Here is a 140,357-nt window from a genome sequence, read left to right as displayed (position 1 = left end):
GAGACTGGGGTCTAAAAACCCTAAATGGTCAAAACAGGCACTATTATTACAACAGCAAATAATTCATTGTTGCATTTTTGTATAAGACACCAGATTGTATAGATCATGTCAAGCTAAACCAAATGTGCATAAGAATCAGAATAGATAAGAACTGCTGAATCTTTGATTCATATGTATAAACTGTCTTTCAGTAGGTGTGAAATCTATCAATGAATTACACATGAACAGAGGTCATTTATAACCACAGATAACAAGACGGACACACCGACATCTTTTAAATATTCGTTTCTTCACTGTATAGAATTTTAATAACGTTTTCTAGAGTTTCAGATATATTGAAAATATCAGATATTGATTTGATGATAGAGTAAGTGAGAACATTGCATATTCATTGATTATTGTACTCAGTTTTATCGTCACATACTGATGTATAAAAAGTGTGCTAAGTCTTAAATATATGAACAGTGTTCAGAGAAAGGTGTTCATGTAAAAGAGAAAACCATCAGGTTATGGCTACATTAAAACAATGAGATGAATTAAAATGATATTCAAGCAAGCGCTCCAGACTGACAACCACTACCACAAAGGTACAGAAAAATCCTGTAGAGGCGGTAGTGATCCTTAGGAATCAGTAGGTGTTTCGTGTAGTTAGATGTTCTCTAAACTACAGAAAATCGTGTGAGTGGCGCTTCGAAATGCTCTGCACTCAAAAGAAGAGATCGTGTGTGACACTCACCAACATCGCATACATGTGGGTCGTTTGTCGCTAACTTCTATCGGCAGCTCGGACAGATCAGCAAACCCTCCATAGTCCTCTACTTTGGTTTGGTCGTCCAGATCGGAGACCGAATCTCCGTCTTGAGAAAGGTCAGGGTTTAAATTCAAGTCCGTGAGCGCAGGGCATACTGTGTCCATCACCGCGGACCGCAAATTGATTTAGTATTTAACTACATTTTACATCATTTACGCACAGACTTTCGTTCTTTACTTGTGCCATACAACGTGTTTTCTTCGTCCTTAGTCTTGGTGGTGTGTGGGAGCTTCGAAACAGTTGTAACACAGCCATCTACTGGCCAGGAGTTCAACACACAACCACAGCGTTTGTTCACTGCATGATTATGCGCATGTCTGTTCCCATTCACACATGAGATGCCGGTTCAGTCAGATGTGCTCATGTTGCTCACTATATGAGGCCCGCTGGTACAGTCATGCTGGAGCACTGGTCTGTACCTGACTCAGAGTGCAGGATGTCTTTGAAATTCACCATATTTCTTTTTAACAGTTTCACAGTGAAGACAGCCTGCACTGAAACATACAATTACTTAACTGAATTGAAGGAAATTCACTTTTAGAACAGTGAATGAGATCCCAAAGGCATCAAATGATTCTTTGTATTGGTCCTAGACAGTTAAATGATACTAAAATAATTAGGGAACTTTTCAAAAGTATGCAATACAATTTGTTTTCCAATGTTCATTGATTCTTGGAGATACATAGAGAAATAAATTTGCAGAAAACATCTCAAATTTTCTGAATAAAATCAGGGACATAAATATTCCTATAACTGCTATCCCCACCATCAAGAACACTACCTGATGCTAGAATATGCATGTGTAAAAAAATTAATGATGCGTAAAGTTTGAAAAAGGTGTTTGCCTATGTGTATCTGTTCCTATGTGAAGAAGGCATATATTATGTTGGAACACAGCAGGTTGTCAGCTCAGAGTATGTGACATCACTGCACATCTGGGTCATAATCCACGTGCATACTTACTCAGGACTCTCCTCCCCCACTCTGCCTTTCCTCTGTACTGATCAGCAGAGCAGAGCAATCACGTGTTCGTGTGCGTGTGTGTGTGTGTGTGTGTGTGTGAGGGGAGGTGAGAGGAGGAGGAGGGAGAGGGGGGGGGGTGGTGAGTGGAAGGATGGACTGAGGTCAAAGGGTGCTGGAGGGATTCTAGACACAAATTGACACAGCCCCTGTGTTCACCAGGACATGCTAAATGGTTTGCAATCTCTGAACTCAAGGTCATGCTCACCGCACGCTGTCTCTTATTTGCGGGGGAAGAGAGACATACATCTCCAACGAGATCATTTTGCTCAAACAAAAGACTATACATACCACAGGGATGTTGCTAGTTAGCCTGTAATCTGCAAATCCCAATTCTACAAATTAAAAGCAAACAGAAAATAGTGAAACTTGTCAATTCAACTATACTTATTTGTATCAAATCAGAATTCAAAGTAGATAAAAAAAAAAAAAGTTGATTTTTGGTTTAAGGCTAGGGAGAAAGAGTCAAATCAAATTTTGAAGAGCTTTACCGTTTTAACAGACCTTATAGCGTTCTAGCTGTGCACTCAAACATAATTTCACACGCTGTTACGGTTTGTAAGAGTCACTGTCGACGGCTCAGAGAAGATATCGAGTCTGACTCATGTTGTTCAACGTGGTTAAAAAAGCAGGGTAAAAATAGCCTGCGTTTCTCTTTCAGAAACCCGCCGTCACGCACCCTCACGCTCCCTCTAACAGACCTCTCTGAAGGAGTTCACTGACAGGTCAGTCCATGTAGCTGATAACTACATAAGCTCATAACTGACAAAAGCAAGCCTAGAAACCCAGCCTCACAGCTTCACCTCAGCAGTTTTATATCTATGCATTCTCCTTATCCATTTAAAGTATGGCAAATGTTCCTACAGATCTCCTACTACATTAGAGATCTTTAATATATTAATGAAAGACAGTGAAACACAAATGATTTTAGATTTACACAAAATTTTGGGTGTGATTATATATGAACATTGCGTAACTCACAAAGAAAATCCAGAGTCATAAAATTTAGTATAAATACTATATTTTTTTATTTAAATATTTTACAACTTTGAAAACATATTTACAGAAACTATTCTTGCATTGTTACACTGTACACACAAAAAGTGTAGTTCTCATTCGAACAAAGTCTGCTTAGAGACTGAGAGACTCGTTTTGACTGCAAAAGCACCATCGAAAACAATCACACAAGAGAGAGAAAGAGAGAGAGAGAGAGACAGAGAAAGATAGAGAGAGCTAGGGATACAAGATGCTGAGAGAAGAAAGAAACATTTTAAAGGGACAACATTGAGCAACATCCAAGTCCTGACAAGACAAGCTAGCTTTGCCACACAAGGCCTCTTGATAGAATGGTAGTAGTTGCCTCTTCACTGAATGGTAGAAGTAGTTGATTCTTTTAAGGCGGACACGGTGCGCATCATTTGAGCTCTGTGATGCTGTTGCATGCCCCTCTGATCCTTGTGCACTCCAAATGTCACAGAAATAGAAATTTCCCCTTCACAATTATTACTGAATATTCTTATTCGTAGCATCAGATATCTTGACGGGAACTACATCTGGATTTATATTACATAATAATACTGGACAATCCTGTACCACCGACAGCACAGAAAAGTACAGATTAATCACACCACCAAGAACAACCAACTGGAGTTGCAGACTGTTAATCAGAGGGACCCAGTGCTTTGTGACGGTCACACACACATACATACATACATTAAAAAGAAAAAAGAAACTAAACCCAATCCCCATCCAAAAACAAACAAACAAACAAAAAAAGACAAAGATACACCTAGCCCAGACAGAAACAGCTTGCCATGCAGCGAGACACTCAGTTTGCTTCATTTACACAAAGAAAATAAATAATTTGCAGCTAAAATGAAGATCTTTGCATCTAGATCACACATATTTTTATTGTCATGTACAGAGAGTTTATTGTCGTGATAGCCTTTACTGAACTTTACTGGCTGCTTGGTTGATTTTTGTTTGAATATATATATGTTCAAAAAAAAAAAAAAACCCAAAATGTAGGACACTACAATGACTCTGAAATTGTCAATATGTAACGATTGCAGTCTTCAAGAGAACTATCATGGCGCGCGATAAGGGTGCAAGGGATACCTTGGTCGTGCTGGTATTATGGCTTTCCTACTTTGGTTTGTCTTCAAGGATTCGTACACAACGACTTTGAAAGAAAACATGGTTACAAACTCAAGAGGACAGGACACAGTAAATATGACCACACAGTAAATATGACCACAGTTCTGGTCAAGTTGCATTCGAGGCACGATTTATGCAGCATTCCCTCTCCCCCCCTCTCTGTCTCTTTTCCATTCTGACCACCTGACAGACCTTTACCCAACGTGGACTTAAAATGTTTTCAGGTCTGCGTGTTTCATATCAAACGTTGTACACAGGCAGCATTTTCATTTTTAAGAGTTACTGTGTCTGGTTCTCCAATTCACACTCTTCCCAAACAAAGTTTGTTCCTTTTTTTTTTTTTTTTTTTTTTAAACCAAGGATTTCAAACATGTGATGGACAGAAAATTGGAAATATACATGAAAATAAATTCAGAAAATTATCCAGAACCTTTTCATTTTAGCGTATTGCTTTAAGCTTTCTCAGTCAAATCTAGAGGAAAACAACAAGACCAAACAACGAGAACAGTTGGGACTCTTGTCTTTGGTACATCCTATCTGAGCTCAACATTCTGCAGACCTAAGCCGCAAAAGATGGGTTTCTCCACAAATCTCTACTAGCGGCAGAAATATCCAGAAGCTTCCAATGACGGTACGGTCTGACGCAGCTCTTGAGTTTGTAAGAGAAAGACACCCACTCGCATATTTGTATTGTACAGGTTAAGAACCTTCATATAAATAAATGTACCCACACACACATACCTTAATTTACAAAATAAAAGCAGCACATTAATACAAGTAATTCTACAGAAGAAATCTAGACCAAAAATTAGGGGGGGGGGGGGGGTGAGAAAACTTCAACACAAATACTACACCCAAGTCTATCTGTTCACAAAATCCCTTGATTAACACAGTTAATCCAAAAGGTCAAAAGAATACATTTTACTTTCACCTTCTTTTCAACCTTACTCACTTAAAGGAAATGTTATAAAAATAAAACCTTTATTATATTTCAAATCTGACCTATAGATTTCATTAAAAGCGATCCCCGATGCTAGTTTTAACCTTGTGTTGTTTAACACTTGGCTCAATGGTAAAGAGCACAGGACGCATCCAAACATTAGACAGTTTAGACCCAACATACATACAATCTCTCTCGTGCACAAACACCCACACAGACAGACAGACAGACAGACACACACACACACACAGACACGTTTGATAGTTTCTGTGTATATCTGAAAATAATTATATTTTCCTTTGACAGTCTGTGCAGTGGTGATGCTAGGACATGATCAGCATAGCCAACTCCTTTTCAACAAATGCCTCTAATGCAAAACAGTCACATCTCAGTGATCTGACACGGTACTATTATGTGTACACATTATCAGACCTTTTCCGAACCTTACAGCACGTGGGGCTTCCTCTGGGCCTCAACACATTCATTAGTGAAAGTTACGAGAGATAAGCCACTTCCCCTCCGGAGCAGGCCGCAAAACTCAACTGAACCGGTCAGCTATTCCGTTAAAGCACTTCCCAAACCCAGTGACCAAGAAACCTCCCTCCCTCCCTTCCTCACTCTGTTCATTACCAAACTTAAGCTGAAAAAAAATCAGACAAACTGGCACGGCTAACAAGAAAACACAGACAGTCAACACGCAAGGATGTGAAAGACATTCAGATGACTTGGGGTGCACACTCATATCAGACATGTATGCTGTAACCAAAAGAAAATTACTTTCTTTTTTTTTTCCTTCTCTATTCCAAATGGGAAAATAATACAGTTCCTCACCTCTGTCCCCAGTCTACGGGGAAGAAAGACCTCAGAAGCACCTCTAGATAATGGCCCTCATTGCTAAGATACCAAGACCCTCCTCAAAACCCAAACACCCACCAGGGACAAAAGCAACATAACTGAATATTCAACTGATATAAATGAGGAGTTTGGGGGACTCTCATCCCTTTAATGCTCTAGGGTGTTGGTGAGCTCATAAATATAGGACCAGCAAAAAACATCCTTTTTAATTTTGGAATTGCCACAAAACCAGCAGTTCCATGCCGTCCTTATTCACTACCTCTCGTTAAACGGAGAACAACTTGACAATGGAAGAAATGACATGGGGATGAAGAAAATGCGAGATGGTCTTCAGAGCAAGGGTTCCAGGAACATCAGGAAGCAGTGCAATAGGAAGAGGGCCAACGGGGGCGGAAGACGCTGGCGCACGGGCAGGAGAACACCTCCGGAGAACACCTTTCAGTCTGTGTATTCTGCCACGATGGAGAGCAGCACAGTGATGTCATCAGGCTTTCCCCCTAAGGAGCACCAAAGCAAGGAGACAGCCGTTTAAAACAAACAAAAAAAAAAACCTGGGCCAAATACGTCGGTCTCCGCAGCTAGAAAACTTTTTACACAAAGCTTTGCATAGAAAAGGTCGCTCTCTCCTGACTTGTCCCTCCTGATGATAAAGGAAGATAAGGGTTTACATCTGACTTTGACTCACCTCTTACATTCAGGCCATTATCACAGGCAAACTGGGCGAAAGGGGACATGTAGTTGGGGTCGTAGGCCAACTCGTGGGCCTGCTCGGCGATGCTGCGGGCCGTCTGCTGGATGCTGTCGTAGTTGGTGTTCTGCAAATGCAAGTCAGTGAAAGGCGTGTACATCTACCGCATTAGGGCACACACACGTATAAATATACGCACTGAAATGCACGTAAGCATGCGGGTGTGCCCTCACCTTCAGCTTCTTGAGTTCCTGCAGGATCATGTAATCAGGCATGTTGTCAAAGAGGCCGTCAGTGGCAGTCAGGATGATGTCGCCCAGTTGGACGTCGAAAGAAGAGCTGTCTGCTGCTTCGGGGCTGCGGGAGAGGAGAGACAGGAGAGCGCAGTGTCAGCTGGGGACGCACGTAGAGCGCTACACGCTCGAAGCGACCAGTCCCTTTCATGTTAATGGAACAACTGCTCAAAAGACAGTACAGTCCAGAGAGGACAGCTCCGCTAAGTGTTTATCACAGAAGTACACAGTGTGCAATACCATCATACAATATACTATACTGCTGTCAATCCTCATAAACCTGAAGCGTGAAAATACTTCTTAAATGTAACTCAGGGTGTCTTAGTCTAAACGACTCATGGGAAGAATGATTGTCGTGAAGATCGTCTAACATTCTTACAGAAATGAGAATGTGCTACGACAGAGAATGACATCAGTCTGGGAAACCGTCTGCCGTTACTTGATCGGGTTTGTAACTCGAGTACGGAAACGAGGGTTAGGAGACACGGAGTTCTCACAGACACCACTGGGAGGCAGCTGAGGGTAACCAAACTCCCCAGACATTTTGTGCCCTCTGGAGTGACTCCAAGGAGTTACGTTAATTTCCTGGAAACAAGGCCTTTTGCTCTCGGCTGTCTCCTTCGAGACTCTGTCTTATTCCGATCTCTCTCAGTAAAGACCCTGTCTTATTCCGATCTCTCTCAGTAAAGACCCTGTCTTATTCCGATCTCTCTCAGTAAAGACCCTGTCTTATTCCGATCTCTCTCAGTAAAGACCCTGTCTTATTCCGATCTCTCTCAGTAAAGACCCTGTCTTATTCCGATCTCTCTCAGTAAAGACCCTGTCTTATTCCGATCTCTCTCAGTAAAGACCCTGTCTTATTCCGATCTCTCTCAGTAAAGACCCTGTCTTATTCCGATCTCTCTCAGTAAAGACCCTGTCTTATTCCGATCTCTCTCAGTAAAGACCCTGTCTTATTCCGATCTCTCTCAGTAAAGACTCTGTCTTATTCCGATCTCTCTCAGTAAAGACCCTGTCTTATTCCGATCTCTCTCAGTAAAGACCCTGTCTTATTCCGATCTCTCTCAGTAAAGACCCTGTCTTATTCCGATCTCTCTCAGTAAAGACCCTGTCTTATTCCGATCTCTCTCAGTAAAGACCCTGTCTTATTCCGATCTCTCTCAGTAAAGACTCTGTCTTATTCCGATCTCTCTCAGTAAAGACCCTGTCTTATTCCGATCTCTCTCAGTAAAGACCCTGTCTTATTCCGATCTCTCTCAGTAAAGACCCTGTCTTATTCCGATCTCTCTCAGTAAAGACCCTGTCTTATTCCGATCTCTCTCAGTAAAGACCCTGTCTTATTCCGATCTCTCTCAGTAAAGACCCTGTCTTATTCCGATCTCTCTCAGTAAAGACCCTGTCTTATTCCGATCTCTCTCAGTAAAGACCCTGTCTTATTCCGATCTCTCTCAGTAAAGACTCTGTCTTATTCCGATCTCTCTCAGTAAAGACGGTGCTGAGATCAAGAGCACGCGCTATGTCCTCTCCTCCTCTCTCCCTTCCTTCTCTCCCTTCCTTCTCTCTCTCTCTCTCACACACACACTGAAGCACATGTAAAGTTTTTTGAGACAAGGTGAGAGGTGAATGAGAGGCAAGAGTGAAAAATTTGATGATACCTTCAATGATAAATGTTATGATAATGATAACGTAGAGGAAAGAACAGGAGCTCTTGCAGCGCTTGGTGAAAAGATCTCAGAGGACATTGTCTGTGACCTTGAGGTGACATGTTTGTTTCCCTCTCAAACCAAACAGAGCACGGCGATAACGAAGCAGCTCGTCATTGAGAATTTGTGCTTTGCAGAAGTGCGCTCTGAGCTGTGAGGTAAAGAAGCCAACAGAAAGAAAACCAGAGCAGTGGCCTGAACAGAATCTGTTCATACCATCCTCTGTACAGAACACAACAACATAAAACATGAAAGGTCTCGTATAAATTTAGCCGTGCACGAGGGGCTCAAAATAATATGGCCTCTGCCCTGCCCAGCCCCTACAGCAACCACAAAGAAAACAAACCCTCAGGACACGACTGAGACAGGACTGGCTGAACGTAACAGGTCCTCCAGGATACCCTCGCGCTGTGATTGGTGCTGCAGGCGTGTGTGTGTGTGTCTGTGTGTGTGTGTGTGTGGGTAGCTGGCGGCTTGCCCCTGGCAGCTGTATGGGAATGAGTGGCTGGCATCACATGGCCCTTTCTACTCCTAACGCAAAAAGGAACTTGGCACCACACACACACAGCAAATGCCAGACCGCTAACATGCCACTCAGCCTGTGGCTGGAGGTCAAAGGAACACAGCTAGACGTGTCCAAAGCAGATCCCAAAGCAATGTAGAGGACATGTCAGGGCAAGGATCAAACGGACGAATCTATACGAGTGTGGTCGTTCTCAGCAACAGAAATGCCCCATGCACTGTAAACACTCAGCAGTTTCTACAGCCTGGGATACGTTACTCAAGCCTCTGTAACAAATCTGGTCCATCAGTGCGTAAAGCACCTCTCAGCGTTCCTTTTTCATGCATCCACACTCTAAAACTCACCTGTCGCTCAGCACCACGCCCTCTGCCCCGGGCGGGGCGATCGACAGCTGAAAGGGCGTGTTGAAATAGTGCTGCTGCTCGTCGGAGCGGTGGACCACCTCACCCCCGCGGACCACCAGGAAGCCCGAATCGCCAAGGTTACAGGTGTGTAACCGATGACTCCGCCTGTCGAGAACAACAATGCAAGCCGTGCTGCTCCCTACGTGGAAGAAGGAGAAGAGAGAGATGATGTGTGTTAGTTGCCATGTCAATAAGGAACGGGGAAGGGTAGGTAAAAAAAAAACAGAAAGGGGGGTAAAAAACAGAAAGAAAGGGCAAAAAGACATTCTTCTGAAAGACTGCACAAGTGAGTGAGAAATCAAATCAATGGACAGCCTACTAAAAGGCTAAACGAGGGGCTGATATCAGGCAAGTACAGGGGGTCAATTAGGGCGTTACAGATATCTCTCCATTTCTGTTGTAAAAGACCCCTGCAGTAACTTGTGAGAGGCACATTCTAAGTCGCGAAGAGGTTGGTCTTCTGGTTGGAAAGAGCAGCAGAAATGTTTACCATTCAAACTTTATCGCTCTGCTTCCGTCTAAACACAGGCCTAACTGACTAAATGACCTTGGCCGAGAGAGACTGGTCACCTAGAGACCATTAGTGCTACTCATCTTCCCAAAATAAAAGCAGGTCACTTTAGAGTGACAAACAACACAACCTAGTGACCCCCAGGAGGGGACTGCTTTCCATTCCCCTATGATATCGGATTTCTGAAAAATACAACCTGTGTTTTAAATGCCAGAGCTTTTTTAAACTCTGTACTAGCATGTAAGGAGTGGGAGTTCTTGTTCTTTTTCTGGTTCTTCAAGGAGTTTTACAACAAGCTTAAAAGTCCAAAGAGTTCACGCAGGGCATTCTGGGTTAAAATGATAAATCTGATTTTATGACAAATGGAGCTCGCACTGGACTTCCAAGACCAAGGGCTGCACATACTGTCCAGAGCACGACACTAAAATTAGACAACAGAACTGACGCAATATGAAAATACACATAAATTTTAAACCAACGTTCACTGAGCTGGTTAACTCGGATGAAAATCAAGACATAGAGGGGAGTCCAGCAACACGCGAGAGCCTGTTACTCAACTTACATGTTTCATATTTATTTATTCCACCAAGCACTGCGTGTGTGTGTGTGTGTGTGTGTGTGTGTGTGTGTGTGTGTGTGTGTGTGTGTGTGTGTGTGTGTGTGTGTGCGTGTGCGTGACTCACTCGACGATGCAGATTTGTACTCTATGTATGCTATAGCAAGAAACACTTGTGTGCGTGCATACACGAAAGCCTGTTTTTGCATTCTATCCTACTTGAGACGTTGACGCAAAATTTCATGTATGGAACTCTTCAATGCAGCATTTCTAAGAACTTTCACGTGAGTGTGAGTGTGTGCATACTCTTACCCAGAAGTGGCACTTTGTTCTGCAGAAGCTCATAATAGGCAGATGTGAGGATGCCCACAGGGCTACTGGGAGTGAAGCGTCCTTCCTTCACTAACCGCTCACATGTTCTCATCAGAGTAGCGGAGAACTGCGAGGGGTCCACTCCATAATCCCGCCAGCCCCCCACCCCGTCTGCCACTCCTGTGACAGTGAGAGAAACAGAGTGAGAGAAAAGGAGAGAATTAGTCAAGGAGTTCAAACACTATTGCTGTTACAAAGACTGACTGGACCGAGTAGCTGCAGCAGGTTGAGGGTGTGTGGGCGTATACCGCCATGATGAATTATTTAAATTATGAATGCACGTATAAATAACATTGCTTTGTGTTTGTAGTACACAACTGTGCTACTCTTCATTAAATGTTTCTTTACAGTGTCAACGTCCTGACTTCCTAACTAACCACTTGATTGTCTTTTAAGCGTTGGGCACAAGACTACAATAACAACTTAATAAAAACGCAGAATTCAAAGAGATTCTTAAAAACAGCACAAAAGATGAGTGAACTATTTAAAACCCATTTGACAACACAGGCAAGACCACAAACAAGTGCTGCCACAGCAAAAAGAATGGTATACTCAGCAACACTTTTCAGTCTACATAACATCTCTCCTTCTCTTACATACTCTCTCTCTCTCACACACACACACACACACACACACACACACAGTGTCATCGCAGGATAGGTGAATGACTGTACAGCAAACATGAAACACACAAAAGGAGCCTAGCTATGACCTTCCTACAGCAACTACATTTTACTGTGGTGACATCACCAACTTAAATGGCTGACTGAAGCAAAATAATGTTAAATGTGCAGTATTTGTTTGGATTAAATAATGGAGGTTCACGTTTACTCAAAACAGAAATGGCATTTACCCTTACCTCTTCCCTGTCAGAGGTCTGTGCATAAAACTAGTCCATATTTTAGAGAAGGACAGCTCCCAATGATCCTTTTAAAGGACCTGAGAGCCGACCCAGTAAATCACTTGGTCAGTAGTGATTTCGTCAAACGTCAGTCTATGGGACCCTCATCACAAGAGGCAACTTATGGACAGCAAGTGTAGGACTCTGGCATTAATCACACAGCTGTGTCACAGGCTTCAGCAAAGACTCATGCTATTTAAGGTCAGTAGGGAACTGAGCGTTTTGGGTGAAAGAGTGCAATATGTGCAGGCCCCCAAATAACAGTTTTGAGAGCCTTCCCAAAGGTATTACATGCAAAAGTGCCTCTTCATCCATACCCGCAGAGAGAGAGAGAGAGAGCTCATGAGAACTCAGCTCCTGTTTTACAGAGGGACCAAGTGCCAAAAACTTTGAGGAGTCATCCTGATTCTATATACACATTTGGTGAACATGCACAGAGGGAACCATACAAGGAGAAGCAGTCCTCGGTAGCCCTAGAAACAATGGTTCCTTCGTCAAACACACACAAACAGTCACATGCTGCAACATGCCTAGTAACAATGCCTGGCGATACATCTCCCCAAGCCACGGAGAATACAAAACGACAGGGCATTTCATATATGACACTGTAGTGGAAGGGGTCACTATCCTTGGTCTGACTGTTTCTGTTCCCTCAGTGTCAGATTACTGGAGCTTTTCTCATTTCCTCAGCTGATAGGACTGTGCATGCTGTTCTACCCAAGTATTAACACACCTCATTAAACTGATCAAAGACAGGGTTGTAAAAGTCAGATCAGAGTGGAGGATTTGAGTCAGGTGTGGTTGTGCATAGCTGCATCAATCTCTGCTTTCCCTGTGGGTCCTCTGAACTGGATTTGGGAAACACTGGCTCCAAAAACCTCACGTACAGCAGAATCTATTCATCTTGTCAGCTTCCTTGCACTGAACAAAGACTGCGTTAACACATGTCTGTAGTTACTGATAGATTTGTGCCGAATAATCTTTACCTGCAACGCAATGAACACATCTCATTAAAATTAGATATAACTGTTACTCTAAAATACGTTATCCTTAAGTATGCCAAGCACTTCAACGCTACTTCGGGCAAATTAGCGCTTTAAGTCCGTCAAACGACTTGTGAAAAGCATCAGAAATACTGAGATGACTGTCGCGTTAAAGTTAAATTTGGGATTGCGCCGGTGGACATTTGAGCTCTGCTCTTAATGGCGCTACAGTTAGTTAAAAGGGCTACAAAACGCTGCACGTGGTAATCTGTAACAGGATATTTGAGACGATTCCAACTGGACAGTCTGGACTTCTGGCTCGAGTTATTCGGCTGAGAAATTTTACCTCCAATACTCCTTGGTCAATGATAAATTACTGAAAGCTCACACAAGAGAGAACATGGACTTTTAAATCATATGAATTCCTAAGGAAAGAGAAGCTGTGGAGAGTTTCACCGAATGACATGTTGTAGTCAGCACAATCTTATATACATTCAGCAATAATTTTGGGGGCGAGAACAAAGATATAAAATTAAAGACACAGTTTAAAAAAAAAGGATGTAAGGATGATAGTACAGAGTCGTCTATATGCCTGGACACAGTCTAAGAGTGCTTTTTCTATTAATTAAAAATCACATTTCTATCAGTGTGTGATTTCATTCAAAACTTTTCTTTCATAATTAAAATAAAAATAGTTACATAAGTGCACAGTTGCATTCATTTATTATATTTGAATTCTATGACGTGAACAGCATCTTGATCCATGCAGTTTAATGCTATAGTCTGTGAGGACTTTGTGAGGTAAAGATAGCATAACACAACAGACAGTCGGATCTTATCCGAAGCTGCTGGTTTTTAAACCACGTGGCACGAGACCTCCCCTCATAACAAAAGGCTTTCTAGGCGGAAGGCATTTGATTCGACAGAACTGTGTCTTTGTTTGAAAGGGCCAGAGATCGTACGAAAATCGTTTCAGTTTGCATATAGTGATTAAATGCTTTTATCATAATTACCATCTTCCCAGCTGATCGTTTTCTTTTATTTTTGGTAAAAGAACTTGGTAATCAAAGCAGAATCTATGACTACCAAACGTGCGTTCAAATGGTTGGTTCAATGGTCTTCGTGGTTCTTTAGCCATCACATCAAAAGCAATGTTTCACGGGGCCTTTTTCATAATTTCGCACGTGTAAAACGAGACCGCCCGATCACGTTGTAGCCCAGAGGTGTTCTGAGGACAAAGCAATCCTCCTCTATGCGTCGGGTTAACGTGGATTTGTCCTAGCAACATGGCTGCCTCCATGCACATCCATTCTGACCTTTAAAAACTCGGCCAAGATTCATCAACCGATGCAAAAGATTGGAGCATAATACTTGGAAAATTAAACATGTCTTCATGTATCTCAAAGTTTCTAAACAATAGCAATATATTTAAGTGAAATGTCCTGAATAAGATGACGCAAGTTAATTCGACACAAATGATTAGAGTAGATACGCAATTTTTTGTTGTCCGAGAGTATAACTGACTCGTTATTTAACATATACGTGTAGGTTTTAATTTCATGGCATAAAGAATGTTTAAATCGAAATCGTGCGCGTTTTCAACGGTGGTTGTGCTGAAGGGGGGTCGTCCTCGAGTCCTTCTAGGTAAAAGGTCAATCTCAAAATTTACGCAAAATTACATCACACCACTCAATATGCTCCTGAATGGCATATGCTATATAGCATATTTAAGCTGTTTTACATAGATAACGTGTCGGTATTCGCAGAGCTGAATGACACTGGAGTTAAAAATCACAGGTTATCTCAGGTGAGGGCTACTTTTCTTTGACACCCTTTATCACATCGCAAGTGTGCGACGGCGCCGCATGCTGACTTTAACCCGTGAAGGTCACGCTAGTGTTGAAACTCTGGGTGCAAATTAAGGTCAATGCAAGCAGAGAAATACCACTTACCTAAAACATCGGCAGATCTGTGAGGGGCGATGAAGCAGGCGTCATCACCATAACACATCCCTTTCTTCAGGATACCCTTCCGAAAATCTTTTCCGAATCCACAACTCGCCGTGACCAGACTGTAATCCCGACCATCAGTTTGAGAGAGTCCGCCCAGGACAGCCCTGGCAACAATTCTGCCATAGGAAAGTACGGATAACATCCCCCTATGTGCTTGGGCTACTTCTACCTGCCTACCCCTTCACTCTTCTATACGAGCCTGTGTTGACAACCTACTGGTCTCACTACCAACATTCGGCTTTTCTCGCCACACTTGTACTACGCAGCTAGACAAGCCAATACACGCATCTACTTTCGTAACAAGTCAGTTAAAAAGCCCTTAACCTGCTATAAAACTCCGATTTGGCAGAATGTCAACGCTTCTTTAAGTTTTGGCGGATTTAATGAACTCGATTCCTCCACGTTGCCCCATCCTATCAGACATCTTTCCGTGCTCTCACTCTCTTGCACACAAACACCCGGGTTCCGGAAACCAGATACGGGTTCTCGAGTCTCGTGACTCGTTGCACTGACGTCAGAAGTTAGTGGAAACACAATTAGGGCTTTCCCTATAAGGACATCGATCGTAGCTCCGGGATTAATTCAGAATATTTAACTTGCCTGTATTTTATTTGACATTTTCATTTATCCAACCATACTTTACCGACATGCCGAATGTAGCAATAAAAACCATAACAGAGATGTTATGAAAAGTTAATGTGAGGGAAGAAGCTATGAAAATATTGTTTTCTGAAGTTGCATTTCGCATTTGAATTACGAAATAATATCCTCCCGACATACAGATGCCAAAGACGTAATGTAAATGTCACAACATGTTGTCATGTATTGAACATTTATTTTAAAATATCTCTTTTAAAATGATGTAATCCAGCGTAAATTTGTTCTGACATTATCTTGCTTCAGTACAGCAAATTAAACGTGCCGTTCGATCCTGCACAAAACTTTCTCAAATTCAAGTAGCAGATAAAAACATCATAGTCAGATCCATTGCCCCACCCTTTTTCCCAGAATCCCAAGGCTTTTCATCACTTCCTGGATACAACTAGTAATGTGCCGTAACTAAGCATGGCGCCGTTATCATGGGTGTTGATTTTGACTAGGCTCGTATATTCGCTGAATGTTGATGACGCCAACATTGAAAATTTTAATGACACGTTTAGAAATATAAACGAATCCCTGGACGCTGCAGAATGGGACAAATCACTTAATTTTACAGAGTTTGAGGAAAATTCCACTTTGTCTGTGTCCACGGCAATCACTGCGGCCACTGAAGCGGTCACTACGTTCACCAACCACACTGGCGTATTAGAGACAACCACTCAAAGCTACGGGACTGCAAATGGAAATCTGGTTACTGATAGCTACGAGAAGTCGACCACAATGTCCACACGATCGAGTACGTCATCGCAACCTTTACCTCTCTCCGGTGTCCTCCCTCCGGTTATCGATGGTGAGAGCTTACTTTGACTGATGCACTAGGCTGTATCTGTTTCTTTTTACGACTAATTAGCTGGATCGCGAGCATCAACGTATTAACTCCCCCGTAACATATATCGTAAAAAATCACTACTTTGATTATTTATGTGCTTATGCCAACTCATTTTAACCGCTTTAATCTCACTCCAGTCTTAGGTCTTTGTCCGTGTAACGTAAGGAGTAAACAGTGTGATGTAAACTGCTGCTGTGACCCGGACTGCACAGAGGAACTCGCCATGTTCACAACTTGTTTAACTGAGAAAGTCATGTAAGTACTCAGGTTTAGGATTAGTACTTTGCAGTAATACTTTGTATTACGTTTGTAACACAGAACCATACTCTCTCTATCAGAATTATGATTTTAGACTCTGAATGAACTCTCACCATCATTTAGTACTTCGTGTGACAATCAGGTCAAGAGATTTATTCATTCTTTGTTCAGATTTTGTTGCATTTGCTTGTTCTGTTGCATTAATGCTATAACACTGTTGTGGTGATAGTGGCGATCCTCGGCTCTGCAGTCAGGTAGCGGTCTCATACACCCTCAGGATGGCACCAGACGGATTTAGTCAAGTACAGTCTTCTTTCAGCAAAGAGGTCAATCCTAATGTATTCTGCATACAGTCAGCAAATTGTAAGTGCACTTTGTTGCAGCATACTCTGAAAATATTGACATCTTGAAGGCTAGTGGTGTTGGCTCAGTAAATCAGATTATCTCAGAGTGGGTATCTCATAGTTTCAGATAAAATAACACATATTTTCACATTTCTCAATGACCAGAGTGCATTGGTTAAGGCTGTTTTTTTAAACATCTGTGTATTGCCATTGTATTCTTATAGGACACTCAGGAAGATTTGGTCTTTCAATCTAACCCAGAATTTTGTTTCTGAATATTTTGGAGACACCTCTGAATTCCTTGTCATTAAGACTTTTTTGTAGGTGGTTATCAGGTGTTATGGGCCATCGTAACATTTAAAGTTAATTTATTAATTTCTCAGACTTATGGTGTTACATAAAGAGGAGTCAGTAAAGTATAAATAATCACATAAGACAGACTCTTTGATCATAAGATATGAATTACAGTCAAGTTCTGTTATTGTTACTTGGTGTCTACTGACTGTGTCCAGGCACTGGTGCTATTTCTGATACAAGTCACATGAAATGAATAGGGGTTTGGATACACTTATTTTTGTTCTTCATTTTCTCCTCAAGATGAAGCTGGCCTAGTTTATGCCACTCCTAGAGTTCCTACAGAAGGGAATTTCAATGCTATATTTGACCAATTTGTTGGATTCTCCTTTGGTAACTCCATGGAAAACAGTGTGCAGCTCAGCACTGAACCAGGAAACTCCCCAGGATACCAGGTAAAGGATTTTTTGTTCTGTTTGCAACCTCTCAGAGTTGTCAGCGTGGATTGAAAAAGTACGACACCGAACCTTTTAACGTGTTCTAATAAAAGGAACAGTCAATATTTAACTGCATTTATCCATACAAAAGACCCTGACTTCCGCTGTTGCTATGGAGACGATTCTCCCTTGGTCATATTTTTGCGTTTAGTCCTATTTAGTCTCAAGTCAGAGAACAGCCATAACCCATCTGAATATTCTAAACTGAATTTTGATTGATCTCTATACATAAACACACAGAAGGTTAAAATTTCCAGGTTACACCGTCTCTATGCAGATCAGATAGATGCAAAGCTATACAAATCCCGTGATCCCTCCTTTCAAACAACTCGCCCAAAGTTTCTGTTATTTTTGCTGTCTTAGGCAGTACTTAGTGCACTTATCCGTGTCAAGTCCCAATGAACAAAATTGTAACTTGTCAGAATATTTGTGTGGAGTACCTTTCAGATGTATGCCTCTACGTTGTCCGATTTTCAGTATGGAGATGCCATTCAGACAGAAGATGAGGCTGGGGCTCGTGAATTCTTTAGGCTTCCTGTCTCTGCTGGAACTGCTTATTGCTTAGATGCAAACCCTGCAGGTGAGACCGATCGTGCATGATGTGAACCCATTGTAACGCTGATCGTGGAGTGTTCATTCAGTGCACACACTCTTGTGCTTTCAAATGGTTACTCAGCAGCAGTCTGTTGATTTTACAGATATACAATTCAGTCCATTCACCAAAGGCACTGTTTGACTCTTTTGGGGAATAAATCTGTAGCATCTGTCAGTCATGCTTTCTATTTTGCACTCCATAGGATACCCTGTGTTCAATGTAGGTCCTCTTTCTTCTTGCCTGTACTTTGTTATTATATTTTCTCCCCTAGCATTCTTACAGGATCAGACAAGCAGGTGCATGAGAAACTTTGCCTTGGCAAGTGACTGTACCTTACTGAGTGCACTGAACCTGCAGACCTATTCCAGCATCCTGCTGCTGTCAGTGAGTGACTTATTTATGAATAAACGTTCACGGCAATCTAAATTCCACCTAGAGGCTCTCACTTACTCCTGTAGTGTCAAATAGCACCTAAAGATCTCAAAACATGTCTTTTCAAATCTTTGTTTTGTAGGGCAAGGACAAGGATGCTGATGTAAGTTTCCTGTTTTCTGATTAAATTTGATATTAATTCATCTTTCGTGTTCTGCAGATAATATTCAAATGTTTCAACATCCTCATTTAAGTCCCTCTTCCATTTGACAAATTTTTTCATTGTTCTGGGAATCACTGCATCCCTGTGTTCTTTCTCTCTGGTTTACTAAACCACAGCACAAGCTAGATTTGTGAGTATGATTAGTGCGTATGGTGCTGACTTAAATTCCTGGTGGTTTTGTTGGTCGTAAGGTGGTGGCTGTGGAGGTAGCAGCTATTTCCCTGCAGTCTCTGGAGGGGACACAAGCCCTGGTTGACCTTGTCGACACTTCTCTATACACACCAGTTCTTCTGGTACCTGTAGGAACTGATTCTGTGGTGTGCAACAACGTGGTCTTGCAGGTGAGGTCTTATTCCTCTCAAGTGAAATAAAATGCCAAGACTGTAGGTGTTGATTATCAATAAACCTTTCCAGTGCTAACTGTTCTGTTTGTCTTTGTGCTCTTTTCCAGGTCAAGTACGTGGTCACATACAGTGAAGCTGGAGAGATTGTGAATGTGACTGCATCATTTGTACTTGGAGCAGTCAACCTCAGCATGGTGCCTGTCCAGCAAGAGTTTCAGATTACCTTTGTGCAGGTGCTGAATATAGATTTAAAATATGCCTATTGTGATTTTTCTTTAAAAATCTGAGTGGTGAAATTGTTAGTAGGTCTCACAAATTGTGTGTAATCTGTGTTCTGGCAGGATGCCGCAAATGCACCATTGATTCGCTTCAGCGGTAATCCCGGATACATAGTTAGACTGCCCCTTCTGGCAGGGTCAAGAACAGCAGAATATCCTTTTTTGCAGACTGGACAGAAATAACTGAGATCATCTAAAGTATAATGATTACATCCTTCTGTCGCATTCCCTTTAGTTTAATATGAGAGATGTTCTATATTTGTGGTGAGGGTACTTCAAGTTAGCATAATAGCTAGTATTAGTTATATATGTCTAAATCAGAGGAACTTTTGTGTTAGTGCTCATTACCAGAATGTCCTTAACAGTTCTGTTCACTGGGATTATTCAGAGTACTGATCCAAAAGGAAGTCTTACTGTCTTGCAGAGCTCTAGGGAACAGGACTGTCTCTCAGGCTCTTTACAGCGCTCTCCTGTCCTGTTTGGGGTAGACATGGTGTCTGGCTGCACTCTGAGGTGAGAGGAATCTACTAGAATACTATAGAGAGTGGTCAGGCTCCACAGAGGGAGCTGGGAAAACTGAATGTCAATGATTTACACAATATTGTATAGGACACTTAGCGCTCTTCTCTCCTATCTTTTCTTCTACCCAGGTTGGAGGACACTGCTAACTGTTCGGTAGTGTCTGAGCTTATTTTGAGGATGCTTAAGGGTCAGAGTTTCCCAGAGTATGTGGCATCATTTGGGAACTCCTCACCCGAGAACCCTCTGGACTGGGTCCCAATCACAAACAAAACTACACCAACGGTAAGCCAGTAGTCGCACCTGTTCCCGTCATCACAGACTTGTAAACATCCAAAAAGTTGGCAAATATACCCTGTCATGATTGTGTAGCCGCTTTCAGTGGAAGTGGTTTCAGGAAGGAGGAAGTGGTTTGTTTTCTTGCTTCTTGAGAGCCGGAAAGATGCAACATTGAGGTTCTTCAGGGTACTGTTGCCAGGGAAGGAAAGGTATGTTCTTCTGTTGTCTGGAAATTGCAGGGCACACAGGGTTGCAGTATACCACTGTCTTATCACCTCGATGTGAGATGGACTAAGTATGGGACTCTGGATAACCCCCAAGCTCAGATTGTCAGCGTCATGGAACTGATCCAAACTAATGCAACCAGTTTGGTTAGTATTGATGCTATTGTTTTTAATGTTTACGGCTCAACATTTTAAACACATTTTAGATGTTTTTATATGCTGCAGCATGAAGTACAAATTCACTTCCATGATTACTTCTTCAAACATCTCCTCTGGCATAAATATTTATACCACTCTCTCTGACTCCACTCTTTCACAGGACTCTCTCTCCAGTGGCAGCAGTCTCCTCACAGTCTCCAGCTCAGTATCTTTCACTGATGTGTCTGCTCCTGCCAGCCCAGGATTCAAAGTCTCTCCTACAATTGATGCCAAATTGCCTTTTGATTTCTTCTTTCCATTTGTATAGAGATGCTGATACAAGCAGCAAGATTATTTTGAAAGATGCACTGTATTTTTTTTCCCCCAAAAGTTATAGTTGTTGCACTATTTTCATCACAATTTTGTTTTCAAATTACCATATTATTGGATTGGAAAATATTAGTATGTATGTATTTAATTTATTTTGTGAATTCTGTATAAATAGCATAGATCTTTGGAGAATATTTTTGTATTTGACCCTTTTTAATAAAACATAATTTTCTGTAAAAAAAGATTTAGAAAATGATCAAACATTTTCAAGAGACCAAGACAGAGAGAAAAAGACACATTTGTACATGGCTCTAATGAATGGTTATTGTAATATAAGCACAGTACTCTGTAAATAAAATTTGTTGTCATGACTTCGTGATCATGAACTTCCCTTTCTGCCAACATTAATTTCTGCCAGCCTAATCTGCATCAGGTTAATATTTTGTAATTGTGTATTAATCTAAAGAGGAGTGGACATATTTGACTTGGCAAGTGCATAGTGCATGTAGAGCTCACTCTGAACAAATATGCCAGATGTGCTCAGATCCTGTCTCTGGAATATCAGAACTCAATGGCATGTTGTCGTAAGAGTGCTCGCAGTCTATTGTTCTCTTGCTCCTGTAAACAGAAACTTGAATCAATGTAAGATGTGAAATATAAACAGCACATTTCTTAGAGAGTTAAAAGTCTTATGAGAGAAATGCATGCTGCTGCTACATTTTCAGTGAGTTCACAAAGTTTTAATAACTTCATCACTGCAATGTTAACAAAGACTGAACACATCCTAAGGGTTAGACGGTAGATGGCAATAAACCACATTCTGATTCTGATCGATTACTCACCGTCCGAGTGTTCTGTTCCTGAAGCTCGTTGACCCGCTGGGTCAGGTGATCATTACTCTCTTTCAGCTTATCAATTTTGTGTTGAGCACGGTTCTTCACTGACACCAGGATACCTGTGTTTGAGAAAGAAAATGTTCTCATGTTTGATCATATATACATAATAAGCATGTCTTGTGTAATTTGACTAAGAGAACATGACTCTGTTACCCACCATTAATGATCCTAGCCACTCTCCACAATCTGAGCAGGATCAAGAATCCCATACCATCAAAAGCACCTTCCTTGGAGATGTACACAATGTCCAGTATGAACGACACCACCACCACAATTGCATCAAACACCTCAAACTTGTGTTTGAAGAACTCCATGCGGTAGGCATAGAGCTTCCCCACTATCTCCATCATAAAGAAGGTGAGCAAGGCCAGACTCAGGTAATGGAACACCTTAAAGATAAATGTTGAAGAGCCTTAAACTGGATATTTATATCAAGGGCTTCCACTTAAAGAGGCGTAGAGGATGTAACATGCAGCTTGGGCCTTGTCAAACAACAAACTTGCGAGGGATCTTTCATGTTATCTGTAGACATTTACATTTTCTAGTTTATAGTTTAACATAATATGCAGGTATGCTACTCAGCTTAAGACTCAGGTCCACCATTGAAAGCGATGGAAGATCTCCACAAAGGTTTGAGTTACATGATAATATGATGTTCAAAGAGTTGGGCTTGAAGTATTAGAATAATAGAATAACAGGGAATAGTAAAAATAAGTATCCATAACTCTGTGTACACCAGGATGTGACATAAATCCCTCACCGGTTTTCTCTAGCAGACATCTACATAATCAAGACTCACGTGTGGGGCAGTTTTCTCTAGCAAACATCTACACCATTAGGACTCACCTGTGGGGCAATGCTCTCATTGTGTACTTTAATAATGGCCAGGTCAATGAGAAGCTCACACAGGACAAAGATGGCGTCTAAAATGACCAGTCCCACAACCACAATCTACAACACAAAATGAAAAAGTGAAACACTGTTTAATCTCACCTAAACAGGTGATGTTCACAAGCTGCCCTGTCTCATAAAAAAAAAAAAACCCCAAACAAACCATAAACAGTACTTCAACTTGTGAAGCCTTCAACAAAAGGCTTCACAAGTTGTTAGTTAGGACTATGAGTGGTGATCTGAGCGTCTTGCTCAATCCCATAGGTCTGTATGTGTGGAGACTCTGGTACCTGGAATCTCTCTGAGCTGTAGAGACGACGCAGAGAATCTCTGAAGGTGACTTGACCTTGGACCTGTCCTGTGGCTGGTGCCAGCTCCTCACTGGTCTCATGCAGGACCTCTTCCTTCCATTGGGATTCACCGTGTTGGTCATCGCCCACAGCCGTAAACAGCCTCAGGTACTGGGACATGGTGCCCAAAGAGGTGGGAGCTCCCACCAAACACACACAAGTCTTAACCTGCGTTAAGAGTTTTTATGTATAGATGATAAACAATCCTGGCAAGGTTTTTGAAATCTGGATCATCTTATCAAAGAGCTTTAAAATTAAACAAGTCAAAACACTGATTAATAATTCAGTTTCAAACTGTATCAATCAAATTGGAGACGCAAACGTACGCGTTACCTTTTTGATGTTAAGTAATGTGATGATTAACAGAGCCCAGAAAATTAACCGACGAGACAGCTTTCAAGAAAACAGTTCATACTTGTCTGCTCTCTAACACACATAACTTCCCTGTGAGTATTACATATAGTCATACAGTGCTTCTCTATTTTGTGTCTTTCAACATCAGACAAAATGGTCAAAAATGGTCAACCAAAGCAACTGACTTAAAAAGAAAGGTCCATAATGATCACATGCATGGCATCACAATGACCAAGTTCCCACAGCATGTACACACAGCAGAGCACACACACTCTCTCTCTCTCTCTCTCTCTCCCCCACACACACACGCACAAATACACACGACAGCCTATGGATCCAAAATGAGTTGCTTTTTATACTTTGAATTGTACTCATTATTATTTCCACCGAGCGTGGTTCAAGTACAAGTAAAAGTGTTACTAAAAAATTAACTCTAAGTAGAGTTAAACTGACAACCGTTTTTGTCAATTGTAAATGAGTGAGTATTTTACTGTTACTCGAGTATTTGTCTGGAGGGATACTTTAACTCTACTTGGAGTACATTATTTTTAATAGAAGTGCTTCTACTTGTACTTTATCCACCCCTGATTTTTACGTTATGCACATCTCGACAAATACTCCAGCCTGGGCTGCGATTGGAGCCAGCCTATCACCGTCGAGCCTTGTGGTCAACTCGTGATTTCCTCACGAAAAAGGAAAACGCTTTAAAAATACGCCTTAAAAGTAAGGAGCCCTGATTTTAAGTATGAGCATTAAAGGTAGAATTGACAACAATACCGTTTAGTCTCTCTAAAGCTGAGAGTGACTCTGAAATGAATTAAAGTGAATAAACCGTTAGGCTTATTCAAAGTGCACCACAAAAATCTATATAAGACCATTAGTTATAGAAAGTGCGATGAAATGAGAGGGTTTAAGTTTACCTTTTCGCTGAGGGAAGGTTATTGATGTAGATAAAACGTTTCAGTATGCATGTATAGGTTTTAGCCTAATAGTTTATGTTGACAGCGATTAACCCTCTTTTCCTCTGAAAAACTTTGACCCCCAAAACTCCGCCTCTGCTTTGGATTTGGTCTGCCTTTTATCTCCGCCTTAAAATAAATGTGGAATCTGGTTTCCTACTATTCTTTCCCGATCTGACTGCTGTAAAAGCAGAACAGTCCGAAAGCCCGTGAAAATTTACTTCCACAACAATTATTAACTTTTTTGTAGGTCAGAAATACTGTAGAAATACTACAAAAATTATTTCTGTCAAACTTTTAACTCTCTGACGAGGTCTGTCTTTAGATAGTTCCAACAATGCAAATTGTGCCATACAAAACACGCCGCCTATAAATGTTCATTTAAGCACACATGTCCTATTAGCTGTTTGAGACGCTTTTCGTTCCATATTGAACAGTTTATTGACAGATAAACCCGGGTAATTCGTTAAACCGATATACCGATATTGTATCACAAAATTGAATTTTTGACAGAGGTCCAGGAAGGCACTCTTGCGGCTAGGAAGACATTTCCTCTCTCTCTCTCTCTCTCTCTCTCTCTCTCTCTCTCTCTCTCTCTCTCTCTCTCTCTCTCTGCAAAACATTTGTTAATGACGCTGTAGTCCAAATCAAACCCAGAAAGAAACATGACCATCCTCTTTTGTCACACTTAGGATAAACTGGCGAATTGTAGTTCATTTGCACAGAACCTTGTTCCCAAGTTACACTGAGCTATGTAGAAAATGTTCTTGGCAATTTAGTGAACCTATAAAGAACATTCCAGTACACCTTGCAGAGAACAACAATTAGATTGCTCTAGTTGACCTTTAATGAACTTATGGTCTGTCACGATTTTATTTGACTGAACTCAAAACGTTAGCATCGTCTTAACCACAAAATAGTAAGTCGTATTTTTAATTCTAAGGTCGGAAACGTAGGGTCCGAAATAGGACATGAAAGGTCAAAAAAGAAAAAAAAAAAAGTTGATTCACCTCATGATATCACATTTCCATTCTGATGTGGTGAATTATAGACTGTTGAAACAGTATGTGTTAAGAATAAGACCGTATTTTAAGTACACATTGACACTCTTACTTTGAAATGGTAAAAAACAGGAAAATAATTAATCAATGTTTCGACAGTTGCGTCCTGCCACATGCATGCCCTTGCATTCGGAACAATAAACTTGCTCAAACTCAATTAAAATATCAGGTTTATGTTATCTTCCAATACACTCTGAAACCCTATTTTACAGCATGTAATAACATTTAGAAGAGAATAATCCAAAGAGTTTATGAGCTATAAATGGAACTTTGACGTAACAAGTTAACAGATATGCTCTTTGGGCGGAATCTTACTGACAATGTATCACTTATAAAATACTTTCTCTGTTCAAAAGGAATTCTAGATCATAAGAAAAACTGAACTACATTATTGAAGACAGGCTATTCCGGAGCAAAAAATCTTTCGTAAATGAAAAAACAGAACTCACAGACCACAATTTCAGTGATCCATTTCTCTTGTTTCCGTCGATTAATAGTAACTACATATCTCGTCCAGTGGGTGGCATCATATCCCGAGTGATATTGCACATAGTAAAAGACGAGCAGCATTCAGAATAACAGCATTGATGTCTTCATTATTTGACTGCCTTAAATGACTGTCGCGGTAAAAACAATTGTTCCCACGTCAAAATCATCTTTACACCTTTAAGCGACCTGCATTTCATCCCCACATTCTCTGACTGATTTGGATTCATTATGTCCTTTTCAACAAAGCCGAACAGGAATGCGATAAAGTCCTAACTGTAGGAGAAAGATCATATGCCATTTTAAACTGACGCGTCACATTAATTAAGGGCTGGTAGGGAACACCAAAAAACTTGTTGAACCTCGAAAACTGTCCATAGCCTAGGATGAATGGACATAAGTATTCACAGACGAGTGTAAATGAGACGGTTAGCGACCGCCCAACATTTGGGACCCTAACCCTGAACACCCAAAATGCAGCCCAACGGGTACACTGATGAGAACTAAGTGAACAAACTACTCTGTAGGCGTGATGTGACCCCTCTTCTTTGCTGTATTCTCATATTCTCATTCCTTTTACCGGCGCCACAGGAATGTGTAATTAATAAACAGGAATTAAAAAGTATCAAAGCAACCGCCGTCCTGGAGTGTTCTCTTTAGCTTCTCTTATTCGTGTGTCTGAATACTAAATTGCCTAGGAAACAGGACAGGAATGTGTCTTGACACACGTTTTTTTTTTCTTTTTGGAGCGTAAGTCGCAAGGAAACGAAGCAACGTTAAAAGAGTTATTGCTTTTCATTGAAAGATTAAGGGAACATATGAGTATGGTCGGTGCGTAATTTCTTTACTCAGTTTCTTAAAACGAGTAAGACAAAAGCAGAAAGTAAACGAATTCATAAACACTGAGCCTTAATGTCTACGTTAAGATGGAAATACCATAACTTCCAATCGGAAATTCATTGAAATACTCTACTGAAGTTGTTCAGTGTATTTTGAGATAAAAAGATTGATTTGCAGGAAACAACGCATCCTTTATGTGCGCTTGGAGGCGGAGGGAGCGCTGGGGCGGGGTATACTCGAGGATCCTGTTTCGCCAAGCCCAAAACACGCACTCATTCACTGGTTTATTTCCCTTCTCTTCCTTACCGACCGCATGTTCCACAGCGGGCTGTGGACCGATGTGCGTGACAGGAGAACGCTTTGGAGATTGTTTTAATTGAGAGAGCTGCTAAGAGAACACACTGCAGATGTAACAGTGGGATGCCTTGAGTTTCTTCTTTTTAGTATGGAACATCTCTCTGGGTGATGGTAAGTAGCCTACATTGTGCACACTGTAAAGACTACAGTAGCACGCATATTTTAGCGAAGCAGCATGGACTTGTGCCTCACGAGAGTAAATGTATATTTACAAGTAGTTCATGACAAGACGTGACTTTTAGTCTGTGAAAAACTATGAGCAGAGAGAGAGAGAGAGAGAGAGAGAGAGAGAGAGAGAGAGGCATGGTTTGATTATTGTTAGATTTTTAGATTATCAGTTGTTTCATTTGTTTACACTTGTAAAGGGGACTTGGAAGGGGATTATGTGAGAGTCTATATGTGCATGATCGGGGTAAAACGTTACTCATAATTGTTGATTTTACAATTTACAATTGTTAATTGGACTAGGATGGTGACAACTTTGTACAAAACAGAGCAACACTAGACCTATAGACATTAGGCATGGCATTGCAACTTGGTGAAGATCATATCATCATACATCTCTCTCTCTCTCTCTCTCTCTCTCTCTCTCTGTCTCATGGTTCATAGATTCAAGCCACAAGATTTGCTGTCAGAGCACAGCTTTGAACAAACCAGTGCTAATATCCTCATGATTGCATCGTTGTGTGAACTGAATGACTTTTTTTCAGTGGTAATTAAACCATTCTTAGTGAAGTAGTTCTGCATGAGTCATTACAAAGGCTTTTGGTTCCTCTACAGTAATGATAAGAGTAAGTGGGACATGTAGGCAGCTCATTTATCATTGTGACTATCATGTCACTGTTTGCATGCAATCAGAAAGATGCAGTGCAGCACAGTAACACTGTAGTACAAATAGAGACAAAATATACAACATGAAAACTGTGGTTTTCAGAAGGACACACTATCACAGTCTAATGTATCTGAATAGTATATATGATGAAGTGTGAGCCATGACTATGCTTCTTTCTTTCTTTCTTTCTTTCTTTCTTTCTTTCTTTCTTTCTTTCTTTCTTTCTTTCTTTCTTTCTTTCTTTCTTTCTTTCTTTCTTTCTTTCTTTATGTCTGTACTTTGTCCATTTCAAAGTTGATTGCAAGCCTGACATCTGCTGTCATTTGAGCTTTTTTTCTGTTGCATATTTAAGCAGTCTCAGAGAGAAGCAGAGTGGCTTTGTGTAGAGTTACCTCAGAACACCCTATATCGTCTACAATGATTCAGATGTTTTACTTCCTCAGAATCCAAAACTTCTAGAACACCACTAACACAGCTCACTCACAGGGCCTAGTTAGGACCTGTTTTGGTGGAATCAGTTATGTTAAACTCCGTATGAAGACTTGTCAGACCCTGGTTTAAATTGTGATGCTCTCAGACTTAAGTTACTCAACACAAAGCGCCCCCTGCTGTTCTACCAGACACAGTGTATATGTGTCCATTCAAGGACTTTTATACACACCATGTGACAGAATCATAGTTGGTCGTGCAAGCACATGAAGTTAAAGAACATAGTTCCACGCTGTGGCTGTATTGCCCCTCAGTAAAGATAGTGACCCTGCTGACATGGGTGAATCTGGTGTCCTTCTCTCCTCAAAGTGGAGCCACTTTCACAGTGTAACACTGATGATGAGATCACCATGGTGATAAAGTGTCCTGGCCATGCCATTTCTATGGTGATGAGAGATTCTCCTCTCTTGTGATGACAGAAAATACTTGCCCATATATTACTAAAGCTATATAATGTCATTGGTTCAGGCTCCATATACAAGCTTTGATACACGGATTGATGGATACACCATGACTTGCACCTCTCCCATTTACAATATGCTAAGCCTGTCCCTGAGGCCCAAGGCCATATCCCTGCTACAGTGGATAATATGACACAGACATAATTTGTTTATGACTAGCTCAGGTCCAAGACAAATCAGCCCTCACTATGGAGACCATCACAGCCACATGTATATTATCCCTTACCTCGTAAATCAGGTTATGAATGCAGATGGTCAGTTTACTGGCTGTTTTTCTGTATAGAGGTCCAGGCTGTGTGCGTCTAGCCAGGACTCAGCAGCTCGGATAGCTGCTGGATGATCTGGCTTTCCGAAAAGTCAGTGTTTCAGTGAGACCAAAGTCTCGCACCATTTGTTGGAAAGTGTATTACATTTCTCAGCAATGCTTTCCCAGCGGTGCAATTTCAAAAAGTACACATGCACAGTTACTGGAAAAGAGATAATGAGAGCGTTTTACAAATCTGGTTCGATTTTTAACGTTATAAAGAATAAAAAGAATATTTGGAATCAAAGAAATCAGTGTTTTGTGTCAGTGAATAACTCACAGTGGTGAAGTTTGGCTGTGTGGCTGTATGAAACCATGGCTCCATAAATCTTACTCTCTCTCAGACTCATCATTCAAACACAGGGATAATTATGTACATATAAATGTGTTTTGTGTGTGTGTGGTTTTTTTTAAGTGTTAACATGAATAGATCTGTAATAGGTGGATGCATCCCACTGAGACCGTCAGGAATGAAATCCATTGTCCTGTAATTCATGTGCTCAGCATGTCCTAAGGGATTCTTATGGATGTGTTGTCTGTCATTTTTATAGAGAGTACTGAGGGTGATATTTGAGGCTCTGGTTTTGGTATTTGAAACCACTTACTCATAAAACAGTGGTTATGCCTGTATTATGGTATCTGTATTATGATGTTTCTTGGTGTAACGTTATATATGTTTAGTAATGTATGTAGTATATATTTATAGTATATGTTTAATGACAAATGATAGAAATTGTATGGTCAAAAGGTTTGCTTCTTAGTGACAGGTTGTGTAATGGATTTTGTTGAGGGGTAAGTTGCATTTCAGAGGTGGTTTTTGCATCGGAGTATTTGAGAGTGTTAAAGTGTGCGTTAAAAACAGATAGGGTGACAAAGTTTCTTTAAAGGTTGGTTGTGTTTAAAGCCAGGCCAGATGGTTGGTAGGATCTGGAGGTTGGCATGAGGAGCTCCAGTCTAATTAAGGGGAGTGAGAATCACCCGAGGGGCGGAAGGACATCAAAGAGCCCTTTCTCTCTCTCTCTCTCTCTCTCTCTCTCTCTCTCTCTCTCTCTCTCTCTCTTTCTCTCTCTCTTTTCCCCTCTTTCTCTCTCTCTCTCTCTCTCTCTCTCTCTTCCCCCCCTCTCTCTAAGCCTATGTAACACCTGGATTGTTTTTTTCCTGTGTCCTCCCTCTTATACAGTAGTAAAGTTGTGAGCCTGATGTGGCCTGTGTCTCTGTGGCCTCTCTCTCTTGCTGTGTCAGGCCGGATATCCTTGGCTTTAAAATTACCCTGTGCAGACAGCTCCTCTTCAAAGCAGCCATCCTCTCCCCCCCGAGGGAGAAGCAGAGACTCCTGTCTCTGGAGAAACCAGAGGAAAAGCAACAGATCATGAAAGATTGTGTCACTGCTTATGTGTCTTTATGGCTGCATGTGATTCAAACAGACTTGGAACAGCAGTGAATTGTGGAGTTGTGATGTCTGTGTAATACACGTGTGCTGTGAAGGAAACTGAAGAATATGAATGTGCATTTATGTGCACACATGACTTATGAGCTATTTGAGGCATTCCTCATTCCGAAGTGAACACCATATGGATGAGTGAATGCAAACCAGTCTAACCACTAAGCTGATACCACATCACTTTATGGGACTTTTGACAGAGATCCAGATAGGACCTCCTTTAGTTAAAAAGTCAGTCTCCTCTCTCTTTCTCACACACACACACACACACACACACACACACATATAGACATAGCATGTGAGAAAGAGAGATGGAGAGAGAGATAGAGAGATGGAGAGAGAGAGAGAGAGAGAGGACACGAGAGAGATGAAATTTTATCATGAGTCTATGTACCTTTGTTCAGCTGTTGTTTTCTCATTAACTGACCTTAAATCCCTGTGCACAAACCTTTTTTTTCTGCTTGCGACAGTGATAGGCTTGCAAAGAGACATTTTCTCAGGGGGAGAGAGCTGCAGTGCTCCATCACTGCGACATGTTCTGAGAATATCTCCCAGGACAGGGAATGCCGCAGATCAAGATCTGAGAATGTTGACTGATAATGACTTATATTTTTCTGTGTTCTTTATCCGAACCTATGCCCGACAGCGCAACGTGTAGAATGACTGAACCTATTGACAATGTTCCTCAGAAAGACTAGGACAGGGCCTCTCTGTCAGCATGCCCAGCAGACAGGAAGCCTTTTTTGCAGGGGGGAGAGTGGATGCTCTATTCAAACCGTACGCAAAAACTCAGAGATGAGAGAGGAGGGCTCTGTTCCATCAGAGACTTCCAGTTCCTGTCTTTTACAACAGTCCATGATAATCAGGAACAGCATGTGTGTGTGTGTGTGTGTGTGTGTGTGTGTGTGTGTGTGTGTGTGTGTGTGTGTGTGTGTGTGCGTGTGTGTGTGTGTGTGTTTATGTATGATTTGATGTTGTTTTGGGCTGAGGTGGAGGGTTGTGTGTTTGAAACAGGTGCCCTATCAGTGTTTTTCTTTCCCCCCAGAAACATCAGCAAGATTAGGCCCATGGATATCAAGGAGTACATTCTTTTGTTTGAAAAATCAGGGCTAACCTTGACTATATCTCCTCAAACCCATTCTCAAGAACTCTTTTCTCAAGGCTTCTGGTGCTTCTTCTGATGCCTCTCTACTGTTTTACTGCTGTGGATTTAACCATGACTTTCATACAACAGATGGATCATTCCCTGTGTTGAAGTGCTGGCGAAAAACTCACTGAAAAACAACAAAAACAACAACAACAACAACAACATGAATTCATCTCACCCAGCACTTTTCCAAAAAGCAAATGCACAGTACAAACATAAAGCTCAAATTAAACCCACAAAACAATCCCATCAGAAAACCTAACAGGGCAAGTAGTCAGCAACCGTTGCTTAAGAATGTAAGTTGCCAAAGATCATTTCCTAACTGCTCTGCTGTGGCTGATTGTAGCAGAGCAACTGTAAGTGCTGACCTGAGCTTTTTATGTGAATCTCAGGAAAGAAAAAAGCAGCACAAATAAATCTTTGCACATTAGACACATTACTGATGCGTGCTGAGGTTTTTAGTCTAATTAGAGCATAGTGGGGCAGGCATTTTCTGTAGTAAATTGGAAATTAGTTAATTACTGAGATAATTTAATGCTAGATGAGAGATGAATATAGAGATAATCCAGTGTGTCTGGCACAGAAAACCCTAATTGTTCTCTCTTGTCAGTCTGTTCATTGTAACCTATCAACTCTGAAATGCCACATTGTTTAGTATGCTACCAGGTGTACCAAATGTGTAAACATTAATTTGAGTGATAGTATGACAGAGATGTACTGTGAAGTTGCGAAGGATATCATGACAAATGTGCCTTAAGGCAGATAGTTCTGTGGCAGAGAGAGCAGTGAGTTAGCATCTACTACAAATTCTCCTCTGTGAATGACTTTTGTAAGTCCATGGTTTGGTTGCGAGTCAAGTATCTGAGCTCTCATTTCCTCCCTCCTAAGCTTGGCATTGTGAGCCATGGTGTGCAGTATGAATGGGTGGCAGGTCTCCACTGTGGTTGTATGGGCAGGACAGAGGAGATGTGAGCGCATTGGTACACTGTGTCATGATATGAGGTATCTTTTTCCCTCAACATGGTGTGATCTCATAGATTAGGCAGAGACAGTGAGAGAGTGAGAGAGAGAAGGAGAGAGAGAAAGAGAGAGAAAAAGGGGGGGGGGGAGAGGGAGAGAGAGACAGTGAGTGAGTAAGACAGAGAGAGAGAGAGAGGAATAGAGAGGGAGAGAGAGAAAGAGGAAGAGAGAGACAGTGAGTGAGTAAGACAGATAGAGAGAGAGAGAGGAAGAGAGAGAGAGAGAAAGAGAGAGAGCGCCTTGAGGCAAAAGCTGAAAATGAACCTTCATCATGCTCAGTGTGAGAACAGGAAATATTGCTTTTATGCAGACTATTTCTAGATCTTCCAAAGAATTGTTCATCAAACATTTCTCCCCTCCAGATGTGCTCCTGGGAGTGTGAGAATACTGATATGAGTTGCTGGTTGAGCCTGCTTGGTTGGGGTGAGTAAGTGCCAACGCCAGACAAACAGACATCCCTACCTCAGAGCTGGGCTCTGGCCAGGCCTCCGTGATACAGTCCAGTATTCACTGCTGACATAACTAATCCTTTCATTAAAACCAGCCTCCCTCAAGCCTATAAAAGAGCTAATTGTGTGGTGAGTCAACAGACACACACACACACACACACACGCATACACACACAAATTTTTGGAACTCTCCTGCCTCCCTCTCTTGCTCTTTGTGTATGTCTATGGAGTTTGTGTGTGCTTGAGTGTGTGTGTGTGTGTGTGTGTGTGTGAGTGAATGGTTTGCCTCTTGCCTATGTGTTTGCTTAGACTACAGTGAGGTTGTTCTTCCGCAGTGAGACGAGTGAGACATGTTCACATAAGGCTGCTTTTAGCACTGAACTCTTATTTTCACACATCAGCGGCAACAGTGTTCTTGAGGAAGCCTCTTCGGAATGCTTTTCTTGGCCACTCTGGGTTTAAATCAAGACTTTTGGGTCACAGCAAAACAAGCATAGTGTGTTTTCTGATTAGGTAAACATATTTGAACTCGATGGCCTCATATGCTTTACGTTAACTATAGCCTCTTCATTTTTTTTTTTTTTTGCCATTGTTAAACTGTTGTTACAACGTAAAGCTGTCAATCATGCCGACTGAAATTTGAAACAGTGGACTATAACTGTACCATCTGAGACCTTTCTCTGTGAATTCTGCCAATCTTTGGAAGCCACTGGTTTTTACAGCTACATCTCATAATGAGCATGGTAATATCCATCCATCTTTGACTATGTCTGTCTGTCTCTCTTTCTGTAGATACACTGATGAAGATTAGATTCCATTGGTTATGAGGCATGCAGAGGAGTTTGAAAAGGAAGAGAGGTGTCTGTGAAGTGTTGCGATAAAATCCACCAGATGGAATTGACAAGAACAAGCTTCCTTCAACTCAGTCAATATCAGATGCTGTTTTCAGTCGCAAGCAAAATGAAGAAAAAATGTGATGTAGTCTATGATTTTAATTTGAACCAACAAGTGGACACATTCAATCCGGAGGGCGTCTCCAAAGACTTGTATTATTTATTTCACTGTCTGTTTTTTCAGTGCTAATATGTCATCATCAAACATGAGTCTAACGGAGAGGATGAAGATTCTTTCCAGACATTCTGTAAGGGCCTTGTAATGCAGCAGCTGAGAAGAATGAACATTTGTAGCTGAGCAGAGCTTTGCCATTACTCACTCCTTAAAAGGCCAGTGGTACCAGTGACTGGACAAGAGGTTAACTGGTCCCAGGGTGACAAGACTTAGTTGCTAGTGCAGCGTGAAAAACTTGAGAGTGAGGAACTCTGTCTTAGTGCTTGGAGAAGGGTAATATGAGGACATACACTCAAAAACGGATTTGCTCTTAAATTTAAACAAAGACTGCATTGTGTACATAACTCTTGTAAATGCATTAGTAGAACACAAATAGTGTACAAATAATAGCATCCTTTATTCCATCTTCATGTTGAAAACAGCCTCGATAAATGTGGTGGTTAAAATCCTTGTCCTGTATACAAACCTTTGCTCCTGTTGATGCCCGTCCTTCTGTTAATGGCTACGGTTCTTTAAACATCTCTGGACGTCTCGGTGCCGTTCAGTGAGCAGCTCAGTGAGATGATGCCGCGTAGGGGTCTTCTGGCACGGCTGTCCCGTGTTGGAGCCATGCTGGTGGTTCTGTGTTGCTCTCTCTCTCTCCTCTACGTCATAACCTGCGGCCCTCACAATGAAGACTCTCTTGTGGGCAATCCGCTGCCCCGGGCTAGTGGAGGGGGTGGAGGTGGAGGTGGCGGAGGGGTGGGAGGAGGAGGTGTGGTGGGATCGAGTGGCCCGGGTGGGGCGGGAGGGGCTCCCAGCGGGCCAGCGGGGCGAGAAGGCTACCATGCTCTCCTGCAGGAGCGGGAGGAGCAGCACCGTCAGCACATTGCCAGCCTAAAGAGGCAGATAGCCCAACTGAAGGAGGCGCTACAGGAGCGCAGCGAGCAGCTCAAGGGCGTTCAGGACTCTTTGGAACGGGCTGAAGCGGCCGACAAAACGGGGGCTTTACCCGGAGGTGAGGAAGGAGCCGAACGCAACCACGCAGACCTGCAGGAATTCCTCCGTAGCCAGCTGGGGAGGGCAGAGGTGCAGGCGGGCGTGCGTCTCCCCAGCGAGTACGCGGTTGTGCCCTTTGAGAGCTTCACTCTGCAGCGTGTCTATCAGTTGGAGATGGGGCTAACACGGCATCCGGAGGAGAAGCCGGTGCGTAAGGACAGACGTGATGAACTGGGTGAGGTGGTGGAGAGTGCCCTGCAGGCCCTGAACGCACCCCGTGACAGAGGAGACAAATCCACAGCCAGCAAGGTCTACGCCCCGTCTGACTTCATCGAGGGTGAGTGTGCCGATGTCAGTCACTTTCATTGGTTTTGCTGATTTTTTTTTTCTTACTCGATTCTCATGGCCCTAGTGGCAAAATATGTTCCTGTCCCTACTTGGATTGTCAACATGTTCGTGTCTGTCATACAAAGATAAGAAAGAGTGACCTGAGCTCTCTGTTGACGGTTGAGTTTTTGAAACAAAAACACAAAAAGTTGCGTGGGCACCTGTAACTCGACCTTGTTTATAGAACAGACAGCACCAGTAAAAAGCAGAAGAGGAGTCTCTCTTTCACACCTGATTAAACTACCGTGGAACTTTTCGGGTGTGGCTGTTTTGGATTTGAGCAAGATGTCTACATCCTGCTGCCTCTCTACAGAAGGATTTCCAGTTGGGATTTGGATATTAATATCTCATTAGTTTCATGATATAAATGCGTTGAGAAGAAAATCCATTGATGGCAGAGACACGTTTTCTGTGTTTGTTTTGAAGCATATTTGGAGCCAAGCTGTTGTTTCTTAGTGAAACAATGATATTACATCCTGTGAGTGGTGCTCTGACTAGGAAATCCTGTGATGAGGTGACTGTGCGTATGTAAGGTAGGAAAATAGCACAGCTGCTTTTTATTTAGCCCCTGTGTCATCTCTCCCACTCGCCAGAAGGACAGCTCTCAAAGGTCAACAGTTTTGTAGGAAACCAGTGATTCATCCCCCTGTCAACCTGAAAAGTGCACAAACCACTTCACAATGCGTCACATTCCAAGTCTTCCCGCTTAAAAGCGAAATAGCGGAAATGAACATAGCTGTAACAAATGGTCAAGACATGCAACAAATGGTGAAGACATCTTTACCAGGCTCCCCTTGTTACACATCACAATATGGTTTTGAGGTTTGAACGTGTAAGACAGAAAATGCCCCAGATTCTTAACATGAAGTGTTCATAAAGGCAGTTTGTTATAGCGGAACTTAAAGGGTATAGGACAGAAGTCATGAAAGTTAGGAGAGAGACTGGCTTGAATACAGCTACTTCATATTAGACCCCAGATGAATCACCATGCCTCTGTAATTAGGAGTGAAACTCTCCTCAGTTTTGTGAACTGATTGTATAATTTAATAAGTGCTTGATTCGTTCACATGAACAAAGCAGATTTTGTGAGTAGTTCTCAGTCTGTTGGTAGTGGTTTAATCTGTGTGCTGTCTACCATCTTGAAAGACATTGTTTTTCAAATAAGTGCACAGCCAGCATTAACTGATCCAGCTGTTCCACTAATAGAGAGAATGGCAAAACAAGGAGAGCCTTTAAAACATTGTTCTAAACTGTTTTTGAAGCAATGCTCTAAAAACCCAGGCAGTTAAATCGTAGATTGGCCTACTTAAATCGACAGAGCCAAAATGGCTGGTAAGCAAACAAGCAGATTTGAAGTGAATATCTGCTACAACTACTTATGCTGAAGATTCTCTTCACACCCAGTCTCTGGGGTAAGAGAACTTCATATCACAGGAAGTGAGACTGGGTATTATCTGAGCCCACTGTTCATGTCTTAGTTCTTTTGCTGCATGCATTGGTTATTGCACACACACATACTTTCACAAACCCAGACACACACACACACATACGCACGCACGCACACATGCATGCAAGCACAAACCCACATGCACACAAACCCATTCATACACGAAAACACACTATGTTCTGTTTTTACACAAAACATAAAAACATACATTAGCAAAGTTTGCATTACATACAAACCACAGACAAAGAAGAAAATTCATTAAGCCCTACTCTCCAGTCATTACTTTCTTATTTCATCTTTTATCTTTTTTTCAAATGGTTGCTGATCCGAGTTCTCCGGTCAAGCTTTGATTTTAGCCATTAGAGTTCAATCAGTTCACCCAGTAAAGTTGTGTTCTGATAGATGATGTACATATAATTTAGAGGAGAGATGAAATTTGTTAGGGGCTCATGAATAAGATGCCTCTTTTCTCTGATGTCTCATTAGCTGTTGCTCCACTGTTGAGACAATAATGAGCGTATGAAGATCCTCACTGTGATTTTCTCTGTTTTGGCTTTGTATTCAAGGTCTTTTTGCCAGTGACTGTAGGCATTAAATTACTTTCTCTGACTCAAGCTTTTGTTAATGGTACAAGAGTGTATTATCATCGCTGGAGAAAGAGTGTGCTCTCGTCTCTGGAGAAAATGGTCAAATAACTACCAAACTGAGACAAGTTCTAAACTTACACAGATTTTTGTTTGGTCTTCTCTTCTTTGAAATTATTACACTGGAGAAGAGCGTGAACATATAGAGTATTCCCCTGGTAAGACAGAGCTTATGTAAGCGCTAAATTTTTGTTCTTTGCTCCAGAAGCATTGTATCTGTAATAAGCCTATGATTATCCCTGGTAGAGTGTTGATTCTGCTGAGCCCAGACAATGGACATTTCAACAGATACTGGCCTGGTGACAGGTTACTCCACTGCACGGCTTTGAGGAGTTACCTCATGTAGAAATATTGTGAAGCATGGTCCTCAACTGTGACCAATTTCCAGCTGCCTCCATGGGCACAGGCCCAGGAGTCAATGAGATGAAGCCTATGATACTGCCCCTACCCTGGCCTTAAATGTTCTAGCACCCCCTGCCTACATCTGGAGCTCCTGAATTTACCATTGAGAGAGTTGGGAAAAAACATCACCCAATGTACAGGCAAAGATTCAACAATAATCAGGGTAAAGAGGAGTATTGGAGACAATAGAAGAACAAGGTAACATAAGCAGAGGACATAACACAAGGAGTCAGATGGGAACAGATATGATACGACCCAGAAACTCCATGGAAATGGGAGGCCTCACAAGGGTAAGGATGGCAAACAGGATGCACAGAGACACTAAATGCACTGAGACAATGAGGCTTGATTACATGGAGCAGTGGTTAGTAATCATTCATTGACCAGTCCAACGATCCAGTAATCTGCAGGGCGGGAGAAGATGAATGCTGATAGGTGGATCCAGATGAGATTGGCAGCAAGGACATGACAGTGTTTTATTGTACGCGTGTGTGTTTTTTTTACATGTAGTTTCCGTGTCAAAGTCATTGTGTTACTGTCTGCATTTGCATGAAACATTCAAGCATTTCTCTTTTTTTGTGGATATGTGTTTACCATATATAAATGTGTGCGTGTGTGTCTGTGTGGTGTGTCTGTGTGTGTTTTTGTGCGTGTGTGTGCGTGTGTGTGTGTGTGTGTGTGTGTGTGTGTGTGTGTGCGCGTTTGTGCGCGTGTACACTCTCCTGGCAGGCATTGCTCGGACAGAGAAGGACAAAGGCACGCTGTATGAGCTGACGTTCAGAGGGGAACAGAAACAGGAGTTCAGGAGGTTGGTGCTGTTCCGTCCGTTTGGACCGCTCATGAAGGTGAAGAACGAGAGAGTGGACACAGCTGCCACGCCCATCAACATTGTGGTTCCCCTGTCTCAGAGAGCTGACAAATTCAGACAGTTCATGAACAACTTCAGGTAACAAACAAACGTCCTCGCTCACAATCAGGAGAGGAGAGGCATTTCAGATGATGCATCTCTGCCAAACAGCATGACTCTGTATCTGACTCTGTATCTGACATGTATCTGACTTTCATAATTCTGACTGTTCATGAATGTTTGTGTTTTCTCTGCTTGCTGCACAGAGGCCTTGTTTAAGTGTATATAAATAAGCAAGAGGTCATTAAAGGGGTCTGTTATGGAGTATTGGTGTGTGTGTGTGTGTGTGTGTGTGAGTGTGTGCGTGAGTGCGTGTGTGTGCGTGTGTGTGTGTGTGTGTGTGTGTGTGTGTGTGTGTGTGTCATGCAGAGGTTTCCTGTGAAGCTGAGCAAACAACTTTAGGTTCATACATATTTAAGGTGTTGTGGAGGAGAGATGTGTTCACCATGTGCATTATGATCCTGAGGAGAATGAACTGGATGGGGATTTCAAAAAAAAAAAAAAAAACCTCCTCAAATAGATGAATTATGCAATAAAAATCTGTTTGCCTGGTCTGTAGATGAAGTGAACACACATGCATTCATACACACAGTCTCAAACATAAAGACTGCAGAACTCCCGAGTAATACCGTCCACCCTGTTATAACAGCAACTGGATGCTGAATATGAAAGGATATAATGTGTGAAAATGAGAACAGGAAATGTCTCGCCTGATTATATAATTATTTGCCTTTTTGCATGGATTTCCTACTTGAAAGCTCTGTCTGGAGTTTTGTTGAAAACTGTCTGAAGGACACATATGTTATGACTCAAAGGCTCTGGCAGACACCCGAAACAGGTTGCATCAAAGCTGTGGAGTCTGGATGAGTATCAGAAAACTATGCCGCAGCACAGAGATGATTCAGATTCTTCACTTAGTTTGTCCTTGCTATTTGATCCTGTGGAGAACGAGCTGGTTTTAGTTAGATTTAGTTAGATTTTATTAAAGAAAAAAGAAAACATTATCAGCAGCAGCCTGATACATTTGGCATGTTTCCATCAGAATGTGTTTGCATCAAGGAGCTGGAATTTCACACTGGGCTGTAGTCTCTCTCTGTATGTAGATCCACTTCAGTTTTGTCTAGAGCCAAAGTTTATTCACAGCAAGGCGGCTGCACGGCTGACAGTCTACACACAACCGTTCTGCATAAGAGTCTCTGTGATGTTGACAATAAGGCACGGATCTCTTCAGTCATAAAGATGAAGAATGATCAGTGCGCACATCAAGGTTTAGCATCTTTCTGTCATGATTCTTTCTGCCATTTTGTAACGTTTTGACAGCCCTGTTTGTTACCCTAATGTTTTCTTCTGTGGTGGTTGAGAAAAAGAGACTGATATGTGTGTGTGTGCGCGTGTGTGTTTATTTCAGTGTGTGTTGCTTTACTCTTGCAGGGAGGTGTGTGTGAAGCAGGATGGGCGGGTACACCTCACCGTGGTGTACTTTGGCCGAGATCAGATGGATGAAGTCAGAGGAATCTTGGAGAACACATCCAGGTCAGTAAGTGTGTGTGGGCTGGAAGGAGATGTCTGATACACATTGCTGAGCTGAAAAACAGATAAGATTCAGATTTGCCAAACCGCTGAAGAACAGAAAATAGGTTCTATACTCCTCCTAATCCAATTCAGTGCACCAGAGCAGTTTCCGGAATGTTAAGAGTGCAAGACATATTCATAAAGAGACAGCATGGGTTTTTCACAGGGCTCTACCACTCTGCCGGTCGTCACTAGATGGAAAAGCTGCACATTTTGAAAGTTTTATCATTCTCCGCATGAATAATTTGCTTTTATGTATACATCAAGTAGAATACCGAAACTTAAAGGAAACTTCAGCTAGTGTTCATGTGTACATTCCAGTGCTGAAAGTTGGCTTCATGAATAAAGGATTAGATGTAGAGCAAAGGCAAATATCTACAAACAAAAATAGTCAATATTCTAGTGAGTTTTTTTTTAAAGTTTATCCTTTCAGACCATTCATAACAGTGAGACACACACACATAGACTCAAACACAGTGTGTGAATAATATGCCAGTGCGCCAGTCTTCACACACACACACACACGCGCGCGCGCACACGCTGGCCTTTGCTGATGTCGATAATTGCATGCCTCAGGTCAATGCTGACCGCATGAGGAGTTACACTGAGCTGTTGTCCTTGAGAAAAAAAAAGTCAGAACACTTCTAGTCATGTTGAGAGTTGAGATGGGCATGACTTGGTAAAAGAGGTAATGATTGTCTGGCACATTGCCATGGCCTCGTGGGATGTTCCGTGCCCCTTTGTGAGTATCTTATTTCTCTTCATCCTCTAACAGGAAAGAGATTGATGAGTTTCCACTCAAAATAGGTCCAACACAATACAGCCAGAGACTTCTGTCTACAAATCAGTCTGTCTGGCCAGTTGTCTCTCAGTAGCGAGGCCACAGTGCTGTTTTGCTTTTGTTTTTCTGTCGGATTTTTTGGAAAGTTTATTTGAGAAGGGGAGGGGGGCGGCAATCATGTTCTTTCATCTCTAAAAACGAGCTAGATCCTTGATTAACAGCAGACAGGGCTCATTCCTGTTGAAAGACACTGCGTAATCCACAATGAATTTCATAACATGACACTGAAACAGAAATAAGTTTGGAAAATTCAGACATAAGCTTACATAAATGTATATGTACATCTACTTCGACATAAGCATAACACATAGCCTTTTTTTTCTTTCTTTTTTTTTTTAAATTTTTTTACTGCCTGTATTTCAAGGGGCATAAAATGAAGTGCTGTTGAGAGGTTTCTTGATGTTCAATGCCAAAATGATCATTTTTAAGTGCGTTGTGTAGGGCAGTATGTTTATCAGAGTGAATGACATTTCAGTGTCATTGGCATCGCACGGCATCAAATGCACTGATCAGCAAACGGACAGAATCTGAGCCCTGCCTGCCCTGATACACATCAGCTGAAGTACTGTGTAATTGTCCTGCTTGTGTAACGTTTTATCTGAGTCCCAATCGGTCATTTTCGTCAGGCTCTGATCTTAGAATGGGCACAAAACGTTCCCATGTGTTGTGTTCCTATTTCTGTGCCTGAATTTTCCTCTGTCCTCTGACCGGGCACTTCAGGAAAAAGTTTAGCTGAATGCGGCAATGGCTTTTTATATGAAAATTATACCTTGTAATCAATATCGGGTTCTAACATCACACACATCAGCCACTGCTGTCCAAAGTCAATTAAAGGTCTCCAGGCTATGCAGAGGTCATTCAGCCAGTCTGGTCTACTCTGTATTGTCACCCCTCTCACACACACACACACACACCCACACACACACACACACATGCACGCACATATACATACAAGTATAAGCTGTTATTATAACTAAAACATAGCTGACATTATGTGAGCTCAAATTCTACACAAGGTAAAATTTTGTTGATGTGAAAAGAGCATTGGATGAGCAGACATGTTTCTGTTCGCTCGGGTAGAGGAATCAATACACATGAATAATTTGTGTCCATCTGAGAGTGAGTGCAGGGGAGATGGTGTGCGTGGCTATTATTATGCACACAGGCCAAGTCAGCACCTTGTCCAGTTTGATCACAGAACACTGATCCACTGCAAACATGTTCATACACATAGGCCTTGCGGAAATATCATGACGAAAACAAAATGTCCCTTCTGAGACATCAAATCAAAATGTAACGTTGTTGATAGACTAGCCTCAAAATGTTATAGCCAGTAAGTCGCCACTGACTGAACAGGATATGAGGGAGGATATTACACACTGACAGCAGGATATTATACACTTTGGTTTGGTTGTGTAAGGCAGAATCAAAGTCATTTTTATGGTAGATGAATAAAGTATACTAAGTCGATGAATTTTTGCCATTGAAAATAGGTGGGTTTAAGAGTTAAGTATGGAAATCTACAAAGCAGACAGCAAGTCCTCAGACGGCAAGGCTCCAGTACCTGCCTATTCCCATGGAGTGCTGAGAGCTGGATCGCTCAGGTCTGGTTTCGGGCCACTCATTACCTCCCGGATGGTGTGTGGGTATATGTATGTGAATGAGTAGGCATGCGTAAGTTGCAAACTGTAAGCTGCCTGTTGCTGTATCTCATTGTGTTGTAGCAAAACAGCCCACGTCTACTGCAGGGAAAGAAAAGGAATGAATAAACTAAACTAAAGAAAAAGAGCATGTCCCAGACAGCTTCCAGCCCTGGAGAACAAACCGGTATCGCGAAAAAAAGGAAATTCTTGGAGGAGTGTGTTTTGGCAAATTAAATCGTGCACATTCTGAAAACACTCCAACCTAAATCCTAAACTCTTTCAAATGATGTGATTTAAATAAAATCCCGTTACGCTTCTAACTGTTGTAAATCCGCCCTGATTGCTGTACCATGCGCATTTCACGCAGCTTATTGTGAAGAATTAGCAGTCCGAAAGGGATTTATCCGCTGTGAAACAACTTCCCTGAGCCAAACAAACAATATTTTCATGCACTAAGAATCTGTGTCTGTGAAAACAGATTGAGCCCAAAGAAAATATTATTTAGACTAGCGGGATATCTATGTCAGTACAGGAATCTTTTTTTTTTTTAGAAAGGTCTTTGTTTTTAGTTTTTAGAGGTGGAAAATTGCAAAAACTACATTTTTTTATTGTCTAGAATAGAATGGTGTGTAAGAGTGATAGTTGGTTCAAAGGGCAACATGTCTCTTTTGAATCTAGACCAATGAGAATTTTTTTTTTTTTTTTTAATTTGAAATCAAAGCAACAGGGTCTGTATATATTTTCATACAAGGCTTCCCTTGGGGGAGGAAACTCCTCCCCTCAGTAAAGATATCTAATGATAGGGATATGGGTTGGTTGCTGTAGACTGGGGTTGCTGTCCTGTTTTTACAGCTCCACTCATAAGCACCCTCTTCAGGATGGAGAAAGTTTGCACAAGTTAGAGTTGCAACTTGATTAGGAATTTAGAACAGTCATTTAGAGAGCAGACCTAGAAAATGTGTTTCAATTTACTTCAGCTGTGCTTGATAGCAAGCTTTTCAGCTTTTCATCCATTTTGCATGACATCAAAAAAAAAACAAACCCAAATCTGACATTTGGTTTTTGAAATTTGACATCAGAGTCTTTGTAATGCATAGTAATGGAGAGTAAGCATTTTTTTGGTGAAAAATATAAAAAGATTTAAAAAGGACTGGATGTATAAACAGTGTATGGTAGCTACTAAAAGCTGAGGTAAAGGTTGTAATGAGCCCATATGTCAAAAGGGGTGAATTTGCCCTTCAGGTGTTTCTCAGTCTGTTAGTCTGAAAATACTTTCCTTACAAAGGACACTAACGTGTGATCTGTTCCCTGGCAATACCCAGTGGTTACAATGTACTGCATAATTAATGTTTATTGGGTATGACTATTGGATATTATTGTATGTGCTGGGTATGCTCTTGTTCCATTGCATGAAAACTTAATAACTTTCCCCTTGTTGTTTTTTATATGTGTAGATGATGTGCAGCGTGCAGCGTTTCTTTGTATCAGTCAGTGAGTGGGACTTTTGCATGCATTTCTGCATTCCGCATAGTAACACTAACTGTATCTGTGTGTGTTATGTGTATGTGGGTTAGTGTACATCTGACAGAGCTGATATGTTCTGCAGAGAGCTGAGTGCATATTGCTTTTGGCAGGTGTTACAGTCTTTGTCGGCTCTCATGAAGTGCTCATACTGTCTCTCCCCCTCAGTGTTGTGGAGCTACTTTCTCCTGAACTGGCGTAGAAGTCCTCCGTACTCGCTATAACTCACACAGCAGTTACACAAATAACAGTCACTCCCTCATTGGGCAGATGTGGGCTGTGGTATAGAGAGATGTAGAGACGTGTGTTGAACTTCACACAGAGACATGCCAGTGACGTGTTCCTTTTTTTTTTTTTTGAGCTCGTTCTCCAAAAAAATAGAGTGGACGTTTCATTTGCAGAAGAGATAAACATGCATTAGCTAAAAAGCAAAACACTCTCTCTCTCTCTCTCTCTCTCTCTCTCTCTCTCTACGTCTGTTGCCCTTTTACTCAAAGTGACAGGCCCCAGCTGCTGTCTCTCGACATTTGAAACTGTGAGATAGTTCCTATTAATTGCCTAGCTAATTACCCCCCTAACTGACGGGCCAGCTTCCGATTATGGATGTTTACCCTTTAAGATGTCACCCGTTTTCTGTTACTAATGCTGTCCAATATTGCTGTGAGGTGCTGCCAGTTGTTATGTAACTGCGATCTAAATATACTGCGAAAATAATTTCTGACTGACTGAACAATTTTGTCAGACACAAACCCTCCCCTCTCTTTTATTCCTGTTGGACAGGGAGATGAATTTCCGCAATTTTACACTGATTCAGCTGAACGAGGAGTTCTCCCGTGGCCGTGGGCTGGATGTGGGTGCCCGTGCCTGGAAGGGTGGGAACGTCCTGCTGTTCTTCTGTGACGTGGACATATTCTTCACTGCCGACTTCCTCAACACCTGTCGGCTGAACGCTCAGCCAGGTGAGGGACTGCTGAACCAGGCCAAATACTAGGAACCAATTATAGACGCGTTACAGACACAGTATCTGTGAGTGAGTGCTGAGTATGTGATGGTTGCGTTTTGTGATGTGAACAATTGCGTGTAAGCGGGTAAATGAGAGAGAGTGATCTGAAAATGTTCTCTTTCAAATTTTGTAGCTCCTAACATTCATGATTTATGCTTTTAAGGTTTTAAAACATTTTCTTTTTTCAGTATACAGCAGACACAACACACCCTCTGAAACGCATTAAAAGCAAAGTTGCACCAGTGGTTTAAATTATTCTCAAAAGGTCAGAACAGGAGTTCTGCTGAAGTGATTAGCACAGTGAGTGATTGAGGTAATAACGGAGCGGTTGAGCTTTGATTTGCCTTGCGGAGGAGTTAATCATGTTCGTGTGGTTTTTTTTTTTTCTCTGTCAGGCAAGAAGGTGTTTTATCCCGTTCTCTTCAGCCAATACAACCCGGCGGTAATCTATGGCGCTCACGACCATATCCCCCCTATAGAGCAGCAACTGGTAATGCTTCTCATTTTCATAACCAGATTACAACCGTTTATCAAGCCTAATGTGATTACCTTCTGCATTATATTTGATTAAGTTAGTGTAATGATTAAAAAAAATGCAGTGCACAGCATTCCTTTTCTGAAGGAGTGATAGAGATAAAGAACAGTGCTATTGATCAGGATCTAGTTTAAGTGGATCTCCACACAGTTCAATGATTCAAAATTGCGGTTTCAGATGAGCTTATTTATCTTTGTGTGTGTGTGTGTGTGTGTGTGTGTGTGTGTGTGTGTGTGTGTGTGTGTTTCAAAAGGTCATTAAAAAAGACACTGGGTTCTGGAGAGATTTTGGTTTTGGAATGACATGTCAATACAGATCAGATTTCATCAATATAGGTAAGTCTTTACTCGCAGTCATAATCTATAACTTGCAGAGGCCATTCCAATTGCTCTGTGAAACAATTCTTCTTCGGCCGCGGACTGTTGACTTTGGTAACCGCTGTGCCGGTAAAGCTCAATAGTAGTGAGAGATGTTTTTCCACTGGTGTGGAGGTTGTGAGGTGATCTCAGAGGCTATAAAATGGGCCGGAGAAGAGAGCAAAATGTGAGTGCACTCTGATCGGAGTTATCACCTACTCCCTGAACTGTGTTATCACCGACTCTCTGCTGCAGTACAAACATCACATGCTACAGAGACCAAGTTCCTATCATTTCATCAAGCACAACACTGAACCAACTAGCCTGTTTGGTCTATGGCATAGTCATGACACAACATCTGTTTTACCTGTTCTTGCATGTATGATGAAGACATTACGGCTGACTGAGATCGTATCTGTTGAGAAGTGAGTTTGTTCTCTCTGCAGGGTCTGCAGTGCTTTCTGTTCACTAGGCCAGTCATGATCATAGCTTAATTGCGTTTCCTAGCAAACCTCCATTATCAGACATTAAAACTCTCCATTAGGAAAAGTCAATATGATCTTCAAGTATTTGTTTAATATCTATGAACAGAAAAATGTTTGTATTTTCCATCTGATATTTGTGAGGTTTTCTAACATCTTTCCAACAACACATGAACAAACAAACCAAAAGAGGAAGAAATATTGCAGCATCTGGTGTTTTACTGTTTGTTCCTTTTCTGAAGTCTGAAGAGCATATTGTAATCGTCATTATGAAGGGAGAGTACACAGAGTGTCATACCACACAAATAAACAAATCCCTTTCATCCTACGGCACACCAGTTTGCCCAGAATGACTCAGAAAGACTGAGGTAAACAAAAAACTCTCTCCAGCTCAGATGTGTTCAGACTCGTTTTTATCTTGATATACTGTCTCTCCCATAAAGTGGCAATGCAAGAGAAATTAGGTATGCACTATGGGTTACATGACAACTGGTCAGACACAAAAACAGAGAGATCGGATGGTGTCAAATACTTTTCATCTCCCATTAGGAACATAGTGTCTCTAAAGTGGCTGATGCAGCATACAAACACTGTAATGTCATCCTCTCAGGGGAAGTGTACTTGAAGGGACATAAGTAATACCCTTATTCTTTGCGTGACCAGGTGGCTTTGATGTGGACATTAAAGGCTGGGGCGGAGAAGATGTTCACCTCTACAGAAAGTACCTTCACAGTAACCTTCTGGTGGTGCGGGCTCCCTCTCGCGGGTTGTTCCACCTGTGGCACGAGAAGCACTGCGCGGACGAGCTGCCACCGGAGCAGTATAAGATGTGCATGCAATCCAAAGCCATGAACGAGGCGTCTCACGGCCAGCTGGGCATGCTGCTCTTCCGCCACGAGATCGAGGCTCACCTCCGCAAGCAGAAGCAACGTCAAGGTGCCAAGAAGACTTGAGAGAAACACACACGTAACATACATGCCATAGACACACAAATAGGAGAGAACAAAAGAGAGAATGTAGCTCATTCTGAATCTAGGGACCACACACTGGAATCAACATAAAGGTTTCACAGTCATGGATGAGATAGACAGAAAAGGAACCCAGATGTGGAGATAAGAGTGAGCTACCAGAGAAACAGCCCAGCTAGATTAGAAACGATACGCAGAGGAACACATGGGGAAAAATGTATGTAGACTGGAGACAAGATAGAAAGACACAAACTTTTAACAGTTGGACCTCCAGGTCTTGTAGGCCATGTTTCATCTCACTATAAACTGTGACATCTGGAGTCAGAGATGCAGAGAGAACAAAGAATCAATGGGGAGCCAACCACCAGAAGAGGATGCCCTCTGGTGGCCTTTGGAAACAGACACATTACCCCATGTAATTGTCAAAGAGAGAAAAGGATAGAAGAATATGAGTTTTTCAAATGCATATTGCCTGGATCATTGTTTGGTTTAGAGAGATCTCAGGGCCGGGCAGAGCTGTCACCAGTGTCAGATTAAGAGATGTGTTAGTTGACACTGGGATTAACGGATTGGTGTTGGGATTGGATTTTTCTCAGCTCTCCAGCTCTCTCTCTTCTCAGGCAGCGCATGAAGGTTTTGGGGCAGTATTATTATTTTTTTCCTTTAAAAGAAGTGGTGGTTTGGTCGCACTCCCTTCTAATTTTATCTTGCAAAAATCAGTAAATTAAAAAGAAATCATTTATTTTTTCACCGAATGTTGGAACATGGTTAGGCGCTTTCGCACCGGAGGAACTTTTCATAGTTCTTAGAACTGTTGGAGAAAGTACCCCCTTTTTGGCGTGTTCGCACCGCAGGAACTTAGAACGATTTTAGTTCTAAGAACGCCGTTTTGAGGGGCTTTTTTAGCCCCCACTCCAGGGTAGGTACTTTTGCAGCACAATAGGAACCTTGTGACGTAGGTGTACAGCCATTGGTCCAGACGCAGGTATACGATGATTGCAAGCGCCATTTTTAAAGATCCGTGCAAAATATAAAGTCTTAGAACGTATTTCATTTAGCTTTTGATATTCATGTCTCAAAATGTCTGGAATTGTAGGAGGGGGCACATAGTTTTTATGTTTTATTTTACCGGTATTTTATATCCCCCAACAATGACCATTTTGCAACGTCCAATGTATATTTGTACATTGAAGAGGTAGCGTACACTCTGCTTCGGTAGGTGCTTGTGTGTCCGCTTGTGTGGCTGCGATCCGCATTTTAACCTAAAATAAGATAAGATAAGATAAGAACCTAAAATGTGTTTATCCAGCTTACGATTTTAGGGCTGCGGCGGGGGAAAAAAAACACGATGCCGCGAGCAAGGGTCAGGCACAAGCACTATGCTAGCACCCGAAAAGTACTATGCCCATCAAGTCATTCACTGCTACTGCGGTGGTAAATGCATAAATGCATTGGGAAATTATTTTCTCCATTGGACTGGGTCTATCGTCATACAGTTTTATTTTCGTTAATGAGAAGGCAGTTATAGGTTATCTAATGTGCAATCAATATTTCTGTCATTCAAATTCAATAAAACTCATTGCGTATACTGTAGTCTAGTTTGTCGATTTCTTTTGCCGCAGTAATGGTTCTTTTTTCCTTTTGGAAGTATTTAAAAGGTCTTAAAAGTCATTATAATTTGTACTTCAAAATGTGCAGCTATCCTGGTTAGTCGTAAACAACAGCTCTTAGCTGCTATACCGTCGGCCGGCTTACGTCACTTCAGCGTTCCTACTGGCGGTGCGAAAGCAAACAGAAAAAAGGCCCTAGAACGAATGTAGTTCTAGGGGAAGCTCCACAGGGGGTAGTTCCTATCGAATTAGACCCTAGAACTGTTCGGTGCGAAAGCGCCTATGGTATTGTATTTGTCTTAAAGAAAGTTTTGTTCCATACTGAAAACAAAAAGGTATTGTTTCAATTCTGGTGATAGAATCAGAACTGCACATTTGGAAAAAAAGACAAAGACAAAAAAAAAGAAGAAACAGAAGAACAAACAAACAAAAACCCCAAAACAAAGGGGCAACTGAGAAGATGACATAGTTAGACTATCATTCATACTTTGAGTGTTAAGCATCATCAAAAACTGGTAAAGAGAAGATTTATTATGTGAGGAGTATCTGACATTGTTAATCAGATTAACAGTGCACATCAGATTATATGCATATAATTTTATACTCATGGGCCAACACTCTAAATCAGGGGTGGGCAAATCCGGTCCTGGAAGGCCATGGTCCTGCTGTTTTTCTTGTCAGCTAACTAAATACAATCTGTGATTGGCTGAAGAGAGTGCACACCTGTTTGCAAGGTGAAAATCAACAGGTAAGAGGTGAAAACAAAAACCCGACAGGTCATTGGCCCTCCAGGACCGGATTTGCCCACTCCTGCTGTAAATAGATTGATTTGGCGAATAAGCAGAAAATCTCTTGGACTATAGAAAAAGTCATGGGGGTGTATCATTCAGTCTGAAAAACAAGCTATACATAGTGAAAAGAAAAAAAAGTGACTGCGTAGCCAGTAGTCATGACGAGTGGTTCAGAGAACCACAATAGACATTTTACTTTTGTTAGGTATTTTTGTTTTTCAGGATGAACAACACATCATTTTATTTGACACAGTATAGCACCACCTAGTGGTATCCTTCAGACCTAGATGATAAAGCTGGTCCAGTGCCCAATGTAATGTACAAATGTAAAGAGCAAGTCCTCAGAAAAGTAAGTCTTTTCTGTAGCTTCTCTTACTTCTCAATTTAATTTTCCCTTGCTCTTTGTTGGAGTTTTAATTCACCACCAAAAGAGCAAATTCACCAAAAGAAATCCTTTTTGGCATTTTTATATATATATATAGTTTTACTTTTACTTTTGTTTTTAGTCATTTTTAGTGAGTCAGAATGTCTAAAAGGTGGGTATTGGACAAGTAGCTACCTGTAACATGTGAACAGATTTGAATAAATGTAGAGTAGATAGACATGCTACATTTTGTTAAGTTGATTTATCCTTTATGATAAACAAGGACCAAAATGTACCTTTTTAAAATACTGTAATATAAATAAATGAAAAAGACAGTGTTATTGGTCATCCAAGAGATAAAAATGTTAATGTTGTGTAAAAAGCTTTATTTAAACTTTTATTCATTACTTAAATTCACTTAGTGGTCACTTATATATTTGGCAAATGCAATCCTGTCCCTACTTACAATGGAGATCTCAGGGTGCTACAGTATTTGTTGTGATTCACTGTATAGGTGTTTGACCAAACTCTGTAAACTGTCTAATTTATTGGAGTGCACATGGTAATAATTGCTGTATAGTTTCAAATGTAATTATTCATGTATCTGTCATTGAACACCTTGACCATTGCTAAATAGTTATTATGACTTCTTTATTTCTCAGATGAATTACTCCGTTTTAAATGTTACCTTCTGTTGTTGTACATCAAGCAAACAAGGAAATAAAAAACGAAAACAAGCCCAAATAAAATGGAAAGGAAAATCAAATGTTTTGCACTTCTTTAGTTTACTCTACCTGAGTTTAATTTTGCTTCTCTGTTCTCTCAAATACACAGTTTCTACTCTGTGAAAAGCAAAAATGGGTCACTCTTGTAGTCGTTGGTTATGTTCTCTTCTTTGCGACCTATAGATGGCAGTCTTTAATCAGCATATATACAGACGTCATTGTCAATGCATTTAGACAGAGTATTAAGTACTGTTAAATTAATTTCTGACTGGGATAGAGAATGAAAATATTCTAGGAAGTATATTAAAAGATTTTAAAATTCTTGAAAATGTAACAGCTTGACTCTTACATGCCATCACTCCGTACCGTGCACGAAATATGAACTTCCTGAATAATAATAATAATAATAAAATACACAACACACACATACACAAACATATAATATATACACACATTAACCAGTTTTACACACACACACACACACACACACACTGGTTAATGCATAGTTGCTTCTGTCTTGCAAAGAGCTGAATTTCTGGTTTATTCCGAAATTAGAGGAAGCAGAAATTGCCTATTTATTTTTTTCTGTGATCCTGGACAATTAGGTATAGATTTTCACTGACTTAAGGTGTTTCAGATTAAATTTCAGGGGTGTGCAAAAATGTAGATCAGACTTGTATTACATATACATTATGGTTATTACATTTTTACTGATGGGTACTGACACGTTAAGGTAAAGTACCGGTAAAATACCTACAGTCGAAAATGTCACTGTGACGTAAAACTCATTTTGGCCAACAGTTTAAAAAACATTGCCGATATCCTAAAAAGGAAAGATTACTTATGATAATACTAGCCTACTTATAATTACATTACTCTTATAACACTGATGAGAAGCGACTTATGCGCCACTCATTTTTACATTTCGAGTCTTAGGACGAATCTGAGCGAGAAGGAGGAGCAATATGGAACGTGGCGAATGCTTTCGTATTGTGCTGGCAGGCCTGTCATAGGCTACTCTGTAGATCTCCTTCATCTGCTATCATGACACCATGCTGTGCTCATCTCTTCGGCGTGCAGTCCTGGAGCAAGAGACGTTGTATCGACGCCACTCTGTGTAGCCGGTTATACATGTGACGGCCCAGTTCAAAGGCTTGTCGTTGTCTGCGTCTTGTCTTTTTTTCGGCCTTTAATGGTTGGTTGATATTAAGGAACACAGCAGTTTATGTCCTGTGTCTCAGAAGGGCGACTATCAATCGTCATTTTGAAGTTGAATGTTGTGTAGGCTATTAGTTTTACATATCGTAGACGTAGTTTGAATGTAAGTAAATGGTTTTGGTGAACTATTGTTATTGGTGTTTACTATTGACAACTTGGAACTAGCAACGCACGAGGATCAGTCCTTCGATCTGCCGTCAGTCACTGAACCCACAAACACGAGGGACGCTAAAGATGTTCGAAACAAGGGGGATTCCATTCATATTGCTTGACATCGCGTGTTTAATACTCGGTATGTATCACAAGTAAATCTTTCTGCATGCTTTTGCCTGTACTGTGTTCATAATATTCCGACTGGTTGTTACATGAAAATAAAGGGAGGGGCTAATTTGCGTTTCTGGATTGTTAAACAAATTGAGCAAATAAACCAACGAAAGGTGGGCTCTTGAGTACTATTAACAGGAACTCTTCATGAAAAAAAGAATATTTGGATTGTGCAGTGTCTCAAGATAGATGCATTCGGATACAATCGGATGTATATGAATTAGGTCAATGTGAACCACACTGTCAGCCAGACTGTGTTGGTGAAAATTAATCGGGAGTCATGTTTGTTATGTAAGTGGACGACACTGCAGTAGTCAAAGATTGTTACAAAGGAGCTCACACCTCGCCCAAAACATAATGTCAAGGCGAACTATCGTTTAATTGCTTCAAGTTCTCGTAACATGTCCTTCTGCATACCCGCGTCTGTGAGCAGTCTATCTGCTACGACGTTATCAAAATTTCCACTGGTCCAAAAAGAACATCAGGGCGTTGCTCAGATATGCGTTTGGTTTATACTAATGATCCTGTTATGACAGGCCCCAAAGGAGATTGCCAAACAGTACAAGTCATTAAGGTTTTTTCTTTCTTTCATAATTAGGTTACGCTGCAGTTTAGCTTACTATGTTTCACACATAAATCGTTGATTTAACATGTTAATAAGTGGGTTCCGATCTGCTTATTGGGTACTGTCAGTAGGAGGCTGTACACTGTCATACGTATTAGTATATATCCATTTTCCATCGCATTTGGATGTCTACATGGATTTATCGTATAATCTAATTACCCGTCATAGAATGAATCATTGAGGTAGTATATCTCTGGGATTGCAACTGTCATTAGTTTTGTGGACAGCCGCCTTAGTCTTACATTTATAAATAAGTTGAAAGACAATTAAATCAAGAAACCTTTCAGTAACTAAACATTTTTTTAATCAAATGTTATCGTTGAATGATTGGATTGGCTTTGTTAACGTCCGCATTTTAAAAATGTGCCCGGATGTTACATTCACTTTATACGTAGTGTGTTTTGTATGGTCTGTGACATTATTTGACAGGAATAGTCGTTGCGCAGACAACGCTGAAAACAGACCGGAGAGCACACATGGCTGGTTTTAAATTTCTGATCATGTGCCAGCAACACTTGATAACGCCACTCTACTTGTACCTCTCTCTGAAGAAACACAAACAGTACAATGTCATAGCTATAGGCCTACATCTCACTGTACATTGGACATTTACCTAATTGATCAGTGAGAGCCAGGGCAGACCAGTGCAAGAATGCAGCAATGAATCCTTTTGTGAAATTGCGTGGAGTCTAACGTGCAAGGCATGAATACTTCTCAAAAGTATCTCATTGGTGATGCTGAAAGGTAGGATTTGAATATGAATAGATAGGCTGGCTAGGGACAGGTGCAGTGTCTGTTGGTTTTGTTGTCTCTCTCAGATACACGCGGACACACACACACACTCATGTACATGCTCTCACGCACACACACGCACACACACATTTAGTACCTCAGCTGCTACATTCACTCAACTTAACTGGGAGGCACAGCTGAGAGCGTAGACAAAAGTATGGTTTGAGTGCAGACTCAGACAGGTTAAATATAACAGAGGAAGATCGGAGGCCATAGTGAAAGCAATGTGTGCATGTGTATGTGTGTTTCTGTGGTGCTTGAAAGAAGAAAGGTGATGAGTATATAGTTGTTTGTAATGAGTCTTGTCAAATAATCATAATTTCTTTTTTTTTTTCCTCACCAAAGCTGGCATGCATGTGTTTGCGTGTGTGTCAGGCACGCTTAGCCATGAGTAACAGCCCATGCTCTGTCCTGCGGTGGAAAAGAACCCTCAGGCTATAAGAATAGGCATCTGTGTCCTTTTCCCATCATGCCATGTGACAGCATTAACAAAGGCCTGAACGTATAGAGAATCCAGAGTTTACACATGAGCTTTCAGCTTGGACTTTAAACTGTCACAGTCCATTACGTCAGTATGATGTGGTATCTTTATGGCCTTCTCCTAGATAAATCTATGCTACTTCCAGCACGACAGCTCAAATCATATGAGAAACAAGGTCATATATTGTCATTAGAGGAAACCTACGTGAAGGAATAAATGCCACGTGGGTTCCCCAAAAAGTCACAGTTTGTCAGTCACTAAAGCAAGTATAACTTAGTTATGTGTGTTTTTTTCCTGTGCTTAATACTGGCAGTAGAACAGCAACAGTGTTGCTCAACTGATTACTTTATTTAAAAGAGGGGGATAGACTTGCGCAACTGAATGATGTCCAAGCAATTTTGGCTAGACAAAAAAGGAAAAAGAAGATTAGATTAGAACTGCATTACATCAATTAGAAGATGGGTGTCATTTGGAGAGAGAAGATTATCAGACAGACTCGAGGACATTTTTTAACTGTTTTGTCATTATTAATGAATATTAAATGATCCATTGCAGGTGGAAAAATTTTCAAGTTGCTGTATTGAAACAATGCATGCTGCTTTCACAGTCAGCTGTCATTTTTGATGTGTTTGATAAGGACGTTTTAACTCTTAACCCTTCTTCTGTTCACAGCTGGTCTGCCCCTTGCTGCCTTTAACTTGGGCAAAATCAAGCCCTATCAGAGAGGTTTTTTCTGTAATGATGAAAGCATCAACTACCCATTTCACCACAGCACAATCACCTCCACTGTGCTGTATACGGTGGGCTTCACTTTGCCCATTAGTTGTGTAAGTAATGTCAGACGGCATCAGTTTTTGGCACGCCCAATGTCTCCAGTTGTGATCAGTGACTGCTATTCCTAAGGTCAAGGACTGTGAGCTACTGGCTCATCACATGATTCTCGATTCATCAGCAGTCATGAGCTACTAAAGACAAGACCTACTGTGACGTAGGTAGTGGTGAACAGTATACACAGGGGAGCATTGAGAAATGCAATTCTTAAGTTATAGTTCAATTAGTAATTGAAAAATTGACAAACAGCTGATTCACCCGTGAAGCAACCAATAAAAAGCTGCTTCAACATTAGATTGACCAATGAACAACTGCCTGCTGCAATGTGAATGGAGTCACTGAGAACAATTGAAAGCAGATGTCCTCCAAAACACTTTAGTCCACGTCAACTCTAGGCCAAAGAGAGAAAAAAAAAAGAATTTTTTTTTTTACTCTCCGCGGCAAATGTTTATTCTGACGCATACTCTTGCTTCATGGACACACTGGGCATGCCAACTACCCCTACCTTCCAATCATTCCTATAGCTGAGGATGTCCACTTAACACTGGGCTGTAATTTATATTTGAGCCTATGTACCAAGGCTGTGTTTAGATCCATAGTGTTTTGCTCTAACGCCACTCTACTTGTCTTCAAGTGCGCACCCTGTTTTGTTTGAAATTAGAAATGCTATTCTAAAACTACCTGTCAGTTTTGCAAACTGTGGTTTACACCAACAGCTGGTTAAAATGCACTATAGAGCAAAGAGATGTCATAGTCTTCCACAACTTCCTGAATTTGTTTGTATAGGGTTGAAATTATGGTCAGTTCTCAAAAGGCACTCGGGCCTAGAGATAAACAAACGTTACGGCTAAGCTGTATAATCACAGAAATTAAGAGATTTTGTTTTGTTTTAAAACATCTGGTTTCAAAAACATATGGTGTTGGAACTTAAATGTGATAAGAGTAACTGTCTTCTGGATCACAGATGGAATACTTTCCCTATTTTGAAAAAAAAAAAAAAATCACTCCAAAAATAGTTGGAATACTTTCCTGGCACGTCGGCATATGTCCTGATTTGATGTTGTAGATACAGATTCTATTTGAGGCATTTTAGAGACAGGAGATTGACACAAAGCATTCTATGTTATGTGTTTGTAAGAATCTTTTGTCTTTTTTTAACAATGTGTGTCCAGGTACATCTTGTATATAAGAATCCACAGTAAACATGCGTTGGTCCGCATGTGATGCGCTTAGGGAATAGGAGATCATACTGACTGCTCACATCTTCCTTTTTTAATGACAAGCCCCCCCCCCCCCCCCCCCCCCCCCCCCATCAGTATATCACGGAACTTTACCTTCGTGAAACCACTTCTCCAATTTCAGTTCCACTTCTAAAACAAATATCCATACCATGTCGTAAGAGTGCACTTGACAATCAAATTACACTCTCTTGAGTGTGTACATGTACGCATGGGCATGTCATCAAAGCGCTCGATGGGCTCTGACATGGGTTATAGTCCAGGCAGCAGATTGTCAGCGTAGCTTTCATCGGAGTGAGAGAGAAAATTGATTGGGGGTCAAGAAAAGGTAATTTGAGGTGCTCTGTAGTAATGTTATCCCCTTGCAGAATCTGTGACCCCTGGACAAGTGGTGTTACAATCAATGCATACCGTCTATTTGAGAGACAGAGAGAGAGAGCAGTGAGAGAATGCATGGGCAGAGGGAATGTGTTCAGGTAATTTTGATTTGAAAGTAGAGTGTTAACGCACGAGTACCTCTGTGTTAAATCACAACGCCATGATTGTCCATGAAAAGCCAAAACAAGGCACATCTTCAGTAAAGACATAATTTCAGTACAGACTGCTGATTGACTACAGTGAGTACATTGGTAAGACTGTGCTTATGTTCTCTGTTTGACATGAGAAATTCTCTCTACCAAAGTGGATTAAGAAACAGTTACCAAGGATTTCCCCTCATGACGTTTGTACTGTCTATCTGGTATCGTCACCAGTTCATGATAAGGATGACCTCTGCAAGCATGACCATTATAATTACTAATTGTGACACTAACTCACTCACTGCATGTCACATACTGTTTTTTTAAACGTTCTTTCATCCTCATAACCAATATTAAACTGATTCAGTTAAAAGGGTTACAGCATTTCAGAGCTCTTCTCTTAACAGTTTGGTTATAGTGTCATAAACTGAGAGGCTTTGGAACATGGTTTTAGGAGCCATAAAATAAGTGAAAAAAGACAGGACAAGACACAGGCAGAGACAGAGAGAGAGAGAGAGAGAGAGAGAGAAAGAGAGCTGTTAATCCCCAATAGTGTTGCACAGGGGCAGTCCCAACTCACTCAAGTTGTAGTCTAAGCAAGCCATTGTCAATGTTGAATTGTAATTTAAAACAATGGGTTTTCACCAAGGGGACAGAAAACACTGTTCTCTGAGTTGAAGATTTGCATAGAAACAGTCTGAAAAAGAACACCTTATGCACAAAATAGTAAAAAAGAGACTTCTAGGTCTTTGCGTCCGACCAGGTTGACAATGGCGTCTCACACAGGCAAGACTTGACACTCTGTGCGGGGGTTTGTTTCCCAAACACACGAAATTCAACTGAAAATCGTCTCACGACTCTGGACAATTGGAGCTAATTTTGACCAATACTAAATCCTGTGCAAACCCCAAAACCACGCAGGAAGCAAAACAAAGCAATTAAACACACATAAACAGGAGTATTTTTGAAGCTGGGCTCACAAAAACACAGTGAGCATTAGTGTTGGATATCACTGCTTAATTAGCACCATCTCTGCAGCAGAATGAGAAGGCGTTGCCATGACTACGCCCGCTGCCATGTTTAACATGCTTACGGTGTTTACTTGGGATAAAACAGAGTAAAATGTCTGTCTGTCTGTCTGTCTCACTCACTGTTTTCCTTTCTGTCCCAGCACTGCCCCTAAGAATTGTATGTGGTGAAGTGGAGCAGGGGCATAGGTGCGGCACAGAGCACTCTTTTTAACCCATCTCTGTTTTCTCTCTCATTGCTTTTGGTAGCTGGACTCCCATTCGCAATACTCACACTGCAACACAATCCGTTCAAAAGAGGATTTTTCTGTAATGATGATTCAATCAAGTACCCTCTCAGAGAAGACACCATTTCCTATCAGTTGTTAGGAGCAGTAATGATTCCTGTCACAGTGCTTACTGTAAGTGACCTCTGTTTTGTTCACTAGATACTCGCTCTCGTTTACTCTTTCTTTATTCCTCTCGCTTCTGTTATTTCTTTTTGTATTTGCTTATGTAATAGCTTGCTTCCACTTTCTCTATTTACTGACATTTCCATCTGCAAATTAGTTTAAACCAGAACTAATATTTACATACTGCTTTTGCTTGCTATAGCGGCCAGAATCTGAAAGTCAAGCACAGTCCAAAGGGATTAGGCACCTGTAGATAATTATTCTGATATGACATCAGGGCTGGATACCTAGAACAGGCTCTAATTTCCATTGTGCTGCTTCTCAGAGGACCAACAATGTAACTGTGATTTGTACTTTCAGCTGACCTTTTCGGTGACTTTTTGACATTTCAGCACAATGTGGTTAAACGGTCTCCCCACACACTTTTTTTCATCCTAAGGCCAACAATACACGAGGCAAAACAGCTTCGGAAATGTTCTGACCTCACCATCAATCTGATCTTTGATAGTTAAAGACATTAGAGAATTCAGCCTTTGTTTTGCAAGTTATTAAACGAGTCTTTTTTTTTTTCTGCGCTGTATTTCATAACAGTCGGTCCCCATCCACTCTGACAAGCCAGCTTGCTTAACGTCAGAGAACATAAGCTTCACCAAGCAGGTTAGGCGGTTGCAGAGGCAGTTTGCAAAATATGATTACGTTTCTAACTTGTTTTAGTGGTTTAAAATAACCCATCAGGCCACAGCTTTGCAGGACCCTGTACGTTTTCAGCAACACTCGTACACAAATAAAACAAAAGACCCCATCATGGTTGACATTCTGGTTTATTTTCCAGTCTAACCACACGGGTGTTTGTAACACTTCATTGTGTAGTTTGAAGTTTGTGCAAAAGCACCTTTACCAGTAGCATTGCTACTTCCTTCAGAGCTATATACAGACCCCATCTGTTTATGTCACAGATGCCTCTCCTTTGAACAAACGCACAGTAACCACCGCCAAAGAGTTGCTCTAAAGAATTCATTTAAAAGGTCATTTGATTATTGAAAGGAACTGATCTAAATTTTCGCTACTTGGCATTTTATAGGCGCGTTTCCCCAAAAGGCTGCCAGATGTTGCCTCAGTCCTGCTTCAGAATAAGTCCATCTTTATCGAGTTAAAACTGTGCATTGTTCTGCCACTTTGATGTGCGAGAGCCAACAGTTTACCACTTTTACAAAAGTCAGGACTCCCTTATCCGTAATGAAATTCAGTTTGCACAGTGTATTACTGAACATGGTATCTCAGGGAACCAGTGAAGCCTGCACCGCTGAGCACCAGTCGTGGTCTCAGTCACGGTTTATGAGTGGACATCCTCTTTAGGTCACACTGATACTTTATTCTAGTTCTAACGATGTAATCAGGTATTGCTTGAACATCTTACTTTTTTCTGAGAGTTATGTCAGTTTCGCATGATGGAAGAGTAATAACTTGAATCATTTTCTTCTCTCCTCTCACAGATGATCTTTGGAGAGTGCCTTTCAGTCTATCTAAAACGCATCAAATCAAAGTCCTCTTTCAGCAACAGTTATGTTGCTCGCACTTACAAGGCAGTAGGCACCTTCTTGTTTGGTGCTGCCATGAGCCAGTCACTAACAGATATTGCAAAGTACTCCATTGGGCGGCTGCGGCCTCACTTCTTGGATGTGTGTAAGCCAGACTGGAAACTCATCAACTGCTCATCAGGGGCCTACATAGAGAACTTCACCTGCTCTGGGGATAAGACCATGGTGAACGAGGCCAGGTGAGTGACTCTGAAAAGCTTCAATGATGGCAGCCTCATTTTATTGCTCTTATTGATGAACATTTGTTGAAATTTAAATTTGAAAAGGTTTTTTTTTGTTCATAGCCTTAAAAATAAACAAAAGGTCTGAAGTCCTCTTGAGGCTCAAAATAATCTAATAGAAGGGGACTGATGAGCTTAGGTAAATAAGTTATTTTTTGCCTCTGGAAGAACAGTCAGTTGAATTTTAGTTAAATGCCCTCACTTTGTGTAAACCCAGGTCATGGGCACAGTACTCTGACAGTCTTTGATGTGGGGAAAGGGGCCCACTTGAAACATTTATGGACATCCCTTCTTCATGAGACACTTTGATGTGGTTCTGTCCAGCAGACTTGCAGACTGAGGTTCTGAGCAAATTCTGTGTCAGACTGCTCCATGTTTTAGTGTTACTAAATTATTAAACATGGTGCAAACAAGTCATTTGTGCTCAGGGAGGTCTTTCTGTGGCTGTAGGGTGGTTCATATTCCATCTGGTTCAAGATGCATCACTGGAAAACAGTGTGCATTTACCAGCCTTATTTTCCCTGTTTCAAACTGTCGCACCACCTGACCTCTACGAAAACAGCAGAGATCACCAGCCTTCAATGGTCGCTGGTATGAACCCCTTTTGAAAGATGATCGGTTAGCAGACCCATTGCAATGGTAACCTTAACAGGCCACTGAACATTCCTCTGGGGGTTTTTTTTTTTGGGGGGGGGAGCAGATTGAAAATTCCACTAAACTGAAATGTAGTTCTTTAAAGTGAAGTCTTTTGCTATTGTCCTGGGTCAGCTGCCTCCAGCATTTGGTTCTCCAAGCTCCTGTGGTAAGGCTGTGGTTCCAGTACTGTGTTGCTTTCTAATCCTGTGGTGAGCTTTGTGAGTGCAGGCAGTATGGTGCTGCAGGATTGTGTGTGGGCTCTTAGTTCAGACTCAAGGCCAGCAGGAACACGGGCCCTTCCACTGTCTAATTAACTGTTGGTGTGGTCCCTGTCCATTCCCCTGGGTAAGGTCCCAAGCCTCTCTTACTGATAGAACCACTAGAACAAATAAATGGCAGTCCGGAACAACCATGGATCGCCTTTTGCAGTGTGTTTGTTTTCCTCCTGAGTAGGAGTGTGAGAATGTGTGAACCTGAGGTTTAGACTCAATCAACTCAAATATTCATCAGGCCCCATACTGCATTTAGAAAACCGCTAAGCGAAAGATACAGACTGTCTGAAACCAGTGGCTTTCTCCACACGGTATACGTGCATGTCGGACTCTCTGAGTGCTTTTGTTTCTGCCACAGTCCTGCACATAATTCATTTAAAATCACTTATCTTGGCTCTGCTGACCTCGCGTGTAATTTAATCACTGCAGACTGAAACACAGAGGTAGCTGCCTGTGTTTAGACTATTAAACGGCTGCGTTTGCTGAGACCAAGAGTAAAAGTCCTATTTTAGATTAAAGAGGTTTATTGTATTATTCCTCTGGAAAAAAATATCCAGCTCATTATCTATTTAAAAGAATAGGGGCAGAGGTTGGTGGGTGCGTACTTTAAACGTTATGACTCTTCCCCTTAGATGATAACGACTGGTATATATTTAGTTACTGTACAGTGCACTGCAGTAATTTCAGCACTCCGGGCCATCATTCTGTGAGCGGATGACCCTAATCGACAGTGTGTCCTTATTTAAGTAAACAGGAAGACCAAAAATGCGACCGCCCTTCATTCACCGCTGTTCCCCCTGTATCCCACTTCCTTTTTACAGCCGGCGCTGGAAGACAGACGTCAGCAGACGTCAGACCAAGCATTACTTTCTAACCCGGAAAAGGGTGTGGGTGTGTGCGTTAAATCTTTGAACAATAGCGATAATAGAACCATTTCTGAAAACAGCATGTCGGGGCTTTGCTGCAGTCTATTTTTTTTTTTTTTTTTTAAACCTCCAGCCGTCCCATGATTCCAATCTGTCTTTGTGTTGCAGACTCTCCTTCTACTCTGGCCACTCCTCCTTCTCAATGTACTGTATGATGTTCCTGGCAGTAAGTATCTAATAATACCACAGACCACACGCTGTTCAAAGTACTAGTGCTTTATGTTCTAACTAGTGGTACAATACACTCCTATCACACAGTGCGCCACAGAATGTTTCAACTCTGTATAAAGACTTATATCTATGTACACTTTCCAACACTCTGGCCAGTGATCCTCAGTGCCTTAACCTAAAGAAAGCAGTACTTTGTGTCCGAGTGTCTACGAGCATTACAGACAGCCTGTAGCAAGCGGGTCCTAAATGAATAATTTGCACTCAGATCTCATTCAGATACGGAGGTCAAGTGCACTCGTGACCATTCCAGAGAAGACAGGGGCCATTTACAGTGGTGTTATCTTATGAGACAGGATATCCCTCTGACACAGGTTTGCTGATCAACACTTTTGTCAGGAAGGAGCACAGTGGCCTGTGGCTCTGTATAATCTAAACACACAGCAGTTACTACAAACACACAAGCCGTTTTCTCATATAACTGTGCCTGTTTAGAAACATGCTAAACACACAACATTTACTACAAACACACAACCTGTTTTCTCATATAACTGTACCTGTTTAGAAACATGCTAAACACACAGCAGTTACTACAAACACACAAGCCGTTTTCTCATATAACTGTGCCTGTTTAGAAACATGCTAAACACACAAAATTTACTACAAACACACAACCTGTTTTCTCATATAACTGTGCCTGTTTAGAAACATGCTAAACACACAGCAGTTACTACAAACACACAAGCCGTTTTCTCATATAACTGTACCTGTTTAGAAACATGCTAAACACACAGCAGTTACTACAAACACACAAGCCGTTTTCTCATATAACTGTGCCTGTTTAGAAACATGCTAAACACACAGCAGTTACTACAAACACACAACCTGTTTTCTCATATAACTGTGCCTGTTTAGAAACATGCTAAACACACAACATTTACTACAAACACACAACCTGTTTTCTCATGTAACTGTGCCTGTTTAGAAACATGCTAAACACACAGCAGTTACGACAAACACACAACCTGTTTTCTCATATAACTGTGCCTGTTTAGAAACATGCTAAACACACAACATTTACTACAAACACACAACCTGTTTTCTCATGTAACTGTGCCTGTTTAGAAACATGCTAAACACACAGCAGTTACTACAAACACACAACCTGTTTTCTCATGTAACTGTGCCTATTTAGAAACATGCTAAACACACAACATTTACTACAAACACACAAGCAGTTTTCTCATAACTGCGCTTGTTTAGAAACATGCTAAACACACAGCAGTTACTACAAACACACAACCTGTTTTCTCATATAACTGTGCCTGTTTAGAAACATGCTAAACACACAACATTTACTACAAACACACAAGCAGAGTTTCCTCATACAACTTGTTTAGGAACATGCTTCAGAATCAAGGCTTTGTAGAATATCCAGTCAGCGACTCAGTGGTTGTTTTATTTTGTTTTTCTTCCTTTCTCTGTCCCAGTAAACACAACACAGTTGATTAATGAGACACACTGATGACATGGATAAGCCTTGAGCAGCCATATGTCACAATGCTGAGATTCTCAGTGAGTGTGCTGACTAAACAAAGGCATTTATCTAATCAGTGGGAGGACAATGATGGAAAATACTCCATATTCTAAGTCTTTCTGTCTGTTACCTAGCAAAAAACTTGAGTTCAAAGTTCAGAGGCAAAAGGACTTAATGTTCAACCAGGCAGTTGCAGTTGTTTTGATGGTTGAGTGCAATTGTTAAGTTCCATTATTCACATATGGAAAATGTTACGTTATCCCCAAGCAGAACACAAGACATGCTGGCACACTGTATTTGGGCAGGGTTTACACCTGCGCACCAATCAAACTGAAAGCCACTCATACCCTACTCTGAATATAGCAGCACACAAAACACGTGGATTGTCAAAATGCATCTGTCTGTGTTCTGTCACACATTATTCATCTAGATTTACACAAGCGCCGACTTCCAGGGTGGAGGATGACTTCAACTTGTTTAACGACCTGAACCACTACTTTAAAGAGATCTAACCTTCGACTTGAGTTTATACGGACACATAAATAACTTATTAACTGCAGTCAACCTTGCTGTAAATGTAATAGTTACATGGATGGAGCTAGTTATGGTTCAAGGACTGTAACAGTTCCTGTGTGACTGCCACACACTTTGATATGTATTCCAGTAATGCTCCACTAATATTCCAGGATGTTTTCCAGGTTTGTGTTTATATGAGATGATCTTTTTTTCTCCGCTACAGCTTTACATTCAGGCGAGAATGCAGGCTGAGTGGGCCCGACTCCTGCGGCCCACGATCCAGTTCTTCCTGATCGCTGCCTCTGTGTACACGGGCCTGTCTCGCGTCTCCGACTACAAACACCACTGGAGTGATGTCCTCACTGGCCTCATACAGGGAGCACTCGTGGCTATTCTGGTGGTGAGTGTTGTCCTGGAGAGTATTTTATTAGATGCTGTTCTTTTTTCCATTAATTACCTTATCTTTAGACAGTTATCAAAACTCGCTACAGCTGTGTAGTAAAGCCATTTACTCATTTTATGTTATTAATAAAGTATTTATCTTTGGTTATGCAAGAGGCAATGACTATTATCTGTATCATTCTCAAGTATTAACTGAATTATCTGTTTAATGACGTCCATTAACGCTTGGCTTCTTTCCACCCACGCCAAAGGTGTTTTTCGTGTCTGATTTCTTCAAGAAGAGAGTTGAACCTGAGAAAGAAGTGGAGATCCCACACACCACCTTGCAGGAGACACCCACCAATGGAAATCATTTTGACAGCCCAAACTAAAGTACCACTGAACCACTGTGTGTCGTGCCACCGCTCAGCTGGTGGGATGAGGTTTTAGGCATGTGCCCACTAAAGAGGATGGACCACTGGGGGTGGAAACCCGTGAATGTAACCCTTGCTTTCTGCTCTCCTGATCCCGTGTCTAGAAGGGCCTCTCCTTATGGACGCTGTCCCATGTTGCCTTGGCTGGACTGCTGCTGCTGCTGCTATTACAGCTTCCTGTGTATTCCCCAGAACTAATATAAGTGTACCTCTATACTCAATGAAACCTTAATTTTTTTTTTTTTTATCTGTATGAAAAAAAAAAATCACTATACAGACATTTTTTTTTATTAAAATTATGTTAAAACTGTATGTACAAAATGTGTTGCGCTTTTTGAAGAAGAAAACAAACAAACAAACAAAAAAACAAAACAAAACAAACCAAAAACAATTATGCTTGTTGGACATGAACACAAATAAAACGAAAACTTCTCTGTGCTGTTTTGTCCGTGATAGTATAATGTATGACAAACTGAAAAGGTGAACTCAGAATCAGAAGAAGCAGGAACTTGGAAACTTCAGCATATTTAGTCTATCACAGGTAAAGACTGGCAGCAAACACAATGTCCCTCTTGATCGCAGTTATACCTGTAGGAAAGACAGGGAAATTACTCCTTTGCATAAAATTTGTCAACAACCCTGTCATTTTGGCATATTTAGTCTATCACAGGTTAAGCCTGGCAGCAAACACAATGTCCCTCTTGATTGCTGTTATACCCGCTGGAAAGACAGGGAAGTTACCACTTTCCAGCCCAGTTAACAGTGCAAAGAGGGGAAAATTGATTAGGTCAACGGTTCATTTGTTTGGAAATCAAGTTTCCTCCCATTTGGTTTTGAAAGGCTGGAGCGTGATGGGACGGGTTCAGATGAGGAAGTCTGTATTACCACACAGTACTTACACTGGACGGGGTTTACCAGATTGGCATAAGGACTTTGGCACTGTGAGGTGACACTGCACAGTCACACATGCTTGACGAAATGATCCTTTACGTTAAGGCCACAGGGTAGTTTTAAAGCAGCCTTTCTATAACGTAGTGAGACGAGGCCAAAACACGACGGAATGAAACTTCTTAATAACCGTTCATCTCATGGCTCCACCTGTCAAGAAGCAGATCTTACCTTTTGCAAACTTGTTTTCCAGTTCTGTGTTTCCAATAGCCTTGGCTGCCTGACACATTTGCCTGAGGAGCTCCTCCAACCGCCTCATGCAACGAATAATGCTGCCTACACACAGAGAAGATACACATCACTCAGAGAGAGAGAGAGAGAACAAGGAACGCACTGCTGGCAAATTACAAACAGACAGTTCAGTCTTGCTCACTAAAGCCCAAACAAATTTTTTAGCGGTTACTGCATTCCAGAGTTGCATACAAAGTCCAGCTCTATTAAGTGTATTCATCTTTATGACAGCTCATACTTTTCTCAGCCAAAGGCTTCTTGGGGCTTGACACTGTACAGGAAACACACTGATGCTCTACGCAATGCCCGAGAGGAAGGAGAGGGAGAGGGAGGGAGAGAGAGAGAGGAGTGGGAGAAGAGAGAGAGAAACCAGTCCTTTCTCCTCCACGTGTCTCTCCTCCTCAGTCAAAGGCTAAATTCCATTTTGGGTTGGATCACTGTACAGGGATCTCTTTTCAAGAACAACGTGAGGTGCATTTTTCGCAGCACACGTCAGACTCACTGCACAAAAGCTGAGTGCTTTGAGACATAAGATTTCTGGAGGAGGAGGTGTTTTCTTTTCTTTTGCTCATGGTGTACTTGTGTGCAAGCAGCAACTCTTGAAACGTAAAGGACTTGACCTCAAAGATTTCCACAAAACACCCTTTTTTTTTTTTTTTCTTATGTAAATACACTCTGTTTCATGGTTTACTATAACTCTCATGTTTCAGTGCTGGCAAAGCCAAAATTTCTTTATTCTAGCAATGATCTAAACTATAATTTTATATAGAAAAATAGATTTATGTGCTCTTGGACCATCATTACCCTGGCAACAGTTACCTTCAAACACATCGGTCATCTTGCAAATCTGGGCAAAGGTGGAGCCATTAGCCCAAGTATACACCACATCCATCAGGTGAGGGCGAAATGCGTTCAGATAGGCATCCTCATCTACCTCCAGTTTGGCCTCAGCAGAGATCTTAGCAATGCGTTTTGCACACTCCTGAAACAACATGACGCACGCACAATCAACATGGCTCATACATACAGCGCGCACACACACGCACAGTACCTACGTCATTAAATTCCATTTTAATGACCACAAACATGTTGTACTCTGAGATCTGCCTTTCTCTAACGGAGATCAGAGAGTTGCCCTAGATAGCTACAGCTGTAAACATGGTTAGTCTGTAATGTGAGGAATCCAGGGTGTTCCTGGTAGGTGGTGCCTGTCTTTCTCTGACTCCCTTTACCTGCATCTGTCTCAGGGGTCCTGCCAGCTGCTCCGTCAGCTTGGGCATCTCGTTGGCCTTTGGACAGAGCACAACACAAGGTCAGGACCACTCATGTAAACACACACACACACACACACGCACACACACAGCCTGCTGTAGCGATTGCAAAATGGAGCTAATGCTGTGACTAAGTGCGCAGCAATGTTTCTGTCGGCCAGAGCTGCTTCTCCATTAGGCTTCTGGCACTGATCTGACACGCCGAGCTGCACAAAGCCTGGGGGGATTTTTACAATGCCTTGACCTGTCCTCAGGAAAAGAAGAGGGGTCTTAACGGAAACGTTAGACAGATAATCTAGCCTGACATCTCAGCATATGCTTCAGATCATCCAATATCATTAAACGGTATATGGAGGGCACTGCAGGTAGAGGCAAAGGTTCGACCAAAGCGCTTTTATTTCAATATGAATGAAAGAGGAAATGAGGTTGGTTATCCGGTACCATCTATTCCATATGGACTGTCGCAACCGCGATTACCTCCAAAGACGGTTATTCTAGACACCCCCCCCCCCCATTTTTGTGTTGGTAGCAACTCTTTCTGTTTTTTCCCTTTGACTGAGCCTGTTCACTGAGGCTGTGGTTACCCTTGTGTATAGAGCTGTGCTCACACATGATCTGCCTGGTCACTCTCTCTCTTATAGTCACTAACAGGTGGAGATACTCCACACTGACAACTGACGATAGGAAGCAGATGTCCCCACACACAATCTCCCAGTCTCACACAAAAAGCATGACACCACACACACACACACACACACACACACCAACACTGAGACAAGGAAGGTGACAGAGAGAACAATGATTTGTGCAGAGACGGGCGAAACTCGTTATAGACGTGCAGAGATCTTGACGGTTTTGCCTAAACGAGCGCTAAGGTTTGAGCAACGGCACATTCCTCTGATTTTATAAAGAATTTATTACACTATGCCCTGCCAGAGAGAAAGTGCATTAAAGTAAGCAACCTGTCTCACTAACATTACACAGCATTCTGAGAGGATTCTCTCTCTAAATGATATACTATCCAGCAACCAATGTTTGTAAAGCTCATTCATATAACGGTCTGACAAACTACATCAACCACTCTTCCGTTCCCATCCAAGTCTTTTCCATTTCCCCAGAGCTGAGAGAGAGTGAGTCAGTGGGACGTTTACGTTTTCCTGGAAGACGAAGCAGCTGAGGAGTGCGGTGGCCTGTTCGGCTGTCAGTTCGTTGAAGAGGCCGTTGAACATCATCTCCGTCAGCAGCAGCTCGTCCGCGCTGCAGACACACAAACCATGAGACAATTAAAAAAAAAAAAACAATAATAATAATAACAATTAATAATAAAAAATCTGCCTGTCTCGCTCTGAACACAAAAGACGCAGAGGTTATCGCTTTCGGGACAGCGCAGAGACGCTATCCTTCTCCGTGCCCGTCAGCGTTTTTTTTGCGAGGGTAGGCGCCGGCGTCAGGTTACACGCTATGTCCCAGCTTGTCTTTGCCTACCTGCTGATCTCACAGGCCACGCGACCCTTCATCTCGATGACGTCGGATGAGGTGGCGAAGCCCAGACGGCGGAGCACGCGTTTCCTACACTTCAGCTCGTCCATCTGGAGAACGGTGCGAGCCCTCTTCAGCTCCCGTTTGGCCGCCTTTATGTCATTTGCGATCTGAAAAACACAAAACACACTCTCCTTACAGGACTGTGGAAACTCAGGTTCAGAAGTGAGCTTCACAGCTGAAGTGCAGATCACAGTAGCTGTATGTGCACAGACAAACACAACTTTTGCGTGAAGATGAACAAAAGTTCATTAATAATACCCTTTGGTGATTGTTTGTATTCCTTTAAATGTTTATGACAGACGTTTATCTGTTTCTGGAATCAAAGGCAGGGCTAGCAGGACTGACTTGAATGACTAATATGGAAAAAGTCTTCCAATCAGCGTGTCATCATTGAGAAAAGCAAAGACGGATCAGTTAAATGGAACTGGTTTGCAGTGCTTTGGCCGTTACACCCTTTGCAACAATGGCTCCTCTCTAAGTGCATTATCCATTTTAGGGCTTACCACAGTTCACAGTGACATACTCGAGGCAGACAACTGAGAACAAGACTGAACTACTGACTCACATTAGAGTTTGCTCAAACTGTATCTTCCCCAGTTCTCTCTCTCTCTCTGTCACACACATACACACACCCACAAACACATTACCAAAAACAAAAAAACAATTCCGCCCATCATTCATATCCTCAGCGTAAAAGTGGGTGTGACAAGGTGCGGTGTGCTTTAACTGTATGGAGAACATACCTTATGTCCCCACTATGAAAACAGCTCAATCAAAGATGAGCTTTATCAGTGAACTTTCCCTTCAAATCCTACGCAAAACCCCACCGCCTCAGGCTGACAGATTTATGAACATTCTTCACTAACTGCTCATTGAGGAGATGATGAACTGTCCGCGTGTCCGGGTGTGAGTTTGAGGTTCAGGACCAAAGGAATGCCTAGTACAAAGGTTTGGAACGCCAACAGACTCCCTCCCAAACGGGAGAGGATTGAGGAGCTTTTTCCAGCAGGTGTAAATCTCATGTCAGGGCCAATCAAAGAGAGTGTAATCTGGTTTACACGGACCTCCTCGCAACCGTGTACGTTCACCCTAAGCCTTTTAGACCGTGTGTGGTCACCATCTGAGCTTACTCCTGAGCCTCACACAAGATTTAATCACAGACAAAGGTGTGCAATGTCTCTGACCCCAGGTGACACCAGTCAAAATGGGAACTATACACCCTAACCCTAAACCTTAACAATTCAAAACTTCCTCCTCCTCTCCAGTGTGGTGACCTAAAAACAGTAATCGAGCAGAAATCATTGGATTTCATCCCCTAGTCATGGTGCCTTCAGACCGGTTTCCTGTCTTTGTTTAATTGGGTTGGACCATTGAGATTTCATCCAAAGGAAATGGCACGGTGCCCATTGCTTTTTGGTCAAACAATACCGCTAAACCGCACAGCATTCAGCCTGTATACATAAAACCTGTTTTTCTTTTAAACAAGGGAACCAATATTTTGGAACATTCAAAACAAAAAAAAATCCTAAACCAATAACAGCGTGATCCACGGTTAAACGCTTTGGTACCACGGTGCGGGTATGGCCTGCTGTGAGAGCTCACCAGTGCTTTCTTCTCACAGAGGGTGTAGAGAGCCTCTAGACTGGGGTCAGTGTGCAGAGGGTGGGAATACATCCTGTGTTCAAAGGCCTCCACCTTCTGAATGACCTTCTTCAGTCCAGGGTCTTTTATGCCCATGTCATCGATGGGGTCCAGCAGTGGAATGCCGTCAGGAAAACGTTTCTGCACTTCCTGAGGAAAGAAACACAAGTGGACGGTCCGCATTATTACTATAAAACTAGAGTATAGGTTTTCTTTTTTTAACCTCAGTGTCATAGAGAGAATGTGTGTGTGTGTGTGTGTGTGTGTGTGTGTGTGTGCACTCACATGCATGGACTTGAGCATGCTCTGTCTGTTGTCGTATGGCCGTAGGTCTTTTGGGATAAACAAACGCACAGAACTGATGGTGGTGATGAGATGTAACATTACTGGGACAACCTGGTTTTAAAAGAAAAGAGAGAGAAAACAGATTCCGTTTAATTCTTCAGTCACAGAGTAATGAGTTAAAAATGTCACACTTATCATCTGTTGGTATTTTGCTGTATGAGAACTTTATTAGGATGAACAGGTTTTGGATCAAACCCAGTTACCAAAACTAGTTTGATGGAAACCCAAAGAACGCTTAGACAAATACTACTCCTCATATTACATTGTTATGTAGCAGGCACTATTACAACTTCGTAGAAATTTAAGATTAAAAAATTTTAACGAAAGTCTGCAAAAAACGGACCACAAAATTCATTTTGCATGGCTTTGATATTTCTAATTACTTAGAGAGTTTAACAAATGTATGATTTTGACTGAAAAGAGAATTTAAAGGGAGCGCGCGCACGAGCACACACATGCACACACACACACACACAATCTTTGCACAGGTCTGAGTTAAAGCCAAGTCAGACACTGCTGAACAAGCCAAAAACATATTGTCCTTATTGGCTGAACCTGCATCCCTTTCAGCATAACAGAGCCATATATGAGCAAAAGCAGGGCTGGCAGAGGTCTTTGTTTTTATACTAGAGGGCTCTATCTGAACACATTCAGCAGGAGCACACACGGCCCACAGATTCTTTATGAGCCTGGAGAGATAGAGAAGAAAAACAGGAGTAGCAGCTAAAGTCATCTACCACAGCACCTCTGGGATTCCCGTTAAATCACTTAACTCTTCACACAGGGTGGACACGGACAGACAGAGAGGGACAGAGAGAGAGAGAAACATTTTTTTTTAATTATTTGTCCTGAAGCAGAAGATGTATCAGGAGTATTATAAAAGCTACACTGTACAGGACAGACACCCAGAAAAGAGGCACACTGAGCTTGCTTGCTCCGCATTGGAGAGAGGAATTGCAAAGCAGCTTGTAGTCAGCTTTGGAATCTGCTGAGCACAAGTGTGAGGGCCTGACAGCTAATGAAATCTGTTTAAATACCGACAGAGCAGGCAGCCTGTGTAGACACAGACACATGCAGACAGAAATCATATATTTAACAGGACATAATATGATATATGGATGCTGATTTTGGATTGCAGACCAGAACAAGCTCAAACCACAAAAAGGAAAAGGAAAAAAAAAAAGCACATTCAAGCCCAGTTTGAGGGCTGAAGACAACTCATAAAAAAAAGTTGCCCAACTTTCTGGATGTTTAAAAAAAAAAAAGATTACACAGGGTGGTTTCATTATTCTGAAGGCTGGATGTGCCCAAAGCATTTTAATCAGTTCCTGTATGGGCAGTCAAACCGCACGGTCATTCTATCCATTGTCTATCGGATCCTGTGTGGCCAGTCGAACTGCACGCTCTATCCGTTGGGGAATAAGTGATGTCATTCACAATCACCTGTCCTGCTTATACCTGCATTTCTCCTTTCTCCCCAGGGGCAACAGGTCTGGCTGCCTCCGTGGCTGCGTTCTTCACGCTCTCTTTGCTGCAGTGAACGAGAACCTCCACCACATACAGGGGGTCCAGGTCCCCTGTGCCAGGCTACAGGGACACAATCACAACAAGAACTGTCGTTTAAAACACCTCAAGGCTGTAGCCAATAGCAGAAGCACAGAGCTTGGCCAACACTTTGGCTTGGCTGAATCTGGACTTACCTTAACATTGGACTTCTTTGAGAAGTTCACAACCACACCCCAGCCAAAATCTAATTCTTCATTTTTCACCTGTAATAGCAGTGAAACAAGTTGGAATATTCTTATCTCCACTCCGGGGAGCTAATATCCATGTAAATATGCTTTAGCACCAAGGCCATCTTAAACCATTCTGCATGGTTTTAAAAAAAGCATCTACGTACCATTTTAAGTTCAATAAAGCGGTTGGTATTTTCAGTGCAAAATGTGGTTGGTACTTGTATTAGTTAATCAGAAACCTCAGACAGCTGAAGAATCATTGGATGTAGCATTACCTTGACCAGTCTGCCAGGCTGAAGAAACGGTAAGCAGTACTTGGGTTTGTGAATATACTCCTCAATCTCCTTGCCCAGTTTAGCCAGTTGCTGTCGAATCTTATAATAGGTGACTACACTCTCCTCATTAGGAATCTCTATAGCATTGTATTGTTCCTCCAGCTTCTTCATCTCTGTAAGAAGGAAACCATCAAAACACAACATTCTCCAAAACTCTTTGCCCAAAATATTAATGTGGAAAAGAAAACATCTTTACACAGTTTGCATGAAAAGGTCAACAGTAAGCTCACACAAATATTTCAGCTCAATGCTTCAGCGGAACACTTGAGAAGCTGTATAACGAAAGGTTCACAGAGGACAAGGGCCTTACTCTCTACAACCCCAGGCACGGCCCTGTAGTGCTGGAACTGATAGAAGGATTTCTCCAGCATGTACTCAGGGTTGATCTCCTCCACTCGCAGCAGGTTCAAAACCATGTTGTACGTCAGATGGAACGCGCTGTTCAATGGGTCAGCAGAGCCCTGCCAGTTTAGAGAGAAAAAAAATAAATAAAAATCACAGGTTTTTAAAATGTCTTTTTTTTTTCCCCTCCCCAACCTCGCTACCTCAACTTGCCTCCAAGATTTCATCTCATAACACAATCCAGAGAACTTTTGTCCTAGGTTTTGAAGCAAACAACACATAATTCCGAGTTACAATAAAAGGTCAACGGCTGTAAACATCTGCCTATGAGGAACACACAGAAGAAAAAAAAAACAAAAACCAAAAAACCGTTTGACTAGTTAGGAAGTACACCTCTTTGTGTTGCAAAACGTTTTGCCTCTCTGTGAACTAGACATTAAAGCTCAGCGAGGAGAGCAGGGAGAAAACCGAGATGACAGTGCCAGAATGCCAGCTAATTCGTTTAAGTGACACATATTTCCTGGTATTCCATTAGAGTCTCTCCAGGAGAACCAAGATAAACTTGCCTCTCATCCCGTAAGAGGGTTGTTGCGCAAGATTTAATGGGACCAAAAAGGCCTGGAGAACCAGCAAAGACAAGGGAGGGGGGGTGGTTCATGAACCCTGAGGAAAAGCCTCACGAGGAGCACGCTAAGCCCTGTTTGGGAAGGGGTGGGTGGGGGACGGGTTCTGGGCTTAAGGCCCTGGCTTGTGTTATGTGTATTTGTATGATCCAAACTGTTGCAGAAAGCCTGCAGAGTTCCACGTTGACTGTGTAAGTCACTGACGTTGAGAGAAGGAAGGTTTTGGCTCGGTGTGGGTGAAGAAAACAGAGCCCTGGTGTACGCGGCTGTTCCAGAGGTCTATCACGGGTGAAGAGTGAGGAGCGAGGGGCCTGAAACACACTCTGGGAGGCATTTGGCAGAGATCTCCGAGTGACATCAGTGAGATACGGGGGTGGGGGCGTGGGGGGGGCCTGATTGGTGAAGCACTGAGTTATTGCTTTGAAGCAGGCAGCTTTACAACAACGATTGCAAGACCAAAATCTCCTCTTCCTTTAAAGAACGTATCCCCAGCAGGGCTATTCTTTCAGTCTTAGAAAAGGAAAAACCCCGCTGTAATAGGACATGCATGAGTACACTCTTGTAATCAAACATGTGCTTGCACTTACATGACAAAAACCGCAGAATGATTTAGAAATTGGATTGCGATTGTACCGGCGGACGTGTTTCAGCATACCTTCAGGAGCTGTTTCCCTACTGCCGGACTCATCTTCTCGTCTACCATGAAGATGACGATGCCTCTTTCGTCCATTCCTCTCCTGCCTGCTCGCCCCGACATCTGGATATACTCTCCAGAGGAAATCTGACGGGAGAAAGAGATGGATCCACCGTAATGCATTCCACCATTACTCAGCACATATATCTGAAATGTGGAGCGGTGTTGATGGCACTGGGGGAGTTTTAGTGCGTTCTGATATTCGTTGATATAAGCACTTTCTTGACAAAGGTTAGGGATTGATTTCCTCTAGAAAAATCCTCCTGAGTTTTCCCAGAATCTACTCTTAACTCCCCCACAGTATGGACAGTGTGGGACTCAATTGATTGCAAATGTGCAAACACAGATGTGTTTGCTTAAAAATACAAAGACCTCAGCTATTTTTTTTTTTTTTTAATGCTATGTTCTCAGCCTGTTTGTTGCAGACATATTGTTTAACCCTCTGTGATGTAAATATGATAATGCTCCTAAGGCAACATTTAACTGCATTACAACGTCCTGGCGCCGGCTCCAGCACACGTCGCCTCTTTAAAGCCGCTTTGTTATTGGACCGGAGAGGGCCGAGCAGTCCGTGGAGCCAGGGAAAAGAAAGGTTCTGGGTTTGAGTTTAGTTTACTGAGGCCTTGAGTGCGTGTTCCTCTGGCACGCTCATGGATACCAGATGTTCCGCACAGGCCGTTTGGATGGCAGCTTGTTCCTCTCTCCACACCAGGCCAGCGACGCTGCGAACCTTTTGATTCGGAACAGCTTCGACGGCAGCCTCCCGCTCGCGCAAACAAAACGTGGCCGCTAGGCTCGCGTCATGGGCCGACCCTACGGCCTTGCGAGCGTCACGTAAATCTGACTGACCAAGCTGAGATTTCATTACGTAGAAACGCGGATTAGTGAGTTCCCTGTGTCAACATGCACCATGAAAGAAATAAAATGATATCGTGTTTCAACATCTGGTTCTGTGTCACATACACGGAGTCACAGGCTTATTACATGCCTGAAATTTACTTCAGTGGTCGCTGACCGACAGAGCGGTTTGCTGTCAGAGAATAAGAGAGCCAGATACGTCACTCGATCGAGCTCTGGCTCTCGGACAGAGAGGAAATCACAGTTTCACAACAGCAGGATAGAGCTTTACCCAGCGGAAGTCTTTGCCGTCAAACTTGCGCGCACTGGTGAAGAGCACAGTTCGTGCTGGCATGTTGATCCCCATGGCAAACGTCTCAGTGGCAAACAAGGCCTGGAGAGAGAGGACACATTAAGTTCAAGTTCAAGTTTATTTAGAGCCCAATATCACTGTTTACAGTCTCAGAGGGCTTTACAGGCCACAACAGTCAAATCAAAATATGACGCCATTAGGCACTGTGTTTGTGTGTGTGTGAGAGAGAGAAAAAAAAACCCACACCAAACTTGAGAAAGCCATGAGATTGATTTGACTTCAACAATAAGGTCAGAGAACTGGGACGGTGTAGGCCTTACCTTGAGAAGGCCTTCAGAGAAGAGGATCTCAATGGTCTCCTTAAGGATGGGCAACAGTCCACCATGATGGATTCCAATACCTCTTTTCAGTAAAGGCAGGACATGCTCCACCTGACCATAAAGTAACATGAGAGTCAGTTAAAGGTGTTGGCCCCTATGTTGATTGATGGTGATTGATATACCATTTACTGAGATCCACCTTCAAAAAGAAGAATGAATCAAGCAAAACAGCTGCCCCTGAGAAGGCGTCAAGTCAAGTTAAACTGCTTTGGGCGTTTTTCCAAGTCTCTAGTCCTCAGACCGTGGCCCCTAATAAAGCATAACTGACAACAGGATGAGCACTCCTGCAGTTTGGAAATGTTTACTGCAAGTACCGCTAAATGCCTAAAACCGCCACTACAACAAACAGGAGCGAGAAGTTTGGGAAAACTATGAGGTCACATGTTGTCTAAATACCAGTGACAGTTCCAAAGAGAGAGTGGGAACTTTTACGATGTCTTAAAACTCCTTTGAAAAGCTTTTTAACACCCAACCATGTCTCTGAACCCTCTAATGACAAGGTTCACATGGCCATGTTCAGCTTTGCTGTGGCTTGTGTGGCAGTCCCAGATCTCTCAAAGACTATGGCAACAAGAAAGCCAGTTTTCAAACTTCAAACTTTTAAACATGTTTAAAGAGGCTAAATGAGGCAGAGAAATACTACTGGAAACTAATTTAGAGCTTATACAAATGACGTCGTGAATTAAAATATTTAAAGTGGTATGCAGTTGAGTGAAAGTTAGCATGAAGAGAGACCAGTTTATAAAACAAGCATTAAAGGAAATGCAGAGTGGGATATTAAACCCTGAAACAGGCAACCAAAAGCCTTGTAATTGTGAGAAGAATCTAACCTGTAGATTTAAGCAACCACTGACAAACCGCAAAAGCTTTTGTTTAAAAGCAACTAACAGCTAATTAATGATAGTAAGTGGTAACAGCATTTACAACTTTAGAGAAATTTCAGTATTGTCTATACATGATCAGTATACAAACAGGAGGTGTGTCACTCAGGAACTTTTGAGACTGAATAATTAATGAGTGGAATCTGCATATCTGTGAGAGCATGTAACACAGTGAAACCTTCCCATACCTGTGGTAGTTTTTTGTCCTCATCAGAGAGACAGTCAATAGCATTGTTGAAAACTTCCTCTACAAGCTTCTTCTCCTCATCTGTAGGGGAAAAAACAAAAGAACAATCGATGAATCTACAGCTCTCTCCATGCTGTTAAAAATGAAAAGCAATGCAGCTGTATATCTGAGATTCTGAACATGCTGTTTCCTTTAAGAAGCTTCTGGAAAACTAAGACTTATGTGCTTCCACCATCCATTATTCATGTCAAGAGCAGACAAAAGAGAAGAAAGAGACAGAGAGAGAGAGAAACTGAAAGAGAAAGAGAGAGAGAGAGAGAGAGAGGGAGATAGATGGTCCAACAAAGCCTAGTGCCTTTTTAATAAACAACTCCCTATATCTTCATGGAATAAAAAGCCCCTTCGCATAAAAATGTACAAAGCATTGTTTTGCCAATACCCTGTTGACCGCTTGTTAAGCTGTGTTTGAGTGCGACTGATCTGCAGGGCTGGTCCTGGACAGTGTCTCAGCTGTTTTATGAAACTTTGAAAAACAGAGAAAAGACAGGGGGATATTTTTTTCCAGGCCTAGCCCACTGTGTAGCGTTCTCCTCTCTGCAGCCATGTTTTACAGTTCCACTGACTGAGGCCAGAAACAATGCGTCATGAGGGAGAAGAGCTTGGATGCCAAAGTGTTTCATTACAGAAAAACAGCATATGCTCCATCCTGCAGGTTTATTATCAGCCAGGGCCCGCAGCACAACAAAATAAGATCTAAATATAGTCAAAAAGCAAGCCGTGTTCTCACTTTCCATAAATATATCTTATTAAAGACCCTGATCATGCCGAAACACTCAACACAAAGCAACTCCTAGAGGAAAAACACTCATCTCAAAGTTTCCCCCCCCCTTTTTCTTCAGCATAGTCTGGTGGACAGCCAAATGTACTTCATTAACTTAAACATTAAGGTTACTAAACGGAACAACAACAACAACAACATCGGTTTCACCACAAGCCCTTCTTTCAACCCCCCTGTTAAGTAATATGTGGCAGGAAAAACCTTGCGAGTATATTGTTATATAAGAATTGCACAAACGCAATCCAAAACTGACGGTGTGCTAACAGAGGATAAACCTAAGCCGAGAGAGAGAGAGAGGGGGGGAGAGAGAGAGAGAGCTCCCCTTAGCCTCCATTTTCCTTCCTTCTTTCTTATCTCAGCCTCTACAGAACCCCGTGATATCACCGCACACACCCTCCCCTCTTTAAAAACACATTAAATCTGTAACTGCGCACGGCAGCCGTGGAAGTGCATCTACGGCACTACGGGCTGTAGCTCTCTCTCTCTGTCTGTCTCTCTCTCTCTCTCTGTCTGTCTCTCTCTCTCTCTCTCTGTCTGTCTCTCTCTCTCTCTCTCTGTCTGTCTCTCTCTCTCTCTCTGTCTGTCTCTGTCTGTCTCTCTCTGTCTGTTAGTTCACACACAGCCTGAACACTCATCCATTAGATGAATGAGTGGCCAGCATGCCTGTGTGGAGCCTGACACATGCCTGTGTGACTGCCTCTCTCTAAGACCACGCAAAGACAGCAGAAAAAAAAAAAAAAAGCCAGAGAAACTCAATGGCCACATTCATGTGTCTGGGGTGACAAATGAATGTAGGCTTTTCACAACTACTGTCCTGGGAAGACAGCTCCTCGTGCAGGCTTACAGGCTATGTAAACTTGGCTACAAATCTTCTCAAATCTTGAAATGTGTCAACATGAGGTAATTAACCCAAAGTCTTACAATAACAATGGCCGATGCTGTTTTGCTGTCCCCTGTCTAATTTATTTTTAAAAAACGCCGTCGGGATTGTGTCGGTGTTACTTATGACATGCTCAGCAGGGGGAAAAAAAAAAACAAGTGCTCATTTTCAGGATTAAATCTGACGGGATGAACTTTGTGTGTGAGCAGTTCCAATGTTAAATCATCGGGGAAGAGGGGTGGTGGACAGGGCCAAGGAGAAATATATGACATTCTCAGGAATTCTGAGGAATGTTTATGAATATGCCCAATATTTCTCTATTGTGCAATGAAGATAATGGTTTGAAGTCACACAGCTTGTCCCATGTGAGTTTTGGGTTATTAAGTTAACCAAAACAGATGAGATACTGCACCTAAGAAAACTAAGCTAACAGCTGGACCAACATGCAGCACTTATTTAAATGAAACTCATCACCATGGTTATGCATCACAAGTGAGTAAATGAACGTGATAAGGGTCACTACACCTTTTAGGCATATGCTCTTTTCATCTATTTAGGTATGAGGGTTTACTCATTTTACAAAGCTCTGCTGACTAACATACTTAAAATATTCTGTTTTTAGTCCTCATGAAGAGTTTCACCAATTCTATGGGTATTCAAGTTCAAATGAAATCTCATGATTGACATGTCTTTCAACATTATCTTCAGTCTGCCTTTGTCCCATGAGCACCGTGAATTACACATGATCACAGCATTTGAAACATTTCAGATTATGAAATATTGTCCAGCACTGTACTAATTCCTAACTGATAGGGATTTCAGATTATGAAACTTTCACGTGCAATACTTAAATTCATAAAGCGATCGACTCTGACGCATGACAGGAGCGCTGTTTAATTTGGGATGGAGAGGCTAACAGACAGGTCGACGTGTGAAAGTGAGGGAGCAGAGCTGTGTTTGATGTAGAGCAGTCCACGTCTGTACCTGTGTTGAAGTCCAGTTTTGAAACCTGCAGTGCGTAGGCCTCACATTCCTTCTTGCTAAAGCTGAAGATGATGACCGGCTGGAAGTTCCTCTCCATGATCATCTTGACGATCTTAAACACGTTCGACTGGCCTAAGTGTCCCAGAGATTCATGCATTAGCATATTCCACGGGGACTGACACTTATGAAACAGGATTAAGCCATAGACCAGTCTGCAGGCCTGTACAGGCACAGGTGTACCATAACAACTGCCAAGTTTAATATGTTAATATTTGTACAGTGGCGATTTTCTATGACGCTGTGGATTCAGTGTGAGATGCGAGGGTATTTTGTTTGAAATGGGTCTTGCGTAACTCCTTAATGGCATACACATACAAGCCTCTGTACACTACAAATCACGATCACCATAGCAACCACAAACCTTTAGTTCCTCCTTTTCTGCCTTTGGGGTCCCATTTCCCTCCACTGCTGCCCCCTGAGTCTCCAGCATCCCTGAGAACCTGCATGGCTGTGTTAAAGTTGTCCTCCCTGAAATCCCCCTGACAGAGAGAAAGCCACACAGAAAAAGATTTTAGCTTGCTTACCTATCACCCTATCCATCTGTAAGACCGCAGACTCCAATTCAGTAACACATAATAAAACATGAATGAGGAAACCCATTAAAATGCATTAAATGGCACTGAATTAAATAAACAAGAGGTGTTCTGGGAAGCCCTTGCACAGAGAAGTTTGGCAATTCAACACCATTCACAGTCACTCGAAACCTACACACTGAGCCCTCAATAATTAAATGGAAGAGACCTGTTGACTATCATTGTTTCTCTAGCTGCCCTGGCAAACAGGTATAAAGTATACTGAGCTGAAAGGCACAGGGCATCAATGCTCTTTTTATGCTAATTAGTTAACATGGCAACTCAATGGTATAACTAGAAAAAAACATGCACAGCAAAAAGGACTTGACTCCAGCAGTGTACCTAATACACTGCAGATCTGCAACTTACATTTTCATCCACCACAAGGTGAAGTCCATCGCCCCCTGCTGGGAAGATGTAGTGCTGCAGCGGAGTGGGGCGGTAGTCTGTGTATACCACATGACATGGCTATATAAAAACACAAACCAGCATTCAAGAGTAAGTTTATCCATTTATAATAACTGCAATTAAAACAGCTTTGTGTAAGTATTAAGTCATAAAGCAACATTTTTGGGACAAGCCTCACTTTTATTATTCTTTAATTTACAAGAAATAGAGTGCTTTTTAAAAGGCTACTGATACACTTTCTGGTCCAGAAATGTCACTCTTTTATAGTTAGAGAACGCTGAGCAAGCTTTGTGATCCAAAAATTAGTTTTTCTTAAGGAAAACAAAAAAAAAACCCTCAAAAACCCCCCCTGTGAAGACACACCTGTTTATGGAGGTGACAGATCCATTCTGCAAACTGTCGGGCATTAGGGATAGTGGCAGACAGGAAAACATAGTGCACATTGTCAGGCAACAGAATGATGGTTTCCTCCCAGACAACACCACGTTCTGCAGAGGAGAGACAGCACAAAAATGAAGATGCACACAGCGCAGCATCACACAATCTTCATTCTCTTTAAGAACTTAAAAGAGCCTACATGAGGCTCTGCTAACGACAGAGCAAGTTAACACTTCTCTTAGGTTGTAGAGTTTGATGTATGGGGCAAACTGGAGTTTGCGCTTGTCATCAGTAAAGGAGTACTTTTGAATAGAACCTACCTGAGTCCCTCATGTAATGGATCTCATCAAAGATGACCCACGCGACCTCTCTCATGACCTCAGAGCCTCTGTATAACATACTCCTCAAAATCTGCCGGGAGAACAGTAGTAAAAGAACACGACTTAAGATGCTGACATCCACACATAAACATAATGCTGATGTCACTCTGCACACAAACAAAAAAGTGAGGTTGTGATGTCACATTGTGATGCTGAGGTCATACCTCAGTTGTCATGACCAGGCAGGAGGCTGTTGGGTTGATAGTGACATCACCAGTCATCAGACCCACATCTTGAAACTCTTCATACATTTCTCTGTACTTCTGATTACTGAGGGCTTTGATAGGGCTGGTGAAGATGACCCTCTGTTTGTCTCTCAACGCTAGAGCAATCGCATACCTTAGAGATCCATCAGAGAGAGAATGTGGGGACAAGAAAAGCTGTCATGAAAAGTCAGACACTTGATAAGAAGGTGCACTCTTAAAATGGGAATGGGAGCCATTTAATACACAAACCCTGCCAGCACATTAACTGACGTTTGACAGAAGAATAAAGAACGACTCAGATTAAGTGAAATTTAGTACTCACTCAGCACACACAGTCTTTCCTGCTGAGGTGTGAGCAGACACAAGCACAGACTGGTTGTTGTCAATGCAAAGAATGGCTTCACGCTGGAAGGGATCTAGTACAAATGGGTATTCCTGCATGGAAAAAAAAAAACAGGAAACATAGAGTGAACCGAGCACATAAACTGAAACTAAAGTGAACACTGTTAGCGAGAGCCAAAGAGCAAGAACCACATACTTTAGCTGCTTTCCCCACTCGTGGCTTCAGCTGTGTATACTGCTCATCAGCTGGGAGAGCCACCTGAATGAGAAAAAAAAAGAGGTCAAGTTTGAGACTGGGAAGTTTATGTATGGTCAGGTTTATGACCCAGTGACTGCAAGCTCACCTCATGTGTACAACCTTCCACTGTCTCCACCTGCTCCACTTTCACTTTGGGCATGAGATCTGTGAGACTGAGAAAGTTCACATTAGACCAAGCAAATGCCACAGGGCTATTTCTCTTCCCACAAATGCATCATTCTTACAATATCCTTTCAGTAAGCAGGTAAAACTGAAATGCAGGTAATTTCTTACTTAATTTCTTCAGTTGAAACTGTTTCCAGCTTTGGCTTTTTGCCAAACACCACTTCTTCTGCTCCGTCATTGTCAATATCTCGTTTACCCCTTGCTGCAGCTGGAGATTCATCTTTTGCTTTTTCTTGTTTGCTTGCTGATTTCCTGAGTCCCACAATGAGATTGCATATTAGTAAACAAAGTTCGCAATTTAGCTTTCCGGGCCACTTCGTGTAACTAACGGTGTAACGTTTCAATAACATGTATCCTAATTTCTATTTTCATTAGAGTTTTGACATTTTGAGTTGTCTTCCACCTTGACATACAGCACAGAACAACCACATGTATGGGAATCGAGCCGACGAACGATTATCGTCCTCTTAACGTTCTTAATGTTTCCAGTACTGTGAGGCTAATTGAATGAGAGATGGTTGCAAATCATAACGTGGGTAACCAGCTACACTAACTAGCCTACGGCTAGCACGCTTGTTGCTATGATTACATTTAACTTACAAAGTACGTTTGCTGGTATTAATAATGGCATTTTCCAAATGGCCACCAGAAAGACGTACCCTTCTTGAGGTCCAGACTTTGTGACTGTTTTTTTGCTGGAGCTCGTCTGTTCGTCGTCAAACACGCTGAACAAATCGTCACCAAAGGTGTCCGCCATTGTTGCTCAAATGCCACAAGTCCCACAATGCTTCTTTCCAATATTTATTCGTCTACGGCACCCAGAAGCGGCCAAACTTAATAGGGGACGTTTGTTCTTGTTTTGTGAATATGACTACTGAGTAATCAATTTCCTGCTCCAAGTTTTGTAAAGTAAAAGTTCCTCCAGGAAACGTTCTAAGATGCGTTCTGTGCCCCCCCCTCCGAAAAAGACCCACATTTACATAAAGTGAACAGATTTAATGTTTTTGTAAGTTAAGAAAAACGTATATGCTCATTAAAGTTTCCCTCGGTATACAATACAGGGAAACAGTCCGACTTTTAACCCAAGTACTACTCAAACTATAATTTTGAAAAAGTCTCCGCGGTCGTGAAGAAAACATTAGCCACTGATTTCAAACTTCACGTGGCTGTTACAGTGTTGACGTACTGTGGCTGTGCATGTCTAACCAGGCGGCTTCTCCTACATTGACTGTCACACTACAGCCCTAAAGAGTAATTACTGAATGGCACATATATATGCAACCATCATCTGAATGAGTTAGGGTTTAAAAGTATCACTGAATGGTTTAACGATAAAGGCAAGATTACACTTAAAGGACGTCAGCTACAGGCACTCGTTCTGATAGCCAGTTAGCTAGCTAGCTTACTAGCCATTTTTACTATTTGATTGGCCGGCACAGAATCATGTTGTCTTGACGTGTATGTTGTATGTTCGTGGTGTTGTCGGAGCCGATCAATTTGCACACAATTTTTAAGTCAGACTGACATCGAGTGAACACAATGGAAGCAGATTACTAGTATTTGCTCCTCATATAATCTGAATCAATGGGTGGTAAGAAGAAGAAAACGGCAGTGCCAGGAGTTCCTACGGCTGCTGCATGCAACATTGGACCCGCGTCGGGGAACGGCGATTCGGATTCATCCGCTGGGAAAAACCAGCAGAAAAGGCCAAATTCTGCTAAAGCCTCAACGAAGGATAGCAAAACAAAAGGTTTCACAGAATATATTTATTGTGCTTCTACTAATTAATTGTTAGATATGTAAACCTAGATTAATGTACGGCTGTGCGTCTCTCTCTGTCTGGTTTTTGGTGGTCTTCCAATGAGAATATTTTAGCTGTTGATGAGGTTACTCATGTATCATGTTTTCCATTTCCTCAGCTCCTAAAACATACAGCCTCTCCAACACTTCTCAGGTTGACACGAGTGGGGTCTCTGATAAGTCAGTTCTCAAAGTAAGTGTATTTTTGTTAAAGAGCATCCAAGCTCCTACACCAAATGTTAGTTTTATGTAAATTTTTATGTTCTGTTGTCCAGGTTGTCATTCAGCCAGACTTGGAGAAGAAGGTTGTCAAGTTGATCAATGATTGCAGACAAGAACATGGAGATAAAGGACCAGTATCAGGCAGAATCACCACTAAAAAGCTGCTGGTAAAGATTCATTGTTGCATTTAGTTTCTTATAGGACAATCACTCTCCACTGCCACATGGAAACACCCCTCCTCATGTTATAAGTTACTACAGTGACATATGTGGTATGTTGTGTTTTGGCAGGATCTATACACTGCTCTACAGAGGTTTAATTTCAAGACTGGGCACATTGAAGAGGCCATGAAGAGCAGTGTACTGTATGGAGGAGACCTGCACTCTGCACTTGATTGGCTTTGTCTGAATCTCAGAGATGGTAAAGTTCTCAATCAATGTAATTGCTTTTCCTGTTGTCATGTGTAACCCAGTTTAACTCTACATGAACTCTCCTTTTTTCACCTGAAACAGATGAGCTTCCCGAGGGTTTTAGTCAAAGTATGCAAGAGGAGAACCGCAAGAGCAGACCCAAGTTCCAACCCCCTAAAGAAGATAGAAAACAACAAGTGCCAAAGACAGAAACCCCAAAAGAGGCAGAAAAACAGAAAGCAAAGGTAAGTCACCCTCTCAGTACCAAGAACCATTAACAAACACTGTTTTGCATTTGCTTTGTAATGTTTTACAACATTCAGTTTCACTGATGTGTTGTTTTGGCTTTGACAACTCGTGTTTTTGCTTTTAACAAAAACAAAAAAAAAATACAGGCTCCAGTGAAAGATGAGGACGCGAGCATGAAGGAGTGGATCCTGAGGTATGCTGAGCAGTCCAGTGAGGACAGCAGCGAGGAAGAAGACAAGAAAGGAACAGGTGTATACAATCCAGAGCTGGAGGAGAAATTTGATCCTGTGAGTCACAACATCAGAGATCTGTTAGAGATGTTTGCTCCTTTCTTTCATGCTTAATGAGATGAATCTCATGATTGGGATTGGTTTTTATTTCAGAATGACAGATACCTGGTGCTGACAGCTCAGCTGTATGATGCTAAGGAGATGGCTGCAGCAGCCAAAGCCAAAAGAGACAAAACAGCCCAGAGGACAGCACAGGACAGGATCAGGGTCATACAACAAGGTCTGGATGTCATATTTAACTGTCTTATTTAGACTCTACATACTGTCTCTTAACCATTGCTTTACACCTCTTACGTGGATTTCTGACAATATCCTTCTATTTGGTGAATTCAGTGGATCTGCCAGTGTCAGCGCTGATATTTTATTATGTGAGTAATATGAGTTTGTGCCATGACTGTTGACTGTTGCTCTGTCTTATTTGCTTATATTACAGAAATGAAACCTCTAGAGTCTCATCCTATGTTTAATCCAGCCATTAAAGTGAAAGACACACCTAAAGAGGAGAAGAAGGCTGCTCCCATCTCAGAGGGGAAGGAAGATTTGAACTTTAACCTCTTTGAACAAGCAGAGACACCCCCTGTGGAGAAGAGTAAGACAAGTGTTTAATAACTTCACTGTGTTTGTCACACATTCAAACATGAGATGTTTTCACTTAGCATGGATGAATGAATCTTACAATGGATGCTTGTCAGGTGCTGGTTCCATGAATTTGTTCCACTGTTTTGAAACACCATGCATGTTGGGTCTAACTTACACATTTATTCTGGGTCTCATGTTTAGCAGTAAAAAAGAATGAGCCCAAAGACATCCGGAATTTTGACTACACAGCACGAAGCTGGACTGGCAAGTCACCTAAGCAGTTTCTAATTGACTGGTGTAGGAAAAATCTACCAAAAAGCCCTCCACCCTCTTTCCAGAAAGTTCCAGCTGGGAGATACTGGAAATGCAAGTGTGTTGCCTTTGAGTCTTTTTATTTTTAATTTAAATTTAAATAATACTGATCACTGATTTCTCATGGCTGATTGGTAATCAGTGATACCTCTGTGTCTCAGAGTTCGTATTCAGAGGGTTGATGATGTCCTGGAGGTCTGCCCCACAATCCTGACTGAGGACAGCATGCAGGCCCAGCATTTAGGAGCCACACTAGCCCTTTATAACCTGGTCAAAGGACAGGTGTGTCCAGAACATTCCACATGCTGGTGTTATGTCACTCATCTCTTATATGTTTACCTAGTGATATTCTCACTCTCACTCTCTCTCTCTCTCTCTCTCTCTCAGTCTGTGCACCAGTTACTCCCCCCCACATATCGTGATGTGTGGCTTGAGTGGAGGGACAGTGAGCAGAAGGAAGAGGAACAGAGTCGATCTGCCATCAATAAACCTAGAGACCAGTTCATCGCTCGACTGCTGACGCGTCTCAAGCAGCAGGCCCACAAACAGCAGGTTGAGCCTGAGTCGAGGCAAAAGGATGACGGGGAGGTGCCAGAGGACTCCTGGGAAAACCTGGCCGTGCAGGAGGAGGAACCGCAGGGCCGAGGAGGGCCTGCAGCAGAAGAATCATCTCGTTCTCTCCTGTTACAGCTCCGTGGCTCAGCTTTGGCCCGCAGGCTGCTGACCGAGAGGGAGCAGCTACCCGTCTTTCAACACCGTGAGCGCATCCTGGAGACGCTACGACGGCATCGCATCGTGGTGGTCGCCGGGGAGACGGGCAGCGGGAAGAGCACTCAGATTCCTCAGTTCATCCTGGGAGACCTGCTCACTGGAGGAGACGCAGCTCAGCCGTGCAACATAGTGGTCACTCAACCCAGGAGGATCTCTGCCATGAGTCTGGCCAGCAGAGTGTCCCAAGAACTGGGCAGTGAGGATGGTCCCGGAGGCAGGGTGAGGAACCAGCCATAGAAGCCATAGAAGTATTACTCATCAAATGGTAACTTTGTGAGCAATACCTATTAAGCTCCGGATGCTAGAGAGCTGTTTTATTAATGTCGTTTACGTGATGATGAAAGCAAATGTCATAGTTAGTCATAGTTTTGGTACAACACTGTAATCATTAAACAGTTGAACTGTTTGCTGATGTAGTGCTTACATTACAGACATCATTGTGCGGCTATCAAATCCGAATGGAGAACCGCTCCGGAGATGCAACGCGTCTGCTGTACTGCACTACTGGAGTTCTCTTAAGAAAGCTGCAGCAGGATCGTCTGCTGAACTCCTTGACTCACATTATTGTGGATGAGGTGAGAGATGTTTGGTGGACTGTCCGACAAACTGATCCAGGTTTTAACACTTTCCAATGTGTCATCTGGGCAATGAATGAACAGTCTAAAGGAATGGTTACAAAATCATTGTATAGGATGAATGAGTCATCAATCTTATGCATCTAGAATATAATGGAAATCTGCTCTGAGACTTTCTGATAGACTTTGGAGTAGCATAAAGACCAGAAATTGCTGCTGAATGATGCTGTTCCCTCTGTCTCAGGTCCATGAGCGCAGCGTACAGTCTGACTTCCTCCTCACTATTCTGAAGGACGTGGTCCAGAAACGTTCAGACTTGCACTTGGTCCTGATGAGTGCCACAGTTGACTGTGATAAGTTTGCCAAATACTTCAATCACTGTCCCGTGGTCAACATCCCCGGCAGAACCTTCCCTGTGGATGTAAGTGTCTTAGTCATGTCACTGTTCCTGGAGAGCCACACCTTGTTTGGTTGAGATTGTCTGTGTTATGGATGCTTTATGCCCTGTATTGTTTGAGTCTTGTGGTTCTACAAAGATTTGTTTTCATCCTAATCTGTACCTCAGGTGTTCCACTTGGAAGACATAGTGGAGGAGACAGGCTATGTTCTGGAGAAGGACTCAGATTACTCCCAGAAGTTTGTGGAAGAAGAGGAGGAGGTCAGTATCAGTATCACACAGAAGGGAGGGAAGAGTCTACAGTACCAGGTGAGTTATGTCATATACACCTAAATATTAATCTGTGTCTTAATGTTGAACTCTGTGCATATATAATTAAAGTGTTTCAGTTTGTCTTTTTACCAAAAAAGATCATCAGTTGTTGTTCACCATAATACTGTTTTGAAGACCTTGACTGCTACATTTTGTGTGTGTGTGTGTGTGTGTGTGCGCGCACATGCTCAGGAGGTGATAACGAGAGACTCAGGATCAGGTGTGGACCTGGGTCCTGACTTGGACCACTTAAGCAGCCGCACACGCCATGCTCTGCAATACATGAACCCCAACAAGATCAATATGGACCTGATCCTTGACCTGCTGGACTACCTGGGTAAAAAAAAAACAGCCTACTGCAATACATCTTTAGTACTATACATTTGGACATAATACATTTTTCCCAGGTTGTTAAAGTATGTGATGTACCCCTAATAATCGTGTCTGTTCTTTACAGACAAGTCACCTCAGTTTGCAAAAGTGGACGGTGCTGTTCTGATATTTCTGCCGGGCCTGGCACATATACAACAGCTTTACGATCTCCTGAGCACAGATAAGAGGTTCTGCTCCAAAGACAGGTGATTTTCTCATAGCACATCTGTGCTTACCAAAAAAAAAAAAAAAAAAAATCATGTAGCATAATCTTTAAACGAGACATGTGGAATGTGCATCCTGCCAAATCCTTCTGTGGAGTGCAAAGCTGTACATGTACATTTTTATTCATTTGTTTATTGATTTTTTTAATAGATACAAGCTGGTCGCTCTCCACTCCACCCTGTCATCTCAGGACCAAGCTTCTGCTTTCACAGTGCCCCCTCCTGGAGTAAGAAAGGTACTGTAAGAGAAAATATGGCCCGGCTTTACTGCTGCTTTTTATTTGACTGAAAGACATAAAATACACCTTGCTTCTTCTCTTTCAGATAGTACTGTCTACAAATATTGCTGAAACGGGAGTTACAATTCCAGATGTGGTCTTTGTCATCGACACTGGAAAAACAAAAGAGAATCGGTATGACAAAACGCGATTGTTTATAGAACCGAAAACTCACATCACTCTTCACTGCAGTGTAGTGTCATTGTTATGGATGTGGCATTGTGAAATGTTAATGTTATTTTTCCCATTGAAATCTACATTTTTCTGTCAATTGTTTCGTTCACAACTGTCGTCTGTGCTGGGGTCTTGCACTCGTTTAATGATCAGGTATCATGAGAGCAGTCAGATGAGTTCTCTGGTAGAGACGTTTGTAAGCAAAGCCAGCGCCCTCCAGAGGCAGGGAAGAGCTGGCCGCGTACGGCAGGGATTCTGCTTCCGCCTCTACACCAAGTACAGGTTTGTTCAAAATTCAAAAGCGCTTTACAAAACAAACAGGTGTCAAAGGTAATGATTCACACTTTTATTCATCTAATAAAACACTGAAATACCTACGATACCATACTAACTCCGCGACTGGGCAGTTTTTAAAACTCAAAGATAGGTTGTCATTCAGCTGATGTATAAAGTGTTGTCTGTTGTCTGCAGATTCAATGGTTTCATAGACTACTCTATCCCGGAGATACTGAGAGTTCCACTGGAGGAACTGTGTCTTCATATCATGGTAATGTCTCGAAGGTTTCATACAGTATTATTCACATCTCTGTACTTTTACTGAATATTACATTTTTGGCTTACCTGAGCAAGTGATTGTCATTCCTGCTCAAAAAGCCTAACTCTGACCCTTCTAACTCTGTGCTTACACACACACACAGAAATGTGAGTATGGCTCTCCGGAGGACTTCCTGTCTCGAGCTCTGGATGCACCACAGCAGCAGGCGGTGTGTAATGCTGTGAGTTTGCTGAGGAAAATTGGCGCCTGCCATCAGGAGAGCCACACTCTCACCCCGCTGGGCCACCACCTCGCCACCCTCCCTGTCAATGTCAAGATTGGCAAGATGCTCATCTTTGGTGCCATCCTGGGCTGCCTGGAGCCTATAGTGAGTGATGCTTTTGGAATAGCACTCCACCCAGACCACAACAAGTTCCCTCAGTAATACTACTTAGTTAACAAAGACTCTTCCATTCATCTGCTTATTCCCACCTTGTAATTACAAAGTGATATTGACAAGAGAAAATACTGAAAATATTGATCGGTGATTCCTTGAATTTAATTGCACTAAACGTAATTTATTACTTTTCTGTTTGACTTTACAGGCCACCATTGCAGCAGCAATGTCAGAGAAGTCCCCCTTTGTCACGCCCATGGGCCGAAAGGAGCAGGCCAACCTGGCCAAGTCTGCATTAGCAGTGGCCAATTCTGATCACCTGACCATTTACAATGCTTACCTGGGGTAAATACATATCTTGAATGTTCCAAGATAACATAAGAAAAAGATAAATAATCTCAGAGTGAGATAGCCCTTGCTCTAATTACTCATACAACATTTAAGGTTCTCTGTCAATGTTCTGATGGTGGTTTTTCATCCACACACACAGCTGGAAGAGAGCGCGACGTGACGGGACTCAGGCTGAAGTGGTGTACTGCAGGAAGAACTTCCTGAACCACACTGCCCTCCTCACTGTAGAGGTAATGGACCCCCTAGATGCTTCAGCTCCCGTCGAACATTAACGGGCTTAACTAAAATCTATCTGACCATTCGCTTTTGCCGAACTGAATTCTGGGAAATGTTGAATAAAGTCATCCGTCTGTCTGAGACTGCTGCTGAAACGGTTCCCATATTGATTGTGTCTCCATCAGGATGTAAAGCAGGAGCTGATGAGGATGGTGGAGCAGGCTGGATTCGCCGCCTCAAAGTCCGCTCACGGTCTTCGCTCACAGTCAAGGCCTGAACCCAAGGGCCTTGGTTCGCTGACCAAACCGGAGATCTCGCTCCTGAACACGGTTCTGACCGCAGGGCTTTACGACAGCGTCGGCCGTATTCTCTACACGCCCTCGGTTGACGTTCAGGAACAGGTGACCTGCACGGTAGAAACAGCCCAGGGGAAAGCCCAGGTCCACCCCTCCTCTGTCAACCGCAACCTGCAGACTCACGGCTGGCTGCTTTTCCAGGAGAAGGTCTGCATGAAAGCCTTACTTTTACTGTTAGTGTTATTGGTCCACGTTCGTACAAAGATATGATTTCACGGGTATATTTTATTTGGAAACATCCCAAGTGTACATTTTGTAATCTCTGTCGCATGTCTTTTAAAAGACAGCAATGTGTAACTATTTTCCCTATCTGAACGTGTGTTTTCAGCAACGTGTAACTATTTTCCTATCTGAACGTGTGTTTTTAACCAGTACAGTATTTACATAATTTGATATCTGCAGGCATGCGGTTTAGTGTCATGATGTGTGCTTAGAGTATTTTAATCTCTGTTGGCTTGTCCTACTCTTTGATTAGTGACACTGGAATGCGCTTGGTTTATTTAAACCTCTGTTTACCCGTCTTACTCTCAGGTGAAGTACTCTAAGGTATATCTGCGGGACACTACTTTGATCTCGCCTTTCCCCATGCTGCTTTTCGGCGGTGATATTGACGTTCAGCACCGTGAGAGGCTCATCACTCTGGACGGATGGATTCATTTCCAGGTCAGGCTACATGGAGCTTCCGTCTCGAGAGTGATTAGCCACCGACGAATACTGTGGCTTTAGCAGAAGCTCCTAGACTGCATGTATTGTGGGCCAAAAAAAGGCTGCATTTAATCACTTACAACTCAAAGCTGCACTTTCATACACAGATTCAAGATGTAATCTGAATTAATACTTGACAGTCATTTTGTATGATCAAAGCTGCTTAATAGCAGATACTGTGGTAAACAGAGAGCATGGCGTTAAATATTAGTCTTCCCTCATTTCTCACTAGGCCCCAGTCAGAATCGGAGTGATCTTCAAACACTTGCGCAAACTGATTGACTCCCTCCTGGAGAGGAAGTTGGAGAACCCCAAGATGAATCTAGAAGGTAAATTTATCATTTTTAACCAGATTCTTCCTTGCCATTTCCTCTCACTTCTCTTTCATTTTATGTCATCGTCATTTGCTTGTGGGTACAGTTTACCAGTGCTGATCTGTCGTGACCTCTTTGCTGTGTTGCTCTTTTCTCAGATGAGAAGACCATACAGATAATAACAGAGCTGATTAAGACAGAGAATGCTGTTTGATTGAGTGCCCTCTTTGTGGACTCTGCTTTACCCTGACATTAGTACGGAGTGCTGACAAACCTCACGATCTCACAGAGGGCTTTTATTTTGTCGTGCCTGCCGGGGAAAAAAAAATTCTTACGTTCACTCACAAATGCTGCCCATCATGAATAAAAGTGTTTTCACATCAGTTTAAATGAGGCTCTGTGTGTTCTCCTGTGACTGCAAATTATGTGACTGAATATTTCATCTTTATTTCTGGCATGCTGGAATGCAGACATAACATTATGTTGTTATCGTTTTATGAAAACATTTGCAAGAAGATGAAAGATGAAGAGAACACAACTTTTCTCCTGTTCTCTAATAAATGCTATATGAATGATTTCATATATCTACATGTTTATATGTTTGTCTGATATAATATTCATGCCTTTTTTTTCTGCCATTTCAAACTTAATGATTTTCAGCATGACTGACACTCAGATTTGCCTCACGGAATTTGCATTGACATTGTCCTTAATATGAACTTTTACTAACAGAGAACAGTAATCACAGGCTGGCAGATTTAAGAATTACAGCCTGATATTAAGTTTTAGAAGGCCATTAAGAAAGTTGACATTCATGTCCTTTACCTGATGCTTTTTTTTCCCTTTTGCTTTTAAAGGAGATGTACCTAATTCTGCTTTATGCCCTCAAGGCAAGTCAAATTTTATGACCCCACAAGGGCAAACTTTGGTTGCAGCCAGGTTTTAAAAAACACATTCAATCCATCATCACACACAAAATGAAAGACAACATGCCAGACAGGACAGAGACTACAGCACAAGACAGTCCATGTCTCATAATTTTAGATCATGTCCTCATTGTTTTATAACAACAGGAAATAACACTATGACTATTTTGAATTGTTGGGTTGTTGGCTAATCTCTGTCTCTTAGTGTTTTTGAGAAGTGTGACATGAGTTACTATGGTTTGAACAGAAGATGTTATTCAAATATAATTAAACTGGAAATAGCTTAATGTGTGGTCTGGAAACCCAGAAGGTGTATCTCTATCCTTGTGAGAGCCTCAAATAAACCGCAGGAAGAATATAAAAGAGTGAGAGGATGAATGATCACCTGGCAGAGGTGTTTACCACTGCAGGACATTGACTGAACTGACATAAATTTAAGGATTCAGTGTTTCCTTCCAACAAAGACAATTATCAAGCCTCAAACTCCAGAGAGGTAACTCGTGTATCTCTTTTGTAAGCTTTTGACTCTTTGTCTTCTGACAGACTATATACATACCTTTGTGTGTTCTGACACTGTGACATGGTTTGCATTTCCACCTTTATTTCCTGAAAGGAAACTTTACTTGTTGCAAACTCCAGCACCTAGGGTCATACCCAGCTAATCCTTCATTGACCTCAGCATGACAAACATGCTTTTCTTTGTGAACACAGACTGACCTCTTAACAACAATCAGGCTTTCCTCAAGAACAGGGGAGGGCCAAACACATCAAATAATAGAATGGGCAGGAGAGAGCCAAACATAGACATGGGTGGCTTCTCTCCACCTCCAGGTCTGGCTGCTTTGTCACTCTCTCGAGTGAAAGTTCACTGCCAATTCTGACACAATAGCTAAGCAGAGCCAACTTAAAGAGTTTCTTTCCTGGGTTTTTCCAGATTAACAAAAGAATTTTAAAATAACAGTAATGATAAATTACTGCAATATAATTTTCAGCACTTTGGGAAAACATGAGAACCTTTCATCTGTTTTAGGTAATTTTGTTTTAGAGTGTAGAAGACATCTTTGGAGTTTTAAAAGACCTTTTAAGGGCACTCTGTCATATGTGTGTCCTCAGTAGGTCCCCTGCCAATCACTTACCTGACCTCACAGGTCGTGACACTCTGCTAAACAAACACAGGCCAGGTGCCATCAGCAAATGAGACATACATACCTATGTATACAATGGGCCTTCACCATCAAATTCCACCATAGGTAGATATTTTTTGTGATTCTTTGTAAAGAAAGAAACAATATGTATTTCATGATTGGACACAGGATGAAAGATGTGATGTGTCAGATTTGTCCGTTACTGTTAATCCTTACCGTGGGACATTGTGTTTCTTTACATCTGGGTCAGGTGTATCAGGTAATTTGAGACTCAGTTTACATCAGTTTAGGCGTGGGATTACCAGACTGGCATTCCAAACAGTAGACTGTATAAGAACCATCGGAGCCTACTTTCAAGAAAATGCATCAAAAGAAAGGTCGTAAAATATTAGTCAAACGGTGCGGATACAAAACAAACAAGCCTAGTTTGAAATTGTTTGGAAAACTAACACAGTTACCTTGTCGAGCGTCGGGCTGGGGCGGGCACTCGCGCTTAAAGCTTGCAGTTAAAATGAATAGGCGCTATGAAGCGCGGGGAGTGAAGGCACGCGTCGCTACATATGCACCTGACGATAACCGTCAACTCCTTTGAATGACTTGTGCTCTCGCCGCTAAGTGGAGCATCATTCCCGCACAATTCCACAACTGCGATCATCGCAATGCAGGCGTGCTACTATACCCAGCTACCATCCTGTGCTTACTACCAGACGGTAGGCTTAGCTAATTACATTTAAATCGAATTACTTGTGTTTTTAAATTCTATATTCAGTTTTTTATTATTTAGTTGTGTTGTGTTTTGTATTTAATCACCAACAGCAAGATGGGACATGCTCAGTCAACGAGTCCTTCACAGAGGGGTTTGCTTTTGAATTCACATCGGGTGAGTTAATAATATTAGGTCTTAAGTCAAAAAAATTATATTATTTTCACATTTTAATTATGTAATAGTATTTTAAATGTGTCCCGTGCATATGTAACTCATCTTCGCTGCCATAGACAGGTTGCAATGTTATGTAAAGTAAATCAAATAATTCTGGATTGCAACACTGGTGATTGCAACAGAATTCGGAAACTGCATGTGACACTATTGATTTATCTCAATGTAAGTTTCACACATTTAAGAGATTGCATAACAACGAAGATGCGTTGAGATGAAATAAGTTGAAATATATTCATTAAAAAAATTATACAAATGGAAAGATCTAATTACAATTCAGATGACTGATTTTGAGTGAAAAACTAATTTATTGTGCTGTTGTCATGCTGCCTGTGTACAGAGCAATTCATCTCTGTTGATTCATCAGATGTCCAACGACTGGGGCATGAGGTACATAATCAACAAAACCTGGATTATGCTCTGAAGCTGAACAGACAGGTGAGAGAAAGCATGGGAAAAGTGAATGAGAACCATCACATTAAAGTGTGTGTATAACTGTATTATAAAGAGTATATACTTGACTGCGTGCTGTATCTGTGCAGCTCTTACTGATTATGAACCATTTCATTTTGTATGTTATAATAATAATTATTGTGTACTATTTTTATTGGGTGGTAAAGAGACAAATATTGAGTTTTGGACTGCTAGAGTATGCTGGTAACCCCATTATAATTTCTCCTGTTTGCATTCAGGTAAATAGTGCTCAGATTCAAAGATCCAAGTGATAGCAACTAGTGAACTAGATCGGCCTCTGGTCTATGATAACCTCAGAAGTTCTTCCCTCTTAGATGTGTGAAAAGTTTTTAGAGAACTGTGACATTCAGTAACAGTCCTGGGTTGAGGCATGGGAAAGTACAGCACTGACTCATCCATTTTTCTTCACACTGCACACAGTTTCTCCTATGGTGTGCTGTAACAGGCAGGCACTTCCCCTTTTTTGTGCTGTATCCCAGGGTACGACATAAACAACCTAAACACTAAATAATGAACGGTTCAAAGTACAACATAATGATTAATCAGAATCAAAGCACACGTTCTGTTACATGCATGTGTAACTGTTATATACTGATGTAATGTCGATCCTTCCTGCTCTTAACAGAATTGCCTGCATTAATGCTCCCCGGAGAGTTTTGGTTTGGGGAGATGTTTTAACAAGCATTAACAGGACATGCTGGACATTCATAATAGTGCTGGGGTTTTTATTTTGAATAATTCAATCGGTGTCATTCTGCATGACGTTTATGAGGCGGAACTGGAATAATTTTTGTAAAGTATTTAACTGAGAGAGAAAACGTCCTTGTGCACAGCTCCATGTGACCCTCCGACAAAAGCAGGAGGAGATCTCAGCCTTGAGGGAGAAGAATGCCCAGTTAAAGGAGTTAGCCAGACAGACTCAACATTATGCCTCCATACTAGAGGTAAGCTGCCATCCTTTTTTTTTTTTTTTTGGCTATTGCACATAGTTAGAAGCATTGTGATTGCACAAGGGACAGTGTTATGTCCTTATTCCCACATGACTTATATAATCCATACCAGATGTCTGCTAAGGGTCACGTCATACTGTGGATGGAAGGATAGAAAGAAAAGAGAGAAAGAAGGGATGGAAGGATAGAAGGGGAGGGCATACTACAGGACTCTTAGCAGATTCATGCTGCCGATACCCCAAAGCAAATAGCTGACGCATTGCTTAAGATAAAAAAATGTGCCTTCTGACGTGATCTGTGTCTTTTATGTTTCTTCTCAAGGCCCTGACACCCTCTGCTGAAGAATGTTCCACGTTGTCTCACTCTCAGTCTGTGGATCAGGCGCTATCACACCCAGCTCACAGAGAGCAAACAGATTTGCAGTCCAGTGCACCAAAACCCTGTGAGAAAACAGACTGGCTCTCACTGGTGCTGTCTCACACAGAACAATCTGACGGGTTATATACTGATCCCAGTGACCACCCAGGCACCAAGACACCACATACAAACAACTCAGTTAAAAGGCTGTTTCAGGGGGTAATCTCTGATAGCAGTGACACCAGTGATGGTGGAGGAGATGGAGAAAAAATAAGTATGAGTCCTAAGAGAGACACAAAGAGGCCCAAGCTGGACCCTGAACTCTTTCAACTGGACCTAGAGCAGCTTAACCAGATAACAGAGCAAGCCGAGCGGGATCCAGTACAGTCAGACTGTAATGCTCTTGTGAACCAGCAGGACCAGAATGGTGCGCATTCATCCACAGGCCAAAGCACAGTGAACGTAAACCTGTGTGGATCACTCCATGGGCTAAATGTGGTAACAGCCACTTCACCCATCAACAGCGGGTACACGGAATGCACTGGTTCAGGAACAGGCATGTGCTTTAAGACATCAATTAGAGATCACAGTACTGTAAGGACCCAGGTATTCCCAAACGGGAGAACGTTCACCTCCCACACACCAAATGGTGGCTGTAGATTCCTCTGGATCCCCACACAGAACTAACTTATCCCTTTTCCCCATTCTTACTTAACACTCGTAAGGTCTCTTCACAAAACAGTCACTAGATACGACACTGAACACATAAGAGATCATTACAGCACAATGTGATGATTAGATATAATAATTTATTACATTAAAATATCATCCAGTGGTGTATGCCAGACTGAGAAAGGCGGTGTTTTGGATTAAACACAATAAATAAATAATTTTTGCTTTTGTAAAGCTACTTTAAAATCCATTACATTATGTACCTGATCTTTATGTAGCTATTTTTTTCTTACCCATGTAAGAGGCCAATAAAAAGTCTGAAACTCAAGCATGTAATGTAGATATATACACATATATATATATGTATATATATATATATATATATATATATATTAATATGTACACACTTAAAACCCTCTCCTCGTTGTCAGGTGGGGTCACATTTTCTCTTTAACCAAGTAATGTAATTTCATGTACAGATAAAATAAATGATTTTAAATCCTTAATGCTTCTGTCATGACTTATTACATTGTTGGTGAGTATATTTCTTCAGGGTATATGTACTTAAGGCCATTAGGATCTTGTTTTGCAGAATAAATGTAAGCCTACATCGTCTCAGTGTTCATTGAGAACTCTTCAGGACATAAGACTCTATGTTATCCATCAAAGCAGTGACACTCTGTTTCTATGACATCTCTGATTTTCACTGACTGGCGTGTGAAGTGGATGCTGTAAGCCCTAATGCAGAAGTGGAGAAAGACAAACTGTGAAAACGACATTCATTGCGCGTCACAGAGGGTACATCAAATAGTTTAAAAAAAAGATACGACTCGAGGAAAAAAACAACATGAACTCTAAGAAGAATTTATATGAAATGAGCATTAAAGAGGGAAAGGAGTAGACTAGTTCAGATGAGAAGCTTACCTTGGAGCTAGTATCGTATTAGGCTGTATCCTGGGTCTTGTATTGTTGAATATGTCACATCCTCTGGGAATAGAAATGAAGTATTAAACAATAAAAATAGAGACAACACAAAGCCCATATTAAACATAATAAAAAAAGACGAAAAGCTGAAGAAACGTATATGACTGAACGTAGTTAAAAGTATTCGGTATACCTCCAGTGGTTCCTGGTACAGGAGCAGGTCCTCTCCTGATAAGAAACAAATAACACAATTAAAAATGTTTTATTCAACAAAGCTGTTTCTAACAGGCCTTCTCAGTTTGCAAACCTTAGCATATGTCAAGGACACAAGCAGTAAGCACTCAGATCATTATAGATCATTACATTTGTCACATAAGCACAAAAAGGCAATAGCTTGTATGTCCTGTCTCCTGATTACATCCTGTTTCATCTCTCACCTGACGACTGGAGGGGGCTGTCTAGGTGGCACTGCTCTCTGGTTGCTATAGAAGTTCTCATATAGAATGGGAGCTGAGAAAAGCAGAAGAGCCTTAGTATAAAACAGAAAGTGTGCGCTTTCATACAGAGGTTAGTATGTACCATGCAGGTCAATATCTGTCAAAAAGAGATTTCAGATACATTACAATTTAACTAAAATGGTTACAACCTCTGTATTCATCAGAGTGGTTGTTTAATGAACAACAGGTGTTGTGAGGATATTTCAGGAAGTGACACTAAAGAATGAGTTCTGTTTCTGTTTTGTAATGTTTCAGAAGGTACTATTGTGCATTGTGAATGTCTCTGTACCTGGCGGCTTATCTCCAGTCCTTCTGACGTTGATAAAGTGTTCTATGTCCTCCTGTATATTACACAGCTCCAGTGACTTCCTGACTTCCTCATACAGCTAGATCCAACAGTAACAGACATGAAAACACAACCACAAACCCATTTGAAAATGCTACTTTAAGGAGACATGTTTGATCCAATGAAGAACTGTCTGAGTGTACCTCATCGTTGGTAACACACTGTTGGGAAAGGTGGTTCAGGTGAGTCCACACTACATTCCTCAGGTTGTTGATTCTTTCCACCTCCTGCCTCTCAAAACTCTGGAAGATCCCAAACCACACTGTCAGATTTGTCAATGATCTAAAATCACTGTTCTCTTTTCTAGTGGACTGACACTGGAAAAGATATTCAAAGCGTCTAAGAATGACTTTTGTTTTGCCATTTGATTAAAACTATTGCACCCAGAATTGTACGTATAAGCCCAGCTTTCAGTGACATGTCAGAGGCAGATGGTCCAGCTCTTTACCTCACATGCTTTCGCGTATTCATTCAGCCACTCCTCTCTAATCTTTGCCAGCAGTGACACGTTGTGGCTGTATATCCTGTCTAACAGTCATATGAAAAGAGAAGAGGAATATATTACTAGTGCTTTATATGTGTAGTTTTAGTTATGTCATGTTGCCTTTTTTAGTCTTCAAGAGAGGTTGCTTACCAGCTTCCTCTGCAGACTGCTTGGCTTGCTGTGCTTTTGTGTACAGCTAAGAAAGAAACAGTTATACACGTATGATGTATATTCACAAACATGTCATGAAGCTATTTATTTATTAATGATCAACATTTAAGAGCCATGTTTTTTTGTTTTTTTTTAAGCGCGTCACCACCCCTCCAACATGGGAGTCACATCGTACTTTCTCTTTTTTTCTCTCTCTCTCCGTGTTTAACCGTATGCACTTACACACCATTTTGGGTCTTTTTTGTACTATGTTGCATTCTGATCAGAGACACAAGTCATTCCTGTATCATTACAACTTTAGTGCTCAGATCTACCTACCAGTTCAGCCCTTGTGGTAAAGTGAGGTGCCAGATACCATCTCAGGGGTAGATCCTCTTTACGGCAGTTTGCAGGCTTAACAACGTGTAATATCCCCTACATAGCTGAGAAACCACTCTGTACTTTGTACTGGACTAACACACATCCCTAGTAGCCATTTGCATGGCTTAATCTACTTTCCACTCTCAATCCCTCTGCTTCCTATTTCACTCTGTGCTGCTGTACACCTTTCAGTTGGTCAGTCATGTATGTGGATGACTTTACTGATACGTTGGTATTGTGTCTACGTTCAGAGGTTGAATTTGAAGACCCTCAAAGGCTAGTAGAAAACTACATGTTTGATATAGCACGTAAAAATGGCGTGGGATGACTTTCAGACTTACCTTCTCCTGTTGTCTGGCACTGCTGGTGGTGGCGCTTCTGTTCATGTTTTGTTCTGCTTCCTCTTTGTCGCGGCATTTTTGCTCATATGTCTTCTTTGTCTGGAAAACGGAGTTTGGTGGGTCATTTTCCAGAAAATGCATAATGTTTCACAATTTCTTGCCTTGTTGTAATTATAAATAAAACTCCCCTCATTTTAAGACCCCTATCAAATCCATGACAACAGTGCAGACATGTAACCCTAATAAGGAGGTTAAAGAGGAACTGAACAACAAAATCAACATCATGACATTTTCTGCATATGAATACATCCCTTTACACAACATGTCCTACTAAAATCTGAAATGCTGACATTCACATACCACAGGAACACTCAACTCACACTCAGCTCTGCCTGTCACTTTGTTCTCATAAATCGCACTGACTACCTGATCACTCTTTTGTTATTTGCTATTCCTATTTTAGTTTTCATGGTTCTTAATACTAGATGCTAAGAGCAGATAAATGAAGAAACACTTGGATACAGAGTGGTTGAAAAACTACGGTTCCATTTTTAGGCACAGGTCTGACCCTGAAATGTCAAATGTAAAGTTAAATCCTTTTCCTAACAAAACAACCACACTGTAGGAACCGTCGTGCCATGCTCATATCCCCCCCCCCCCCCCCCCCCCCCCCCCCCCCCGGTCAAGAGATCTTACAAAGAGCAGTTCTTACTATCACTTCCACTCATTGACTTCCCATTGATATTAAGCAGATATACCCTACTTCCCCCAGCGCATCTGCTTTACAACATACACACATGCAGAACATACAGACGTCCCTCTCAGAAGACGTAATGCAGACTGCAATAAAAATTTAAACAGTAGGCTGCTAGATGGATTGTGAAAGACTGCAGTCTGTGCATTCAATCAATAAAAGCCAAAGCGAGGTTTTAGCATGCTTGCCCACATTACCTCCATGGTTTTCTTGTACATTGTGGCTTTCTGCTTGTGTAGAGCATCCATTTGTTGTTCAGTCTGTACAGACAGACATACATTCAGTCTGGACTGAAAGACATACATCTCTATCCAATTAAATGTGTGTTTTAATATTAACAAAGCCTTCAGAGTTTAATGCTACCCTTCAATCAGCAATGAGTAACTCAAATAGCATGTCTTTCATCTTTGAGATCTGTACCTTTTTTCTAATGTCTCTCTGTCTCTCTTTAAAGTCCTCTAGTTTTTTGGCCTCCTCCCTTATGGTCTGGGCCAACTGAAGGTGAGACAAACCGAGGTTCTCTATTTCTGTGTAACAAACAATCATTTTGATTATTCAGTAAATCACCTGGTACCCGACAGAATAGCTTCATGTGTTATGTGCTATGATACTGCATTTGAAGAACTTTTTAGTTCCTATAATGCCGTCTTTTTTACTCACGTAGTTTGAAGACATCAAGGGACCGCTTCAGTGTGCTAGAGTTAAACAAAACATGCAGTTTAAATTTGAAATATCTATTCAGTAATTACAGTGAAATCATTTGTCTTCCTTTGAATAGAAAATTTCATTATCAGTCATTTTTTTAAGTCATCCGTGAAAAAAGTTTAAAACAGTTTTTTTTTTGTTTGTTTCGGCCCTTGCCTCACAGGAAATAGACTGAACCACAAACGCATGTTAAACACAGCTCTAAACACTGAAAAGAGGAAGGTAATCTTTGATGTTACTGGTCATCAGCCCTTTTCTAAAACTGTAACTGCCTGACCTGTTGACATCCAAGAATTCTTTTTTTCTACATTGAAAATACAAAAAAAGATGGCATTTGAATGATGCTTTTTATATCTACATGGGGTTGAACAGGTAGAAGAATATACAAAGCATGTTTAATATGGACAATACGTTTAATACTAGATTTACACCAGAATCAGCACAAAAGACAACACGAAACACATTTCAAAACTTTTGTACCTTGCCCTCTGACCTGACAAACCTAGACTTGATACTTCCTTATACACAGACCACATCTGAAAAAGGATATACTGGATAAAATGCAACTGTACGTCATATTTAGCCACACATACATAGACTGGTTTTATGCCATAAATATCAGCACTTACTTCATCTCATTGTGACCACAGACCTTCTTTGATAAACTCAGGAGTTCTTTTGCGTACTTCTCTTCTATTGAAGCTCTGAAAATAAGTCATGTTATTCTTTTCAAAAAGGAGAATGATATTTTGGAGATGAGCGCTGAGTGAAACATTGGTGTCTGGAAAAATATCAAATTCTCCAAAGTTTTCTTTTCCTTATTATCACGCGAGTCTTTTTTGAACAGGAAATTTTGTGAGTGAACTTTATAAGGGGTCATTCAGTTTCTATCTTAAGTTAGACTTTCACCAAGCCTTTTTTTGCGCTCTGCAAGTAACCAGGAACTATGGCAAGATTGCTCTAGCAAAAACCAAAGACATGACAAAAATGACCACGTTTCATATGAGTTCATCAGCTCTCAACACAAGCACATGACATGGAGCAAAGGAAATAGAATAAACAATTCATCACTTCTGTTTTTAAATACAATCTTGGTGGTTCTAAGTTAATTTGAACATACTGAATGAAAGCTGCACTTTTGGTTTCAGTTTTGAAAGCACAATTAAAAAGTGTTTTTTTCTGTAACTAAAATAATAACTGGAATAAATTTTCAGTTTACCAGAGACAAGCCTCTAAGGTTAAACAATAAGACAGGTGGTCTACCACACACCTACACACACATTCACACCCCCACACAACTTTTCAAAAAGTATCTCGATCAAATCATTACACAATTGCCCTGTTCTAAGATTAATGATCAAGTGCCAAGTGCTGCCAAGGTGAAACAGTGATAAGAGCGAGGAAACAACCATTTTAAAGATTAAATAAACAACATTGTCAGTACTCTGCTACATACCCTCATTTCCTTATCTTACACAACACTTTTCAAGACCCAAGTCATATGTTTAAGGACAAGTGTTCATCAAAGTCTAGTCTATGTCTAGATATAAAATTGGTGTTCACAAATGGCTCATAGATTTATGATGAAAATGGGGAAATAACACACAGAGCTTACAGTTACTTTAAGCTTAGCTTTAAGTTAATGAAAAACAGGATGTAAAACAGCAATAGTGGACTGACACTAATGACCAACCAAAGTGCATTCTTTCTGTCTGCTTCAGTTTCACTCTTCCCTTTTACTCCGAGAGAGCAAAAAGAGAGAGAAAGAGGGATTGTACGTCCCGTGCACCCATGCACAGATAGAGACTGTGGTTTTGTCAGCTTTGAATATGAATATGGTCGCTGTTATGTCTAGTGCAGGAGTGCAGAATCTTTTCGTAAATATAAATCTGTCCTCAAATTAAATCAATGAAAACAAAATCTAATGTTAGCATTTGATGTCAAGAACTTAAGCAAAACTTCCATCACAATTTTAGCTACTTGCAGATCAAAATTTATCTCAAATATGTATAAGCTCTCTCAATTCTCTCTTTTTTTTTAAATATCAAAGCTGGCATATATTTATATTCATTTTCATCTGATACACTGGTGGTTTCTCACCTTGCTTTCATGAAGTCCTCCACTTCCTTGCAGGTTCTCTTGCCATCGTTCATGTGCTGGATGAGAGTGTCATAGCCCACAGTGCTGGTGATGTCACTGCTCTGTACATATCGTGATAGAAAATAGCGAAATGTGGTTTATAGATAATGCCTGCACATTTCTGAGAGTCTGTCTGAGATGTCTGCAGCTGTTTTCATCTGTTGGAATTTATCTGCCTGGTTTTAGAGGTGTTCCTGTGCGATTCATTTCAGAATATATTCTGTTATTGATAAATCATGGAATAAAACTTCCTGCAGCACTGGTGTTCATTTGTTGTAAAAACAGTAATCACAGTGATCTCTAGACTTTAATTTATATTTCCATAACACCACAAGGTACACAAGGTACCTCTGTAATTCCAGAAATCTAAATATGAAGTGGCTGGTTGGAGTTTTGATTCATTGCTATGCGTTGGTAAATTTCGAAGTGCGTATAATTAATATATGTAAAACGTAGATGTATCATCACATCCCCAACCACAGCCTGTGCGCCATAAAAGTTGTTGAAAAAAACTAATGACACGTCTCAAGCTATTATGTGTGCACTAATTAATGCATCCCTATGCAATCACATTTACATTTGGTAATAAACAGTCATAGCCATTTATTTGCATTATGGAAACCATTCTTTTGAAAGAAAGACCTTTCTTTGTCTTATACGCGTTACATTCACAGTTCGAGGCTTCAGATGCTTTGCATGGTTATTGGAGCAGGGTAGTCTCTGGTGAAACTGCCGGTTCGGTGACAAAAACCTTTTAGGAATATCTGTTCGATCGGTCTTTGGCAGGTTATTGATGTTCTCTTTACAGAAACCGTTGCTTCGAAATATGACAGAGAAAGTGTGAGGAAAAAGTACTTATAAAGAGAGAGGAAATTAAATAACCTTATTTCTAGAAAGGCTCTTTATTACATGTTGAACTGCTAACTAATAAATGCATACGGAATAAAAGGTACAGAATTTCATGTTTTACTCACTCAACATCACATAAAGAAAAAATATTAAAGGCGTAAAAACTTACCCAAAAATTATCTTTAAAATGGAGTTCTCTCATTATGTATCTAAACTGCGTGTTTACAAGAGCAATGAAATACGCCTAGCTCTTCCTGGACCTATAATTGAATGACAGAAAGACTGTCGTTTTCGCATAGAAGAACTACACACAGGGAAACGCTGGGTCCTAAAAACCCATCTGCACGCGCGGTATGCCTGTTCTGCGAAATGTGTATTAGATCGAGCGAGACACCTACTTTACCGAATGAAGCAATCGATGACAGTCAGGAGTGTCAAATACGGATGTGAGCTGTCTAGGGAAATTTAGCTTTAAGTTATGTTGAGTTGAGAAATCGTAGGCTACTTCGCTGAATACTTTACTAAGTGCCAAAATGTAATTGTCCTGTTCAGCAGTAAGTAACCTTTTTTTTTTTTTTTTTTTACCGGAAAATCCTTTTTTAAAAGCAACATGAACATCAATAAAATTGTCAGTAAAACCTCTTTGGACATCAGTGTAAGACATGAGGTACGGCCAATGTTAGGGGAAAAGTGCCTCAGTGTTATTTGTTCTTTCCTCTTGTCTGGTTTTGTTGAGTTTTGTTGTTGAGTGTTGAGTGTTGAGTCTGAATTTTGTGGAATTTAACGCCCTCTGGTGGTTCAAGTGTCTACAGGAGGGCACTTCAAAATGAGTGGGCTGGGTCTGTCGATAACATTAGCATCGCTCTCCAACAAAATGATGTTTTCAGCATGTATGTTGCATACAATGAAACAACGGCAACACAATATGGGTATTACATTTTTTATCGCCTTAATTGAAACCCAAGATATCCCATTTCCCTTTCAAAACCAGCACCGCTGTACGAACAACACTTCGTTCATTTGACAAATTATATGTAATGTACAGGGCAATTAAAATCCACACAGAACTCACAGTGCGTACATACACTTAAAATGGTTTTACTGTATAAAACATCTTTATAACAAATTGGAAACACTGGAAGTGGAGAAACAATCCAGGTAGGAGAAGTCCATAGATCTCCTATATCCTCCTCACAGCTTCATCAATTTCATCGATCTGTTCTTTCAGCTGGTTCCACTGCTCTGGGTTCAGTGAAATGCCTGAGGTACATTCACATAGATTGAAAAACAATGAAAGGGCCTTAAATGAAATGTTTGAGGACATCTGTAGGCCTTGAAGATTACATGCAAGGAAGATGATATAGCACCACAATGTGAGGCTTATAAGGAAAAAAAATCTTTCCAATATACTTGAATATACGGGAATGTGACGTTCAATTTGATAAATGAAAAATTCCTCCTCTCTCTCCCCAATGTTCCTTACCTTTTCTTCCCGGCTTCATTTCGCCCTCTTGGTCCATCCAATACTCACGAATGTCAACCAGAACTTTTCCTTTGAAGTCCCGAACACTCACATACCTCATTTTCCCTATCTTCAGGAAACAAAAACACAGCAAACGTCTGCCTTTGGTTCTATAAGCCCACTTAAGAACACAAGACCCACAACGGTATGCTCTTTACCTGGAACATGTTGTCATCTTTCTTACTGCTGCTCTTGGAGGATCCAGCCACCTTTGAAGTCTCCCCACCCTTCTGTTTCTTTGTTGGCTTCTCTGGTGTGGCCTGCCTCTTTCTCTTGGACTAATCAAATGAGGATAAACTGATTAGTGCTCTGGGAAAAAAAATCGATCGCACTCACTACAGAGATAAAATGTGCAGACAAAATGTGCTACAAAATGGTTTGCTCATTTTAAAATGTGAGTGAAACATCTGCTGTATGTAATTGCTTAAGAGCTGGTAAACACTGCACTCATTATTATAAGGACAAGACTGTCTCTCAGTGTAGATTCTGTGACATGAACGCCACTTAGTTTAAAAAGTTACAGGGGGCCTTAAAAAAAGGCATCCTCTCGCATCAATCTAGATCTCATTCTCACAAACTTATAAGAGTAAGTGATTCAACATGTAAGGTTGTGTGAGGATGAGTGCAGGTATATCTGAATTTCAAAGTGAAGGCCCCTTGTTAAATGCACCATCAGGAACTCCCCTTTCGGAACATGATAGATGTAGAATGTAACATGATTTTAAATTTTGTTATTTTGTTTAATTGACAATGATGTAAATCTCTGCGGATGATTTGCATACCTTTGTGTCAACCTCACTATCAGAGTCACTGTCTGAGGTGGAGGACAGCACTTCCTTTGACTTAGGCATTCTGAAAGAAAGAAAATGCTATATATTTTCAATTGTTTTAAAGCCAGTAACAGAGGAGACATCTTCCTCCTGATACAAATGCATATGTACACTCTGTGATTCTTTTCATCTGTGTCAACTGAATACCACGAACAACATAAAGATCCTATTAAACATTTCATACCACCAATTTTGTCCAATCACTAGCCTAATGTTTTGTAAAGAATCAATTCGGGTCTCCAAATTCAAGAGTTTTCTTAATTCTCATCCTTATAACAGAGATAACTTTTTTACCTGAAAAACAGGTTTGTGCTCTTTTCAGAGAGAAAGGCTGGAATTTCAATAGTGCAGATGGCAATTTATGCCAAAGTTAAAGAAGCAGCAAAATATAGCCTCTTGGTAAGGTGTTGGACAACAAACTGACAGGATGAATTCAGTGCATCTTGACATAGCTTCGTTTATCGCTGTTGAACTTGCTCGCTGAGGGGATGAGTGAATCCAAATGCATTCCATATCCTAACGGAAATAGGAATCATTCACTGTAGGGAAACAAGCACTTGGGTCCATGGGTCTCTTTTAGTGGGCACTACTCATGCCCTTGTCTGCTTGCACAGCACATGGTGAAGGATGATTCACCTTACCATATAATTTGCATCTTGTTGCAAGGTTAATGCGGTGGAGGAGCATGCACTTTCAACTAAACACCAAATGATGATGATGATGATAACTGTTGCTCAAACTTTATTCTAAACACTTTAGCAACTGTTCCTCATGAAGCATCAGCAAAGTGGAGAAGCGTTTGTCTCTAAACCACCTGCCAAACAAATCCCAACAATCATCCATCTTTCAAAGTAACTGAGCTCTCTTCTTCCAGCTATGCCAGCCAAAATAACTGGTGACTAAGCTTGTCCAGCATCTTATACATGACAATAAGCATCACGGAATTACTTTTTTTACTCCATAGCTACACCTGTGTGAGGGTACCTGTTTTCAGTATACCTCGTAAACCTTATTTAATCCAACGCTCTCTTTATTTCGACCGCGACCTGTAGCTGTCCCATGCTCCATCGCGTTATCCTAACAACTAAGACTGTAGCAACGTCTAATTTATTCAGTTGCTACAAAGTCCGTCAAGCAAAGTCAGCGACACGGCGGCTCTCGTAGAATAGTTGGCTTCGACGTATATTGGCTGATGGATCGCAAACGGAATGGAGTATAAGTGTGGATGATAACCGATTGAACGAGCAACATCGTGAGCTATTTGATGGTGGTTCCGTACATGAGAAAACTAGGCCTACAAAACATTAATTCGTAACCAGTATAAAAGGCTTCTAATTTTTAAGGTCCCTTGTAAATCAGTCTGACTTGCAGCAAAATATTTGTAAGCAAATCCCTGGTGCACCGTAAAAAGATGTGAATACTCACGCACAACGGCTGGGGTCTGACTGCACAAGTTCGATATTTGAACGACTCGGGCGCGCAACTTCTCATGAGCTCATTGAATGTGCAAATCAGTGCGACACCTGCGCGGCTGCTTTGCTCCAGTATGCATATTTTGTCTGGGGCAAATGCTTCACCAATTCAATGAGCCTCTACTGAATCATGGGATATGAAGTTTCAACCGAACGTCGAGCAGACGTTTGTGCGGCGTCGAATTCAGGTAGTTTTACATGACACGCCCACGCAGAGGTGGGTAGTCAAAAACTGCTCATTAAAATCATTGATATATTTTAAATACAGTGGCTTGAGTAAAGCCTAAATATCCCTGAAACACAAATTTTAGTTTGACTAAAAAGTAGCCTGAAACTGAAAAAACCTATTCAAGCATTAGGTCACATATTACACTCCAAATCATGTCTTCACTGTTGGATGTTTTCTGAACCATGAAATCCGCTGATACTGAAACATAAATATAATCGCGAATGACAAGGCTGATTACCCCTGACACTGTGATTCTTGAAGTGTGCACAGGCATGTGAAAAGCTGCAAAGTTTTGACCCCACCGATGCACCGCCACTGGGACATATAATAAGGGTGCAGCAGGCGGATTATCCTGGGAAAAAAAAATAAACACGGCCTACATCTTCTTGTATTTGGGAAAGAAATTGTAGAAATATTTAGACAGTAATATCAGTTGTTTAGAGCAGAGAGAATGTTTTCAGGTCTTCTCCAATTAACTGTATTTTGACATTATCGTGTGCGCTGATATAACATAGGATGCAGACGGTGTGATGAGATATTATCATATTTGATGTTTTTTTCTGAGAAATTATGGCTTATACATTGGGTGTAACGGTGGCCACGAGAAGGGGTGTAACAATTATACTGTACAGGTGTTTTTTTGTTTTGTTTTTCTCACAGTAACCATTTATGTAATTAACCTTATCAACATGTGACACATTCCGTTCTAACAAAAGCGATAAGATAGTATATTTGTAAGTAGCATATTACATGTCTCTCAGAGTAGATTGAAAACATTACCAGAGGAGAAACACCTTAATATGTAAGACAAGCTGACAATGCCCGTGGGTAAATTAAGAGTACTTCTCAGTCTTATAAGTTTCCTGCTCTGTTTAATTGTTCTTGCTCTCTGCATCAACCAATCAATGCTGTGGAAGCGTTCTTTACTCTGATTGGTGCTCTGGACAGCACTGTGCCACAAGAGAACAAGCCTTAACATGTTAGACTAGCTCATGATAAAGGAAGTTGGCCTCTGGAAAGTTTTCTCTTGTTTTTCCCGTTGCAAATTATAAATTAATATGAAATGTCCACAATAAGAATACTGAACACTACAGGGACAAATATCCAATCAATGAGACGTAACCTTGTAACGTCAGAGCAAATTTTTGGCAAACACATATTTTGCTTGCTCATCAAGAGCAGAAAGGCATTTCATGTGTATCAGTATAGATTTACTTTAGTGAGCCCCATACTGCCGTACTGCCGATTCACGTAAGTATGAAAGTTCAGTTCGATTAGGAAAACATTGTCCTATATGTTAAGAGTTCCTTAAAACTGTAAACAACAAGAGGTGGATCTAGTGACGTCGCGGGGGATTCCTAAAGTCACACTATCATAGGCTACGTCACACAAGCTATTTAAGTTTGTGAACGTCTATCTATAGCCATGTTCAGAGTAATTCCCTTCCTGTATAGCCTGCTGTGCTAACATTCTTGAATAGACTTTACAGTAACTCTCTTGGATTGAAGGGGGACTCTCCTGGAAATCAGCTGATCAGCTCGTTTAACCAAAGAATATCTGAAAATGGCTAGTAAAGGTAAGTGAGATATATCGTAAAGCTAAACTATTTCAGTCTTTTTTCGGTCATTTATACTTATATCGAAAGAATTTTTGTTCCCCACATTAAGTTAGAGGCTGAATTTTCTTTGTTCTCCTCCCTTAGAGCAAACGGTTGTCCTGGAGTGCGCACACCAGCTGCGTAAAATTGGAGACCTTATAAACTGGAAGTACAAGTTACTGGATTTACTTGCAAGAAATTATAAACAAGTCGTCAAAATTAAATGAGGACAACTGGAACTAATGTAATCATGAACGGACATGGCTGATCTCGTGCGACTGTGTTCGCTTGAGTAATTCGTCTTACTACCCTGTCCGCGGGCGTACGGGGTACCCGCTGTCACCGGCTTCAGCGGCATGTGGCACTTGATCCCCTTTGCCTGTCTGGGGATCACTATGTCCTGGACTTCGACTAAACTGTACTACCACTGTACTACCGTCGGAATGTTTCTTTGGGTGGGTCAGTGAGCAGGGGATTTGGAGAAAGTGGACACTGGATTCTTAATGAAACAGTCGATCATGACAGAGTGGATGGTGGCACTTGGAGTGAAGAAACAGTGAACTGTTGTGGGTTGAGGCAATTTACTTCATCTTTGTTTTTTCAGGCGTTTCTTTCCAATTCCACTTGTATAGCTAAACATATGGATATTCTGCTTGTGATTTCATTATTTTTTCGGGCTATATTCATCAGTGATTTCTTTAATGTTGAGAAGATTGATTATTGTAAGGCAAATATGCTATTAAAATCTTTTCACACGCCACACAGAGTTCTGCACAAATGTTATTTAAATGGTTACAACCACATACAGGATTTAAGGAATGGGGGAAAAAATGGGAAAATGCACATCCTGAACTTGAATCCATTTCAGGCACTTAAAAGATCGTCCTTTATTATATGGTAAAAAGCATTTGTACAAATCAGGGGATCCCTTTCATATCAGTTCTACATTACATATCATTGAATATAGTTAACTAACAGTACATCATCACTGCCAAACCTTTGCTTTCTCCAGGGGGAAGCATACTCCCTCTAAGCACACCATATATTTGCTCTCACACAGAACAGAACAACCATGAAAGAGAAATGTCCAGACAAAAGAAATGACAAGATGACAAAGAAACATAATCAAATAAGACCGAGTCACATTAAGCAGAAATTAACATAATAAAAATGGTTGAAAACAAAGTATAAAAAAAGAAGTATAACGTGAAAGACATGGTCTAACAAAATCATATTAATCAGAGAAACTTATGTTTTTTCGTTTTTTTTTTTAATATGAAGTAAAACGTGCAGGTCTTAGAAAGGCCCCAAAAGCACAAGCCGTCATTAGTATAAGGGGACAAACTCTCCTCTGCACCTTTATTACAGCGCCTGAGAAACCACTGACCAACAGGGGCTTGGGGAGATATTGGTCAACTAACTGAATTACATTAATTACCCTATATAAATTGGGCCATCACAGTCGAATCCAGGTGCTTGTTGGTGACACTGATTGGGTTCTGAAGGATGTACGACAAAGCCGCACAGCCTCCGTTCCAATAGGCCTGATGCTGCTGATTCAGCACTTTGCTCATCATCTGCTGAGTCTATATTGGTTTCCTACTGAACAATTCAGATGTAAAGTCAGATGTCCCATCAGGTCAGGTGTAGTTCTACAGTAGTACATGAGGGGCAATGTCAGCCGTTGGGAGCATGGGGGAAAGAATCTGTCCCAACATGCCAATTAATCTGTGTAGTCTGAGAGGTGAGATTACTTGAGCTCATGAAAAGGCAAGTTATTGTATAGGCATGCCATGTTTAATCTGACAGAAAAACATTTATGACTTGATTTCAGGTGTTCAATTCAGAAATTATTCTCATGTGAATCGGTCACAAAATTCTCCTTGGTTTCCTGATGTGCTATGTAGATAAAGTAACTCAACTTTTCTTGCTGGATGTGCAAATTAGCTAGTGTGTGGGCGATCTCTGCACTTGTTTGGCCATATTATAGGGGAGATCACAAATGATCATACCAAAGTACTCAAATGCGAAATGTAGTCTTCCTGCTGAAATGAAAATGAAACTGAGTAAGATAAATGTCTGAAGATGACAGGTTCTTGAGTCATGGTCTCGGAAAAGTAGGGAAAAAAATCTCTTTTGAAATTTTGTATTTAACGCCTGTGCACTCTTACTTTGAGTTCACTGGAGCTACAATAATGATAGTTAAGTGCTTTAACTACACAAGTCTCACAGTGAACTGTTACAATGTGTCACCCTCAAGCCAGGGGAACAGGTGAGGGAAACACATTTGTGGAGGTGAGAGACGGGTCCGTCTCAGTGAAGAGAAGGAGCGGTCCCTCCCTAAGCATCATCGTAATTATAATCGTCACTGTTGTCATCTCATGTCCTTCATTACTTGAAACTTCCACCATTTTCACCATTACATCAAATCAACCAAGCTCAAAGGCCAATGGTAAGGGTCCGATTCCTTGAGAAAGTTAAAATACTTCTCTGTCTCCTACAGGATCATTTAGTAAAAGCAGCCACTACCGCCCAGAGGAGCTCATTGGAGCCAGACTTAGCAGCTTCCACCTCGGCATCGAGGTCCAGCAGGAGCCGAACCCTCTTCATGGCCAAGTCGTACTGGTCGTCCAACAGAGGGGCGAAGGCGTTCTCCAACACGTCAGAAGAGTGGGCCAAGAAGAGCAGTGCCAGCAGACGCTTGTCCATTCTCTGGGGTTCGTTTACCCATTTATCCAACACAGCTTCTTGAACCTTCCGCACGAGTCGCTGTTTTACCGTGCTGTTGGTGAGCGGGTGGGTGGTCATGTCAAACAGGAGGAAGTTCTGCTTTTCTGTGGTTAGGACACCCTTCTCAACCAAGTTCTTGGCCAAACGCTCACGCACGTTTCTAAGCTGGTAGTGCAGCTTTAGGGGGTTCCATGTTTCTCCTGCGATGAAAAGGGTGGACAAACACAAATGAAAAGGAGAAAGAGATCAGAGACTACACTGTGGTACTGCTGACAACTTAGAAACAATATCACTAGTATACTCAAAGCCACACTTTAGGAGCATACAAAAAGACAATTTCATAATAACTTAAGAAGTGTCAGATCTTACCACTGTGGCAAAGAGAGACTAGTGAGGTGTAACAAATCTATTGGGGTTTTTATCATCCTGCTTACTGCAATTTTTACGTGTTTGATATTAGAGTTCATTGTCCTATGATCTGATTAATATTTTTCCAAATAAATCAGAGATGAGATATCCTGTGATGAGACCATTATGGGAGGTGGGCAGTGACTTGCTACTCACCACTCAGCAGTTCAATCCAGCTCTGGACTGTCTCTGGGGGTTGGGTCTCTTTAATATGCTTCAGAGCCTCGTCAAGTAACATGTCCCCAGTGGGAGCATCTGATTTACAGAGCACCTAAAACACACACACAGACAAACATAATCTCCATAAAAATAATTACAATTGCACACAAGTTGCCAAAAACACACCATAAATTCACAGTGTCTTGCAAATAAAGATGTTCGTTGTCACATCCAACTCCACTTAAAATTGTATTATGAAACAACTCTTTCTGTAATTTAAAACTAATTGAATGATTTTCAAATACACAACGCACAGTAATTAGGTTGTGTAGGAACATGAAAATGTGGTCAAACAAATCCCAAAATACTGAGTGACTGCCATTAATTTATTGCATCACCTAGTGCATTATCATACTTTAGAATAGTCTGACTCTTTAGAGAGTCTGTTACATCCTACAGAAAAATTATGTTACAAAAATTATAGTAATTTTTATAGTGGTGTTTTTCTTTAAAACCTTTTTCTAACTGAATGTTTAACAAGATTTCTACAAGATTATACAGGGACTGTCTGCAGTTCTTTAGGCAACTAATTTACCATTACAGGCTTTACTCTGGGATTAACTGATATTCAAACACGCATATTAAAACACAAACCTTCCTGGTGAGCAGACTCTTCCTCCTCATGCCACAAGGCTCCAGCTGTAGTCTTCCCCTCAAGGCAAGCTCAATGAGCATGCATCCTCTCAGCCCAGAGGAGATGCAGTCATTCCAGAAAGATGTATAACCCTTGGATACACACAAATGACAATTTGGTATCAATAAAAACTGTTGTTTTCAACAGAAATGGTGCCTTGATTTAAGATTCATATTGGTGGACTGAACATGCCTCACTATAAATAACTGAATAATGGTTGGGCTTGTAGAGAACAGTAACATCACAAATTGCTGTAAATGGGGCCAGCAAGGGTTAAACAGTAAGCCGAAATACTCAAACAACACCTCAGGTCAACAGCTGTTCAACAGATTTTTGAGATGTCAAACATTTAAATTACAAAAAAAAGAAATATATCCACTTGTGAGAATCTGAACTTAAGTCAGTTTTGTTTTGTTCTTTTTAAATGGAACCATGTAAAAGCTTAAACACTGTGGTACATTATCTCTCAAGCTCAGCTGATGTTAGTGATTATTATCTGGCCACTTAAGGGCTAACTGGAAATGCTTCGGTATGCAATGGGAGAGGTTGATTGCACCATAACATAATGTTATCTGGCTGTAAGCTGTATGTCGTTAGCTTGAGACCATGGATGTTGCTCTGAAACCTCAACCTCAACAATATCATGTTGAACAGACCATGTATATGATCTTATTTTTCCGACCAGTTTTCTGATATTACATACTTTGTTCACCGTCTTACTCCTGGGATTAACAAGTTAACAAATATTATCCTATCTACTGATAACCACGGAAGACGATAAAAGAACGAGCTAAGATAGCTTGCTGTTACAGCACAAGAAAATTAATAAACATCAGACAGAAGAATGTGACATTAATTTTGCAAGATGGCCTTCGGTAGCTATTTAAACGTCGCCCACAAACTGAGTCACCAAGCGAAGTCCACCTTTGCACCATACCTAAAACTAATCCGTCAAGTTAGTTGACCGCTAACCAGTTAGCTGAATTACTCTGCTAGCAACCGAACAGAGACACAGTGAAACACGATGACATCAAACCTCTCGATCCTTCAGTCCAAGTAGTAACACTTCTTCCATCAATGTAAGACGGGTTTCTTTGGAGTCTCCCTTGTCGTCGTCTTCTTCTTCCTCGCGACGAGAGTCATACTCGTCTTCGCCCGAGCCCCTCTCTTTGTCGGCGGCTGCGTTTCTAGAGGCCTCAGTCCGTCTTTGCACCAGGCCTGAGTTTCTCTGTGTCAGTGAAGTCATGGTTTGCGGACAGCCCAAATCAGTGGCCTCTTACCTAACAATCTATAAAACTGTGCATTAGCTGTTAAACCAAATGAACAGTACTAATCGTTTTTATTAATACAGTCCCTGTTGACGTGGATTGTTTACATGCATTCGGAATAGCCCTGCTCTACGACTTCTGTTTCCTTATTCAATATGGCGGAATGATGACGACAGAGCCAGACATCCCAAATGACATCAAAAGTATTGACTTCAACACTTGGCATTATGACAATTCACCATATTTCTTAATCAACTTCTTTAGTTCAAGAAAACTATTAAATATGCCAAAATTAATGTTAGGCTAGGATAACGGAAATGACACGCCGACATGTAAAATGAGATTTAGAAAGATAGATTTTGCATGTTAACGCTATTTCAAGATACAGTTTAACGTGCAAATTCGACAGTTGATATTTTAGATGGAAGCTGAATTTTAATTTTCTCTTATGTATACATTTAATTCTTGATGAAAGCTGTAATGGCTTGGCACACTAGGATAACGTGTTTAATTCCGATATTCAGTGTTCATGCTAGTCCAAATATTTATGACAGTCAGTTAACTAATTCATAATTAGACACTGAAATATAATAGGTAAAATTCTACATTTGCCAATTTTGTCCTTATATGAGAACTCCCTGAGTTCCTCAGTTCCGCCTGAGTCAGAAAACCTCCTGCACTACAGGTAGTTTAATGTATTTTCTAAAACAGAAGTTTAAATGATAACATTTCTAAACTCAATTATTCTTTAAAACTCACGTTGTTACTGGTAAACATTCCATTCTTGAGTGAGTCAAAATACAGCACCATACAGCTAAATTCTTGGTATCAAGTGTCAGTTGAATGAAACATACACCTGCCGCTGTTTTTATTTGACTATATTTCTCTAGCTACAGTTTAAGTGTGTCTGAAAAAGCATCACCGAGGCAAATATTCAACTCTCACACATTTTGTCCTGGCCACCAGGTGGCGCTATATTTAGACAGGTTCGAACAGATGGCAGGCACGCACACACGTCTCCTTTCACACTTGTGATTGATTCTCTGTCATGAAGGGATTCATATGTTTTTCAGAGGTACAAGATTTCCTTACACCTATAATATACTGAATGACAGTTGAGTGGTGTTTTCATACCTAATTAAATGTAAAATATTATTTTTTGCCTGTCATGGGGCCTTGAAAGAAAAACGCATTATAGCATACCTGAAGGGGAAAGCAAAGGGCATTTGAATGTGACACTCAAAGTGACAGGTGTTTGGTGGAATAAGAGAGAGTGGTGGAACAGGGACAGAAAACTGAAATTTTAACTGCAATGAGTTCTAAAATACCAAGAACAGCTAATGCATGTGCTGCATCAGAACAAATACGTTTTTTATACTTGTAACAGCTTGCTGTATTGCTGACATTGCTTTAATTGAAAGGCGCTTGAACACTGCAGTAGAACAAAAATCATGAAAACTACCTCGTTGGCTGGTATTCCATGTTATGAGAACTCTCATTTGGTTCTTTGTGACACATTGCTCTCACTGTTCAGTGATTGGACACACCCTGGAGACCTACCACTTTGTTCTATGCATTACAGAGAATAAGGGTAAATAAAGGAAGCTTAACATTTTTGAATATTTCTGAATTTTAAATTTTAAATTTATTCTCTCTCTCTTTCTCTCTCTCTCTCTCTCTCTCTCTTTCTCTCTCTCTGTCACACACACACACACACACACACACACACACACACACACACACACACACACACAGACATACAGACTTCCCTTAAAGTCTATATGTATGCTGCTCAATTGTCTTTGCCACATGCTTATGTTCTATGCTGAGATTGTTTCACTTTGTGCCTCACCATTACACCTGCATCGTGTGTACTTCAGTGCTTGTATTAGTCTACCTCAGGTGTGTGTGTGTGTGTGTGTGTGTGTGTGTGTGTGGGTGGGGGGGGGGGGGGGCAGAGTGGGTATGCTGATAAGGTCAAGAATGGTGTATTGCAGGGATACTGATTAACTCTGGAAGTGCTCAGACAAGTGCTGTTTTCTTGTGGCATGTCTGTTTCTTGGGGAGTGTGCAAATATTGGCCCAAACTCTGAAGTAAATAGACAGTCGAGCAGTCTCTGGAAATAATTTTCCTGAAAATGTTTACTGAAGTTCAATGTGATGCATTCCAATATTTCATATTGCTCGTACATTTCAGACATGTTAATATAGTTTAATATAAATTATAACTGAGTGTGTGATGCATGATAAAATAACATGCATCTAACCGGGGTGTTTCTGCTGTGCGGAGAGATGCACACCTGTGCAGCATCAATAATTAAAGAGATTACGGATGCAGCTACCTAACATTCTGTGGCCAATCGTTTTCCTGCAGAGTGACGTTCCCGCTCTTTGCGTCACGTCGAATAGCAAGGGTGGAGGTACAACAAGTAATAAGGGGACAATTTTAGCACTTTTCGTAGGCAAAGGACACTGGTGTCTGAAAAGAATGTGCTGTAGTGGGTTTTAAAGGATAACAGTGCTTTCACAGCGGAATCAACGCTCTTTTTGACTTTTGCACTAATCTCATGGGGGAGTCACAGAAAAGTAAGTAGGATATATATCCACATTCATTTAAATCTTACAAAGTGTTGTACGAGTCTTAGAAAATGCGTTTTAGACAAAGACAAGTATGGGAAAATCCTTGCTTCGATTAATTATTGCTACAACAACAACAGCAATAACAAAGAAGAAGAGGAAGAAGGAGGAAGTACAACTAGTATAATTATATTATACGATTATTATTATTATTATATTACAACTATGATAAGAAATAATAATGATTAGATGATTAGATATAAATCTGTACCTTTGTTGCCCAGGATTTTAAATTCAATCAAAGTAATCCAGTCATGTCTTTATTTACCGATGGCCCATTTATAGACGCTTGTCCATATGTTGTGAATAATTAGATGATATTTACTGCCAAAACTGACAGTATTATCGGTTTACCTTCCAGGAGACAGGTTAATTTCATTTTGCGTGGGATGTGGACACCAGATCCAGGACAGATTCCTTTTGCGGGTTTTTCCAGATCTTGAATGGCACGTGGGATGTCTAAAGTGTGCTGAATGCAGTCGGTATTTAGATGAATCATGCACCTGTTTTATAAAAGACGGGAAAACTTTATGTAAAGAGGACTACAGGAGGTGAGTTTGAAAGTCTTCATTACCATATGATAACAGCGATTGTAGTCAACTAAAGTTTTCAGATTCTACTTTTCTTCCAGGTTATACGGTGTTAAATGCGCTAAATGCTTCATAGCGTTCACCAGGAATGACTATGTGATGCGGACCTACAAAAATGTCTATCACGTGCAATGTTTTCGCTGTGAGGCTTGCAACCGTCAGTTAATCCCCGGAGATGAGTTTACAGTGCGACAAGGCTACTTATACTGTACAGCTGATCACGACGTTTCTGCTGGGACGCTGACATATATAAAAGGCCCAGTACACCATACTCATCAGGATAAATCTGTAACGATACCAGGTAAAACGAAAGCGACGTTCATTCAGTTTTCATGTGTTCATTAGGTTAATACAACGCCCAGTAGGTGACATAACAAACAATCCCAAATTTTTAGCCCCATGTGTACAAATAAAAAAAAGAAAAAGTAAAAGATCATGTAAAAGATCAGTATTCTAACCTGCTGTCGTCAGTGGAATGGTCCACTGTGTCTTTTTCTCATCTCATCTAAAGAGAATAAATTAATCACACAGTTTTTGCCTCACTGGACAGCAGCACAGAAAAGGCCAGAGCGCACCACGCGGATCAGGACTGTTCTCAGTGAGACACAGCTCCACATGCTGCGGACATGCTACAACGCCAACCCCCGACCTGATGCCCTCATGAAGGAGCAACTGGTAGAGATGACGGGCCTCAGCCCCAGGGTCATTCGGGTCTGGTTTCAGAACAAGAGGTGTAAAGACAAGAAGAGAATAATACTGATGAGACAGACACAGCGGCAGCCCAGTGACCAAACTGTGAGTGTGAAATACAGGTTAAATCATCATCATCATCATCATCATCATCATCACAAATTTGTTATGAAAATAAAAAGTGTTATCTCCCTCTACACTTACACATAGTAATAACAGATCATATGGAAAATCCAACAGTTCTTTTTATTACCTCTTCTCACGATAGCATTATTGCAATAGGTTAAAGAGGAGCCACTGCTGACTGCAAGTCCAGAGATTACAGACAGCGATTTTCTAATAAGCCCGCTGAATATTCAGAGTTACACACCTTCATGGAAACTGATCAGCAACTTCCCAATGCATTCAGACTGTAGACACAGTTCATATAAACAACTGGTGAGTGCCAAATCAAACACAGACCATTTTGCTTTACCATAAAGGGAAATGCATTTGTACAGTATAGCTACAGGTGTGTGATTTGATCTTTTATTATACACATTTGCCAGATTACCTTGTCGGAGGATGGATCAGGTTCAAATTCAACAGGGAGTGAAGTTGTGTCACTGTCTTCTCAGTTGCCAGACACCCCAAACAGCTTGACAGGAAGTCCAACTGAGGTTGCTAATTAATTATGCGTGTGTTATATTCATGTCCTTTTTATTAGAACATTCTCACAGAGCACTGATGCGTTTGGTCAGAGAAACATCTGTTGTACAGGAGTAAAAGTTGACTGATTTTGACAGAAATGGATTGTATTTGAAAACTGTGACATCATTAATACTACTTAAAACATCGACATGTACTGTTTTAACTTACGGGAATATTAAACTGAATACTAATCTGAAAAATAATAGTTAAAATATCACCCAGTGTAATTAATTGTTTTCCCTTTAAAGAGAGTCATTCTAGCAGACAGTAATTCAAAGCGACTGCTTCAGTGGCGACTTGTGACCCTTTTTCTCAGTGTTTTCTTTAAATGCAGACTTCATGTACTGTGGACATGTGTCAGTGATTGTAGAAATACTGTGACAAATACTCTGAAGGTTTATTTTCTCCTCCTCAACATTCTGTCTTTAGTATTTCTGTGTTTATTGAAAAGATGTGAGACCCTTTTAAAAAGTTTTCTTGGGTGCTATTTAAATCCTTGTCTGTTTGGTTTCTGTTTGTTTCTTCTGTTACGGTGTAATTGTACTATTAGCATACATATGTGTTGCATGTATTGAATGCAGTGTTAAATTTATTTGTCTTTTGTCAAATATTTTGCAATACTTTGCTATTACTTTGTTTTTAGTGTGTGGTAATTGATAACTGGTAATTTGATAATTCATCAGACAATGTAAAATCCAAGGAATTGAAAAAGAAAAAGATTGTTCTTTTATGTGGTGGTCATTAATAACTACTGAAGTATGATCTCTCACACATCAATTACAATCTCAGAATTATTACTAATAAGCCTAAAAATAAACTACTGCTCAAAGCAGTATGAAACTGTGGCAGTAACATTACTCCGTGGGTGTTTTATGTTGTAGGGGACAATATCTGCTCAAATAACAAGTAACAACAAATAAGAAATAAACAGAGAGACAGACAATAGGCTTTCTTGGCTCAAGTTAATGATCTACTCACCTTATTGACCAGATGCTGTATATAATTACAAGGAATACATCCTACTGGAAGGTCAAGATGCTTTTTGAAAAGTTTCTCGTGAGACCCTAACTTGATATTGTGTGAAGTTTGATTCTTCAGAAATAATCTATTTGATTTTTCCGATGTTAAATTTAAGTCCACGTAAATAAGGAGGGTTTGTCTGAGGTTATGTGTGGCTACAGTGTGTGGCACTGACTTGTGCTGACTGAAATAATCATAGAAAACACTTGTGACTCTTTGGCTAACATGGACAGAGAGACTTATGCAACAGGATACTGTAAGGACATGACTGATGTTGCAGTATTATTTACAAAAGATGAATAAATAATTGTAAAGCAAAGTCTCTCTCAACACAAGTTATATATATATTTAAAAAAAAAGGTTTGTGCTCCTTTTTTAAAATAGGTTAGACAGTTGGTCATTAGACCACCCATAGTTATGGTCACTTGAGACCATTAACTTTAACATGTTCAAATTGTATACATAATTCTGTCCATAGGATTAGAGAAAAAACACGTGGTCTCAAGGCACCTACACAATCATTAAAGTGAAGACAGAAATACGCCAGGCCCCTCTTCAGATTACACAGTACAGGTCTGAATGTGTTCTTCCCTGGCAGATTTTCAGTACTGAGCCACGGACACAACTGAAATCTGGACCACATTAATCAATCCACCAACAAAAGCTTATGATCTTAGCAAGGTAATTCAAAACAGTTCACATCTGTAAGTCTATATGACGTGATCAGCTATTACTTGAGATCTGCATATGCTGAATTTTACTGTACTGTGAGTATCCTGTGAAGAAGTTTAAACAGAGAATTGCTTTGTTGTCTTTAAAAGTAGCCATATTGATAATTGTGAGCAATGAAGTCAAGACACCCCCCCACTCCCCCCACCCCCACACACACACACACACACACACACACACACACACACACACACGCACACTGCTGCTGATATTAGACATTAAAGAGATTTCTGCAGCCACTCACTGAGGCAATATCATTGGAGCAGCAAAGTTTATCTTCATACAGTAACAATTTAATGATACAGGACTGTTTTTAATTAAATTAGTGAAGCCATCCACTGCAGTGTCTTGATCTCTGGGAAGGAGTCTCCTGTAGATGTTTTTAAACAGGAAATTGTGGAGTTTTCCTGGACTTTGGGATATGTTTTTACATATGGGAATAGCATAACAGAATGTCAACATATGGTGCTCGTGCCAGAGTGGATGTGATTTGATTGTATCACCTGTGTTAGCCCTCATCTGAGGGGAATTATGTGTTTGCAAGTATTCATTACCATGGTTAGAATGATGGGTATGAGATACAGATATGCCATAATACAACACTAATGCAGTAATACAATGGTTTAGGAACGCATTAAACTAATTTTGCCAGGTTTCTGAGATAACATACGGTAATTACTAAAACCAACCATGTCAAGCCACTGAGATCTACAGACCGATGAAATCAGAGGGAAAGGTAAGCTTTGTTCTCTTCATAATGGCTCAGAGGGAAAATCCAAATAAATCCCTCTGATAACACAAATCTCCTGCCTTATTGTATAGCCTTGCAGCATGTACTCAAGAATTTGAAGGGTGTATGGTACATTATCTGGCCTTCAGTTAACTGAGTGCAGTGATCGAGAAAATCTACTTGCATACTAACAACATTTCAGCCTCTCTCCTCTCTCTTTTTCTTTCCATGAGGTGTTTTCATGTTGTTCTGTTGTGAACATAATTCACACATTCCTCCATCATTTTAACATTTCATTATTCTTTTTCTGTTCTCATCAAGATGTCTAAAGTGTTTAGTCTGGCAGTCTAAACACTGATAAAACACAAAGTCACACAGATAGAGGGCACGCCACACTCCCGCACCAGTCAGGCTCGGCATGAAAAAAATGACTCATGCTGCTGACATATTATTTACTCAAATAATATTTAAACATGAAAGAAATGTCCACATTCTGAGTGCGCTCTTACTTTAAAGTTGCAACCTTATTTCACCCGCCTTGGCAGCTCAGAGAAAACAAAAGGAGCAGCAAAAGTTACTGCTATCTGGAAACAGCACTCTGTAGAAATCTCACACAATCAGATCAGGAGTCAGAGCTAACGAAACAGGCTTTCACGTGGTTTGGCTTACAATAAGCTAATATCGCATTTGTATAAATGTGGAAACAGCAAGAATGAGGGAAACTGTCCATAGTTAACCCCAGTAAATTAATAATGAGAGAACACAAAAGTATTATAATATAAGTTCATGCCAGATCTGAATTTCAGTGGTATTTGTCTGTTTGAATGCTTTGCTCTGTGTGTTTGTATGTGTCAGCCAGCCCTAAATGAACTCCTATCGCAGTGTGTTTCAGTGAGCGTGGTCTCACTTCAGCTCGATCAATGGACCAATTCAGTTTCTTTATTCTCCTCTCTGTGCTACACTGAATGTGAATGCATTAAAAAAGGTCTTGTCTAAAGATGGTGCTTTATAGTGTTAGATTGAGCCCTCGACCACTCACATGCACCTTTTGTCTTCTACATCAAATAATGAATGAGGCTCGGCTCTTCAACGCAGCATTTCATCATCATATAAAGACATTCATTAATATATCAAATCTATGCTTTTTGCTCCCCAAGCTTTCATCTTTGCCCCTGTACTGGTTTTTGTGAAGTTTCTGAAAAGGGGGAGAAATATCAAGCCTTTCATATAATTACCTCTGTCTTTGATTGGGTAAGGGTTTGATTAAAAGCGCCATGTAAGAGAGGTGTACGCAAACAGAGAAACAGCCTTTGGACATTAAAGCCAAGGCATTGACTTGCAGTTAAAGCTTTACACCATGGTTTTTAGACATAAATCAGTTAAACACTAAGACATTAAACACCATAAGCACATTAAATTACATATAATGACATTGTGATGTCAGTGGTGAAATTCTTTTAGCCAGTCAAAGTAGTCCCCCTCAGTTTATCAGTTTTGTCAACAGTAGCTATGACTGATGCCTCTTTGAAAGGGTAACAGGTGCGTTGTTCAGCAAATGAACAGTCCCTCTGTTATTGCACAGTGCAACTCTGAGTGAGTGACACATTTGAATGATACAACTGAGTCATGTGAGTTATACATTAATAAACTATGCTGTGAGCTTTGAATATGGCAAAATAAACTGTCATGTTTCACCTTAAAAATCTTAAAAGTTGAAGATTAAAGCCCAAATGAACATACAGTGCAAGTCTTGTCTGGCTACATATTTACCAACATGTGATCATATGTGTAATCGTAGCAACGAAGTACAGAATATTCATTAGCCTTTATCTAATGCAAGATAACATGACGCTGTGTTGCACATGTGTTTCACATGCTAAGCAGAACTACAGCCCGCTGTTCAGTGGGCCCTTCGTGTGAGGTTCAAAAGCACAGCATCTGTTTTGATCAGAGAGGGTCTTTTCCTTGGCTATATCCTGTAGTCCACAGTGAGTAGTGCTGGGGTATTATGAGACATTATACCTTTCAACTGCTTGCTGCTTTCAGTCTCTTCACTATCTTTATTTTCATGCACAATCTTTTATGTGAAATACGCTCTAAACATGAATATCTACCAAGTGGACAATTAATATCCCTCTTTGCCCTGGAGCACTTGCACTGTTCTTATGGATGGATAATTTCTTCATTGTGTGAAGAGGGGTCGAGTGAGAAGAAAGGTAGGGGAATGAAAGGGGTATGAGTCGTAGACCTGGGGAAGGTTCCAGGTCCTTCCTTTATCTTTCTCAATGGCCCACAGCACTTCAGTTTGTAAAATGATTGGAGAGAGAGACTGCCGAGGACTGTGTGAATATGAAGAAGACATTCATGTCAAAATGCTTGGAGTGTACCCTAACATCAGGTTCTCGTTCAGAGCAGAATCTGGTGAAATAAAATACTAGCAAACAAAGGTGGCATTAGCATCTCTAAAAATGGTGACACTTAGATAAAGGTTGTTTTTTTTTTTTTATAACCCTTGCATCTATATCTTCTGAAAGGCACATGGATTGTCTTTGGTTTTGGCATGGGAAACTGTTTTAGGTATGTCTGAGGGCAAGTTTACATTAGGTCTGAGTGTTCTTTCTTAAATGTGAAATTGCATGTCACTGACCTGTCATGATTGAACGGATGTTGTTCTGTGTTGTTGCTTTGAATACTGTCTCATTCAGCCAGTAGATGTCATCAACAGAACAACAAATGCAGACTCCCATGGACAGAGAGCCATCTGGTGTATGCTCTTTCTTTAACGCTCTTAAGTTTGATAAATAGCGACCAACCAGGACATTTGTTCAAAAGCCCTGTTTCATTGCTTCCATCACAATTCATGGCATAGATTCAATGCTTTGTTCCCACAGTCAGTGTTAAGCGTTGCACTGGTGTTGAATTAAGATTCACCATTGATGCAGTAACTCACAGTAAACAACACTTAGAGAGAGATGCTAAAGCGTTTGAACGGTATTCCGAGTTACCTTGTGTTTTTCTTCTTGTTTGAACTTCTCATTACAGCTGTGCTATGGGTGGAACCTTCAATTGTCATCTAGTTTTAAATAACATTTCATCATTTCTAAAGTCCTCTCCAAATGTGTTGGCAGGAATGTCAAATGCCTGGATTTTATATTTCTGGAGAGGTGGCTCTCTTTTTTCAAGAGGTGCCCAGTTGAATCCTTTTATTGATGTTCTGATGTCTGAACCTTTGCACACATAATACATTTACTGAATTTTCCATAACAACCTCATCTGACAGTACAGGTCAACAATGTAATGTGCACTATTCACCAATAGATGGCAGCAGAGAAGCTTGTAAAAAAGGGGATTAATCAATATTTTAAATACTGTTTAGCAACAATAATCATATGAACAAGGTAACCAAGGAAAGTACATTGACTGAAATTACCATGAATAGTGACATAAGCAGAATTTAAGTTTGTAAACTTTAACATAATTTTAAAGCTATATTCTTACTGTTATGCTACAATAATCAATACAGCTACAATCTCTCTCACTGAAAACAATGTAATTACATGACTTATGAAAACATAGGAAATCAGTACTGTCCTGCTTGGTTAAAGTTGTCTCAGCAGTGGTGAGGAAAAAAAGTACATAAGAGACTAACACAAACTTCTCTTCACACTGCACTGACATCCCATTTACACAGGGAGAATAAACAAGTGGCAACATATATCATGCACACAGCCTCCAGTTCCCAGACTGGGCAGGAAAACCTGGCCTTTAACCTCTGGGCTCATGTGTAATGGGATAGCTTGGGCAGTTGTGGTGAGAAAACATTCTGTCCAGTGTATAAATATCCACAGTTCCCAACATTTGAACTGTGAAAGGGCAGATATCTGGAAAAGTCAACTGGTCTTCTTCTCATGATGATGATGATGATGATGATGATGATGATGATGACGATGATAATGATATTGACGATGAAGACGATGATGATGATGATGATGAGGGGGGAGGTGGAGGAGGAGGAGGAGGAGGAGGAGGCTGAGCCTTTTAGCCCTAGACTACATTCCAAAACCTGGAAAACATTTGAACATTTTCATGCTGTCTTCTAATGTAGCCTTTATGTTTTAAATGCAACTGAAGAGTCTAAATTCCAGGCTGAGAAGACGCTGCCCAGTCCCCTTGGCAAAGAGAGGTCTTGGCAAACACACAGACACACGCAGAGCGGCCGCATCCTCAAACGCCCCCTGAGGAAAAATCTTCTAAAGGTACTGAGATATGCCTTGAGTAAACACATCCTAACACACACACATACACTCAAAGCACTTGCTCTGTCTGACCATTTTGGTCACATACTTGCACATCATCCAAGAGGACAAGACACAAGAGGTTGTCTGAGCAGGCAGAGAGGCGAGAGCGCTATGCTCTGAGTAAAACCTTTCTTTATGCAGTTCTTTGTCTGTTGTCATATCAGTCCAGTTCATTTATAAAGTTTGTTTTGCAATATTTATTTATTTATGTGTCATATCCAAACAGGAAAATGCAGATTCTAAATTTCACCATCAGTGCACACTGAGAGGCCCTTTGCTTACCACGAATTGTCTTTCTTTACATATTTTTCATGTGAATATGAAAATAAACTTCTTGATCAATTCATCTAAATAAACCAACAATATTTTCCTTTTTTCTGAAAGCAAACTTTATCCATGCAACTCATTGGAGACATCCACAGTCCCACATTGCAGGGATTTGGGAACTGGGAAGTGGGAAGTTTTGGCATAAGAATAGTCTTTGGGAAAAAACAATTGAATTTATTTTGAGAATTTACTTTGAGCATTTTTTGCTCACTGAACCTGAGATCCTTCCAGGCAAAAACAGGCTTGACAACGGTTCTAAATCACTCCTGTGGGCTTTCAAAGGACCCAGGCTCTTGCCCATATTGGAGCCATTTCCTGTCTTACAAGTTAGTGCCTGACCCCCCCACTGCCCCCACTGAGTCCAAACTCAGTACCCCCCTTTAAAGACAACACCCACTCACAGAGAGTGGTGGGATTTAACGCAGAAAGTCTGTAATGCAAACGCCTACAGAGAACATTGACACACTGATATTCGGAAATGTTCGGCACGAATACAGTTATAACGTCGTAGACTGTTTTCGTCAATGTGTCACAAACTCAGTAAATACAATAAGTTAAACAGAGTTAAGGGAGTATTGATGAGAGCAAAGGGAGCTCCAATTCAACAGCCTTTCAAGCATGGCTGTCCACTATGAACATTTTTTGCCCTGTGTAATCTCTTTCTGAGGTCGGATGGAGAAGCTGATAGATGAAGGTATTGGCAGAAGAGCAGGGCTTTCAGGTATAACTTGTGGATTGCCATTTTCACTACTCTGCATATTCACACATTACTTTGTCTTATGCAGCAGGGATGTAACAAGCACGGCGCTGCACATAACATAAAAATAATGTCAAATCAACTCGGAGAATGTTTATATTATGAACACTCTCCGAGTTCGGGCCAATTTGTCATGTATTATGTAACAGAGCACATCAGAGTGCACTATTATGGTAAAAGTGCTGCTCATGACTCACAAACAGAAGCTAAATAAGGCAGTGACACAGCTTGTTAGATGCTGAAAATGAAACTGAAGGGAATGGGTGGGCCAGTGACAGCACGTTTCAGCAGCTGCTCACTACACAATGACCACACAATCAACGGAAGGTCTGTCCTGAAGCAGACAGCGAGCACTAATGCAACCACAATAAATTGTTGCGACAACAACAGCACTGATAAAATCTGGGAAGGGTCACTCAGTACTTGAGGACACGAGCAGTTCCGTGTAGCATTGTACAGTTGTAGCAGCAGTTCAGTTCAGAACAGAAACAGTTAAGTGCACGAATGGTAAAAACAATGGTAACAACTGTAACATGACACTAAGATGAAACAATCGAGTAATCAGCATCATAATTTTAACCCCCTCTTTTGCTAAATGGATCACTTTAACAGAGTTTAGTCATTATACCTAACCTTTCACTGAGACTGTTTGTTGACACAGAGCCAAAAATAGGACTTGATTTAGAAACACATAATGACATATGATGACAGCTTTGTAATACAGAAATTTCCACTTTTAAATGGAGAGGCAAGAACAGTGTAACTGCGAAACAGCACAACTGTATAAAAATTCTTTGTCATCTGAAATTTATGGAACCTATGTTTTTCCAGTCTCCTCTATAACCCCAGCAGAACACAGCATATTATTATACATAGAACCTGCACTTTCTGTTTTTGCAGCTCAGTGTTAGATATGGTGGACGGCGAGGAGGGTTATTCGTTCTTATTTTGTGTTTCACTCGAGTTCCTTGTAACTTTTTGCCAAATCCTGCATTTGTGACCCTCCCTTTCCTCTCCTTCATAAATGGAAGGGATCTTTTCAGGAAGTACTTAACAATGGAAGAACATTACGTATAGAGCTACAGCCGTGTGAAAATCACTCACTAAAGGACTTTTCATCTCATCAACCATCTGATAGGAGTCCTGCCTCTGCCATTAATGAATTCAGAGGAGAGCAGAGCACGGGGGATCTGTAAGGCTGCAGTGGCTTCTTTGTGCTGGCTGTGTTGAACTGACCCAGTGACATTGTGCAGTGGCTTCTTTGTGCTGACTGTGTTGAATTGGCCCAGTGACATTGTGCAGTGGCTTCTTTGTGCTGACTGTGTTGAATTGGCCCAGTGACATTGTGCAGTGGCTTCTTTGTGTTGACTGTGTTGAATTGGCCCAGTGACATTGTGCAGTGGCTTCTTTGTGTTGACTGTGTTGAATTGGCCCAGTGACATTGTGCAGTGGCTTCTTTGTGTTGACTGTGTTGAACTGGCCCAGTGACATTGTGCAGTGGCTTCTTTGTGCTGACTGTGTTGAATTGACCCAGTGACATTGTGCAGTGGCTTCTTTGTGTTGACTGTGCAGTGGCTTCTTTGTGCTGACTGTGTTGAATTGGCCCAGTGACATTGTGCAGTGGCTTCTTTGTGTTGATTGTGTTGAATTGGCCCAGTGACATTGTGCAGTGGCTTCTTTGTGTTGACTGTGTTGAATTGGCCCAGTGACATTGTGCAGTGGCTTCTTTGTGTTGACTGTGTTGAACTGGCCCAGTGACATTGTGCAGTGGCTTCTTTGTGTTGACTGTGTTGAATTGGCCCAGTGACATTGTGCAGTGGCTTCTTTGTGTTGATTGTGTTGAATTGGCCCAGTGACATTGTGCAGTGGCTTCTTTGTGTTGATTGTGTTGAATTGGCCCAGTGACATTGTGCAGTGGCTTCTTTGTGTTGATTGTGTTGAACTGGCCCAGTGACATTGTGCAGTGGCTTCTTTGTGTTGATTGTGTTGAACTGGCTCAGCAACATTCTTACTCAAAGAGTAAGGACCACATGAGTTACCAGATCTAACTAACAGCCCCGACACTGACACTGAAACAATCATGTAGATTACAAAAAATGAGCTGACACTAATTCAATGCATCAGTTTTTGGATTATTTATCATGCTGAACACGATGTTTGAAGTGTCATGTCAATATAATGATTTTAAAGGATTTTCAAAGTGCTATATGGGGGATAACACACAGTTTTGACTTTCTGACAATCTGCAATCTCCATTCAGATTGGTTACCAACAACCTGTAACCACGGCTCCAGAAGTCTACTACACATTCCCTATCATATCGGCCGACAGGCCACTTAGCCTCTCTATGGGATATATTAACTAATCAAGAGCATCTGAAAAACTAATGCATCTCCTGATTACCGTAAGCATGTTGGCAAGCTAAGCCTCTGTTCTGAATCATCATCATTACCCGGTTCAAGCAGGACAGGGATTGAAAGTAACACATCATTAGTAAACGAAATGAAAAGGACATATGAGCTGAAGCTCAGGCATGGTCTGCCCTGATTAGGCCCTCTGTGACATACAGCAACCTGTCAAGCTCATATCAGGGCCGAGGTCAGTAGGTTTCCGTGTGTACAACAGCAGTAACCAATTCCCGTAATTATCCCTTGGTCTCAAGATCTCCCTGAAACACAGCAGCCCTGCTGAGTATGTTAGCCTGAGCTGGAATGTCACGCATAGATTATCTATTCACTAAGACTCAAAGTAAGCAGAATTTGATCTGTTCCAATCATATGTGTCAGCTGAAACACTCAGAATGTGCAGTCACATGTTACAAACAACTGTGACACAGGAAAAAAAAAAAAAAGAAGCACAAACTGAATTCCCCAGTCCGCTCACACAGAATCAGCTCTGTAGTGCCTAGAACTATGTGTTTGGCATGGAGTGGTGTGAAATGGCCTTAGGGAAGGCAGCAATAGAACATTCTAGACCTCAATTACCATTGAAATCACCCATACCAGTTAGTCAATGCTGTGCCAGTTACCAGAGAAATTCCCATGCTGCTGTGCTGTCTGGTAGCAATAAGGCGCTTTTGTGAAAAAAAAAGCAAACAAACAACTGCTCACCCACCCACACACACAGACAAACACACACACACACACACACACACACACACACACACACACACACAAACACACACACACACAAACACAAAGACGAAAAAAGAGAATGCAGAATTGCACAAGTTTATGTAGTGTTTGACTAATTACATGACTCTCTGTCTGTACATGGCAAGTTAACACTGTGTAGGCTTCTAATAGACAGGAATTCAGAGACTGCCAAAACATTCCACATGTTGTGCAACAACTGCGAGTCGCCTGTTCACATGGTGAACTTCTGTGCCCTTCATACACACCATGCCCCTAGACAGTCATCAGTGACCTTAAGGGCAGTGCCTTGGGCGCGTTATGAAAAGAAGACAGAAATTGGCCTTTAGAAGGGTGGTGTCCTGATTTGGGCCCCATGTATACAAAAGCTGGACAGTTTGAGATAAGGCTTTGTGTTCTATCCAGTTGCAAGGCACCATCTCACCGAATCACCATGGTTACCATAGTTGCCGTTGCTTGTGAATAATTTCCTGTTTACTCATCATGTTGAACTATAAACAAATTCTGAAATTTTGGGATCTAAAATAGAAAAGGATAAGAAAACAGAGAGATAAAATAGTGTGAGACACAAAGAAAGTATGAACTGCTCTATATGACGTGTCTGTTGAGTTCTGTCTTAAGATTAATCAAACAGAAGAGACTTCAGCTAGAGTGCTTTGCAATACATGTTCAAACATCTGAGAAAATAAGCATATTTTCACAAAAGAATGAAGATACTTATGCTTCAAGCTTGACCGTCCACGCTGTTGTTTATCACTTAGCATGATTAGATGTTCTTATGAAAACACATCTCTTCCTGTACTGATTAATCATATCACTGTGTCCTACAGAAAACTTCCTGCCTACCTTCTCAGGCTGCAGTTATTTGTACTAAGAAGAATGTTTTAGTGCAGGTGTACATTTACCATCAAATGAACAGTTAGTTGAAAACACTTTGTTTAGAAACTAGGTAAATAGAATAAGAATTTACCAAAGTAGCCGAAGAGTTTGAGTAAAACGTGTCAAATAAAAGGAGGACTGAAATTAGTCTTGTTATTGTTTTGTAATCAAGACAATTGTCTCACATTTTCCTTACCCCTTGCAAGCACAATTAACTGTGGGAACTGTAGAACTCTTGAGTGAGGATTTACTTCAGACCACTTTTGATTTGATGAAGGTTGACCTGGGAGCCACATATTTGTCTGCTCCGTCACTCAGACCAAACTCATTTCCTTCATTCAGAAGGATTTGCCCGGGATATACATCCCATGAACTGTCTGTCGGATAGTGTCTATGTAATGTTATATGTCTTGTTTCTGTTGGAACTGACAATAACAGTGAAAGGAGGTGGGGGGGTGGGGGGGGGGGGGGGGTGGAATATGATGGGAAAAAAAAGAAACGCTAATTGGAGTCTTCCTGAAACTCTTTCCTGGGGAGAGGTCCAGATTTGAAGACACAGGAAAAGCTTCTGTAAACCGTCTGTTTCTTCGTGAGTCTTTAGATTGTATGTGATACTCTCTGTTGTAAAGCCATAATGTACTATGCAAACATTTGCCCGGTACACACACACACACACACACACACACACACAAAAGCTCTATTTGGTAGAGTTACAAATCTACTTAAAATGTTAGCAGAAGCGGATTTTTTTTTAATGTATGTTTTAGTGATTTAATGAGTGCTGTATGCAGTATACCTTTCATTTATTTTTTTAGAAGAGCTCCATGAATGTGTATATTTAAATCAAACAAAAGCTGCAGCACTCGTAGTTGCTGACATAATTACAACACACAAATGTTTACTTAGGTTTGATTTGCCAGTTTCTACCAGCTGAGAATAAAAACATTACAAGTCATACTTGGAAGCACTTATTCAGAATCTGGGAGACCTCAAAGAGATCAGTAATTGCAAGTGGAAAAGATTAATTGCATAATGATTCATTGTTTAATCCATGAAAACACACCAAGGATGATGAGCTTTGTTCAGCTAAAAAAACAAAACAAAACATGCTGTAGTTGATTGAACTGGGTGACATTTGCTGAGGCAGGACTAGATGTGCTGGGTGACATTAGCTGAGGCAGGACTAGATGTGCTCCCATGACCTTATGAGTAAACCTATGTTGAAATGTTACCATGTTTTGACCATGAAAACTGTTGCTTCATGACAGACCATAATTTATGGCTAGTTATGGTTTTAGAGTGTTGTAAGTCAGCTTTGTACAGTGAATTGAAACATGAGAAGTTAAACTGTTGGAAACTAAAACCTGAATTTCTGAATACTGTTGGTGCAGAAAGTTTTGAAATGTAAACTTGAAACCAATTAAATGACAACAGTAGGCAACAGTGTCTGGAAGAGGAATATTACATGTTTTGCCCTAAACCCTACCAAACTACTATTGTCACCTCTGGAGCGCATTTTGGAAAAAAAATAACCATGCATTTAAAAATATCCGTTCTGGGGAGGGACAGATAGGAGCGACCCGGGACTATAGTGGGCTGGCTGTCCCAAGCCTCAGATATCGGTCTCAGTTTGTTGGTTCCTGAGGGAGTTGCTCTCCGTAGTCAGACTTTCCCATTGCGTGGTTAGCATCAAGTGGCAGCCCACGTTAGGGAACTCTTTGGGGCGTTCTCTCTCTCAAACAGAGCCTACGCAATTCCTTGACAGCGCATCACGAATCATTTTTGTTTAGAAGGTGTACAGCTCTAAAACTGGCTCTGAACGCGGATCTCTGAGCACTTCAAAGCTCACAGTTATACACAGGAAATGCCTTGCGAATTCCCAGAGTAGTTCAATCAACCCCATCGCCTCTTGAGACTTTGCTGCTATTAGTTGAACATTGTGCGCAGAACGGGAAGGGTCTCGGAATCTGAGCTGCCGCCGTTGACAGCTAAACGATGCTTTCCAGATTATGTTTTTTGCGGTTAACAACATTGCTTGGTAAGTACATCTCAGTTTTCTGTTACTTGTTTGTGTGGCTGTTAGGGAGACGCATTTTTATTGAGAAATACATCATCTTAATTTTTTACTGCATGCATGCACAGGACTACGCTACAACGAGCCTGGACGCATTGGTAATTTATTATTAATGGCCCAATAAGCTGTGAAAGCATCCGTTTGGGATATGAGGAGCTTTGAATTTAATGTTTCATTTAAACCACCACATGGAGCGCACAAAGTGTCTTAACAACTGCCTTAAACCAGTTTACATTATTGTATGTATTAAAGTACCAATATGAGCGATTACCCCGCTGCTCACGATGCCCAGCACATAGCTGCCCGTCACAGCTCTGTATTTATTATATAGCGGTCGTAGCCTTAGTTGGCAAGGTGTTCCTCTTTTCTTGTGGAGTAAAACTTTGCCATACCTTTACTGGTGCATAGCAAAACCCTTTGCATACTTCTACAGGCAAATCTTAATGACCCGTTAATTAGCTGTAAGGGTTGCGATTGATACTTTTACCCAAATACACTTTGATGCCTTTACTTTAGGTGACATTTGGCGAATAAGAGTTCTGTATACATGTTTAAGTTCGGTTGACAGATTGAGTAGGCTATAATGAAATTTGTTAGTGAGTGCATCCTGTTTTATGTCTCATCAAAACTACACCATTTTATTTTATGTTCACTTTGTCGTCCTCTTACGTAGTGTATAAATGATGTGATTAGTTAGAGAGGCTTGAGTCGAGGTCCGTTTGTCAGGAACATACTTGCCGACTGTGAACTGATATTTAACATTTAAGTGCGTGGCCTGGTAGTTTATTTAAGTGCGCTCCTCGGTAGTTTCCTCTTGCTGTGATAATGTATGAAGTTAATCCTTTATCTCAAAGAGAATGAGAGGGAAAATAACCTTTATGAGTTGAGAATGGAATGAAACACCTCTCTGAGTCTGTAAAACCAAACAGACATAGTCCCCCTGCCTCTCGGATTCTTCCGTATACATGTGATGCTAGCTCGTGACCATCATTAGAGAATTGAGTTAAAGATGCAGCTGTAGATAGAGCCTCACATTTAGCAGCAATCATATCACACCAAGTCCTGTCCCCACACAGCCCCTCTTCTCTAACCCCCTTCTCCACAATACATCTCACCACAGGCCACCCAGCACTGTGGGTCCTGGCTGTAAGGCCACCCTCAGACTCTTGCTCCATACATACCCCACAACCACACTCTACAGTGTTTTACCACTGACCACTGATGGTGTAAAATAAAGTAGTGCCTTTTTAAGGAACTGCCTACTGTCTTACTCTTTCTTCTCACTCTGTCTTCATCTGCCTGAGTGTGTCTGCAGTTGTTTATACATGAGGAGGCTGCTGCTAGTGTAGGTGACAGTAACACATCCTATGTTGTGCTATAAGAGTCTCTGGTCTACGGCCCCAAGCCCCAGTTGTGGTTATTGTAGTGGCGGCATTTAAGCCTTATAAATTCCTAAAGGAGATGAGAGCACAGGTGTTTTTGGTTTGAGGCTCGATCGTGTGCATCTGGCTTCAATCAGTGTGTGTGGGGCAAGTGAACTTAATATGCATGCTTGAAACCCCCTTTACACACACTATTCTCACACACGCACACACATGGCATGGGGTATCTAATGACTATGTTGAGTATACTTCTTACAAAAATGGTAAATTCCTACTAGTGAAGTGTATTGGTATATATTTGTAACCCTACTTTAGACACATTGATTACATATTTGCACAGAGATATAGCATACATATGAGATTTCAAATATGCACTGAATTTTTTTTCCAAGCTATTTGTATGTGAACTCTATGGTTACATTCTCTAAATGATTCCTCTGGTGAGTCGGGTGGATACTTATGTTTGTGCTCTGCCAGGCTGAGCAAAGATCCCTTGGGGTCACAAGATTGAAGCATCAGTGTGTATGGAGCACTAAATAATAAGCTTGCTAGAAACTGACACTGTATACAAGAGTGTTAAAGAGAGCACTCCCTCTTAGTAAATCTACCTACCATACAGACAGCTTATCTAGAGGCCATGATAAGTATACATTCCTTGTGTTTGTGTGTGTGTGTGTGTGTGTGTGTGTATCTGTGTGTGTGTTCTGTGAGGAATGCTAGGACTGATCTGATTAAGTGGCAAATTTATTGACTGTTTGCAGATTCATAGAAGGGGATCAGTTTGTCTTTTAAGTTTTTTTTCTATCTCTGGCTGAATTTATGGACCCTGTGAGCAGACTCATTGAACTCACTGTTTCAATCATTAATTTAATTGATTAATCTCATCCTGCCCTTCCATTACCAGCCTGTGGTAGATTTATTATGACTCATTTTGCAGTTAATGAAATTACACGTCCACCAAAAATAGAAAAATAAGAGATGAGTGAGCTAGACAAGACATGATGCTCTAAGTGCGTAGTCTAAAACACTGGTGTCTAGCTGTCTGCCCCTCCCTCTCCACATTGCTTGCATACAGGGGATCTCCTCAGCCATAAATCTAGATCATTTGCTGGCAGATCCTCAAACTCTTCCTGCAAACCTCTGCTTCAAATGTCTCTCTCCATACTTGAAAACTAATAAAAGGCATTCCTTTACTGGCTTCACTCTCAAGGGAGACAACCTGCCTCATAATTGCTGCATGTTCTTGCAGACAGTAGACATAATGGAGGTCCAGTGGTCTGAGTCATAATTGCATCCTCTGAAAAAAACAGTTGCATCCTTTTAAAATGATAAACAGTGTAGTGGGTGGACCTGTACTCATGAATGCTTCTTAGGTTAAACTTTTTCAGGCAAAGATCCTGACAAAATATGTTCTTTTCCAGTGTGTGTTTGAGGAAAATTTTAGTTAGCGTTACTCAGATGGTCTTTCTGTCTGCAGGTTTTAAGTGCAAAAGTTTTAGTTGTGAGGTATGATGGAGACGCAGCCTCATTAGTGGAACGAAAACAGAGAAATGGTTTAGTTTGCGAATTCTAAACTTCCAAGTGATGACATTACATGATAATAGACTAAATTACTAAATTGGTTGGGGTCCAGCTGAAATAGCTCCCGTGCATTTCTCTTCAAAATTTTATGATCATGTAACAGTAAAAATAATCAATATGCGACAGTACAAACATTGAGTTTTCTCTTGGAGACTACATGACTACCAAGCAGTTTAGAGACGTGCTTGATTTCTGTTCTGAGGACTTGAAGACTGTTTTCATTTACCATAAAGACGTGATCATGGGGAATGTCCATGGAGTACTTTAAACAACCATTTACGCTGGATTTAACTACCCCTGTCAAGGGCTGAGAAAAGTTATTGTGTGTGTGTGTGCGTGTGTGTGTGTGTGTGTGCTGACTTTAGAACACAGCTGTTCTTTACACTTTCACTTCGTATTTCCTCTCTTACTGGCACAAGGTTGTTATATTCTATCTCATATGCCAAGGAATAAAATTTTCACTTACTCTAAAGATTCAACCAAAAAGTTCACTTCTCAAACACCAAAACACGTCATGAGCTGAGCAATGTGTTTACGGGTGTGCACAAGCCTAATTTGTCACGGTCAACTAAATACTGGTTAGTATGAACGAAGATTTGGTTATTCAGGATTAGTGCTGACAAACGCTAAAACCTTTTTGGATCCATGTGTAATGACCCATTCCATCAAAAATGAGACATTCCGTGTTTGAATCCCAGTAATGCCACCAGCTGGGCTGGTGCTGACAAAGAACATGATCAGCTGTGTTTGGGGAGAGTCAGTCAGACAGAGTGCTTTCTCTGTCATCATGCTTTTAGTGACTCCTTGTTTCAAATGGCCACTTATGCAGTTGCGTGTGGATCTGAGAGGAGTAGTGTGGGTCTACACGTCCCATGGAGAGGGAATAAGTAAATTAAAAGATGTGATCAGCTGACTTTACATAGCCAGAGCTGAAAAGCAACAAAATGTCAGCAACCTGGGACTGAATGATTTCCCAAAATGGCTTCTATGTTTAGATCAGCAAAGAAGTATGTATTGTATGTGTTGTAAAAGCAACAAATCTCCTCATTAGTGTTAACTAACTGCTACAAATTTTAGCTTGGTTTCTACATTTTAATAATTTAGCATATTGTATGTAGTGTGAAGGTGATAAATCTCTACATTAGTGTTAACTAGCTGCTAAAAGTTTTAGTTTGGTTGTATTTTAATGTCAGAGTGTTAAGTAGTCCTATGTAAAATAACTGCAAAATTGAATTTATAAAGTGATTAATCCTCATGATTGGTGCATAAAAAATAATGAGGAGACAGTGTTGTGCTATGTATTTCAGATGTGAAGATGTGCTATGTATTTCATGCTTCACATTGAAAACTGCACGTTCTAATGCAACATTAACGTGTGCATAGTTCAGATGACAGGAAATCTCACCTAGCTGTAAGCAATTCTAAAAAGAGGAACATCCTTTGTTAGAAATGTGCTAAGGAACAAAGATTGTGCAACTTGTGTGTGATGGTTCAAAGAAGGGGCCACGTTTGCGTCTTCTTTGAAGCCTCTCACTATCTTTCGCACTGCTTAATGTTGGGTTGTCAGTGCTTTTCAAATTTTTTGAGGAAAGCAATATATTTCTAACTTTCCTTAACCTTCCCAAACAAATTAA

The 140,357-nt window shown here is 41.2% G+C and overlaps 14 protein-coding genes across 21 annotated transcripts in view; 7 read left to right on the top strand and 7 right to left on the bottom strand.

Moving 5' to 3' along the window:
* Positions 1-999, bottom strand: part of dtwd2 (DTW motif tRNA-uridine aminocarboxypropyltransferase 2) — a 3,899-nt gene extending 2,900 nt beyond the window's left edge. For both annotated transcript variants that reach the window (XM_030769242.1, XM_030769243.1), the window contains exon 1: positions 737-999. In XM_030769242.1, the coding sequence (XP_030625102.1) occupies positions 737-915 (179 nt within the window). In that variant the 5' untranslated portion in view covers positions 916-999. The remainder of the gene's footprint in view (positions 1-736) is intronic.
* Positions 1,000-4,348: 3,349 nt separating this feature from the next.
* On the bottom strand, positions 4,349-15,152 carry pptc7b (protein phosphatase targeting COQ7 b). The gene is made up of 6 exons (XM_030769713.1): positions 14,670-15,152; positions 10,774-10,953; positions 9,335-9,533; positions 6,705-6,828; positions 6,469-6,598; positions 4,349-6,280 (listed from the first exon to the last, which is right to left on the bottom strand). Exons 1-6 carry the CDS (start codon positions 14,869-14,871, stop codon positions 6,222-6,224), a joined length of 894 nt encoding a protein of 297 aa, XP_030625573.1. The 5' UTR covers positions 14,872-15,152; the 3' UTR covers positions 4,349-6,221.
* A 642-nt stretch (positions 15,153-15,794) lies between these two features.
* Positions 15,795-20,956, top strand: tctn1 (tectonic family member 1). The gene is made up of 14 exons (XM_030767910.1): positions 15,795-16,179; positions 16,356-16,473; positions 16,706-16,839; positions 17,418-17,569; positions 18,089-18,191; positions 18,478-18,590; positions 18,721-18,741; positions 18,993-19,142; positions 19,253-19,378; positions 19,487-19,575; positions 19,799-19,936; positions 20,074-20,227; positions 20,461-20,592; positions 20,765-20,956. The coding sequence occupies exons 1-14, from the start codon at positions 15,795-15,797 to the stop codon at positions 20,909-20,911; spliced, it is 1,962 nt and encodes a 653-aa protein (XP_030623770.1). The 3' UTR covers positions 20,912-20,956.
* A 261-nt stretch (positions 20,957-21,217) lies between these two features.
* Positions 21,218-24,401, bottom strand: hvcn1 (hydrogen voltage-gated channel 1). Its single transcript, XM_030769658.1, has 6 exons — positions 24,325-24,401; positions 22,991-23,218; positions 22,656-22,760; positions 21,967-22,198; positions 21,756-21,868; positions 21,218-21,531 (listed from the first exon to the last, which is right to left on the bottom strand). The coding sequence occupies exons 2-6, from the start codon at positions 23,168-23,170 to the stop codon at positions 21,475-21,477; spliced, it is 687 nt and encodes a 228-aa protein (XP_030625518.1). The 5' UTR covers positions 23,171-23,218; positions 24,325-24,401; the 3' UTR covers positions 21,218-21,474.
* A 10,478-nt stretch (positions 24,402-34,879) lies between these two features.
* Positions 34,880-48,090, top strand: csgalnact1a (chondroitin sulfate N-acetylgalactosaminyltransferase 1a). Of its 4 annotated transcripts, none has more exons than XM_030769378.1 (8): positions 34,880-35,036; positions 35,127-35,633; positions 38,906-39,122; positions 40,515-40,620; positions 45,445-45,619; positions 46,059-46,153; positions 46,452-46,533; positions 47,700-48,090. In XM_030769378.1, the coding sequence occupies exons 1-8, from the start codon at positions 34,880-34,882 to the stop codon at positions 47,987-47,989; spliced, it is 1,629 nt and encodes a 542-aa protein (XP_030625238.1). In that variant the 3' UTR covers positions 47,990-48,090. The 4 variants fall into 4 exon arrangements, with proteins under 4 accessions (XP_030625238.1, XP_030625237.1, XP_030625240.1 ...); XM_030769380.1 differs by having other exon boundaries at positions 34,883-35,027; positions 35,139-35,633; positions 40,515-40,616; positions 45,441-45,619; XM_030769379.1 differs by having other exon boundaries at positions 34,883-35,027; positions 40,515-40,616; positions 45,441-45,619.
* A 4,455-nt stretch (positions 48,091-52,545) lies between these two features.
* Positions 52,546-65,924, top strand: plpp1a (phospholipid phosphatase 1a). 3 transcript variants are annotated; one of them, XM_030767348.1, is made up of 7 exons: positions 52,546-52,689; positions 52,878-53,004; positions 58,799-58,950; positions 60,435-60,718; positions 62,703-62,760; positions 65,039-65,215; positions 65,469-65,924. In XM_030767348.1, the coding sequence occupies exons 1-7, from the start codon at positions 52,687-52,689 to the stop codon at positions 65,586-65,588; spliced, it is 921 nt and encodes a 306-aa protein (XP_030623208.1). In that variant the 5' UTR covers positions 52,546-52,686; the 3' UTR covers positions 65,589-65,924. The 3 variants fall into 3 exon arrangements, with proteins under 3 accessions (XP_030623208.1, XP_030623207.1, XP_030623209.1); XM_030767347.1 differs by lacking the exon at positions 58,799-58,950 and adding an exon at positions 55,607-55,761 and having other exon boundaries at positions 65,469-65,916; XM_030767349.1 differs by lacking the exon at positions 58,799-58,950 and adding an exon at positions 55,607-55,761 and having other exon boundaries at positions 52,546-53,004; positions 65,469-65,916.
* Positions 65,925-66,060: 136 nt separating this feature from the next.
* On the bottom strand, positions 66,061-84,165 carry mtrex (Mtr4 exosome RNA helicase). Of its 2 annotated transcripts, none has more exons than XM_030767345.1 (27): positions 84,068-84,165; positions 83,517-83,660; positions 83,329-83,395; positions 83,181-83,243; positions 82,965-83,077; positions 82,601-82,775; positions 82,377-82,467; positions 82,042-82,166; positions 81,640-81,738; positions 81,060-81,177; positions 80,639-80,770; positions 77,938-78,017; positions 76,809-76,919; positions 76,468-76,569; positions 75,300-75,425; positions 73,990-74,140; positions 73,620-73,792; positions 73,309-73,377; positions 73,067-73,195; positions 71,549-71,659; positions 71,225-71,413; positions 69,566-69,729; positions 69,232-69,337; positions 68,042-68,098; positions 67,629-67,791; positions 66,750-66,854; positions 66,061-66,218 (listed from the first exon to the last, which is right to left on the bottom strand). In XM_030767345.1, the coding sequence occupies exons 1-27, from the start codon at positions 84,163-84,165 to the stop codon at positions 66,166-66,168; spliced, it is 3,114 nt and encodes a 1,037-aa protein (XP_030623205.1). In that variant the 3' UTR covers positions 66,061-66,165. The 2 variants fall into 2 exon arrangements, with proteins under 2 accessions (XP_030623205.1, XP_030623206.1); XM_030767346.1 differs by having other exon boundaries at positions 84,086-84,165.
* An 827-nt stretch (positions 84,166-84,992) lies between these two features.
* Positions 84,993-93,461, top strand: dhx29 (DEAH (Asp-Glu-Ala-His) box polypeptide 29). Its single transcript, XM_030767909.1, has 27 exons — positions 84,993-85,158; positions 85,328-85,401; positions 85,484-85,597; positions 85,721-85,850; positions 85,943-86,085; positions 86,236-86,376; positions 86,473-86,599; positions 86,813-86,968; positions 87,160-87,328; positions 87,432-87,552; positions 87,658-88,260; positions 88,473-88,616; positions 88,861-89,037; positions 89,182-89,322; positions 89,518-89,662; positions 89,783-89,903; positions 90,073-90,157; positions 90,246-90,334; positions 90,527-90,655; positions 90,845-90,920; positions 91,072-91,296; positions 91,514-91,650; positions 91,796-91,886; positions 92,058-92,375; positions 92,760-92,891; positions 93,166-93,262; positions 93,406-93,461. The coding sequence occupies exons 1-27, from the start codon at positions 84,993-84,995 to the stop codon at positions 93,459-93,461; spliced, it is 4,107 nt and encodes a 1,368-aa protein (XP_030623769.1).
* A 2,516-nt stretch (positions 93,462-95,977) lies between these two features.
* On the top strand, positions 95,978-98,723 carry mcidas (multiciliate differentiation and DNA synthesis associated cell cycle protein). Its single transcript, XM_030767908.1, is given in 5 exon segments — positions 95,978-96,010; positions 96,013-96,028; positions 96,596-96,693; positions 97,563-97,673; positions 98,001-98,723. Coding segments are annotated over 5 exon segments (981 nt in total).
* A 656-nt stretch (positions 98,724-99,379) lies between these two features.
* On the bottom strand, positions 99,380-106,515 carry pstpip2 (proline-serine-threonine phosphatase interacting protein 2). Its single transcript, XM_030769787.1, has 15 exons — positions 106,448-106,515; positions 105,391-105,491; positions 103,920-103,994; positions 103,246-103,280; positions 103,006-103,112; positions 102,783-102,845; positions 101,832-101,930; positions 101,110-101,155; positions 100,924-101,003; positions 100,619-100,717; positions 100,419-100,515; positions 100,070-100,142; positions 99,826-99,860; positions 99,633-99,695; positions 99,380-99,446 (listed from the first exon to the last, which is right to left on the bottom strand). The coding sequence occupies exons 1-14, from the start codon at positions 106,478-106,480 to the stop codon at positions 99,640-99,642; spliced, it is 999 nt and encodes a 332-aa protein (XP_030625647.1). The 5' UTR covers positions 106,481-106,515; the 3' UTR covers positions 99,380-99,446; positions 99,633-99,639.
* A 689-nt stretch (positions 106,516-107,204) lies between these two features.
* Positions 107,205-110,114, bottom strand: sub1a (SUB1 regulator of transcription a). Its single transcript, XM_030769247.1, has 5 exons — positions 110,056-110,114; positions 108,583-108,652; positions 107,959-108,078; positions 107,762-107,870; positions 107,205-107,538 (listed from the first exon to the last, which is right to left on the bottom strand). Exons 2-5 carry the CDS (start codon positions 108,649-108,651, stop codon positions 107,459-107,461), a joined length of 378 nt encoding a protein of 125 aa, XP_030625107.1. The 5' UTR covers position 108,652; positions 110,056-110,114; the 3' UTR covers positions 107,205-107,458.
* Positions 110,115-112,803: 2,689 nt separating this feature from the next.
* Positions 112,804-117,331, bottom strand: golph3b (golgi phosphoprotein 3b). The gene is made up of 4 exons (XM_030769015.1): positions 116,956-117,331; positions 115,880-116,011; positions 115,223-115,337; positions 112,804-114,858 (listed from the first exon to the last, which is right to left on the bottom strand). The coding sequence occupies exons 1-4, from the start codon at positions 117,163-117,165 to the stop codon at positions 114,434-114,436; spliced, it is 882 nt and encodes a 293-aa protein (XP_030624875.1). The 5' UTR covers positions 117,166-117,331; the 3' UTR covers positions 112,804-114,433.
* Positions 117,332-119,519: 2,188 nt separating this feature from the next.
* Positions 119,520-121,775, top strand: LOC115807048 (insulin gene enhancer protein ISL-1). Its single transcript, XM_075353551.1, is given in 6 exon segments — positions 119,520-119,607; positions 120,186-120,375; positions 120,456-120,715; positions 120,926-121,213; positions 121,373-121,542; positions 121,653-121,775. Coding segments are annotated over 6 exon segments (1,119 nt in total).
* A 13,872-nt stretch (positions 121,776-135,647) lies between these two features.
* Positions 135,648-140,357, top strand: part of itga1 (integrin, alpha 1) — a 30,622-nt gene continuing 25,912 nt past the window's right edge. Inside the window, 1 exon segment of the mRNA XM_030768883.1 lies at positions 135,648-135,724. Coding sequence (XP_030624743.1) covers positions 135,682-135,724 — 43 coding nt within the window. The 5' untranslated portion in view covers positions 135,648-135,681.

Source organism: Chanos chanos, chromosome 3 (genome assembly GCF_902362185.1).
Source record: "Chanos chanos chromosome 3, fChaCha1.1, whole genome shotgun sequence".
In the NCBI taxonomy this organism is placed as follows: domain Eukaryota; kingdom Metazoa; phylum Chordata; class Actinopteri; order Gonorynchiformes; family Chanidae; genus Chanos; species Chanos chanos.
This window is presented reverse-complemented; position numbering and strand designations above follow the sequence as displayed.

Excerpts from the sequence above, each read along its gene's own strand:
- pptc7b (XM_030769713.1), bottom strand. The coding sequence starts at position 14,871 with ATGTTATCCGTACTTTCCTATGGCAGAATTGTTGCCAGGGCTGTCCTG. Across the intron at positions 10,954-14,669 it reads CAGATCTGCCGATGTTTTAG|GAGTGGCAGACGGGGTGGGG; the intron begins GTAAGTGGTATT and ends TCACTGTCACAG. Across the intron at positions 9,534-10,773 it reads GAACAAAGTGCCACTTCTGG|GGAGCAGCACGGCTTGCATT; the intron begins GTAAGAGTATGC and ends TCTTCCACGTAG.
- tctn1 (XM_030767910.1), top strand. The coding sequence starts at position 15,795 with ATGGCGCCGTTATCATGGGTGTTGATTTTGACTAGGCTCGTATATTCG. Across the intron at positions 16,474-16,705 it reads TGTTTAACTGAGAAAGTCAT|TGGCGATCCTCGGCTCTGCA; the intron begins GTAAGTACTCAG and ends TTGTGGTGATAG. Across the intron at positions 18,742-18,992 it reads GCAAGGACAAGGATGCTGAT|GTGGTGGCTGTGGAGGTAGC; the intron begins GTAAGTTTCCTG and ends GTTGGTCGTAAG.
- hvcn1 (XM_030769658.1), bottom strand. The coding sequence starts at position 23,170 with ATGTCCCAGTACCTGAGGCTGTTTACGGCTGTGGGCGATGACCAACAC. Across the intron at positions 22,199-22,655 it reads ATGAGAGCATTGCCCCACAG|GTGTTCCATTACCTGAGTCT; the intron begins GTGAGTCCTAAT and ends TTTATCTTTAAG. Across the intron at positions 21,869-21,966 it reads AGTGGCTAGGATCATTAATG|GTATCCTGGTGTCAGTGAAG; the intron begins GTGGGTAACAGA and ends TCTCAAACACAG.
- csgalnact1a (XM_030769377.1), top strand. The coding sequence starts at position 34,880 with ATGATGCCGCGTAGGGGTCTTCTGGCACGGCTGTCCCGTGTTGGAGCC. Across the intron at positions 35,634-38,905 it reads CCCGTCTGACTTCATCGAGG|GCATTGCTCGGACAGAGAAG; the intron begins GTGAGTGTGCCG and ends CTCTCCTGGCAG. Across the intron at positions 45,620-46,058 it reads TCGGCTGAACGCTCAGCCAG|GCAAGAAGGTGTTTTATCCC; the intron begins GTGAGGGACTGC and ends TTTCTCTGTCAG.
- plpp1a (XM_030767347.1), top strand. Across the intron at positions 60,719-62,702 it reads ACCATGGTGAACGAGGCCAG|ACTCTCCTTCTACTCTGGCC; the intron begins GTGAGTGACTCT and ends TTTGTGTTGCAG. Across the intron at positions 65,216-65,468 it reads CACTCGTGGCTATTCTGGTG|GTGTTTTTCGTGTCTGATTT; the intron begins GTGAGTGTTGTC and ends CCCACGCCAAAG.
- mtrex (XM_030767345.1), bottom strand. The coding sequence starts at position 84,165 with ATGGCGGACACCTTTGGTGACGATTTGTTCAGCGTGTTTGACGACGAA. Across the intron at positions 83,396-83,516 it reads GTTTCAACTGAAGAAATTAA|TCTCACAGATCTCATGCCCA; the intron begins GTAAGAAATTAC and ends GAACTTTCTCAG. Across the intron at positions 83,244-83,328 it reads TGGAAGGTTGTACACATGAG|GTGGCTCTCCCAGCTGATGA; the intron begins GTGAGCTTGCAG and ends TTTCTCATTCAG.
- dhx29 (XM_030767909.1), top strand. The coding sequence starts at position 84,993 with ATGGGTGGTAAGAAGAAGAAAACGGCAGTGCCAGGAGTTCCTACGGCT. Across the intron at positions 86,377-86,472 it reads TGGAGGAGAAATTTGATCCT|AATGACAGATACCTGGTGCT; the intron begins GTGAGTCACAAC and ends TTTTTATTTCAG. Across the intron at positions 88,261-88,472 it reads AGGATGGTCCCGGAGGCAGG|ACATCATTGTGCGGCTATCA; the intron begins GTGAGGAACCAG and ends CTTACATTACAG.
- pstpip2 (XM_030769787.1), bottom strand. The coding sequence starts at position 106,480 with ATGAGAGAACTCCATTTTAAAGATAATTTTTGG. Across the intron at positions 105,492-106,447 it reads ATTTTAAAGATAATTTTTGG|AGCAGTGACATCACCAGCAC; the intron begins GTAAGTTTTTAC and ends CGATATGTACAG. Across the intron at positions 101,004-101,109 it reads GCAGTCTGCAGAGGAAGCTG|ACAGGATATACAGCCACAAC; the intron begins GTAAGCAACCTC and ends TATGACTGTTAG.
- sub1a (XM_030769247.1), bottom strand. The coding sequence starts at position 108,651 with ATGCCTAAGTCAAAGGAAGTGCTGTCCTCCACCTCAGACAGTGACTCT. Across the intron at positions 107,871-107,958 it reads AAGATGACAACATGTTCCAG|ATAGGGAAAATGAGGTATGT; the intron begins GTAAAGAGCATA and ends TGTTTCCTGAAG. Across the intron at positions 107,539-107,761 it reads AATGAAGCCGGGAAGAAAAG|GCATTTCACTGAACCCAGAG; the intron begins GTAAGGAACATT and ends AATGTACCTCAG.
- golph3b (XM_030769015.1), bottom strand. The coding sequence starts at position 117,165 with ATGACTTCACTGACACAGAGAAACTCAGGCCTGGTGCAAAGACGGACT. Across the intron at positions 115,338-115,879 it reads AGAGTCTGCTCACCAGGAAG|GTGCTCTGTAAATCAGATGC; the intron begins GTTTGTGTTTTA and ends TGTGTGTTTTAG. Across the intron at positions 114,859-115,222 it reads CTGGATTGAACTGCTGAGTG|GAGAAACATGGAACCCCCTA; the intron begins GTGAGTAGCAAG and ends TTTTCATCGCAG.